Genomic DNA, 143,693 nt, shown 5'->3' with positions numbered 1-143,693 from the left:
AAAGATGCCGCGACGCCTTGGGAGGGGCCACTCTTCCTCAGCCTGTTGCTCATCCTGACCCCTGACTCCTATCTTCACACTCCAGCTCAGCCGCCGATTGGACAGCTGCTCAGCCTTTAGATGGAGTCCAGCGCAGCGTGAAAGCTGAGATGGGCTGCGGCACTCCATGGGTGACTTTGGAAATTACAACACACTTTCCCACTCGGCTGAAGTTAGCTCTAAGTTGATCTGACACCAGCAGGCAGGTAGGTATAGGGCGAAGAGGAGCCGCGTTAGTTCCATTTCAGTGTCCATAGAGCTGCAATTTGAGTTGGGGCTAAACAGGGCTTCGAGGTGTGACTGGTTGGAATAATGGATTTCTGGATTTCTATCGTACAGTGCACGAGCTGTGGCCAGAATTAATTTAGCAGGCATCAACTATATTTCTCATCAGTAATGGCAAAGTTTGCAGTCGACAAGAAAGAAACAGTTAATGCGGAGAAGGAATGGCTCTGAGCTGAACTGAGGCTTCACATGGTATGACTTTGACACTCTGGTACAATTGTAGTGATAGCTCACACTAGCACAGCAGGCATCAGCCTCCAACTGAAATGCAGTTGAAAAGATTCTATTGACATGAGATATAAAATAATTCTTTGAAAACAACATTGGAAGTTTGGTTTAAAGTCCCCATATTATGCATTGCTTTTAATACTTTGGCATTGGTAGTTCATGTTCTTCACCTCTCTATCTCTTTTTAATGTGTGTTCTTTAGGACAGGCATGTTTAAAATAATTACCTATTAGCAACATGACCCTAACAGAACAAATGGATTATCAATGGGATTCAGAGTGATGAACAATTAGCACAATTTTCATAGTAATTGACAATCTTTCGAAAGGTAAAACATACTAAAAAATTGCATCAGAAGCTGAAATCCATGAACATTGAAAACATGGTGGCAAAGCCTATTGCATGCTTAAAGGCCTATACAAGTGGATTTAGCATAATATGGGAGCTTTAACAATTAACTTACATAGCACCATTCATTATATATCTAACAAGTATGGCTAGGATTTCTTCTAAGTGTCAGTCTGTAAGTCACACATTTAATTACATGAGAATTTAAAGCTTTAAGGCTTGCCCAAAGGCACATTGACATCTTCACACTTGGGTCTCCTGGTCCCTAAATCGTCCCAGCTCCTCACCCTCTTCCTCCTCCTCCTCCAGCACTTCCTTCCTCTTCTTTCTCCTTCCACGACAGAAGCCATTGAGGCCACAGAAACAGGCACAGGTGAAGGGCATGGCTTATGGGAGATGGACCATCCAGCTGACCTGCAGGGACAGACAGAGGATTGCAGGAAAGGTGTTAGAGACATTAAACTATAAAATGTTTGCTATGGCTATTTATTGCAATCACAGATTAATAAAAGCATGTTAGCACTCCATAAGTATCAACATATTTGATAGAGAAATATTTTTTTCTGTGCCCTGCCAGCCCCACACTGCCAGCTCCTCGCTATCTTAGCCTACATCATCTGAGGTATAATACTCCCTACAACAGAAGTACAGCCAGACTGGAATGGACTATCACAATGCCTTGAGGGTTCATGTCTCTGGGTCTCTAGTTTTATGTTAAATAAACTTCTCCTGTGTTAGAAGTCCATGGCTCTTCTTCCAACACTCGGGCTACTTCAGTTTCTCCTACAAGAATACATTTGCACGACATTCATTTTGTTTTAATGTACACGTCTCACCCATTTTCCTAATTTGTTTTTAATGTGACAGGCTTTTAGTTTTTATCTATATGTCATTTATGTTTGTTGGTTCTCCCTTAAATTATCTTTCCTTTTTACTTAATTAAAAGAAATTGTTTTATTATGCACCCCCCACCTTTCTTCTAACAGCCCGGCCAATCAGACCTATTCACTTTGTTATAATGAGTCATCACACTAATGAACACGAAAAAACAAACACATTTTTCAATTTGAGCAAGCTAATGGTGTTACTTCTGAAACACATTTTGTGCCACATCCACGTTCCAAAATGCTATTAATACACAAGATTTGCTATTTCTATAAATAGATGAGAGACGTGGGCTTTTTCTTTGGTCAGCTCTCCACACCCACTCTGCAAGCTGCTGGTTAGTGAGCAACAGACTGAGATAATGGTTTACTTCAGATTAATTACATGTGTATGGAGAATGGGGCTGTAGGCTTTTAGTTGTTTTGTTAATTGGATGATGGATAGTTAACCAAACTTTTTATTGGTAGTATTTTATAAGACTTTTTTCATGCAGTGAGAAGAAAGCCTTGAGTGAGTTACCTGAACTTTTGTGAGTACCAGTTTAATCTGCCTTTTTATTTATGAAGATGCTGTTTCCCAATACTTCTCTGTACGCTTACATTTTTGTATTTTTATTTTTTTGCGAGAGAGCTGTAGCCAGTGCCATGCAACGGCCCCTTTTACTTGAATAATCAATAAACAAAGCATATCTTTAGTCAAACAAGTATTTCTTTAGTTGACTACAGCCCTTATAGAGAATGTCTGGGAACACATCCAGAAAGTAAGACTAATATTACTCTTGCCATCACTGTCAAGCTAGCCTGAAACACATTTTAAAGCTCGGAGCCAATTAACTTTAGATCTCAATGTGTCAGCTTTTGAGATGTCCAGTACAATATGTAGCAGGCAGATGTCGATATCCTCCTTGGGGCACTGTGTGTGTCTGTGTGAACCTGTCTGTCACGTTTGGCATTGCTGTGAGCAAAGAACTAAATGCAGAGAAACTTAGTGAGGTTCAGTCAATAGGTCAATCCATACACACACGTAAGATAGCTGCGGTAGGGACGTCCATCTATTGAGCGCTGTCACTCAACTGAGAAAACAAAGTGACAAGCTACTTTCACCCAGCATTAGCCACGTGTTTTTCTTTCCCAATATAGAGAAAACAAGTCAATAACTTCCCTACAGAATTTCAAGTCTAATCTCAGATTTGCGATATGCTAGTAAAACATATTCAGCACTACCCCCTAGAGTTCCAAAAATATGTCTTGCATATGCTAATGGTATTTAAGCTGTGGTTTGTCTCTAAAATGGGACATTTGGAACTCTGGGAACTCTGCAGACCAAACGAAATAGCACTAAGCATCAGTCATGAAGAAAAGGGGGACAGAAACGAGGACAAGTTTCATTCTCACTACAATGAACTAACAAGTAATTAATAGTTTGTTACGCTTAAAAGCAGTATTGCCCTCATCTGTGATTGTAGGAACTAGAAAAGAGACACTAGATGACTGCACTGTAGCCTGCTGCTCACATGCACATGATTAAAACAAGTCTGGAGGCTCCATAAACTCCACGCGTTAACACTTTTTGTTAGCGTGCTGGTACAGCCCATCGCCATGGCGCACTGAGATTAGGATCCGAGGTGAAAGTGAGAGCTTCATTAAATACCATTCTGAGTCAGCAGCCCCAGTGGCAGCAGCAGCAGAAGGCCTGGCTGGGGACTCCATGCAAATGTGTGTGCCAATGAGGAAGCCAGGGTATAAAACTGGTGACAACAACAGAGGGCCAACATTAAGTGTCGTGGGTACTGGTGCGTGGATGTGTGTTTGCCTACGCGTGGGTTTCTTTGGGATGGAGGCTGACTCATGTGGGGGCAATTAGCTGTGCTCCACACCAGCCTGCCTCCTGGCACAAGCCCACAGTGCCTCGGGGTATACGACAGGCTGTACTAGCTAGTGCGTGTGTGTACATATATGCTATTAAAACTCCCAGTGGTACGCTTTCATCCCTCGTCTGCATCCCTTATACTCATCTAATCCTGCAACAATTCTCGGCGTGCAGATCTCCCACTCCGTACCCAATGGCTTTAGACCCTATGTGACATGGCAGAGAAAATCACATAGGAATAGAAAGCCATAAAACACAGCAGCGAGCTAGTCACGCCAGCGGCAGAAGTCAACTTTTCTCCAAGAGGGTGATTGTCCTGCGTGTGCGTGTTTGTGTGTGTCTTCTTGCCGTTAACACCCTCAGCGTGTCTGACAGCTTACAAGGCCCTGCAGGATTTACAACAGTGGTTTGGACGGCTTTCTCCACTCTCTGTGCTATGTTCCTGTGTATCTCCCCAATCCGTCCATCTCTCTTCTCTCCTCGCTGTCCATACTGTTGGTGTGTCTTGTTTTGCTGGGGTGTAATTACAAGAACTTCCAATGCAGAGATGAGATGAAAATACTGCCTGCAGACCCTTTGAATTATTAACTGGCTTAAAATGGATGAGTCAACTTGAACGGAGGTAGATTGAGAGTCAATGAGGCGTCCCACGTGCATCGGCTGGTAATGCCAAACTAAGTCAGAGGCCTCCTACCCCACGGCATTCAACAAGATTTCACAACAATGAAGTCGATATGCTCAATGAGTTTATTAGAGATACTGGATTGGAAATTTGTTGAATCCATTATGGCTTAATTCTAAACACTCGGAGTCGCTGAACAATTAGTGGCATTTCTTAATTCACTCATCTGTCATACTAACTTAGCAACAGTGGCTCTGGGACAGGCCAATGAAAACACAGCTCCCATTCAGCACACTCATCCTCTAACCCATCAGAATTTTCATACAAACATATTGCATCAAGGTGAATGAAGTGTCTCGTCAAGGGCCCCAGCAGTAACATACACAGGGACAGAACATTACACTGTTTGGTATGTGTACAAACATCTCAAACAAAAAAGCCTTTGTCGGCAGTAGTACTTGATTTTAGACTAATACATTTTCTTCTTCCTCCTCTTATGTTTCGGGGATTCAAGTAACTTTGTGTTGTTTAGAAGAGATGTTCTGACCCCACAGTAAAGTGATGTTGTTCTCCAACAGTGATTCATGGAAATTTTAAGGACCCCTCTTCTAGTGCACCAGGGAAGACAGACATACATGCTCTTTTTCTTTTCAGTCTCATTAAATGAAAACTTGGAGACTCACTCCTCCATGTCAGATGTTAACTTTGTCCTGCACTTGTATGTCCTAAACTGCTGAACTTGAAAACTTCTACCTTCTACTTTCCTCGTCAATAAAGTGTTCTCACACTCTCCCTTGATGCTCCATAGCTATTTTAGAACCGTTCTAAAGTTGTTTTTCCCATTGACATTGCTTTGATTTTACACTTTTGACAAGTGCAGTGGGAAATGGCCTTGCCAGAAGCGAATATTACTCAAAATCTTAGAAGCAACATACAAGGTCACTTCTAACTGACGTCTGCTGTGAATATATTCAGCATCAGGGGAATCCCTCCTTTTCAAGCTGCTGCAAAAGCAACAAGCTTCTGAGCGAGGAAGTCAAAAGGCTGAGAACTCAAGAAACAAGTGAAAAATGAAAGTCAAGGAGAAAAGGACAGATTTAAGGCCTACTGGATTTATGTCAAAGTCATTCATCCATGTTTTAATCCCTCCATTTGATTCCATATGTTCATGTGTGCGCGTTTGCTCAGTTATATGTGTGTAAGCTGATTTGTGTCTTATCGAGAGCCCTGTGGAAACAGACAATGTGTTTTCTTTGTTATCTTCTTGTTTGGATGAGAAAGAGATAAGGTTCTCAATGTTTGTGTGTGCACAATATGCTGCGTACCCTCATGTACTGTAGACATGTGTATGGTCATGTGTTTGTGGGGGTGTGTGTGTGTTTGTGTGTGTGTGGGGGGGGGGGGGGGTGGGTGTGTGTGTGTGTGTGTGTGAGGTGATGAGCATAAGCTTTTGTTGGATGGACAGAATCCTAATGCTGATCCCAATGGTCAACACGGCCAAGACGCTCAACAGAATTCTTATTAGGCCTTTATCCATTATTTATAGAAAGTCAACATTTGAACAGCCACCGACTTACAGCACATACAAAGCTATTACTTATAGACTGAAGAAAGCCAGGGACAAACTCGCTGTCTTACCACATCAAATATTAGACATTTATAAACTAAAGCTGTTGAATGACCATGAATATAGGAGGAGACGGGAGTGGCTTTCGACTGGTAAGAGAATGCGCAACCATGTCTACTACTTAACAAGGGCATTACTATCATAATAAGATGTGCTTGTTATTTATTTCTACTACTGTTAAAACTTCAGCTGTGTCACTACATGCCATACTCTTAAAATATGTCTCACAGTTTACACAACTTTTGTAAACTGGGTATTTGCCACTTTATAATTGGTCTCAGCAGGATGGCGGGTATTTAACTAAATTGTGTATGCGCCAGACAACAAAGACATTTTGAAGAACCAGCAACAGACTAAATCCATATTTCACATCAATTCATCGCCACAGTTACATAAACAGTACATTCTGCAGACCTATGGAAGCTTTCTTAAAAAACGTTTGCAAATAATCGTACTTACATGACGCTTGACCAGTTCAAATACCAGATCATATAAGACCAGCTAGTCCTCTGTCCCACGGCCATTTGAGTCCATCCTGGCTGCATGCACTTGTTCCCCGGGAGCACAAAGCTTTCACCTGTATCTGTTGCATTCCTGTCCCCTCCCCTACATCGCCTCCTCTTTCTCTCCTCCATCTTGCCCTAGCTGTTCCCTTCTTCTCTTCTCGCAGACAAAATGCCCTCTGTGCGGCTCTCAGGTAATGCACCCCCACCCCACCCGTTTCACCTGAGATAAGGAGGAAAAAATTCAGTTGCAACACAAAGACACTGTCCATAATATGGGATAGACATTGATGGATTTAGAAGCATAGAAATGTTTTGGGGGGGTGGAATAGTTGTGTGTATGTGTGTATGGGGAGTGTTCAGGTGTACTGTGCTATCCCAGTGCGTCCTCATGGCTAACTGTCTCCCAGGCTGCATTAACAAAGAGGCCATTGACTTAGGAACACACAGGAGCTTTCTCTCCTCTCCACAGACGACTGCTTTGTCCTCACATATACACACTCCTTCAGTCACACAAATCTGCCCGAGCACACATACGCGCACTGGTCACTCCACCTGCACCTGGGTTGTACTGTCAAGTTATACTACGCAGCATTATAATTCTTACTTACGCCTGGATTAAAAGATGAACAAGTCACGCTATCTTATCTGTAGCTGAGATTTAGGCCTTGCACAGTTTGTAAACCAATCTACACTTACAGCTCTATGCGCATGAGCAAGTATTGCATTTACATTACTATGTTCGCAATATTTTTAGTAATATGCATCTTGTATTGAAGTTATTATTAAAGTGAAGACTTGGTAAAGTTACTGGAGGTGAAAATTATCCAGTGAACTGTTTGCAAAGCGACAGACTGATCACTATGTAATTAAAGCCGTTGGTTTCGGTATTTCCATATCACTGAATACGAGGTTAAAAGTCATTGTTTAGACAAAAACAAACTGAAAAAGTGAATTATTTAAAGAATTAATGTAACAGGTACTACTTTATAATAACTGCATTTTAATTAGTCATGAACAAAGATTTAATTGATAATAAATAAACTGTTAAAAATAAAAATAAAAAGATTCAGGCTTAGCAACTATATTAACTACTATATAATTAATACCGTAACCAAAACTCCTAAACCCTTAATTAAGTAGTACTAAGATTACTAAGACTATGCTTAAATTCTTGCTCATGCTTTATTAAGCCTTATTAAGATATAGTCATTATAAAGTGGTACCATATAAGGTATAGGTATAACTATTTTTTAGACTAATAAAGCCCTCTGTTGCAATAGTTACGGGCAAGTCCTAAAACTACAGCTGCTTCACTTGTATTCTCCTCATGCAGCTGAGAGAATTCTCAATGAGGAACCGGCATTAAAATGTTATAAATTCAACCTGTCTTTTGCCATCATTAGAGTCTTAATCAATCACCTGTCCAGCCAAATGCGCTCTCCCCCTCATTATCACGCCATTTCAGCTACATTACATCTACCGCTGCAGCAGAACAATCAACCACCTTAGATACTCACCGCCTCCTCTTCTTCACCACCATCACACCTCATTCATTGTGCATGCTTAAGCCTCTTCCATTTGAAATATATAATGTATGTATCTTAGTACTTACTTAGGGGACAATTAAATACCATTCTAATTAGCATTTCTCCTTGCCCTCTAGTGGTCACACGAGTCATCTGTTTTGAGAAAAATATGCTAATTCTAACCCGTGGTACTGTGGCAGGGAGCGCAGGGATTACAAGGTCTCAGTAGCACTGTCTGGCCAAGCGTATGAACGCACCAACATGAATATTAATGTGTAAGCCATTGGCAGAGGAGTCTTAAAAGAACCGCTAGCGTGTGTGCCTGACTGCTCTGTAATCCATGTACGGACACAAGTTACACTGCACAAAGCACACTGAGGACACCGCACTTGTTGGAACTATATAAAGGTGCTGGTAATGTGTGTGTCTGCATGTGTGTCTGATTCAGACACACATGCAGACACACACATTAGTCTGAATGTGTAGCAAGTCTATTCATATGTTTGATCAACTCCTCTGAAAGCAAATATCAAGAAAGGTGTAGAAAAAGGGTCACTGAATAATTTAAGAGATTATTGTGCTCATTTTTTGTCTCTGCGTACAAGCCATCCTTCAATGTCAGTATGTAAGGCATGTCAGGAGCAGTGGGCGACCCCAGTACAGCGCCCAGGAGCCCTTTGCACAGGTCATGATCTGCCCAGCTGGGGGATATGTCTATTGTGCATGTCTTAGGTTAATGGGGACATTTTAGTGCTAGTGCTATAACTTCTAGGCCTGCATGCAGAGGACTGAAAGAGGAACAGCTCTTAGGGTAAATGATTCACCCATGATAACTGTGAGTTTTAGAAACGTTCTAAGAATTTAAAATCCTCATGTAAAGCAATAAGAACTATGTGTTTAAATATTAGCTTCATTTCAGAGAACCAGTTTGTCTTTGCCTTAAAAAAAATCTATCCATTTTCCTTCACTTTATCCGTACCAGGTAGTAGAGACAGCAGTCCTAGCAGCGATGCCCAGACATCCCTTTCCACATACACTTCCTCTAGCTCCTTTGGGGGGGGATCACAAGGTGTTCCCAGACCTGCCGAGAGACATTCAGTCTCCCCTGAGTCCTCCCTGGAGAGCGGCTTTACTCCATGTTCCTCCTGTGTGACTGATCTCCTCACTTTGTCTCTAAGGAAAAGTTCAGCCACCCAGTGGAGGAAACTCATTCTGACCACTTGTGTCTACAATCTTGTGGTCATTACCCAAAGCCCACAGGTGAGAGTAGCTATGGTAAAAGTCAATCTGGAATAAGAGGCTGCTACATTTTTAAAGAGGAAATAGTATGCAGGACGTCAAGAGAACACTTCCCAGTTGTAGGGCCATGTGAATTGTGATCATGTAATTTTCATTAATCACTTTACGCTTGTCGATATCGGGGGGGGTGTGTGAATGAAAAGCACTACACTTTTACAATGTTCATGGCAAACTTGGTGGGTGCCAAAAGTATATCCCAACACTCAAACGCAGATTAATAAAACAAGAAAAGCTTGCTCAAATCAGAGATGTAACGCGAAGAGCAACAACAAAAATGAGGGGTGGAGAAGAGAGAATTGGAGAGGGGGCTGCAAACGAAAGCACCAATGCTGTAAGCTGCTCACAATGCAGACATGGCTATGGGCCGCGAGCCGAGATGAGCTCTGTGCCGAGATGGGCAGAGGAATAAAAAGGACTGAGGACAGAAAGTCAGGCCAGAGAAAGGATTAGTGATCAAAGAAAGCCAGCGGCCATTCTGAAAGCCCCAGCACATTTACACAGACTCACACACAACGGACTGGGGAGAATAGCAGAGAATCCAGTTTCTGCAGCAGGTTAATCATTTACCTGCCTCTTTCCCAGCACCGCCTTGGCTCAGAGATCGGGCCCTTTCTGCATAAATCCATTAGCAGAGGAACCAAAGTAAATGTTACCAGGGCAGACACACGTGAAATCTTCTGCATACACACATTGATGGATTATGCTACTGTACCAAGAATAAATGCCAGTCCAGTTCTTTTTAATTGGTTTCATAGCTGTTCACTGAAAAGAGCCTTCAGGAAAGTAACAAAGTAAAATAACTTCACATGACATATTTTCCTGCTGCAGTATTTCCCATTTGAAAGGAGACATGTAAAAAAGCTTTTAATTCCTCTTCGCCTCTGACTCTTCCTCTGACGAGCTGACGATGAAGACATAAACAACCGGCCGGAGATACCAATTAGAGCGTCAGACGCACACAGCAGTCTTCAGTACAACTGCACTCCCAGAGGAGGACTGCTGGAGAGGAGGAAGTGAAGGGGAGGCACGTGCGGCAGCAAGAGAAAACTACTACAACGTTCAATCAGGGAATCTCTATCTCCCACAGCCAGACCAACATACACACAAACACACACTTTATCTACACAAAGCTGTCAGCGGCTTGACCTCCACCAGCCCATCTACTCCTTCCTATTCCATCGCCCTCCCACCGGCTGACCTGATTGGCTAATGACGGCTCATTTATCTTGATGCAGCACCTGCAGTGTCTACAAGGTTTGTGTGTGTCTATGGGGTATCTGCGGACACACAAACAGTATATCGCATCAGAGCTACAGTGGCTCTATCAGAGATAGCGCTGCCCTTGCCAGCAACAGCTTGCACACATGGGTTCACCTCTGGGGAATGATGGAGAGTACAGCAGAAAGAGACGTGGGGGAAGGGGCATGAGGAATATGAGAAATAGATAGAAAATAGAAACAGTATAGAAGTCTGTGAGTGAAGCAAATGAGGAGAGGGAGAAAAAAGCTGGATACTGAAGATAAAACGAACAGAGAGGGAGCGGGGGAGGGGTTGTGTGGAGGGAAGAGGGATTGATACATGTTTTATTCACTTACTGCTAACACTTCTTTAATTAACAGCTGAAATCAGTGGCCAAGAGTGAGTTGTGCTAGTGGGTGTGTGTGTGTGTCATTAATTAAAAGTGGGTTACAGAAGACAGGAAACCAAAGGTGCAGCATGATCCGGGCTCCTCACACACCCACGTGTGACCACAGTGCACTGATCAGTCACTTCAGCGCATTAATGATTAAGTACAGGTCACTACCATTTTCTGCCACTAGGTGGATATGGAAGCCAACCGCAAAATGAATATGTTAAGGCGTTATGATTAAAAATGCATAACAAATATTAATAGCATGGTATGCTATAGATACAATAAAAAAAAAAAAAAACTAAATCCAAATGAAAAGTAATGATATTCTCAGACTGATATATGCAGACTGGTGGGAGAGCTAACAATGTGGATAGAGATATTAGTCAAATATTCATCGATATTGTCCACTGACTAATTGATATTACCATATGTATTTCTATTGTTTTCCCAATGTTCTGTTTCCTGTTATTTTTAGCTTTACTCATCCCTTTCTTGTTCCAATTTCCTCATCTGCTTCCTGATGCCCAGAGGAGGGCTTGCATGTATTAACTCTTCTTTTGTTCTTTGCTGTGTGCCTGTGGGGAGAGAGGTGGGCAGGTCATGACGTCTGCTCTTGCTTGAAGGTAGATACTGGAGGCTTCACCCCAGAATCTACCTTTACATCTCCAATCCTTATCTGTTATTTTCCCCTCTCCAGAGCCAGGTGCTGCTGCTTATCCCACTGCTCAGCCACCTTGCGTTTATCTGCCTGCCACAAACTCACACTTTGACATATGAACGCACACACATTTCCAGATTGGGGTTTTTCTCTTTCTCTTTGGAGGGGGGCTTGAGGCAGCTGGTGGCCCGTGACCTATCCCGTAGCTCCCAGACTTAGACGGACAGACAGACAGACAGGTAGGCTTGGAGACAGACAGCAAGAACCTCATCAAGTCAAGATCTGTATCTTAACTCCAGTCTTAGGGGCTTAATCCGGCTGCTTTCACCAGCGAAGCCAGCTACTGTAGCAACTAAGAGGCGGAACAGACAAATCCATGTGACTTAAACTCTCCCAAAGCTGACATAAAGGAGATGCAGACCTAATCACCTTATGGGTTTAATTTTATTATTTTTTCCTCAATGCAATCGCTCTAAAGTCTCCAAATCTCCCAAGCCTTTTGTCATGACGCCTCCCATGTCCAGCACCCACGGCGAAGTCTGTGTTTGCCTGATATTTCACACGATGGCATCATATTCAGTTCATATAATTGAAATTTTCTGTAAATCTTTTTAACTTTTTTGGGAAGTGGAAGTGATGCTGCTGGCAGTGGAGCGTAGAGGAAGAGAGTCTCAGCCTAGCTCTCCGTCCAGATTTAGAAAAAGATCTATTTCTGTTCGCCCTCCAACCCATCGGGAGATATTTAAATCTGTCTCACTATGGTGCATATAGGTGAAGAAATAGAGCAAGGGATGCGTTTGAAAACTTGCGACTATTTACCATGAATTTGGCTTCCACTGAACTTGGTAGAATCATATAGTGGGAGATGCAATACCAGGCATACAATGCAGTCTATTCTGGCACGGTGTGAACTGGCAGGGTGCAAGACTCCATCCACGGTCAGTCATTCACAAGCAGAGCACGTACAGAGAGAGGCAAACTCACCCTCTGGGCACACACACAATCACACACAGCAGCATGGACCAGGCTAAACCACAGTGTAGTAATTGCATCCTTAAATGTCCCAACTTTCACACAGACAAAATTATCCAGCATGCATTTAAAAGAATGATCCGACAAAAGATTGAAAGAAAGTTTAGCGCTTTAAGGACTTACCTCACTGTGGTCCCTCCTGGCTGGCTCTTCGATTTGTTGCGCTGGAGCAATGACCGACTTCACACCTCTCTTCCTCATGAACACACACACAAACTGCTAAGTCCCGCCTGCTTGCTTGCCTGCCCCGCTGCTGTAGTGTGTGGACAATGAGAGTGGATGGGATGGTGGGAGGGAGGAGGTAGAGGAGGAGGCGATGGCTGGGCGGGAAGGTGAGGAGAAGAGACGAAGGAGAAAAGAAAGTGAATAGTGTAAGAGGCAAACATGAATGAAATGTGTTCTCGCTCCACCAGAGTACCCCTCGGTTCAAGTGGCTGTCCTTTTGGCGCGCAGTCTTGGTTATCTCGTCTAAGTGCGGACATGTCGTGTAATAGCTACAGAGCATTACAACACTTATAATGTCTGAGGTGCTAAGAAGCTCCTCAACTCTTTTCCTCTTCATCCTCTGTCTCCGGGGAAATACCGCCGACACTAATCTCCTCAAAGGTCATTCGCACACTCTCCTGCTTTCTAAAGCCCTTTCCTTACTCCATTTGGTTCTAGGGATTCATATTTTTAAAGATGGGTGGTTGCCAAATGTTGAGGATTTAGAATTGAAAGAAAGTACATGCCAACATATACGTTTTTTTTGTAGTTAAATTGAAGATGCAAGGAGATGACCATTTCCATACACTAACTAGTCTTGAGTAAAGATGTCAACATGTAACATATCTACAAGTCCATCGCAAGATCCCCTTTCTGTTGTAAATGAACTGATCAGATATTGATTGTACCAATAACCAACAAATGCCTATGTCTGTCTTCAGTTTGAATCAACAACAGGACAAACTGCAAATCATATCATTGCTGTCTAAAAGTAGTCATGGATTTTGAATACGGCTGGGAACAAATCTACATGAGAATGGTTGCACGCATCACTGAGTTTTGTCATGTAGTTGGATTTGTACCAGTTGAAATGCAGACTCGCCGACACTATTCTGTGTAACGGACTTCATAAAGTGGATATTTTCCCTCCATGCGCGCTCTCCCTCAGCTCCAGGTGTGTATGTCCGCGCGCTGCCTTTGTGTGTTGGTTCCAGACTCAATCCTCCAGCTCAGCCACAGAAAAGCCAATCTCCACATCCAATTATTTGCTTCTCAAAGGCAGACAGATGGAGAGAGAGAGGGGGGAAACACAGAAGACGGCAGAGGCAGCGCGTCGAGAGAGAGGCTCTTTGAGGGTCCGCGCAGGGGGGAATTAATTAGAATGGAAACGAAATGGAGGGAATAGAAAGTCTCTACTCCGGCAGAGTCTGGAGAATAGTTTTACAATTAGTCAAAGTCCCCAACGCAGCCTGTGGACACGAGTGAAGTCGGTGCAATGCGAGTGGAGATCAAATGCATGGCCGAAAGCAACAGAGAGAGTGGAGTCGAAAATGAGCACATTTCGGGGTGTTTTTTAGTTCTTTTTGTGTTCATACCCTGGTGATGTGAGCGTTGGATGTCCCGTCTCTACTTCTTCAGTCTGTCTGGTCCGGCATAGTCCATCGGCTTGTAGATGGTTGTCTTTGCCCATAAAACGACTGCTCTATCTCGGACTCGTTTCTTTTCTGTGTTTTCTCCCGGCTCTTTTTACTTGCTGGAGCATTTTTCTTTCTTTTCTGAAGCGGTGACACAGAGCGTAGGGGGGTGGAGAGAGAGCACATGGCGAAGCAAACATAATGAGAACACACAAAAAATATGTTTTATGGAAGGAGTGCAAGAGAAAGTGTGGGTAGAATGGAGAAGTGATGGCAGAGTGACGAGAAGCAGAGGCAGGTGGAGAGGCTAGTGACACATCGTGGAGGTGTGTGCCTGCCTGCCTGCGTGGAGCGCTAGTGAGGGAGTGAGTAAGACGACACACCGCCAACCAGCAAGAGGTGGAGGAGGAGGAGGGAGAGATAGCAAGGTGGATGGAAGGATAGGGAGAGGAAGTGAATCAGCAAGCACGCGCACACACACAGTTCATTATCAGTCCCAGGATTTGGCCATGACACGCACGGATAACCTACTCACTGAGACAGAGCAATGGAATACTATGGAAGAGGTGGGTGAAGCAGGCAAGAATGTGTCCTCTTAGGCTATTGATTCCAGTTGAAGCGATATTAGTATGAAAGAGGTTGAAAATAATTTGGACAAAATGAAAGAAACTAATACTTATCAAAAGTTCACGTGTATATTCTTGTTTTCACCTGTTCTGGTGAGTTCAAAGATAGAGAGAATGGATTTATTGTACCTAGTTGCTGTGCCACATTCCCATAGAGAGCCCTGCAAACTTCTGATCATGAACAATGATCACGATCAACAGTCTCAGCAATTTATATGTGCCATTTTCACTTGCTACATTTACATGCAGAGGGAAATCCAAGTGCGCTAAACAACTGAATTCAAATCGTCTTTGCCCCAAAACCACTCTTGTCTACGTGCAAGTCAAAGAACCAAACAGGTGCAAACCAGGGGCTATGAGGTGGTGCTTGTATATATATATACATAAAATACATATAAAATATAGCCCCCCTTGGTAAACTTAACAACTGTCCCATATCTTAGATCAGGTTTGGCTGCCTTAAAAGCACTTTACAAACTACCCAAATGTTTTAAGAATTAATGTCGAAGTTACATATTTCTACTGTTACAATGCCAGCTCATAACTTGTTGACTTTTCCTCCAAAAATGACAAATCCAAGTGACATTTTGAAAATACTTACCCTTTCAGCGGTGCCACAGTTTTGCATATGGTAACAAAACTAGACATGGATGAGCAAAAAAGAAAAAAAAAGTTATTTTCACCACACTCAAGGTTTTTATAATGCATGCGTTCTGCACCATATCTCCGGTGTGACATTCAAAAAGGTCAGAATATGTCACGGTAAAAGTTTCACATTAGCAAGCTGTATAGTTTTCACAATGTACAAGTGTGCTTATCCAGGTTGTAGTGTTGGAGTAGGAGCTGACTGGCAACAGGCCACTCCCACAAGGCCTGTCTTCCTTACATCTATGCTTACCGGAGAATGGATGAGGTGAGTGAATAAATATGAGTTTGTGTGCCTAAAGAAGTCAGCATCAAACACATCTATGAAAGCACAGCTCTGTCCGGCAGTATACGTTTGAGAAGTGATCCCAGTGGAGGCCATTATTATTCTCCACCAGCACACCAGTCAAAGAAAACAGTCTCACCTCCAGTCTTTCATGTTGGGTTGTTTATTTCTGTGCCAAAAAAATAATCTGATCAAAGAAGGAAGTCAAGAAATGAAAGTGTTAATTTGAGTCAAGCAACTGCCCAACGACTGTATGTTTTTGGGGACATTTGGTTGTTTTTGCACAAAAAAACATGTGTCCTTATTCCGCAGTATGGAAATCTCACTGTCTCGATGGAGAATTTTCCAAAATATTTAACTTTCTATCTTCATGTAATCGTGCAGGTGTCATGCTACCTCCAGAAAGTTACAGTGTTGCTTTAACAAACAAATGCCAAACTATCTGCCTAAAAAAAATATTATGTCAAGGTTCATCTTGAAAACAAGATGAACCTTGCACCTACAAACCATCTGTTTTACTGAGTGAACATTTTTGGAGGTCGAAGTATTAGTACTAAAGAGTTACAACAAGACTTATGTTGTAATAGATGAAGGATTGATCATATTGTGCATGTTTTGTGTTGATGGGGAAACCCAGAGGCAACCCGCCCAGACAGGGACAGAAACATATAAACTCTGCACAGAAAATCCCATACTGCCCAGTAGTCAAATGCAGGACCATCTTGCCGTAAGGTGAGGGTGCTAGTTATTAGTACTTATTCACAGTTATTCAAGGTCATTGTCTTATGGGAAAAGCTGACTGGGTAATTTCATGTATACATTCAAAGAAACGTACAGACCAGAAAGAATTAATGATTGACTGAGGAGTTACAGTGGCATTGTGACAATTAAGACCTGGGGCTACTTCTACAATATTACAACCCAGGTGTGAGAAAAATATATTTTATTTATATAGCCTGGAGCATAACCTGAATATTTTCATTTTGTCATAAATATATAATGTGTGCTAGTAGTGGTTGGTTATTATTTCATATTTACATGACAGCTAAATCTGTACTAAACAATCTTGCCATATACACTTGACCAATAATTACTTTCACTTGTTAAATTTCATCATTACCCTTCTGTCTCATTACTTCTATACTCTTGCCTGATTCCTACTCCTGGTTTATGATTTTAGTGGGCGTTTTTCCGCGCATTTTCATAGCTTTAGGCCTGTGGGGTACCATTTTCATTTACCATTTCATCACGTGGGTGTTCAGATTCCCTAAAGATTAGAATAGTTAGTAAAAGCTGTATTCATTTAGTTAATTTGATGGAAATAACTTACGACTTCAAGCCTACAGCATCAATAAATGAAACAAGGCAAGTTTTTTAATTACTGATTTTCACTTGAGCAAGTTTGTGTTTTTCAATAACCAGTGTACTGTTCTCTAGAAATCTAGTGTGTTTTAACTTCCCTTGTTACAGTGCAGCGTAATTAGCTGATTTGCTGATATGCTAAAGTACTAATTATGTTTCACAGCTTGCTAATTGTTTTAGACTACAAAATACATTCAAACAGTACTTGATGTCTTTTTGTCCCTAAGGAAAAAAAAATATTATAGAAAATTCAACGCTGCTCTTGAGAAGTTTCATTTAAAAAGTTACATATTTTCATTCATTCGTGTCCCTTAATGGTAAGTTGAGATGTTTGTAGTCTCCTTAAGTATATTTATCTGCATTTGACACAACCATCTTGAGCCAGGATTAATTGCCAATGCTTTTTAGCTAGCAGGACAGTGCACTCAAATTCATAAAGTTGTATTTTATGATTTCAGAATAGAGTTTACAGTTGTCGTCTTGAGTGGGGTATATGAATCCTATTAAGATCAATGTCCTGCACAATGGACCACCAGAGAAGTTCTCACTATTACAGAGCTTTATAGCCCTTTAGTTTGACACGAGCAGACTGAATGGTTCACTTTCCTTTTTAAATGTGATGTAATAATGTCTACTATTCTCATTAAATCGAGAAAGGGATTTTTCTAATGCTGAATATTGTAGATGTGAAATGAACAACGAAACAATTTGAAGCCATTATTAGATGCCTATGTTCAAAACCATCCAGATGCGTATGGGCACATTCACAACTGAGGGCCATTTACCCAGCAGAAACAGAGGAATGGGAATAGGTGGGGGTGCTCTAATGGGTGACCTGCGATACCCTCTCCCCAGTGTTGATTTGTCTTGTTCTCCTCTATGGCTCCCTAAGGCCTCATTTAAGCCTCATCTCATCTGACCTAACCCAATCTGCAGTCCACTTGAGGAGCCAGGCAGCCAAGCACTGTAACCGTTGTCATCTTTCCTCATCGGCTGACACTATGGTGACACTTGGAGAGGCCACAACGTGCACCGCCTTCACCCACGTCTTCCTCTCAATCACACTTTGAATTGCAATACTCTAATTCTCGGCTGGGATGTCAGTCCACAGCAGGGATATGAGATTTGTCAAGTGCGAGACTGGGGAGAACCTGCCATGCACAATGCGTAGATGTGCTATTTCCTCAGTGGACGACAAGCAATTCATTTTATAAATGTCAGACGAAGCTCAGAAAGCCATCTAACCCCTCCACCCCCACCACAAGGCTTCCCAGCCCATAGCCTGATGGGTAATATTGTTATTGGAGATCATTTTGATTGGTTGCCTTTGCCCTTTTCATTGTGTGAGTGGCAGCAAGGAGAGCCATGACAAGGTATGAGGACGCACACACCCGGTGTATGTGTGCCTGATGGTTTATGTAAACAGAGATTAGAAATGCAATAAAACTGTCACATAGAGGAAGCAGCTGTCATGGCGTCAACCTGAGCACACTGACACTCTTATCTTTCTATTATAGACACTCACACAGGGCTATAAATGTGTGTGTGCACTCTGAATGCATATGCTGCCCGGTAAATAGGGAGAATTACTGAATGTGCTAGATTCTTTATAACACAGATGTGGTTATGGTGTTATTACTTCAAATCAATTAACAGAAAGTACAGCAGCACTGGCTTCATCAAAGAGTAGGACACATGGTAAAAAAAAGTTAGTTCCAATTTTACACTGAGTAGTAGTCATCAAAGAAAGAATTATATGAAAAGTTACGCTGGATATCTCTTCAAAAATGCCTTTAAAGTTGTTCTTTGGGGTAGTATGAGAATAGGAGCAGATTACAGCGGGTACAGAGTGGCCTAAGCTCCCCTGCCTCATGTCCTGGTGTGGACTGTGCACTGTGTGTGAGGGGCTATTGAACAGGAGTTGCTCCTCTATTTCTTGGTGCCACAGCTTATTTCACGGCCTTTCGTCTGCTGTTTGTATGTGGCTCTGTGGAGATGCCTCCCTCTAAGACTCATTTGCCATGCCTCCCAAACATGATAGTGTGTGTAAACCGGGCAAGCGTGTGCACATATGTGTCTGCAGTGCGGACAAGGCACTGATGGCTCCCTGGACACACAGGAGGAGTTAGCCTCTGCCCCGGTTTCCATGGCAGCTGCTGGCTTTATTAGACTCTCACTTTGGCCCCCCATCGCACACACACACTCATACTTGTACTCTGACAGGGCTACATTGCCACCCCGCCCTGAGGCATTCACATTTTGGAGCAGTTAAGAAACTTGTCAGGAATGAGAGATGGGCGATGTGTAGCTAAATGAAGCGCAATGGAGAAAGCGTCACACGATTTCACAGTTGAGTAGCCTCCGGCGCTCTGCTGCTGCCCCACACAAACACACCAGCAGGGTGAGATGAGCCTGAAATGAGGGCCATACAGAACATCAATACAGTCCTCCATATCTGTGCTCGCCAAGACCCATTCCAGATCAATATTCTCCAGACCAAACCAATGTCACATTGTGTATGCTACAAGGCAGACAGCATTCGAGTTGCTTGAGTTTGCATCAATCAGCCCGCAGTCAACCATCCACCATTACAGTGTGCTCATAACATGCTTCATAAAGGCTGTAACCATATCAACAGCCCAGTGTTCAGCACAGAGGCCAGCCTAAGCCGCATGGTTGGACTAATCGCCGCCTTTGATGTAGAGCATATTAGTATTCGGACACTTACTGACAGATTCAATCCATTTAAAACTAAAAGCTGTCCCCAACCAGAGCTTGCACAGCTTCCCCTGAAAGTTTATGTGCATCCATTATATGCCATATACATGACACTCTAATTGCCACAAAGATCATCTCTCTGTCAATGGCATGGGACTCATGGTGTTGACCTTTTGCTTTTTGTAACTAATGCTTGTTGCTGTTTGTGTCTTCATGACCTTTCCTCCTCTGCTCCTGCTCCAGTACTCACAAGAATATGACCACCCCTACGAATCTAGCTCTCATCACACATTTTACTTCAGCTGGGTCACTGATGGCATCTTGTTGGTCCATTTGAAATAATTTGTCATGTTTGAGTGTGTTTTTTTGTTTGTTTGTTTTTTAATTATTGATACATATGCAAATAATGTAGCCATTCAATGATGGAGAGTCATATTAACTGTGTTTTAAGATATTCTTTCGAAACCTGTAAAAACAGGAGGGAAAAATATGCAAGGTGACTTAGTAACACTTAAGATCATTTAAGCCATAGCAAAGAGGTTGTACTGTTGTCTCACACCAAATAGTTTTCTATGATTGCCAAGATACTCTTGACCAGGAAATTTGCAAGAATTCCCGGGCACTGCTCTGCGCACATGACAAACGTCTCTTAGGCACTCAATGAAGAATGGGTCAAATGCAGACAAATTCCCCTGTAAACAGTAAAAAACTTTACCCTAACCTCAACACTTTGCATATAGGCTAACAGCACTGGGAGCATTTGTAATGTTCACAGATACAGTGTGATGGTTCTGATTGGTCTATGTTTACCTTTGCTGAAATGTCAGCTGACACTACACATTAGCGTTACTCATTTCTGCTCAGCAAGAGGTGTAATTGCTAACATTTGGCAATAATACCATACAGACTCAACCCACAATATCAGTATTATTACAAAACATGTATCAATAAAACATATTTAAGTCATAAGTTGTACGTTTTGATTACAACACAATTCAACTTGATACATTTGATCTTGGAGAAATTCCTGTCTGTGTCAGTTTCATCATAAATGTACAATAGTGTGGAAAACTGAGCTGCTGTGAACATGTGTGTTAAAGGTGACATATATTGGGTCTAGTATGATGTTGTGCTGAAAGAGGCTGTATAAGTTTCTGAGGTAAGCCCACAAAAGTGAGATGTGACCAGAGCATTGATGAGGACCTCTTTAGACTGTGGAGAGATTTTGAAGATGGAAAGAAAAAGTAAGTGAAGCGTTGTTGATGTTGGGGATTTAGAGAGTGTAGTCCGAGTAAGTAAGTAATAAAAATGAGGGTGGTGAAAATGAGAGGACCTAGAACTGTGCCTTGTGGACCAATGTGACGAGGGGACAGCTTAATGATCTGCTGTTCCTTGAAATTATTGTGCATGGTCAGTGAGATATGTGTGGAAAAAGAGTGAAACTTCAAGTAATTCCAAAGACATTTTTCATTTGATGCTAAGGAATCAATATATAATTAATAATATTATTATATTAAAATCATAATTTTGATCTAAATCTTAAATAAGGGTATATAAGGGTATGGTACCTAGTTATGGCAGCAGTCAGGTGAACATCAAACGGTATCTGACAATGAAAATTAAACACCTAGAAGAAAAACAGGGATTATAATAGAATTAGTTTCATACATTTTTTTCACTTTTAATGTTTATTTGTTTTTTTAATTGTGTTACTGAGATACTTCCTCCTTGTTATGATAACTGGCATTAGGCATTAGGTTTAATGTATTAATATTAAGGTTGATGTTGGTAGATTGAAGCACATGTTTCAAGGTTCAGGTAGGGCAGTTAGGCATGTTCTTTTGGACACAGGTCATAAAAGAAATCTGACATGCACCTCCCTGCATTAGAGTGTATTTATTTGTGTAAAGTGCCCTGTGCCCTTCTCTGAGGACGTCACACATTCTGCTCCCACTATGACTTCAACACTTCACCATCTGGTGGGGACTCATTTGAGCTGCAGCAGACCCACAACTAAATCAGGTTTAGTTTGGAGTCAACAGCTGCTCACACTGCTCCAAGCTGCCATTGTCTCTGTGTTAGGATAACGATAATCGCTTGTGATCACCAACCACATATATGCTGTTTAATGTTACATGAAGCGAGGTGTTCAGGAGCAGGTGGCAGTGCTCTCTTGTTGTTCTGTGTCAGGTACTCTATTCTATAAGCAGCCACCATAGTACAGCCACTTTGGTTTACTTACCCAAGTCAGAAGTGGAAAGAGATACATTTGAGTCACATTGAAATAAGTCCTACTTCAAAGTACTATTGCAACTTTGACAAAATGCTTTTTTTAAATGGACATCTGGTTGGGGAAATTGTTCTACTGTACCAGGAACACCTGCAGCTCAGTCCTTGTTGCCATTTCTTTGTGGATAGCTCTGTCTTACATGCACATGGTAAATGAACTACTTCTTTAGACATCAAGAGTATCTTCCATCTAAGCACAACTCTAGGGCTTCTTGAATTATTTATTGACGCTGGTCACCCACCCACTTTCTCTACAGAATGGTATTTGTGTTGGTATGAGAGAAAAACCCTTGTGAGAAAGTTTCTTTATTGGCAATTTTATTGTCCCTGTAGGTAAATTAGACCTTTACAGTTTACCCACCGTTCAGTACCGCTTGGGCAACCTGTCAGAAACAGTGGGTAACCACAGTGCACTGCTGGATCCTTGTTAGTAATACACCACTAAGGGATTAGTCTGTTGTGCATGTTTAGGAAAACGGTTTAAATAAGACTACCCAGACAGAAGGAGAAAATGAAAACTCAGGGTCCAACACAGTCTAGGAATTAGTTATTTGCATGATTGTAACTCCTACAAGAGCAATATTTTTGATTTAACAGCACTTGCCTGATTTTAGGCTATGCTCAACCCACCTCTGGCTTTAATCATCGCTGCTCCAAGGTTGCATCACTCACGCTGTATAAACTTTATTCACCTGTCTCCTACCGCCCGTCTTTCTGCCATCAGCTGTTGGTATTCTCATCTGAGAGCAGACAGCACAGAGGGGGAGAATAAGCATAGGGATGCAAGGACACATAGTGCAGAGAATACTAAGCACTAGTGGCTGTTAAACACAAAGCCTGCAGCAGCACCACACAGCTTTACTGAGGGCCCATAACCATACACACACATTTATACAAGCGCTCACACAGCCGAGTATTAGCACAGCCCTCGGCACGGCTTCAATAGAACGTATTTGTACCTCGAGCTTAAACAGCGAGGATTACTGGGGATACGAGGGGAATGCTAACTTCACTAAGGAGGCCCACGACCTTGCTTTGGACTCAGGAAGAAGAGGGGAGGTAGAGGGGGGATGGAGGTTCTGGTGGTTGCTACTTGATTTTAAAGAATGCCAGCTTCAATGGTGCGCCTTTATGGGCCAATACGTTTTGAGGGAAGTGATCAGGATTTGGGGAGAAAACTCTTTCTCTATAAGTCTTTCACTGTAACATGTCTAAGTATTTGATTAGCATGCACTATGTTTACATGCACAGGTAACTATGCTCTTGATACAATTTTTATCTCGAGTCCTCTCCAGAGTCCCAATCAGGCTACTCTTGTCTCAGTCTACATGCTTATCAAAGAATCAAATATACCAGGGGCAAGAGACATTCAGGGTTGTCTAATAATTTAGCATTAATGATAAAACTTAGTAGCTATAATTACTAATAAAAATGGCTATCATACATATAACCACACTTTTGACAAACATAGAAAAACAACATTGGATTTATATTGCACATTTGATTTTCTAACATACTAGTAAACGTGTTGCCCACAGGTTATTTTCTCTTTGCAGCACAAATAAACACGGGAACTTTTTACTTTCACTTTAACACCAAAACAATGAAACAACACAAGTAAATCCGTGGTGGTTTAGTGTCATAGCTGCTGAAGAGTGAGCCAGTCCAAACATATGTTTTTCTCACCATTTGCAGTTGAATGCCTCTCCTACTTTATAGCTTGATTGGACCTCACTGTTTTATGCATCTGAATACACATAAAGTTCCCAGTTGTGCTAATGAATCTCTTTGAGAGTTGAGTCAATGTCTAGTTAAATGATTCCTGCTTTTTTAATGGAATTCTGTGTATTAAGGATATAGATAGGGCGATTCCTTTTTAGAACTTTCTTGGACTATTGTCTTGGACTATATTATATTTGATTGTTATGTTATTGCTATCTTAGTACATGTAAACTTTTCCCAAATTTACAATAAAATCTAATTTTAAAACCACTATGCAAATGATGAACCACAGATTTAGCATGAATAATACATGTAAGCCTTTGTATATCACGCTTCTGTCTATATTCATGTTCATACAAGAGGCTAGGTAGGGTCGCACATTTTTTCCCCATTTGGCACGTATTCCTCAGTGCCCAACTGTGTGGAAACAGGGGATGTATCATATACTTGTTACGAGTGGCAGGACAAAATGCATAATTCATTTTCATTTGGGCGGCTGTAATGGGGTTTATATGTGTGTCCGTGGAAGCGCCGCCGGGAACGTGCCTCTTCTCGCCCTGAATGTTTGCGTGAGCGAAGGGAGAGAAGTTGGCACATCTGTGTAATAACCTGGGATTGGATGTGTCAGGTCATTTCTACAAGTGTTAAAGAAAGCAGGCTGGAAAGAGACAGGCAATCTGATGAGTGGGGCCCAGGCTCATCAGCAAAGCGTGAGGGGCTGGTGGAGGGGGTACAATGGAGATATGGCCAAATGCAGAGATAGAAAAAGAATAACAATGTGATGCCTGAGGAGGTGAATATTTGGGTAACAAGGATAGGTTAGAAGGGAAGACAAATCAGCAATTAGGTCTTGTCAGATAGAGTATATAGGAGTATGCAGAGCGATTCATCTGAAGGAAGTGAACCAAAAGCACATAAATAATTGGCTTAGTGCTGAGCTAATGTACATGTCAGAGATGGTGATTAAAGATTTAAAAGAGTACTTTTAAAAACAAATCACTTTAAATTATATTGATTCTTTAAGCTAGGTGAGATTGATTTGGCAAAGATAATGTAAACCAGTGGTTCTCAAACTTTTCACGCCTAAGTTCCACCCAAGAAAATATTTTGCCTTTTAAGTACCTCCAATTCTAAAGTGGGTCTGATACATGGCTATTGCAGGTCTAAACTTGGACTAAACTAAGTTTAAACTAGGACATAAACAAGTCTGAAGTAGGATTAAGCCAAGTCTACACAATTGCTTGGTTCTAGACAAGAACTAACTCAAACAAGGACGCATATGTGTATTAAATTGTGTCCAAAGTCAGCAAATATTTGAACTGCAGTCAAATCCATGTATTAGAGCTTTCCTATACCACCAGTAGTAAATACCACTGAGAACCACTGATGTAAACCTTTGCTCATGTAAAATATAAAATTGCACTTGCGTGCATTGTTACATCCCCGGCTGAAAATTTATTCCCCGATGTACTTGAATGGTTCACTTATGTTGCCTTGTGCATGCTGGGCATTGCTGCCACAGTGTGTCTCCACATGTTTGTAAATGTCTGTTCATCTAACTGTCCATTACCAAGTGGTATACACAGCCTCTGGCCCACAGTTAATGGAGTCGATGCTCCAGCCACCTGCCACTTTAATGGAAATACGCAGATACAAATGAAAGAATGTTTGGTGGAGGATATATCACTCGCTTCTTTTCTCCGACAGTTTTTTTATTTGGCAATCAGTCAATCAAATTTATTTTTTTAAGAAATCATAATTGTATTTTTACATTTTGTTTTTGGTTTTGAGTATGTTAGGCTATAAAATCATGTGCATTTGTATCCACACAGTATCTCTGAGAATATCTGCCCCTTCCTCAAAATGCAAATGGTCTCAAGCTCACTCATGATCCAATTATTCAAGCCAGTATGCTCATTTTTATCATTTTAAAAGTTCCTTCATATAGCCATGCAGGTAATGAAAAAATAAATTAAAAAAACATTGAGGCAAGCATTATACTAAAATTTTGTGGAATTATTATTCAATTTACAAAATACTTGATAAAGGGTCTACCTGATAAAAAAGTATTTTGCAACTACTGTTATTACAAATATTAGGTTCAAAACTAATGCTTGAAAGAAAGAAATGTTGCTGTATCTGTAACTTTAAACTGTAGTGTTTAGAATTGAATTATCTCCTTCACTTTCCAGGAACCTACAAAAACATTTTGGTTGTAAAGTGGAATTTATTATGCAATAATTGAGCAGCCATTGTGCACAGGGGATGATATAGTGCCGCATACTGTGAAGTGTCTACTTAGGAGGACCCATTGTTTGAAGTTGAGGTGAGCTGACCAGTCACCGGAAACTCCTTCGTACCGCCCTCACTGCCGCCTGTTTAAGGTCACGTCATCCCCGTAGCAACATGAACGTCAGTGAGCACCCCGGCCCGCCACACGCCCCCACCCTCCACCAAACCCACGCACCACTCTGACCAAATGCCACCCTCTGCATGTGTATGTGTGTCTCCTGAACCTCCACAAATGCCACTGACCACTGACACCATCAAACCAAACAACAGGGTCCTGCTATCAGATCATGTTAGAGTGCTGACTTCAAAGAACTTGAGTTAGCCTTATAGATATAGTTTTAGACAGTTTGTATTATGGGGTTAGGGTGTGTGAATAGTCTTATCTTCTGAAAGTTTGACATGCTTCCAACAAATCCACTGTTCATATTTGTTTAAAACAGTATACTTTTTTAAAGGCTCTGTACTTGATTTTTTGGAGGGTCAAATTGTATGACAATCAGGAATTGTGTGTTAGCTTTACTGTGATAGCAAAACATTGCTCTGGACTCTTTAAGTTGTGAAAAGTTCTTATAAACTTATAGTGAATAATTAGGATGCTTAGGATGCTTGGAATGCTTAAGGTAAGTGAGGAATAACTTTGGACCACTGCAAACTGTTGAAAGTTAACATTTCACATTTTTAAGATAATAAAAATCAAGTACGCTTGTAACTTGATTTTTATTTTCTAATCTTATTGAGCTCATTTGACCTTAGGTGTTTTGAGGTTTGCATAAGATTATTATTTTCATCATCTGGTTATGTAAGGGAAAATGTAACCTGCCATGAAATCAGCAAATTCGTTAAAAAATATATATATAGATTGTGAAGTCCAAAACACCTGTGAGGAAAAGCAGACGTCTGAGATACATAATTATAAGGTAAATAAATCAAGGTTGGACATTTTCTGTCCTCGAGAAACTGCCAATGTTTTGGGGAGAAACAAGCCCAAAAGTCTCCTAGTGCAAAGAGTGGTGTTTTGGGATGGCCTTAATTGGAGTTCAGACCTGGCTCATATGCATGGAAATGTGTGCTTCTCTGTCTCGTCCATGCCCCTTCTCATTTGCCCGCCGTGACAGGCTCGCCGCTTCTCGCTAATGCTAACACGCCGCTGCTTAGCTTCTAATTAAGATGTATGAGTCAGTGTGTTGTGTGTGTTGCCATTATAGTCTGCCACACATGAATAGGCCTGTCTCTTTTTGGCAGGCCTGTGCGATTTAGCGTCCAGAAACAGTGTCTAATTTAAGATGTCACACATGCTCGGTTGGTTCTATACGCAAGCTTTACTCATGCATTTACAATGAGAATGTTAAAAATATATATTGTTTATCGAGGTACTGATACATTGGCTGTGTTATGATACTTTTGGATTCATTATGAGTATTTTAAAGTGACTACGTACAGTGATTAGGAATTGAGACCATTTTCTTCTTATTTGCTGAGTATATTGCTCATTACAGTTGAACAGTGCCGGGTTAACACAGTAAAAACTTCATTTATTCCTAATGATGTAGAAACTTGTTGGTTGGTTGAATGTCTTCCATTTCTTCCATGACATGCTGTGTTCAGAAGCAGATTATGTTGAGTGTGAAACCTCTGGAGAACAATAATCTTTGTCTTCTTTAACTCCAGAAAACTTTGTGATCCTTAGTCACACACATTTGTACCACAGAACACTTACTTTTTAAAAACAAGTAGTAAACTAGCGGGGTTTGATACATTTTAAACACTGTCACTGTCAATCGGTGGCACTAGAATACATACTATATAAGTCAGTTTTGCCTCCCTGACCTCCAGCACTTTAAGGGTGGCTTTTCCACACTGTTTCTACTGTTTTCCACCTTGCTGATGTCTATGTGCTGTGTCAGCTCCACTGTCAAATTACGTTGCTCGCTTTCAGTATCCTCAGATGAACGTATTAATGCAGAACCTTGTTTGTTGCCATGTGAATATGCACAACAGCGTACAGGTCTGATTTCATTCATTTCCATTGTTAGAAGTGTAATTTATGTTAATATTTTCAGGTAGTCAAATGGTGGGGAGTACTTGGATCATTTACTTTAGCCTGGAAAAGTAAAGACTGTGCCCTCTCCACTCGAAGGGTCATTGCAAGTCCTTCCCTGATGGACTGTATTGTTTAAGGCATTCTCCCACACAAACATGTTTTCATATCTTTCTACACTAAAGCCTACACTGCCTTAGTGATCCACCTCTTTCCCAAGCACTCCACACTTCGGTGGTTATTGTATGCTAATCTTTTTCAACTCTTTGCTCCATTGTTCTATATTACAGTGGTTAATCAAAGTCTCTGTTGCTCCTCAGTTGTTGACTAAAAACCTGCTGTAAACCAAAGTCAGTGAAGGAAGCGTCTGTCAGAGCATCTGTGTTTGTTAAAAGCTTTTATTCATAACTTTGTTCGAGCACTACGTTGTTGGCGTTGTTGGAAGGATTTGTACTGTTGTTTGGCCTTGATCTGTAAGCAATGTCCAAAACAAAGTATGCCAATTTTTTTTTTTCTTACAATTCTACCATCAATTACTAAAAGTATGTCAAAGTTACCAAACTATTTGCTCTAACAATCTCAATGTAAAGAAAACAGAAAAAACAACTAGAGTCTCACAAGTAACTGTGCCTGCTGTTCAAAGTTCAGACGTATTTTGTTTAATGCAAATATGGTTACTGAGGGGCTAGCTCTAATGCCTCATAGCAAGAAGGTTCCAAATGTGATTCCTGGGTTGCTTGGGTTGGGATTCCTGAGTTGCTTCCTGTGTGGAGTTTGTTTCTTCACATGTCTGGGTTGGTTTCCTTCAGGCACCCCAGTTTGCCTCATCAACCCAAATCATACATATAGGTAAAATAATACTCCAGCTAAGGTAATCCTGACCAAGCTTAGTGCAAGATCAGGGAGATGTATCCCCTGGCGTTATACTGCAGAATCCTCTGCTCCTGACAGGTTGCCTCAGTGGCATTTGGAGGACGGATCAAATGCAGAGAACAAATTTCCTTACGGGGGCAATGAAGTGTGCCTTGACCTTAAAACATCTCTACATTATGCTTTAGTATAGAGCCATGCTCCATACAGTCAGACACTGCAGTGCTTGAAGTGCTATGGATGTGTACCTGGTCAAAACTGTACTGCGCACCACAACTCTACGATTGGTTTCAAAAAAATTCTGGCTTGTGGGTTTTGTCACCTACAAAAGCAACAGAAGTGTAACTAATCAGTAGACACTAGTGATAAATGGAAAATATTCTTCCCTTTGTTTAGTTTGATACACTAAACAATCTATACATTAAATGACAGGATACTTTATACTATATCTCATTATGCTAAAGATATGCATGTATTCTACAATATGAATCATCCACAGTAAATGCAGTGAATGACGGTTGCCAGAGCTGTCATTGGTAAAAAACAGTCTCTTAAGGCCCACCTGCCAAGCTGTCAGTCAAACGTCTGTGCATCGACAAATCCTGCCAACCCATCAATGGTGTGTGCGCTATGAGTAATGTGTTATTGATGTGGCAAATGTCGTTAGAGTAGAGGCAGAAAGTGATGCAGAGGTTTGAGTGCTCAAGGTGTAGTGAGATAAACATGATCCTCCGCTCAAAGTCAGGACCTGTGAGACGTGCGCATGAAGACTTTGACAGAGCTGCAATTACCTCTGATTACTCTGCTAATCATAATCAAACAGACTCCATGTTGTCCGTGACGGGGTTGGGTGAAGACACTGTCCTCTCGGCTGTCTCGCCATGATTGCCGTTTTGTGCCTCAGGTGGAGAGGGATGTGTTTGTCAGAGGAGCTGATCACAAATCAAATTATCAACTTGTTTTCTCGTCTAAAATGATAAGGGTCCAAATGGCATCCATTTGTGGGAGTCACCCACAAGTTAATTGCCTCCAGATAGTCTCATACACATGTAAATGTGGTTTGGTGATTCGTTTACAATCATTTCCAACCATTTTGCTTTTGCCTAGCCACCCACCATAAGCAAATGTGTGCCCTTTATGTGAGCATTGTGTGTGATTGGCACACTACCATGATGAAGACCGGGAGCCAACTCATCAGCCCCTCCTTAACTCACTGTCAAATAATATGCCCCGCAAAATAATGGAAGCAGTTACATGTAATATGCACACAACAGTCGTGTGCTCAGTTTACATTCAGAGGTGCTTGTGGCACAAGATACATTACTTATGCAGTTAATGACAAGATTTGTTACATTATTAGATCTATTATTATTTGTCATTGCCCTTTTTGAGTGAACTGACATGTTTTAAAAATAAAATCAAATAAATAATTAATTGACCATTGTATGTCAAACAATCTAAAAAGGAATTAACTTATAACCATGACGACATGAAAAGATTCAGTCTGTCTTCATTTTTTACACTGTTAAGCACAGATTCTTCTCCCTTAAGGAAGTCCACGGGAAGTGACTGAAAAAAGTTAAGCAGTTATACAAACGCTATTTTCTAATCTATGTTATAATGTTTCCTCCTCAAAGACATACCTGGAGTTGTGTTTTGTTCTTTCAAACATGTTTAACACACAAACCCTGCATATTTAGGCTAAGTTGTTCTCTCAAACTGAAAATACTCTGTTCCACCTTGTGATGTCATGTGGTAATGCAGGACATGCTCCACTGTGTTTTTAAACTACATACACCTTCACTAGAATTATTTGGATAATTTTAGCCATGGAATTGCCCATTTCTCCTGAACTGAAGGTAAAATGAAGCTGTTAAGTTGAAAACTACGGCTCCATGATGTCATAAGGTTTTTCGAGACAGACTAATAATAAAGTGTTACTCAAACATGTGTGAATGAAAGACACAAAAACAGCTTTTTAAAGGAGGTAATTACATCATAACATGGCTCAAAGCTCACAAGAGTCAATTTTGTGTAATATAGAACTTTTATTAGTATGATGTGTTAAGCTGTCTAAAATACCAGCAGGCCAACATATGGGACCTTTGATGATACAGACCCTCATTTAAACATAAACATGAGACAGACTGTACCAAATCTACCATGTTACATTGTGAACAAAGAAATGAGGAGCATCCAAATAGACTTCAAATCCACTCACTTTGTGACTGGGGGCTATGAGTAAATCAGTGCTCCTCGCTCACAGAGACAGCAGGTGGTGGGAGCCAGAAAGCTGTCACTGCAGCTAAACAAAGCAGCGTGTTGTTGTTGGGAGCTGCTGATGGAATCTGACCATGCTCCCAAATTGACACAGTTCACTGTTATCTGGGTATAAAAGCTGAGGCTCGAGCATTCGTCATGAGGCACAGTTGGCAGCAGGGATAATGTAAGTGTGTTAGCAAGTTCTAGTGACACCAAATACACTCTCTGAATGGTTTGCTGGCTGTTATTTGCCCGAGAAATGTCTCAGGAAACACTTAACTGTGCACTTTGCATTCATTCACTAAACATTATACTCTACATTGTCAAACAAAATAGTTTAACAAAGTTTGTTAAGTCAGATTGTCTCAGCATTACTGTTCTAGTGTGAATGCAGCCGCCTCTGGACCATTGGCATGAAGTTTCAGAGCATGGCACTATGAGACTAGTACCTTTATATTCCAAAGAGACATTTGCCTCAGTTCTGATAACTGATCGTTAAGAGACGCTAACGATATGAGCTCAAGGTAATTCTTTCTCTTTCAATAATGACTCCCATTTCCTTTTGTACTTATCCAGTCTTTATTCACCAGTATCACATTTTATCATTTTTATATTTGCTGTTAATAAAAAAACAAAAAAACAAAAACAAGCCCATGTCAAATACATTGATATAGTTGGTATAGCTGGCCCATATGTACTTCTCCTACTACATGGTAGTTGCCATTTTTTGAAAAACGTTTCTCACCTTTTGTTAATGATTTACCATTAAGTAAGTTTGCGAGGATGGCTGTCTATGCGTTCATTCACTAAAACAGCTTTTGTTAATCTTATACCTCAAACTAATACAAAGAGCATAATGAAAATGGTTTGACTTAAAGTCAAAGTTTTCAGGGCACTCTTTCCTTGTGCTGTAATTGTGACCTCCTGATGATATGGTAATGGCATATTTGTGTGTGAAACTTGCTTAAATTCAGTGTGTGCACAATTGGCAATAAATGATAATGATCTTAACCAGGCTTAATCATAATGCTGTAGTTTTTCTAAGTGCTGAAGATGAAATTATATTCCTTGGGCATTGCATGGTAGTGTTAGTATATTTGGCCATTTGAAATCAATAATAGCATAATGGTTGAAGGAGTTGGGTGCTTATTAAGGAGAAAAGAAACAGTTTTTGGAAATATGTTTGAGGGGGAGAATAAAGTGCAACTCTGTGGAATAGCCGACATTATGTGGTGGACTGCTGCTTTGCCAATTACAAGGGAACTGATACACTCTAATAGAATAGTGTGCTACTGTGCTGTCTTTACTGTAATCTCTTTTTGTCAAAACAACATTGACAAACATATTTCTGGAGGACATTGAAAGACAGATTTCAGTCTTTGAGCTCACCAGGTTGGCCTGTATTCACCATTGCCAATAGTCTGCTTAAAAGGAGCCCAAATGCCACCAGAGGTAATAAAACTATGGTGGAGACTTCAGGCTAGTAGCACCATCTGTCTGTCTCTCACTCATGAACACACAGACATATAGCTGTTCCAACATCGGTAACAACTCTGTGTATTTCAGCTAATGTCCAGAGGGATAGCTAAAGGACTTAGTAGAACATCCACGTCTCATGCCAGTAGGCCTAATAGGCACGATGGCTGAGCAGTTAGTACTCATGCAAGAACGTTCCAGGTTAGCATGTTCTCCCCATGTCTTGGTGGGTTTCCTCCAGGCACTCTCATCCCCCCAGAACTCGAGAATCTGGTAGTTCTGATCAAGCCTAGCAACAAGATCACGAAAATGGGTCACCAGGCTCGACACTGCAGCGGCCACTGGTCCTGATGAGGTGCCCCAGTGGCATTGAAGGATGGGTCAAATGCAGCGGACACATTTCTTTATGGGAACAATAATGTGTATCTTAAAGTGCACCTTAGAAGCACTAAGCACTTTGATTTAGTTGAAAATTACAATTTAATTTTAAAAGGGTAACTCAAGTAAATGTAGCCTACTAGAGTAACTCAGTACTCTCCACCTCTGACAAAAAAAATTAAGTAGAAGTAAATGTGCATATTAATTCACAGGCCATTCAGTTGTCCAGCAAATGTGACAGTGGTTTATCAGCATTACTAATGTGATAACTGAGCAGCCTGCGGTCGGTAGTCTAAATATTCACAGAACCTTCACTGATGGCTGATTGGGAAAGATAAACCCAACAATCAAAAGCAGGCAATTTAATAATCTGACTCACCATGCTGTGTTCTTGTCACTCAGATATATCTCCTTTATGTATAAACATCCCACTTCACTGTTTTATCTTGGCATGTGATGTCCATTAGATTAATAACTAAGTAATAGGCTATTTCAAGTCATTTCATCGTCTTTCCCAACTCAGTGATCTTGTTTTCTTGAATAATTGCCCAAGAACTTAAATAAACTTAAGCTCACTAACTTTCAGTGTAAAGTGTAAAACATTCAAATGTACCTCATCTGCCTCAGCGCACCTTGGGGGCAGGGGTCCTTGCACTGGTGTAAACACATAGCTGCCCTCACCTATGCCCAGCTCAAAAACAAATGTAGACAGCAGCAGATATATTGCTACTACAGATTTTTTTTTTTTTTTAAGTAATCATTTGAGAGAGATATTTAGGCTGTTGTAAACACACAAGCCCTGTTTCCAATAAAACTTTACATATTATATTATTTTCAATATAAATGTATGGGCTCTTGGGGGCCCTCTGGTACCTTCAGGCCCTACTCTGCTTATAGGCTAGACCAGACCACTTTGACTCCTATCCCTGATGGTAATGGCAGTCAGTGCAACTACACCTATTGCTGTAATAGATTTAAGCATCCTCACACTGGAAAAGAAATACCCATCAGAGGATAAAAATCTGTCATTTATGTGCCCCTGCGGTAAAGCCTATGTGGTTAAAAAAGCAGGGCTTTAAAACATGTATTGCAGAGCATAGGAGATCTAAAAACATGAATCACCCGGTGGTAACTCATTTTGTAGAGTTTAACTATCTTATCTCTTCTTTAAAATATACTGACAATGAACAAGTAAAACTGTCCCCTAGAGGTGGGAATCTGGAAATACTCCTGCCAAAAAGAGAGCACTTCACCAACCGAAGACTCTTTCTCCTCACAGACTTAAGGCTGACTTTGTCCTAAGATGTTTTTTGTAAAATGGTCGAATAATGTATATAGTGATTTTTTTTTTTTTTTTTCTTTTTTTTTTCTTGTTGTATAGCGGGCTGACCTCACTGGGTTACCTCACATTGGGACCTTCCCTTCATCGGAGGGGGATATGAGCACCTGGGCTGGAAACCATTTTGTGTACTATGGTCCAAAACAAGGAAAAGAAATGATCTGATGAAGGCTTTTTGCCAAAACATTATCTGAAAATAATATGTTTTGGACATCGGCCATCTGTGTCTGCTATGCATTTTTTTCACTTTAAAGTTGTTGCTCCTCCTCTATAAGAACATTGGTTTGACAAAAACAATGTATAGACGTTTTTATTACGTGGTTGATAGCATAGCATACTTTTTTTCTCCAATAGCTGCATCAAAAAATGCTTCTACACATGTGGTTTGTGGTTCATTTCCGACTCAGACCTGTGCATACTGCCATCCTTGACATTTATATTATTTAAAAAAAAAATAAAAATAGTTACTTTTCCTGAGTTACTTTTTTCACAATGTTGTGCAATTACTTTTTTGAAGGAACTTGGCCAGTACTGATCACATGGGAGCCCCACGAGGATCATAAATGGGTGTATATAAATGGGGTTTATACAATCATCTTTACCAGAGTGATTTAAATTTCTTGGAGCAATCATCTCAAGGACTGCAAAAGTACAGTCCACAGACATGTCACTTCAGGGTCATCTGGGAAGGCACAACAATCACACTGAGTGAGACTGCATTGAATCATAACAAACACCTGACAGAGAAACAACCACGATGGGCTTTTTCTGTTCAAAGGAAACCAGACAATTGCCATTATTTTGCGACAAGAGAACGCTTCAGCAAATTTGCAGCACTACTCACTGTACCGGGAACCCCCCTCCATTTCCCCTTTAAAATATTCATAGTTATAAATGTATTGGCAAACATAAGCAGCTGACGCCTGTATTTGCTGGAGGATATTGAGGTGGAGAAGGAGCAGCATCTCGGCCTAGCGAGAGGGGAATTCAGCTGAAGGATTAGGAGTCAATCCTGGAGGTGAGCTGTGTCGGCTCCAGCTGCAAATACACAGTCCCCTGTCCACACTCTGAGCTCTGGGGGGCGGGCAATTCAATCAAAGTTTTCTTTCCTAAGCTAAAGGTACAAAAAATTGCACTGAGAAAAGCCAGAGGTTTATTGGGAGAAAACACAATGCATAAAGTTTCTGAATGCATTTGTTGGCAATATTTGCTTTCATGTTTGCTGTATATTTGATTTACAAAGTTGCAACTCTCTGAAAGAGGAACACTTCCTGGGATATTTTAATTTGTTTTTTATGAATTCAAGCCATCTGGAGATATTGTCTGGCTTTCATTGTAACATCAATAAGAAATTACAGTATAAAGTTATATAATCATGTAAATTGTGCTCATTCTATATGATTTCTCTCATCAATGTTCTGCCACTTCCAGACAGTCTGAAATTGTCTGTAGGTAATTAATAATTTCACTATAAATTTGAAAAAGCACATTTTAGACAATCAAGCTCATCAACATCAGTCAAGTTCATTTGTTCTGTGTTCACTGTAAAACTTGTACTTGATCATTTTAAGATTTGTATGGACTTGTATGGATTTGTAGGGACATTTTATTGTTACTATTAATGTTAATGATGATGTCCCTTGATGATTGTCATAGGTATTTTTAATTTGTGTCCACCTGCCCAGGGACTGCAGATGGAAAGTAGAAGTAGCTAAATCTGGTACAGTTCATCTTCTCTTTTGTAAGATTAATGATGTTGTACATGGTCCCTGACAAATAAAGAATATACTAAGTAAACTAACAAAAAACATGATTTTACTTTGAACTAAAGAGCCCATAAAGGAAAACATTATAAAAATTTTGATACAGTACTAACACTTGTAGAGTCTTTGAATATGTCTGTATACTTCAGGTGTGCTTGCAACAGGTGGGTCATTTCACAGCTCTTCTCCAGTGCATTGGTTACATCCTTTCTAGCAACACATATACTTTGCTAGAGGATAAAATGTATTCTCTTCAATAATTCATGTTGCCACTATACTTCACATGATGGATAAATGAATGTGAAACTGTTCCGCTCCATAAAGTCACTTACGTATATACATAACTTACTTACATAAAAATTAAACCAGAAATATAATATTAAACAAACAATAACATTTGAGGTAGGTTGCTTTGGCACACAGCCAACTGAAACTCACCCTTCATCTGTCCAGTCAACACTGTGGGCAACAGGACCAAAGCGTGTGCACTGATGAAATGAACAATCCCCAGTGGAGTGGGAGGAATCCAGAGCTGTAAAAAAGCGCCTGCCTGGGGTACAAGCAGCACAGTGGCAGCATACTGAGGAGGCTCTGTCAGAGGCTGCACAAATGTACACCAGCAGTGTTCAGAATCACAGGCTGTGACAAAAGTTTACACTTCAGCAAGACAGCCACGAGAAGCACACAGCAGCAGAGGAGGGCTCAGGGAGATGTGTGAGCCAGCAGAGCCACCGGAGGCTGCTGCTCCACCTGGAGGATCAGTACAGGGAATGTATGGGGCTCTGGCTTAGAGTGTGTATTATTCATTAACTGACATGTTGGCACGCAGGCCTCCATCTCAAGAACATTTTTATAGCCCAAAAAAGTGGTTTCCACAATACCCACACAGCAGGATAGTGTCTGCGTCTGCACTAGTGGCACTGAGGATGGATCAGATCCAGAGGACAGATTTATACTTGCTCAGTGAGGTAGGTTTGATAACAACAGCATGTGTAAAACTGCTGTGCATAGTTAGGCAACACAGATTATCTAGAAGTTTCCGTCGTGTCTTTGTCTTAACTATAATTTAAAAAAAAAAAGAAAAGAAAAGAAAAAAAAAACATGGCCCTCTCTAGTACTGCAGCATGAGTAGCTTGTGTTCAGACTGCCCCCTAGAGGAAGCACAATGACATCACGTACAGCACCATGTCACCGTCTTCTTATGAGATATTTACATAGAGTGTGATCATGAATAAACTACTAACCATGGCAGCAGTGTGCTTTATCAAATGAGCTGCTAATAGACTGTGACCTCCATCACACACGGCCTGACAGTCTCTACTGACCTGCTCCACTGATAAACACAACTGTTCCATTAGCAGACCCCTGTGGCACATGCAGACTGTTATGGGCTGGGCTCACGGTGAGATTTTCTATTTGAGCGAGCGCATTCACTAAAGGGCAGCATGAAGTGACTGGGACTAAACAGGACATTTAAATGTATCTTTGAAAACGTTAGTTCTGAATTGCTTGTGTGTACCCTTCAATACAGCACAGCAATTTATATGGAAACTAAAAGGACTTTAGTGTTTAGTATTTGTTTTCTGTTTGTCTATTTTGTTTTGCTTTTTGTTGTGTTTTTTTCTGAACAAACAGGTTATTTATCTTGTCAACCTTTTAAAACAGTATGATGGAACTCATAATTGTCTTAAAAATGCCATCCAATATTTTGACTGAGCTTTTTAACTTTATGCAGTTTTTGTGGCTTTGTCACATTTGTTTAGTGCCAAAGGGTGAGGCAAAAGCATGTCCATAAAACTTCCCTATTGTGCTCATCAGGCACAGGTACATTTGTCCTGAGGCTGGCCTGTGAAGCTCTCTAAAGCCAGTGTGAAGCCTCTCTGCTGTGCGCATTAGCACTCGTATTATCCCAATATTAATGCATAATATATCTCATGATAGCAGCAGCTATGAATAGCAAAACGAATCAAGCAATTCCACAGTAATGCCAGTGCAATTTCAATAAGTTATAGCCCTCCGTAGATATTAGTGCTGCCTTTTGCAGATTGCACTTGTGTGTATTGTGCATTGTGAGTGTCCACTCACTGCATTTAAATGACCTCCATTTATTATAGGGCTGACATTAAAAAGTCAACTCAATTACCCACAACCAACTGGGCTGCACACATTGATTGCTTGTGTTTAAGGTTTGTTGTTGTGAATGGATAATTATATCTAGATAAATATTTAAGGGGAATAAAGCACGGATGCTCTCCAGCTTAAGCTTTATATAAAGTATGAAAGCTGCAGTGGGTTAGTTTTACTTTTGTGGGCTTTTAACTGTGACAAATGTCAGTCAAATGCAGTATAATGGATGTGATCTCATGCATTTGGTTTCCTTGTGTTACTCATGTGCTGTAAAGCCTCTATAACACGTGACAGTTTACAGCTATAACACCAAATCTACAGCAGCTGAAACAATGTGGAAGATTAAAAGCTGATAAAATACTTAGACACAAGCTCAGACCTCGGGCAAATGTGATCTGTTTAAGAAGCAGCTATTGTTGTGTAAACACTGCCATCTGGTGGACAATAAAAGCACTCATTCAACAAGATAGTAAAAGAAAAAATATATATTCTAATAAGTTAGATGCAACGAAACAGAAGTATAAATGTTGTTCATGTTGTACTACACTCCTGATTTTTATGCTTCCATTGTTTCATGCTGAAAATCACTTAGATTAATGTATGTAAATTACTTAAAGCAATGCACATCCAAGTTGGGGAGCTCAAAGAACAGAATGGTTAAAGGGACAGTATGTAGTATGTGTTTTTATTGTACCACTTACTTCAGTCACAATAGAACCTGAGTTGCCAGTGACTTAACCTGCCTATGGAGACACATTTTCTATATTCTCAGTATATGGACAGGCCATGACTCAGGTGAAAGCTCAGAACCTTTAACTCACAGAGCTGCAAAGGCTGCACTTTCAGTGATTAATGATTAGCTGTAGGTGCTGTGGTTTAGGTGGTGATGATTTAGAGCTAAGACAGTCCATTTAGGCACATAAGGCAAGTTTATTTGTATAACACAATTCGTACACAAAGTGCTTTACAGAATAAGACATTAAAATCACAATGCAACAAATCAAAACATAAACCATCACAAATAATCATCATAAAATTTGCGTTACAGGAGAAAAGTACAGAATAAAAACCTTTATAAAAGCCTTTCAGTCATATGCACAGCTAAACTGTTTTGAGCCTGGATTCAAACATTGTCAAAATAGAGGCCTGTCTCACATCTTCAGGAAGAGCTTAGAGTTGCAGTTTCCACTGGATTTCAGCTTTGAAAACTGTAAACCCAAATAATTAAATCATTTTGAGAACCAAAACACCAAATTATAATGTTGAGAATTAGAGTATAATGTCCAGTGTTTTTGTAATTAAGAATAAATCAACATTATAGTTGTTATTAGTAAAAGCTATTTGTTTAGAAAATGTCTGTGTCATATTTGGGGATACAGTTGGGTCATATTTATGAAATTTTAAATCTAGATCTTACATATTTTATATTAAAATCTTAAAAAGGTCCCACTTCATTGTATGAGGCCAGTCACTGTACTGTGGGTGCCCTCAGTCAGCTTTCACCAGTAAAGAAAAAAGAAAATCAAATATTTAGGGTTTTTTAGCAAAAAGATTCAAGGATCCTGAGCTTGAGCCTCTGACGTTGTCCCCCATCACTGCACCTATAGTGGAGCATATGACAGAATGTGTTGCACAGATGAACAAAGAACAGTACAATAGTCACAGAAGTAGTGTCCTGCTGGGTAAAAGCATGACGTGTGTGAGAGGAACATAACCTGGGTGGAGCTATTCAGACCATAATAAGACAAGACTCACCAAGAAGCTCTGGTTTCCCTACAGTGTGTCATGGGCTCATCTCAGATAACCACAGCAAGCACACGTGAGGTAGTAAAGTTATATTTAAAATGCATTTGAACAGTTCTGAAGAATCCAAAGCCTCTTGTGTGTTGTGTTGTGTTGTGTTGTGTTGTGTTGTGTTGTGTTGTGTTGTGTTGTGTGTGTATGCTGCCTGCCTCTTGTGTTTCTGTAACTGGCACTGAAAAAAGAAATTCCACCAACTTGTTGTGTGGTCATTAATACATGATTTTGATTCTTATTCTGAAGATTAAAACATATAAGCCAAATAAATTCTCTCCATACAAAGGTTTTCTTACCCAATACTTACTCCAATACTAAAAGTTATCTATAACATCAAAATATCTTACACAGTTTCAGTTGCATTCTTCTTGTGTAGAAACATACATGTTTTTCACCGTATTTGTTTGTTTTTCCGGCCTCATTTCTGTTTTGGTTGACGGTCTCCAAGTACTCCTGGAAGAATTCCCAGTATTTGGTTGCTGTTTTGTTGTCAACACATCACAAACTTCTATAAAGAGTAATGGCCCTTGTCTTGCCATGATATACCTGCACTGACAGACTGCATTGTGTTTCTTTTTACACTTCTAAACAGACCTCATGTGTCGTGACCCCTCAGCACTGCTTGCGGCTCCCTTCCCTCACTGCAGCACAAACAGGCACCTGCACGGTTCTAAAAGCTGAGGTCCACAGCTCCACTCTCCGCTCTCCTGACAGGGGGATACTGCTAATTAGTGTCAGCAAGTCTAATTAATGTCAAACCTGCTGGAGCCCACAGGAAACCACAGTCTGTTAGCGCGCCACACTGGATAAACAAAGCAGAATGGACTCAAAGATAGCTAATTATTGTGGGAAGCTCAACTTTACTTCAGAGAACAGAATGCATCATGACATGAGGGGAGCTTGTATTTGTCTATTTGTATTGAGTTTGTTCACTAAAATATAATCTCAAGTGACAAAGGTAGTCTGAAGCAGAGTTTTGGAGGCTTTTTCTAGTAACATTCTTTGGTTTACCATTATGTGGACGATAAAAAAGAAAAAAAAAAATCAAAAGATAGATTTACAACAGTATTTTTTATCTTTGTCTCATATTTGGAAGCACCAACTTGTTATCTTTTGACTTTATTACAACATAAATCTCCTCACTGAAATAATCTGAGTACGTGTTTCTGTTTTTCAGAGTTTATTTGAGGTTAGATAATACTAAGTTGAGTCTAGAGATATGCAGATCAAGCCAACTTTCCAGTACACTGTGAATGATGATGTTAGGAGCAGCAGATGCTATCACACTTGTGCACCGATGTGTAAACTCAGAATCTGCAGTAATTACTCACGTTTATGTAATTAATAGATTTGCCTTATTAGATCCAACTATATATTCTGAATTATAAGTCTCTCTAGTGCCATATCTGACACACCATCACAGCTGTGGCTTGCAGTTTTAAATGTTTTTGTTGTCTTGTTTGAGTTTGAACCCTTAGACCTCAGTTAGGACATCACATGTGCCGCTCAAAGTTGCTAAAACACGTTTCATATATTATTTATCGCTTCTTACACAGCCTCCATACAGTACAGCTGAAATAGATGTCCACACTTGCATTTACAGTGTATAAAACATTCATAAGATGCTTTTTTGGTGCTGGAGGTGCAAGTTATGTCATGCACATTGCTGGACTGAAAATAAAACTACCCATGACTATAGTTTCGCAATCTCTATACATGATTCGCAGAAATAAAATGTATTTATTATCCACTAGGACGTTGTAATGCACATTTCAGTTCCATGCCACGTCTAATAGGATGTTTCAAAGCGTGTGGCCCTTCAACAATAAGCATCTGCTGTGTATTCAACTGCGCAGTTTGGATCATAAAGACTGTTTTGGTCAGCTGCAGGGAGCGCTACGGGGAGAAGGGTGGCAGCCACGGTAGTTTTCCAAAGAGGATTAATAAGCACCTCAATATTCACTGACTCATAAAGATGCTTTAAAGCCTGGAAATGTGTGAAGTTGTTTGCTATTTAAGGCTGTTTCATCAATATTGAACACATCGGCTGCAGAAGTTTAGTGACAGCCCTTTACCTACGTCTCTCCTTGCTCTCACCTCTGACGTCTGCATACACAGAAGGAGAACATTGTATTGGGGTTAGTTTTGTATTTGCACTCAGTCTGGGGTAATACATTAAGAACAGACAATTTTGGAACATTTTAAGTTTGTCTACATACAAACTCAAACACAAAGTGGATTGATTTATTGTGAGTTTGTTGCCTGGGAGTCAAACTGGTTCTCTGTATAAACTGAAGATCTATCAGTCTGGTCACCACCTCCTCCTTTGTGTCTCAAACTCAGACACAGCTCAGTGGTCATTTATCATTTACGACAACTTCACCTCAGATCGCTCAGTGATTCTCTGTTTTTGTTGAGGATTTATATGTATGTATGTATGTATGTATGTATGTATGCATGTATGTATGTATGTATGTATGTATGTATGTATGTATGTATGTATGCATGTATGTATGTATGTATGTATGTATGTATGTATGTATGTATGTATGTATGTATGTATGTATGTATGTATGTATGTATGTATGTATGTATGTATGCATGCATGCATGTATGTATGTATGTATGTATGTATGTATGTATGTATGTATGTATGTATGTATGTATGTATGTATGTATGTATGTATGTATGTATGTATGTATGTATGCATGCATGTATGCATGTATGTATGCATGTATGTATGTATGTATGTATGTATGTATGTATGTATGTATGTATGTATGTATGTATGTATGCATGCATGTATGTATGTATGTATGTATGTATGTATGTATGTATGCATGTATGTATGTATGTATGTATGTATGTATGTATGTATGTATGTATGTATGTATGTATGTATGTATGTATGTATGTATGTATGTATGTATGTATGTATGTATGTATGTATGTATGTATGTATGCATGCATGCATGTATGTATGTATGTATGTATGTATGTATGTATGTATGTATGTATGTATGTATGTATGTATGTATGTATGTATGCATGCATGTATGTATGTATGTATGTATGTATGTATGTATGCATGCATGCATGTATGTATGTATGTATGTATGTATGTATGCATGCATGTATGTATGTATGTATGTATGTATGTATGTATGTATGTATGTATGTATGTATGTATGCATGCATGCATGTATGTATGTATGTATGTGTGTATATATATATATATATATATATATATATATATATATATGTATATATATATATATGTATATGTATATGTATATATATATATATATATATATATATATGTGTGTGTATATATATATATGTGTGTGTGTGTGTATATATATATATATACACACACACACACACACACATATATATATATATATATATATATATATATATATATATATATATATATATATATATATATATATATATATATATATATATATATATATATATATATATATATATATATATATATATATATATATATATATATATATATATATATATATATATTGTGTTCGCTGTGGCATTGTTACGATTTTGCTTCTGCAATGTCACAATATTTATTTCCATCCAGTGTTGCATTAATTTTTCACTAAGTTCTTGCATTGATGATGGTCAAGTCTGACCACTGCACAAAGCCTTTTCCAGCACATCCCAAAGATTCTCAATGGGGTTAAGGTCTGGACTCTGTGGTGGTCAGTCCCTGTGTGAAAATGACGTCTCATGCTCCTGAACCACTCTGTCACAATTTGAGCCCTATGAATCCTGGCATTGTCATCTTGGAATATGCCCGAAAAAAATCCATTGATGGAATAACCTGGTCATTCAGTATATTCAGGTGTCAGCTGACCTCATTCTTTGAGCACAGACTGTTGCTGAACATAGACCTGACCAACTGCAGCAACCCTGTACCTTTTTGCTTAGTTAAATCCAGGTGACTTTTTTTTTTTTTTTTTTTGGCCAGGCAGTGTATATGACTTATTCAAACAATTACCCACTTTGGATCTATGCTTTATTTTGACAAGATGCATGCAAGGCTACTCTAACAAAGTCATAACTTTAAATTATTTTTTTGTTTAAAGGAACACAATGTGTAACATTTCTGGTGGCGGTGCTTTTCTCCATGGACATGTTATTGCTTTTGCTTGGAATGTTCCACATTATGGTATTAAATGTGTAATTGCATTTAGTTACAGTTTGTATTGCCCTGAAATAACTTGAAAACATCCATTCTTATATAAGTGGGGTGTCCTCTCCACAGATATGACCTGTAGCTTGGCCTAGAGCCCTCGCCTGCTTCCATGGAAATGCATATGTTAAATGCCATTCAGTGGAACATTCCAAACAAAATGAAAGCATTCCCATGGGGACAAACAGATGGAAGACCCTCAACAGAAAAGTGACTTAGTTTACCGTTAAAATCATTTACATGGACTATTTGTTTTGAAGGTAAACCCTGAAAAATAAAACCATTATTATCCCAGAGTGTAATGACAGTGCCTAATCGATTCTGTCATGTTATTTCTTATCTTCCATCTCTCTGACGCTTCTGTCGCATCTCTGTTTATTTGTTTGTTTGTTTGTTTTTGTTTTTTGTTTCTTTCCAAAGACTAACGCATGCAAAATGTCCTGCAGATTTTGTAATGTGACGCATCCTCAGCCATGTGCGTTCTACTGCAAGATCAAGGTTTTGTGATAAAAATCTAAACTCCTCTGAGAACACGTGTTACGTTCAGTGAAAGAAACAACACACCAGAGTACACATGCAACAGGGGCCGTGCGCGCCGCTGTCAACACCGCAAACCAGCTGACCGAGGAGGATGAGCAGGAGGAGGCGGGCGCATGGGGAAAGGAGGAGCCCCTATTGGCCGTTCCCATGGCTACGGGGGCGGGACAAGGCCAGGGATTGGTGGAGGAGGAGTTTGTTTGGTTATAAAGTAATGGTCTGTGGCTGTCTCCTCTGCTGGCTTGCTTGCTTGCATGGCTATATAGCAATCAGACGGACGGTATAGAACACGTCGGTGCGTGCGTGACTCTGCGTGCGTGACTCCTTGCGTGTTTTCCTTGTGCATTCGCGCTCATCTCCTCCGCTGCATCTTGTGGACTTATCTGATGTGAGAGGGGGAAGCCTGCAGCCAGTGAAACCTGCTCCACTGTGGATGACTGAAGCTCATCTGTAAGTTATTTCTCCTTTCTCATTATAAGGCTTTTGTGGATACCTCACTGGAGGGAGTTAGGAGGTCAGTCAGGTAATGGCTCATTAGGACTGAATGTGCCAGGCTATTTGAGTTACCCTAATAACAAATCTATCTACAGTTGAGCAGTTAAAGAGAATGGCATAGCTTGGATGAATGGATAATTTTGCATCAAACTGAATTAACTGATATGCAAATGTAGCAAGCTAAGAAACAGCTGATTTTCAATTCAAAGCCTGAGATACATCATACTTATTAAAGCATGTGATTGTTTTAGTAGAAATGCACAGTTTTGCCTGTTTGTTCCTCAGATAATGTCCATTAGTAACTTCTTTTATGCCTTTACTTCTTCATTATCATCATCATCATCTGCAATAACTGTCACTGCCTCAGTCCTCACATGTGCGCTGACACAGGGGTAGTAGTTTGATAGTTATGTCACAACTGCACACAAGTCTAACTGCAGCCACTGTACACAGGGCTGTGTACACAGAGCTGCAGCGGGTGGCAAAACAGGTTCCCTTTTCCATTTGAAGTCATGCATCGTGGATCACACAGTTCAAAGTTCAAAGTCACTAAAAAGTTGTGTTGCATCATTGATGGACTTAGCAAGTGTAAAGGTATACAAAAAGGACAAAAGCCAAAGATGTGTTGTATTGTAAAGCGCATATAGTCAGATCTGAGTCACCATTTTGTTTTGTGTTTAATTTTCTTATGTTGACAAGACAGGGAACAGGTGATTGGAAGTTGCCTGTGCTTTATTATTGTATTATTTTAAATGTCTTCTTGGTAATTACTCCAATGTAAATCTATTGTATATGGCTAGGCTACCTAATTATAATGCATCTATAGCCAGTTTGACAGACAGGGTGAGTCTCCAAGGAGCATGCAATGAAGTGTGAACTTCAGTGTGAACTGAACCAATAACCTTTGTGTTAGCATGACAATAGTATGTTCAACCAGGTGTTTTAAAAGTACTGTTTAATACTGTCACAAAAATAACTTGGTATGGCCATTGAATATTTATGCACCAACACAATCCCTTTTCATGTGCTAATCATTCAAACCCAATGAATAAACTGAATTTCAAACAGCTCCAGACTAAAATAGTTGGTATTATTGGACTCAAGTACCTCTCACAGACTGTGTCATTTAGCTTCTCTTTTTCCACAGACGGCCTGTCTCACTCTGTAGCAGTCTGGTTGCACAAACAAACCTGTTACCCATAATTCAGCCACACAAGGTCAAGAGTAAACACAGCAGCAAATGTAATCTTTTAAGGCTCCAGCGTCTCTCTCAACTGGGACAAGTGGATCTATGTCTGTATATAACGTTTCACTGTGGCAGCCAACACAAGCAAGATAGGGTTACTTTAGTAAACATCACAAGAACGCTTTGGAAAGAAATGCAATCTGCAGTAAAAGTCTGAAGAGATATTGGCATGGAACAGATTGGCTATGGATTGTCAGTCGTAAATCAATTAGATAATCCCACCATTGACTGTTTCCTTATTTTTGTAGTCATAAAGTTATACCCAATGTCAATTCACAGGCAGAGATGGAAAGTAGTCAAAGTAGCCAATTCCTAGGAGTAGATGATGTATTGTCCTCATAAGGAAATTGGTGCGCAGTGAGTAAATACACTTATTGCATATTATTAACAATATCAGACATTAAAACCACAGAATGTAAGCCAAAAAAAATGTATCCCACTGAAAAGCATGAATCCTTACACCGTATCCTCAGCAGGCTTGCATTTCCACAAACCTTATGTGGTCTAGCGAAAGGCCTCCTGCTAGTTTCTATAGAAATGTTGTTGTTTTTTCTATGCTCTTCCATCGCGTGGCATAAAACGTATCTATTTCAATTGAGATTGTTCTGAAATATGGTTTTAAATTGTATTTCCATGGAATCAAGCAGGTTTGAGAATGTTACATACTGTACCTTTAACATCATTGGTTTCTCTATGACACTAATAATGCTGTAGAATGTTTTTGAACTATGACAGGAAGTTGGAGTGCCTAAAGAGAAGCACGTGCATGTCAACTGTTGGGAGCAGCAGCAGTAGTTGTAGAAGTACCAAGTAGATGTATTGGTTCACTGCTATTGTATTTACTTTTGTTGAACCCAAAATCTCAACTGCTGTTGCCCCTCAGGACCTAACAAAATTATTGAGTTAACCAACAGAATGTTAGAAAATCAAACAAAGGAACAGTAGATATTATTCCTTATAGTGCTGGTGTAAACATACATTTTTGCTTATTGCTTTGTCGTCAATAAAAATGTTACCAAAAGTTACCAATACCAAAAGTACTTTTCTTTTGTTCAAATATACGACATGGTTGCATGTCTGCTTGCATCAACCCATAATGCCTCTTTCACATAGTACCGTACAATTAGGTTTTTCAACGGTTAGCACTTATAGCCTGTGAGAATAGTTATTACGCTAATTTAGTGTCCATGGTAGCTCTCTATTGCATAAGCACATAGCAGTTGAGGCACAAAAGTAGTATTTACAAAAGTGGCTTATTATTTGGCCCTGTTGCATCACAATACCCAAGGCACAATCCACAATGATAATGTAGAGATTGGTCCAAATATAATAGCAGCACTGGCACCAGCTCTGACCTCAGCAAACACATGCAAACGTAAAAGACGTATCGTACTGCAGCTTTCAATGATGCAGTAAGAACAGGTCACGACCCAAGAATGATTTATCCAGCTTTCCAGTGGATGCAGCTGACATTGCTATTATCCTCCTTTATTACTATCTTTGAGTGTTTATTGAGTATTGAAGAAATCTTACTTTGTCTTTAGGTAATGTTTTTGTTGATCAGTATTATGATTTTACACTGAAATGAGGTGAGGGCAGAAAAGATGGCCGTGGTAGTATAAATAGTCAGAGCTGCATATGAAAATATTTATTTAATCTAGTTTTTGTTAAATATATTGTGAAGTTTGTTTTGACACTAGCAAAATATGAATCTTTTTTAACCATGTGTCTCTGGAGTGGTTTCATTCGTCCTTGTTTCTATGTCGGCTTCTTGTGTATACTCAAACTGCCTCCTGGGTCAAGTTTGTTTAGTTTTTACCTTTTTAGACTTTTTAAGGTTTGTATGTTTGACACTTATTACTTTTTTGAATTATGATTCTGCTTGACTTATCAGTTAACTCCAAATGGATATCTTGTTGATGGAAGGAGTGACAATGTGTGTTATGGCTGCAGCTGACTTGGGCTGAAGTACTTTATTTGCTACTTGGTTCCATTCTAGTGCATGGGGAAAATGTGTTTATATGCAATACTACAGAAAATGTCCAGGCTAAGTTATCCACATTTAAAAAAAAAACAAAAAACTGAACAATTCGTAATATATTTATAAGACCATTAATGGTTCATTGATAAGCCCAAAGTCAATCACTAATAATTGTGCATAATCCAGTCATATTTCAGTCCCTTTGCCATGACATCACCAGAAAAGCTCATCCTTGTCCTATGAACAATACCGCATATTGCCTTATGAATAGCGGGTGAGCCAATGACAGAGACCGGCATTATAGTCACCTGAAAGGTCAACTTACTTATAGCATAAAAATATTCAACTCTACAGACAGCTATATATCTGTTCGGCAATGTCAATATCAAAAGGCGAAGACAGCTTTTTTCCACAGATGACGGGGCCTTATTTCTATATATAAACATATGAGCAAACGGCCACCTCCGCCATACCGCACATCTCTTGCAGGCACTCAGAAATTCTAAAAAAAGAACTCAAATGCGGTAAAGTGTCTCAGCACATGCCTGCCTCCTTCACACCCGGTACGCATCGCAGACCCTTCACAGGTGGGTGGTTGGGTAGTACAGCTTCAGATGGCTCAATTTCTGTTGCAGTGTAATGTGTTGTTTTGGGGACTAAAAGTTGATGGTCTGGTCTGCCCAAGCTGACCTTCATGATGTTATTCAACCTTTTTCTTGCAGCTCTAGGGACTTATTGAGGTTGACTATTTTACTGGCAAATGTACTGTATAGACAGACTTATTATAAGGGGTACGAAGCGTGAGCCCAAAATTCCATCCTTTATCCAACTAGTATATGTCATTGTTGTTTTCTTGGGCAAAACACTGCACCTGGATTGTATGATATGGTGTGTGAGTGACTGATTGCTTGGCAGAGATCGGCAACCATGTTTACATCAGTGAGCCTCAATGTAGCTTGACACCACCAAGTGCAGAGTGAATTACCCGTGCACTGCAAGATGGATTGTCATGAAAAAACTTTGAGTTTTCAAACTCACTGTAATCCAACTTTTGGTGTGGATTTCATTAATAACTGCCAACAAGGTATAAAGGGTAAAGTATGATGATCCACAATTATTAATAAAAAAAATATATATATAATCATCTTCATACTGTAGCATTTTGTTGTTCAGAGAATTTCCTCTTCCTGAACAATTTCAACAGGTGCTGTTCCAAATCGATAGTACAGAGCTAATCTTATTAGTGATCAGTCAGGCCTTACCAGGTTAGGAGTTAATATATAGATTACATTGTATATTCACAGCTTGGACAATACTCAAAAGCTCTTTAAAAATACAAGGGCTTCACAGTGGTTAGCACTCATGCCTCACAGCAACAGGTTTGCATGTTTCTCCCTGTGTTTAGGTGGTTTTCTCCATCAATCCAAAACATGCACTCTAGGTAAAATCCTCCAGTTAAGGTAGTCCCGACCAGGCCTAGCTCAAAATCTGGAGATGGGTCACCAGGAACAGCACTGCAGTGCCTGACACGTTCCTCCACAGGCAATAAAGGATGGGTCAAATGCAGAGGACACACTTTCCTACAGGGACCCTAAAGTGTGCTTTAACCTTACTCATATAAAATGCTGAGAGGTAAACTGTGTGAATCACCAAGGCTGTCACAACAAAAAGACCATCAAATGTAAGGTGACAGGCATTGACACAGTTATGTAATTCCTGACATTTAAATAACGGTTGTTCAACTGTAAAGTCAACATGGTAACTATAAGAAATTAGTAATTCTGCTTTCTCCTCACTAAGATTTGAAACCTGTTGCCTTCTGTCTAAGAATAGCCCTGAGTGCCAATTAGCAGCACATGATTTAACCATCTCTGACCTTTGATAAGCTAGGGTTAGTTATGCTTTCTTTGAACTGCTAATTAAGATTTTAGAGGTTGCAAAACATTTCTCAGGGGGCTACAAGAACAAATGATGTTCATACAGAAGCAGGTGTTTTTTAATGGCTAAAAAGGCGGAAGCAATGTTGAAAGTAAAAATTTTCCCTTTAGTAATACAACAAATGATTTTCATTTACACTGATCAAGTATTTGTTAGTGATTAAAATAGGAGGTATTATACTTCTGTGATGTATATATTATTAACACATGTTTAGGTCATCATGTTAATGAAATGTAAGAACCTTGTGTTGTTTTGAAAATGCTGTATTCACCCAAAAAAAAATTATATTCAATTGTGGAATTAGTTTCACTTTCATATTTGATGCCCCTTACTCTCCCCACCCTCCCTTCAGAGCACCATCACAACACACTCAGCATACGTCACGCTATTGAAACTACTGCACATTGCATCGGGTTTGTGAAGTTGTAGTGTATTGTTTTGTATCCTGCTTTTGTAAATTTATGAAAAATGGCCTGGCACAAAAGAATAGAAAGGTTTGTCTAGTGCCCGGGAGAGATCGCAAAATTACTCAAATATAGAAAGCTCCAGAAAATAGATTGCATAATACCTCCTCTTTAGAAAATGTGAGACTAGTGAGTTAATCTTACCTTTGATCTTCTAATGCAACTTTATATTTATAGATTATAGTGGGACCACACCCAACCGGAACCAACCCTGTGCAAGATTTGGACTAAACCAGAACTAAACCAGGATGAAACTTGAAAATGTGGGGTTAAACACTATATAAACTGCATTTTATATGGTAACTGAGAAAGATTTGACCTAAAAGTTAAGAAAACAAAAATGAAGACTACAGTGGTTCTAGCACATGGTTTGGCTCAAATTAGGCCATCTCCAGACACAAGCATTACAGTGTAACTTTGTGAGCTAAGAGAAAGGTTTCCATTCAGAGCAGTGCTATGATTTTATTTTAACTGACAAGACAGTCTAAAATCTGATTCCCCTAATGTGTCCCCTAACAGCCCGGAGCTTTTCACTCAGGCAGTAAAATCTTTTTATTGCACTGTTAAGTCATTCTTGTGTTGGTGCTGTCCATATCACCCCATCCTATTAATTGAAACCTCATGCCTTCTGTCTATTTACAGACTACAATGAGCTGTTTAATAATGTCTTAATGAGCGGCCATTACATGTTGTTATATAATGAACATCCTCTAATAGGCTTTTTATGGTCCCTTTATTACACATCAAATTAATTTGATGCATGACCAGCCAAAAGTACACACAAAGTCAGCAAATTTTTGAAGGCAAAATCAGATAATCATGGTGAGTCTGGAAGGGTATCCGACCTAAAATTACAGACAAGAACAAAGAACACATGGGCTTTTCCATAGTTTTTTTAAATGTACTTTTTTTACTTAATCTTTTTTATTTCATTTGTGTGATAAATGATAAAGAGCTCTTCTGTATCTAAGTCCTGATGTGTTAATAGTATGTAGTGGGTGGAGGGCTAGTTTGAGTATTAAGTACTATTTTTGCCTCTTTAAATGATCACAAACTGGATGGTGTTAGTAGCTGAAGTAGGGATATTAGTGACATTAGCTTAGCAAGATTTCTGCTCTAAGCACATATTTTACCTACTACACTGTACTAAGAACATAAAGGTGCACTGTGTGATTTGTCTGAAAGAGGATTATTTGTCTTATCTCCATGAAAATGTTGTTTTTGCATGAAATGTTCCTCAGCAGGACATTACATCTCCCCTGCATTTATTCAATAACTGGTGTTACTATTACTGAAGAAATTAAATGCCAGAGATAAGCATGTGGTAGGCCCTTCACCAGAAAAGTAACCTTGTTCACCTTTAACAACAGCATTCTGTTGTTAAAGGTGTTGGAGGCAAGTTTGTTTGACTCAGGAGCTCTTCAAGAAGGTAACTGTAACAACATACTTAAGGTCAGTGCTGGAATACGGGATTCCAGCAGAGTTTTGACCCATGAACTTTGTGTGTTGTTCTTTTATAAGGCATTTGTATGGTACTAACAAGAGTAAGGATTTTATATCCAGTTCTTACAAAGTAAAGAGCATCAGCCAGGCCAGGAAATGACTTAAGTGCTACATCCAAGTACAGCCTTCTTGTATGGCCGCCTGAAGAACGTTGTTGAAAATGAGCATACATTGTTAGACTATTTATTACAGGCTGTCTAAAACAAATGAAAAAAGGGAAATGTTCCTTCATGTTTTAAAAGTCCATACACTGACTTGTTTGGATAATTTCTAAAGCAAGAATAAAGCATAAGCCTCCTGTGACTGGCAGAAATAGCAGGGTTTGTAGGGTTTTACTGTTAAGTGTGTGATGCAATGTTATGTTAACAATTAAAGGACAATCAAGTATGTGTAGTGCATACCCTTTAAAAGTGTTATTCAGAGCAAAAATTTTAACTAATTTTACTTAATATTTACAGAGTTTCGTGCTTCGCCCATTGATTTGGCAGAAGGTTTCTGTTTTCCAGTCAGTCAATAGTCATCCAATAGAACTTACGGAGAAAGGACCCAGTTCCAGACTTTGTAAAGTGAAGTGTAGGAAAAGCATGTAGTCTGGTCCAGCAATAAAAGCACCAGGGGCTGTGGGATTCTTAGCTGGTAAATTGGGGACTGGAGATGGACAAGAGTCAGCCATGGCTGAGGTTAGTCTGACATATGAATTTGATGAAAGAAAGGGCATAGGTCTATCCCCCCAGTGCAATGTCAGTGTCTGATATGGAGTGGAGAGGAACAAGACAAATCAATGTGTGAAAATCAAATGTCTGCCAAGTCCAGCACCCCTCCTACTGAGAGGATCAACTTCAATATAGACTGTTCTGACTAAGTGAGGATCATCCCCAAACACAAACCGACCTCAAGTGACTGAAATAGGCAGAATATTTGATTGGCCATTTTTCTGCAATCACTGAAGTTGGAAACAAGAACAAAAAAATAATCCCTTTTCATTGCAAATTATGGTGTTGTCTGCTTTGGAAAGACACCCTCTTTCATATATGTATAGATGTGTTAGGTATCTCCAAAACCATGAGACAGAGTAATTGGTGTGACAGTGGAGTCAGTCCTAGGCCTGTCATGACAAATTACAAATTTTTAAGTACGAGATGAGGATTCTACATATATATATATGTATATATATGTATGTCTGGACTGAGATGTCTGATGTTTTTCGTGGGATCTCCTGTAGTCACTCCTTCAGTTTGGCGGTCACTCCCCGACTGCTCCGATGACCACGGGCACCACTGATACCTTCACCTTCCAGGCCTTCTGCAGCTCTTCTTTGAGCCCCTGGTATTTCTCTAGTTTCTCATGTTCCTTTTCCCTGATGTTCCCATCACTTGGCACTGTAATGTCCTCCACATTCCTTTGCTCTGTTGTTTATCCACCACCACACATATACACTCACCTAAAGGATTATTAGGAACACCTGTTCAATTTCTCCTTAATGCAATTATCTAATCAACCAATCACATGGCAGTTGCTTCAATGCATTTAGGGGTGTGGTCCTGGTCAAGACAATCTCCTGAACTCCAAACTGAATGTCAGAATGGGAAAGAAAGGTGATTTAAGCAATTTTGAGCGTGGCATGCTTGTTGGTGCTAGACGGGTCGGTCTGAGTATTTCACAATCTGCTCAGTTACTGGGATTTTCACGCACAACCATTTCTAGGGTTTACAAAGAATGGTGTGAAAAGGGAAAAACATCCAGTATGCGGCAGTCCTGTGGACGAAAATGCCTTGTTGATGCTAGAGGTCAGAGGAGAATGGGCCGAGTTCAAGCTGATAGAGGAGCAACATTGACTGAAATAACCACTCGTTACAACCGAGGAATGCAGCAAAGCATTTGTGAAGCAACAACACGCACAACCTTGAGGCAGATGGGCTACAACAGCAGAAGACCCCACCGGGTACCACTCATCTCCACTACAAATAGGAAAAATTCCTATTTTACTTATTTAAAATTCCTATTTTATGTTGCCTGGTCTGATGAGTCTCGATTTCTGTTGAGACATTCAAATGGTAGAGTCAGAATTTGGCGTAAACAGAATGAGAACATGGATCCATCATGCCTTGTTACCACTGTGCAAGCTGGTGGTGGTAGTGTAATGGTGTGGGGGATGTTTTCTTGGCACACTTTAGGTCCCTTAGTGCCAATTGGGCATCGTTTAAATGCCACAGGCTACCTGAACATTGTTTCTGACCATGTCCATCCCTTCATGACCACCATGTACCCATCCTCTGATGGCTACTTCCAGCAGGATAATGCACCACGCCATGAAGCTCGAATCATTTCAAATTGGTTTCTTGAACATGACAGTGAGTTCACTGTACTACAATGGCCCCCACAGTCACCAGATCTCAACCCCATAGAGCATCTTTGGGATGTGGTGGAACGGGAGCTTCGTGCCCTGGATGTGCATCCCACAAATCTCCATCAACTACAAGATGCTCCTATCAATATGGGCCAACATTTCTAAAGAATGTTTTCAGCACTTTGTTGAATCAATGCCACGTAGTATTAAGGCAGTTCTGAAGGCGAAAGGGGGTCAAACACCGTATTAGTATGGTGTTCCTAATAAACATTCAGTTGAGTGTATATAATGTATTGCATTGTTAATGAACTCTTAATGAGTCATAGAAGTTATTTATTCAACCCGCTACAGCTCCCATCTTATTGTAGTACAGAAAAATAACAAGAAGGTCCCCACTATTACAGAGAAAAGTACCCGCGATAAATATTGACCCCCAAAAAATATGCTCCATCTGTCATGGCTGAAGGATAAGTCGATATAGTAATTATCGTAACAGGCCTAATTAATTAAAGCAGCACAGCTTTTTAGCATTTGAAATGCTGTGTTACTTTTTTTTAAGAATAATACTCTACCAAGAACACAAAACACAATGGATAAAATAATACATAATACATAAATATGTGATGACTGAGCTACCCCTGTAGTGGCGGCATGGTTTAACCTCCATGTCTGGTTATGTAACACAGTGCAGAGAGAAGCTGCGCACATAGAGTGGTAAACACATGCCCAGTAGTTGAGCCATACACAGAGGAGATAAGGCACTAATTGTTTTGAGTGTGGCCACAGAACAAAAGGCTTTGTCTTTATCATGACCCCTGCCCCGACTGCACTGGACACAAGCAGAATGAGACATGCTTGTTTCCCCCATGTCCTGTGATAAGACAGAGCAGACAGTAACTGGCTTAGAGCTCACGTGCCCTCAAGTAAAATAGTTATTAGTCTTCTTAATATACTTCTAATATGATTTTTGTACTTTGAGTTTGTACAACACTCCAAGGAGATCATTTTAATCACACAACAAGAATCAGTAGTTTAAATATTAATGTGTTTTGGGTTTTTTTTGTTTGTTTTTTGTAGATGGGTGGGGGTGTAACAATATACATAGCACTAGTAGCAGCGAGAGTAAATCTATAGACGTTACAGACTATTTAATAATAATACATTTTAACATTCAATTCATAAATGCAACAACAGATAAAAGGCATACAGGTAGTCTGAGGTTTATTATTACATTTTGTTGAAACAGACCCACTCTGAAAAATGATAATTGTGCATTATTTTATTTATAGCCCATACAGAAAAATGTATGACTACAGCAGCTATAGAGTAAAGTATATTTAACAGTTACTGCGTCAGACACTGTGAGTAATCTTGGATCCATTGTCCTCCTGTAGGGAAAGTGAGTAGTGTTCTTCACAGCAGCCACTGGAGCAGGCTGTAATATCACCCTGGGCCTGAGGTCAGCTCTGCAGCATATGACCCACTTCACACATGCACGCTCACAGACACACGTGCATGTGCACTGTCTCTAACACTAAGTAGCATTCGCACAGACTGGTTTCTGACTCTTTTGTACTTAATAATTTATTACCTTTTTGAGTAGTGGCACACTTTTTTGGTTGAAATGATTTCTTCCACATGACCTACTAAATTACTGAGGCAGATCTGGTATGTCATGTGGTGACAATGTTCATGTCAGTGTTGTGTTCTTCAAATTTGGCAACAGTGATTGTTTTGCTTTCTTTTTAGGTACAGAGATTTGCTCAGGGCTGGGGTTGTCAAATGTATTGAAACCCAGATACTAAGTGATACTAAAACTACTACAGGAATTAGACACCCATTTGTATAAGTACAAAATCAGATAAACAGGACAAAATATGACCTTCCCTTAATAGTTTTTGAATGGTCTTGAAACGTGGGTATTACTTGTTTTGTGGTATTATTATTAGTGTTATTATTATTGTGGTGTCAAGCGTCTGTAGTGAGTACTGATGCTTTTCCTTAGTATTAAAATCAAGTTTTAAATTTTAGTATGTAACGCCACTGCAAAATGGTGAATTATTAAATTAAAGATGTGAATCTGTTAACAAATTGGACATTTTTTTCAAGGCACATCTGGCATGACCTCAAGTCACACTAGAGCACTGTAAATCACACAATGTAATCAACGAAACCAATTAAACTATAATTGTTTTACTGCTTTAATGTTATATAATCCCTATGGAAACTAGTATAAATATTAACAAACATATCAGGGGAAATAAAGCAATCAAACTTCAGTTGATTAGATATTAGCCGGCATTGCATCAGTTGTTAGGGTAGTTTGTTTTAGGCATCCATCCTCAGGCAGCTCTCTCCCATTCTCCTGGTTTATAACTGATATCTCCATTTTCCTTCGTTTTTGGCTTACGGCACAGAAAAGACTTGCGGTTAGACAGACATGCACCATTGTAATGTGTTCCTCCAGTGAGAGCTCGTGCCCTCCACAGACTGTCTCCGTGCTCTTGAGCCCCACACACAGCTTGGGTTGGCAGCCTGTCAGGAGCAGTGACATGCCGGGTTCCATATACGACAAACGCACAAATCGTGGTTTCATTCAGTGCATCCGGTGGTCAGCCTGCCTGTCGCTGTGCTCAACAATTACTTGAACTGATTACGAAAAATCTACTATACATTTGGTTTGATTGAGGAGTGTGCTCTGTTTGAAGTCTGCTTTGTAGCACATTGCCATATATGTGCCCACTGACCTGTATCAAAATGCACAGCACATTCCCATCAATGGCCCCATTCTGAATGAGTACACACAGGGACAGCAGCATTTATTCATTTATCTATAGTGGGAAACAATGGCTATGGCTATACCCATTCATGCTAGTAAGAAACGAATTTCAAGTCCACCAGTATTCATGTTAATTGTTTTTTTGTTGTTTTTTGTTTGTTTTTTTGTCATATGATTTACATACAAATTTTAACAGCATTGCAAGTAGGTGTTCTCTGAGAACTTTTTTAACTTTCCAAAAATGTTTCCAAATGCTAATGGTGACTAAGATTTGTTTAAATAAGATACTATTAAATAAGTGTTTTTCTTGCATTATAAAAGATATTCCAGTGCCATATGCTGACCTCGTTCATTTCTCTTGCCATGTGGACATGTACACACAGCTGTCTCACCAGAGTCTGGTAAACAGATACTACCTCCATTGTCTTCTTCCTGTTATAGATCTCAACTTTAATGTTCCAAGGACACAGTCTGAAGTGGCATTTTCTGTTTGTGAACCACATAAAAGACAAAATAGTGCTCGTAAGACGTTACTGTGCAAATTTAGAGTAAGTTTTCTGGTTCACCTTGTTGAGATCTTGGCATAAATAAGGAAATAATGAGAATTATAGGTCAACTGCAAGCTAATTTATCTTGAAGTATACATTACTGTCATTACAGACCAAAATATCCACCAGAGAGTATAAGTCTCACAAGAACCATCTTTTGATTTGCCAAATCCTACAACTACAAGCAGTTAAAATGAGACCTCAAGGGCTTCTCTCTTAATACTCACTAAACCTCAACACCTACAGCCAATCATCCATCAGTGCTGGTGCAGGCTCTGCAGCTCAGTCAGTGAAGTGCTGTTCTAAGCTTCCAGATGAGACACGGCCTGTCTCAACCAATCAATCTTATAACTCTATTTATCCCTGCAGGGTAATGTAATATATACTGAGAATAAAGCAGCTTGTGTGTGCTCAATATGCTGGTTAAAGAAGATGTACTGTGCTTTTGTCTGCTATATTGCCTAGTTATAATCTATGACACCCATGGATCAGTATTTTGTACGTTTTAAATGATCGGGGAAATATTGTTTTGGGTGCGGGAGAATGATAATTACTCAAACTGGCACAGCTAAGCCTAAATGAGAAGGGAAAACAATTATAATATGGTGAAAAGCTCTGAAAAGTGCACACCTTTAAGACACTGACCAACCAGCTTCAGATGTGATTGAAACCATTAAGAGTGCAGGCTATATCTACCTTACCTAAGTACTTCACAAAATGAGAAAGCTCAATGTCAACATGATGTCTGGATTGATATCATATCTACTGGTAGCACAAAGGAGATCCCTCTAATATTAATGAACTATGAATGACACTATTATTGCCAGAAAAGTGCAGAGCCAGCGGTCATTTCAAGAAGAGGACTTTGCATAACCATCACCGCCACAGCCCTAATCACAAACAAGTGATGAGGCCTCTCCTTGACAACCCACACAATTATATTGTTCAACAGCCAAATGAGGAACAGAGAGAAGAAAAGACAGGCTCCTAATCAAATGCCATCTTTCCTATGTTTTCAAAGGCCACAGTGACACGTGGTGGTTGCTACACTCCCAGGTTGTATTGTTTAGCCTAATATAAAGTAGGACTGAAGCATTTGGGGAAAAATATCTAATTGCATTTTTTTCTGATAAGTATTGGAAATGCGATTAGATTTGTGAGTTTTGTTTAATAAAAAGATTCTGTTCAACGTTCACATGTTGAACTCAGAGGAATTAGCAAAAAGACTGAAATATGAAGTGACAAATCAATACAACAACATGTTCGTACAGTTCTAAACTACAGGGTGAGCGTTTTTTTTATGTAGAATAATACAAAATAGTTACTTATGTGCTGGAAATGTTATTGGTTTTGTATTTTTTTAAGCTCCAGAACCCCAGTAACTCGCCTTCATCTTGTAAGTGGTGTATAAGCTGTGGATCATTGAACAACAACCCATTTGAAGAATTGGCATTGCTCACACTTCATTATCCCCTGGCAGCAGATGTCAATAGCGTCCCTCTTGGGGTAAACAACAATAGACACCGAGCTATTTGAAGAATATTGGATAGGAAACTTGATTGACAGCTGTGTAGTGCATGTGTGGTATGATTAAAATACATACAAAAATTATGTTGTGGTGTGATTTCTATACATGATGGAAACGGGTCAGAATTTATGGAGTTTGCCTGGTGTAATTGCATAAATAGTGGCCTTATAACATCCCATGTTCACAATCTGTCATGTGAATGTGATGACATTACTCCTTAAGCTAATTAAGATGGCAAATTAATGAACACAATGTCTAGCAAAACGGATAAAGTCAGATCGGTTATTTTATTTCAATAATGGCATTAAATTGTCATGAACACATCCTATTCATGGGTTTCCTGTTATATGCAACATTGGAATGACTTTTTCCCATCCAGAAGATATAGTAATTTGTTTTAAATTGTTAATCGCTATGGCAATGGTCCTAATTTCTTATCATTCTGAAATACATGACATTAAAGCATAGGTGACATTGTGTTTTGTTACATTGTAATTCTCATTTAAACATCTGTATGTATTTATTAAGCATTTAGGTCACTACTTAACACCACAGTCAATTATGGTATAAGTACAGTATAAGTACTAAGTACAGCCATATATGAGTTGATCTTTTAGACACCTTCCATTCATCTGCCTCCACATCCATTTCCCTGTATGTATTTTTATATAATGGGGTTGTTTTAGTCTTGTTCTTTACACCACGGGTAGAATCTCACACACTAAAATAGCCTGATCCTTCTCAGTGTGAGAAATCCCCCTTTTCTCTCTCTGCTCTGTGGATTATTGCCTCCATCTCTGCCTTTTGTGCTGCGATATCTGTTCGATTTATGGCTGCCACCCACATCTTCTTCATCTTTTTTCATCGTTTCCCTCAAACATGAAAGTCAATTCGGGTTTCTTTTTTTTTTTTTTTTGTAAAAGACATTAAATAAATGCTCCTATGTTGTTTGAGTAGTGGTCTTGTCAAGCGCTGATAAAATTTCTGTCGATACTCACGTGTTTGATTGATCTGTGACAACGGGAAAGGATATTAGTGTGTATTTGGAAGTAGGTGAAAAGAAAAGAACTGCGTGAACTATCAGAGTACTTTTAGGTTTTAACTAACTGGATTTCAGCTTTTTGTAATTAAGGATAAATCAACATTACAATTGACTCCAGTAAGTGCTATGTTTAATTTGAACATGTCTACTTCATATGGGGACACACCTGGTGCTATTTCCTTGTGTAGAATGACCCTCAGTATGACATTAAACTCATCTATCTCCAAATGTGTGAATGGGAGTGCTTACAAGAGGATCCATGGATCTTTATTAATGCTGTACGTTTCCAAGTAAATAAAAAAAAGTCATTTTGCTCACCCACTTTATTTCATCCCTTACCGAACTTAATTTTCAAACTTTGCCTCATTAATTTCCCATCGAGTCGTTTGTGGTCACTGCACCCGTTCTCCCCGTTGTCGTGCAGCGTGGCGCCCCCAGTCTCAATTTGCAGGTGCTGCTTTGAGCCTGTCATATCACGACGCTCCATTGAGCTCTAAAAATAAACTCAGGAATGTGAAGTCCGGCTTATAATGACCACACAACTGTCTCGTCTTTGGCCGTAACGAGCAGAAATACTCGCTCTTTTAGATCTCTGACAATAAAGCAGTCACGAAGACCCCCTAACATGGGACTGGGCGGACAAACGCGACAATGACAAACTAGTAGGGCTGCCGGGGTTATGTAAGCGGCTGGGAGTGGATTGATCAGCTGCCTACCCGCTGTTCTGTGCCTCATTATCAGATGACAGGCATCTTTGGAGCAATGGGAGAGACCGAGTCTGCGCTCCTGTCATGTGACCCGTGTGTACCAGCGTGTACTCGCACTTGTGGCTGCTTTGATGTGTTCTGTAACGGAGTGGAAGCAGAAACACATGCTCATGTTCTGTGTGGAGAGGTTGACCAATGCATTATCTGTGCAGAAACTCATGTGTCTTCCTTCTGCAGACTGAGGACTCGGCAACCATGAACAAGGTGAAAAACTTCAAGAGGCGTTTCTCCCTGTCTGTCCCTCGCACTGAGACCATAGAGGAGAACGAGTTCACGGAGCAGATCAACCAGCTGAACATGAGACACACTCAAGGTAAGGGTTCTCAAACTTTGGGGTTTTGGGTTTAGTCTTTTATGCAGGGTCCTTAGCAGTTGTTGTTTGTTTTTTTTGTCAATTTTGTTACATATTTTGTCCATCTACTCAAGTTACGTTGTAGTAGTTATATTGAACTGGTTTGGTTTAGTTTAGACCAGTTTAGACCATTCTGTTTTCTCTCTGGTTTAGATCTGGTGGTACTCAGAGACAGGCCTGTTACAATAAACCTATCGACTGATCGTTCAGTAATGAAAAATGGAACATCTTTTGTGGGTCGGTATTTATTGTTGGTATTTTTTCTTTGTACCAGTGGAACGTTTTTGATGATTATTTCTATAATATTTGAGCTGTAGAAGGTTGAATTATGAACTAAAATTACAAACTAATTGCTTGAGTGTTGCTTTGTGCTATTTATTTATTGCAGCTTGTGTTTTTGAACAGTATTGTAGAATTGTAGCCTACTCTTTTGGGCATAATTCTGCTTTATAGTTTGGTTACAGTATTATTGTTTATCATCTATATTTACTTAAGCAGTATATCACACTTCAAAATATGTTCTCGTGACAGGCCTATTCAGAGAGATAAGTATTTCCGCAAATGGTACTTGGTGTGAAAAGTTTGAAAATGCAGTAAAAGAAAGCTGTCTTCTTATTTTGAGCTTCGTGGGGACATTTGACAGAGTATGGTAACTCTGGATCAGGTGATCTTGCACTTGCAGAGGTTGTTAAATCCCTTGTTTTTACTCTGCCTGAGTTGCATGAATGGTGCTGTGCTTTTTACTGTGAAGTGTGAAAAGCAGAACTAGTTTAATTTAAACAGTTTGCAGTGGTTGAAAGTTAGTTCTCACATTCCCACCGTATATATCTAGGATTTTAAGTATTCAACACAAGGAATTTGTAGGAGTTTTTTTTACAACTTAAAGAGGTCAGAGCAGAGGTTTTTTTACAACTTACAGAGGTCAGAGCAGAGTTTTCCCATCACGGTAATGCTAACATCCCACTTCCTGGTTCTTGGATAATAAAAAGCTTTATAATTAGATGCAGACAACACATATCTGTCTCATTTTGACCCTAAGAGCTGCTTCTACAATATCAGTATTGTGGTAAAACTAAATTTGGTCAACTACATGGAAAAAATCTGGTACAGACATTTTAAAAGTTCCTGGAACAATATATTTATGAATATTTAAGGAAGTGGTTTATCCATGAAATAAAATTGCTCTTCCTGCTTTGTTGGTAATAGTGATCATAGAGTTTTTCTCACTACAGCTGTGATCAGACTTCAAAGAGATGCAGGTCGCAGGGATGAGAAGAATACACAGCGTTCAGTCTTTGAGTGGATCTGCTTTATTATGTAGAATTTGACCATGGCCATGAACAACAGTCATACAGTGCAGTTTATGTATGCTGCATTATACAGGAAATCAATAGTAAATCATGGTGTGTGTGACCAGTTTGTTTGAGTAACTTTTACATACTAAAATGAAGAACTTGATGATACTCCTGTCTATTTTGGTGGTTTTCTAATTCTGTAGAATGTGATGATTTTCCTTATTCATCACATTGTATTTTTGTATAAAATATTCTAAATTATATTATATTAGTGACTAGACCCAAGAACAAACTGTACTGCAACAAAAATCTTGTTTGTCTGTAGAATATTGTGATGTCATCTGAAACCCATCAATAGTCTCTGTGTGAAATCTCCTTGACTGGCACTTCATAATAGTTTGTATAATGTGAAAAGTACTTCATGTGAATCTGACAATTAAGGGAAATCTTTCAGAGCAGCTGCTGAACTTTTATGCATGTTTGTAATACGCATAATTATTGAATGCCTCATTTATCTTTTCGACTGTTATCAGCAACACTAACTTGTAAAGCCAGTAATGGTGGTGACACCATGAAAACAAATCGGATACTTTTGTTTGTTCCCCAATCTGGTAAAAAAAAAAGACTTATTTGTGAGAGAATGACTCACGGTAAGCTGAGACAGTTTCCTTGAATAGATGTGAAGTGATAACAGATGCAGACTGAACACGCCAAGGAAACACCAACTCCGACTGCATAAATATGAGTTTTGAGAGCCCTGTAATCAAGTGTCTTCATCAGATGTGCTTGTACTGCTTCTCCAGACCCACCACCATTTAAATGTGCATGTTAGTATATTTTCAGGTCAAGAAATATGTTATGAGCAATTCATTTTATACTGAAGATTGCATAGTTTAATAGGACAATTTAGTAGAAACTATGCTAAGGTGTCTTTTTTAGTGTTGTGAAGGTGTGTTTTGTTTTATTCAGGCTCTTTTGGGTAATCGTGCATGTGTTGTCCATCTCGCCCGAGTCAGCAACCCTCAAAATATTTCCATCTCACTGCTTACATCTAATACTCTTAGAATTATCGGGTTCAATCTATGCTATCTGGGAATGAGAAATGGGTTTTTGCTCATACAAACCTATATTAAAATGACCAAATCCTACAAAATCTTGACACAGATTTACAGAAGACATTCAGAAACAAGAATATATTAATAACTTGACAATTTCTACAAAAATATTAGATTCCATTTGTAATTCTAAGGGGACAATTTGCATGTTGAAATCTATGAAGCAAAGCCAGCTGTGTGTACACATCAATCAGATTTGTGCTGATCATTTCACTGCTCAAATTGCCACTTCAACACAATTCAGCTTTCAAGACAGATGCAGTTTCCCGTGAAAGCCTGCCAGTGTTTTAAGTCAATAAATTTCATGCCATCTTAGATTTTGACGTCGTAGCTGTTGTTCAATGCTCCACATACATAATTGGAGAACTCCCTAACATCGGCACAGTACATGGCACAGTTTGGGACGGAGTACAGCACGGAGAGAGCATGTGGAGAACCATATTGGATTGTCCTTTTGCAAACAAGTTGTCCAGCAGGAGTCCTTCCAATATCTCACAGCTATCGGGATCAGTGTGTGCTTGTGTGCGCATATTACCCTGACCTTCATTAGAATTGAGGGATCAAAGGAGCACTAGCTGTGAAATTCAAATGAACACAAACAGGTTGGCAGTTCACGCACAACACACACATCTTTCATATCCCTCATTTCAAGTCTCTTTATGCAGACTTTATTTATATGCCACGGATTTGTCTTTTAAAAGGTGTAAAAAGCCGCAACGGGTTTTGAGACCTTTATAATATAGACACAGCGAGTATGACATTTGCGTAAATCAGAATCTTTTATCTGCATTAGCTGTTTATAGCATGTCGGTGTGGCTTTTAATAATTTGTGCTTTGCTATGATCTGTGGTTTGGCTGTCTATATCAAAATTAACCTTTACGCACAAACATTTACGTGGGCTCATGTTAATTATGCACTAAATTAATAACCACTCCCCACTGTAAACAAGTAATCTGATAAATATTAAGGAATTGACTGACTGATCTAAAGGTTGGATGTTATATCCCAGTTCCTATCCGTTGTTGTGCCCATGGGGAAGATACTCAAGCGTATCTTGCATCTATATAACTGTAGCCTAGCTTTTCTGTATGGTTGAGTGCCCAGTTATGTTACAAAAGTGCTATTTCAATGTCACCATATACAGAAGTGTGATTTATTTAAGTTCTTTTATATAAATTGGTTGCATCTGCACAGGTTTATTTCATCCATACAGTGCAGATAACATCCACGCACCAGGTCAGGGGTCATTATTAATCATGAAGTATTATATTAAGGTTTGTTAAGTGGGAGAACTACATGAGCTATTCAATATAAGTCCTCGAAAATCAGAACCTCCAGCGTCTTTAACCGTTGTCTTGTCCCCATGGAAACCGGGATTTAAAGCACCTCTCCCTATGAGAAAACAGCTGCTACACACACATACACATGCACACATACGCCTACACACACGCCATCATTCACGATCAAACTCGTCTGAAAGCATAAAGCAAAGCACGTTCACAACACACCAGGGCATCAAACACGCAACCCTCCACTGCGAGCGAACGGGGATCAAAGTGGACGGCAGTGGCAGCTTTTTAATTGTCCGACATATTCAGCGAAACTACATGTACAGGTCCTGTCCACCGCACCTCACTTTGAACAGACGGCTTTGTACTCAAACAAAAGAACCGCTTTGTAAAGGATTCGATATTCATTTATTTTGGTGAAAGAAAGCAGCTTATAAAAGAGGAATTGTTGTTTTTGTTCCAAATAGTGTGTGTCCAGAGTAGAATAATATGCGACAGACTTGCGCCAATGTATTTTACGGTTTTTATTATTTGATTTTTACCATTTACTTAAGGAAGACTGAATTAATTAGCTAATTGCAACCTTTCCTTAATGCATTGTTTATTAATGAAAGGTTGAAATTTCAGTGAGGCCATTCAAATAAAGATGTTGAATGAACTAAGAGTGAACTAAGATTGATTCAGGGAGTAAAATGCTTTATAATTTGATGCAGGCAGTACACAGTGGTCTTATTTTAACCACAAGAGCTACTTATACAGTATATATCTACTAGGGAAAGATCAGGTACATGACCTTTAATAAAGAATGAACGAAGATATCATATTGAGTAAATAGCTTAAGTATGAGTCAGACTTATAACTACTAACACGTAACATAACCCTTTAATTTTGTACTTAATTAAAATTCTGACCCCCAATCCCCCTCAATAATTCTTAATAATCTATTCATATATTGCTAATTAAGTTTTCAGTTAATTCTCTTTTTCATTTTGCTTGTTCCTTTTCTACCACACAATGTCCAAATGATTTTTCACCAGTGCTTTGTCAGTCATTTCAATATGTTTTTCTGATTGTCCAGACCTGACACCAGAGCGGTTGAGTTCAGCTTCATACGATGCCAGTCCTGTGAGTCCTGAGCCTACCACGCCCAGTGCCCACTCCCCCTCCCATCTGCACTACCACAGCAAGGCCCAGCACAGACGCTTCTCTATGGAGGTAAGGCCACGTAGACTTGGTGCACTGTCCTAGAACACTCAGTAATAAGGTTTATTTAAAAAGGCTTCTATAACTTCAATAAGCCACAGCTACACCAAGGCATAATAGGACTTGTAACTGGGTCAACAGGAGAAAACTGGCCATTCAGCACATTATAAAAACAACTATTTCTACCACTGTTATGTCATAAGAAATGTTTTATTGTTATTACATATATTTAATCATGCATGTTTTATGATCCACAGCTGAGAGCACACGCAAAGTGGTTGTTATGTCTTCTGCTAAGCTGTGCTCCAACTTACTTGTTGAATCTGCGGCATCACAATAAGATATATGTTTCTCAGACTTTTTACACCAAGCACCACCTTTGATATAATTAGATCTAATTCCAGACTTTATCAGGCCTATGTTAGGGCTAATTGGTCTAAAATGAGACTAAATCAGGTTGATGATAAAACATATGAATGAGTTGCTTCTTAATAATAATTAAGCCAAAGGAGGATAATGGTAAGGGTGCACTTTATTGTCCTTCAATACCACTGGGCCAACCTATCAGGAACAGTGTGTTCCCGAGACATACGACGGATCTCGAGCTAGACTTGGTCAGGACTAGCTGCTTTGGGTGGATGGAGGAACTGCCCAGAGGAAACCCACCCAGACACAGGGAGAAACATGCATCCTGTGGACAGAAAGCCCTGGACAGCTCGGAAGTCAAACCCAGAACCTTATTGCTGTGAGATGAGAGTGCTAGCCACTCAGCCCCTGTGCTAGACAAACAACATGTCTGGGTGTTGTGTCCCCATAAACAAAGCCAGATTAACCAAGAAAAGACAATCCGTTCTCAACTTTCATCACGGTTCTTGGTGTTATTTTCCTTTTCCACCTTTGGCAGCTCAATGGGATGAGTCACCTTGAAGCCACATGCACCCGCACACACAAGTACACACATACACACTTCTATCGGGGATGTAAGAGTGATCACAGTGCCACAGATCCCAGTGGAGCTGTATGATTCACTGCCCGTCTCACACCACGCAGCTAAAGAGGGTTTAGGCATGTGATGGGGAAGTCAGCGCTCTGGAATGACACAATGAACTTGAAGGAAACATATTCATGCAAAATTGAGATTTTAGAACATTTAATCTTATTTTTCCCTTCCCATTTACCTACTCAAAGTAGTTTTCAGAGTGATTCATACATGTTTGAGTAATCTTCAATTCAATTCATCATTCAAGACATCATTGCTATGAAAATTCCTCTTTCCCCCTACCCCCATACACAACCGCTGCTCTTGACTGACTTAGTTCTTTACAGTTTTCAGCTGGACATCAACAGTCTCAAATATGCACTTGGACAGAACAGAAGTATAAAACCAGAATTAAAGGGGAAATGATTATGCAAGACTTGATTTTATAACAAACTTGAAACACCATTCTTTTTACTGTGTGATCTGTTATTACCTTTCTTCTGTCATTCATCTGTGATCCTAGGACATCGTAGGACAGTGGTAGTCCTACACATGGCACTGTCATGCATCCATAGTGACACTGTGTATGTGTTTCCAGGATGTCAGTAAGCGCATGTCTCTGCCCATGGACATCCGTCTGCCCCCAGAGTTCCTCAAAAAGTTGCAAATGGAGAGTGAAAACTCGCCCCTCTCCAAACCGCTCAGTCGAATGTCCCGGCGGGCTTCACTGGTCAGTGTCACTTATCCACTTCAGTTTGGCTCTAGTCCTGTTTTCAGTCCTGTTTAAAAGTCAGCTACAAAGTTTGTTTCGCTCGAGAGTATGTACTTATCCTTCAAGAGCGATATTAAGTATTAAGTTCAGTTCAAAAACTTTAATATTCTTATTCTGTCACTGTTGACATTATACACTTTTTTATATCTTTATAATCCTGCTAGAATAACTGCCAAATGGCGCGTGCTCTTTCTTCCAGAATTGAGTAACCAGTAAATATGGCTAAATTAGACATTTTAGAGATACTTACTGTACTGCTCTGTGCAAATAATAAAAAAATACTTTAATCCTCCATTCTGTTCTCATCAGTCTGACATCGGCTTTGGGAAACAGGAGACGTATGTGAAGCTAGGGAAACTCGGTGAGGTAAGTATGTGAATAACCTGGTTAATGAAAGCATCTCATTCTACAGAGACTAGCCAGGTTTGAATGACATTAGAGTTGGATTTAATTTAACCTAATAGATGTCTGCTGTGGGTTTTCTTTGCCAAAACGTCCACTTAATCCTAAATCATGTGCTTTGTGCCAGAGTCTGAGTCAGTGTAAAACCTTCAGACACATGTGCCATTGATTTAATGAGAAACTAGAGTGACTCATCTGTTTGGGCTCTCAGCTCTTACAATATGAAATCAAAGGATATTTGTAAGCTTATAGACAAGAGGATTCATCACAGTACGTGTAAATCCAGCACCTTTCATTTGGATTAGATGGTCCCTTTTGTCACAGTAGTGAAAATGTAGCGGTTCAAATGTTAAACGGACCTATTAACACAAACCTATCTAACACTCACTGGTAAATATGTCAGTTTAATATAAATTGAAGAAATTCATAATAAAATGCATTGATTTGTACTTGGGACAGTCACAAGTAAAGCACCGTTACCCAATTAATAAGGTGTTTTGCAAAGGCTTCCTCTGAAGTTTTAACATACAAAAACAAATTATTTTATGAATTTCAAATTTGGTACATTTTAATTTGATTCTACATACACATTTTCCATGTTGAATAGCCCTTCTGATCAAAAGAAAAGGATGCTGTTTTATTGACTCTATCATACAGTCGTTATTATGCTCATAATTAGAAATGTTTACAATGTTTATTCATGGTTAATCAAACATGTTATTATAATGTTCTGTTTTTCATAATGAACTATTGTACAACAGGAGGAAACCTATAATATTTTTGACTATGAGATGTGAGAGCACCTGCTCAGAGCCATGTTTCAGAAGTACTGCTGTCAAAGTGTCACCTACACTTGTGTCTGACAGTGTTTGTGCTTCCAGGGCACGTACGCCACTGTGTTCAAAGGCCGCAGTAAACTGACCGAGAACGTGGTGGCTCTGAAGGAGATCCGCCTGGAGCACGAGGAGGGAGCGCCCTGCACCGCCATCAGAGAAGGTACTCACCACCACCACAGGGGCAGCTGCCCTGCATCTCAATGAAACTGCTTTATTATGACAAACAAAAACTGACTACATATCGCTGGGTCTCAAATTGTTAAACGTACAGTAAGATGAGCTCCTATATAAAAGGGTAAAGAGATTGTTTCTTTTTATTCTGAATCCCCGCACTTGTGTTGGCAACAGGGTAGTCTACCTAGCCCCACACTGCAACTAAAAAGGAACTGGTGTATTTTTTGGCACTAATGTCCATTCTCCAAACATGCTGTGTGGAGTTTTTACTTTGCCCACTTGCCCCCACTGGCTGTCTTGCCCCCATGTTGGGAAATAATAAGATTTAAAAAAAAACTCAGATAAGTATTCTAAGTCATTTGAGAGACTTCTGATATGATTTAATACAAATACCCTTTTTTGTAACTTCACTTCAGTTGAGAATGTCTAAAAATCAATCTCTTGTATACACAGTGTCCCTGCTGAAAAACCTGAAGCATGCGAACATTGTTACATTACATGACATCATCCACACGGACCGCTGCCTCACACTGGTGTTTGAGTATCTGGTCAGTAGTTTTACATACAAACTGCACATTTAGAGCCACTGTGAGGCCTGTAGTTTACTGTATGTGCTGTTATGCGTTGCAGGACAGTGATCTGAAACAGTATCTGGATAACTGTGGGAACCTAATGAGCATGCACAATGTGAAGGTGAGCCGCACGGGAGGAAATGACTCACCCACTTTAATGTGTTTAAATGTCAGAGAAGTGTACACTGTGGCCTCAAGTCCCCTCTGCAATTCTTTTGTTTTATTCATGTGTGTTGGGTTTACAGGCCCCAACACGGATTTTCAGAGCTTTAAAGTATAAGCTAGTGTAATGTTGCTCATGTTTTGTTTCATTCACACATATTTGAGCTATCTTGCTGCTTATCAGCTCTGTCCTCTGACTCTAGCGTGTGACGCCATCAGGTGGTCATACAGAAAGTCATTCATATTTTTTTTTCACTATGCTGATAACTTTAATGCCACTAGTTATTGTTTTTTGTGTCATTTAAACTGCATTTAGTTCATATTAATATAGACTGTTTAATAGCTATTCATTTTAGGTCATACTGCAAAAAAGATTCAGAGTTAAGGTGTGGAAAATAATGTTTTTAATTGGTTTGGTAATAAATATGTGGATCTTCATCTGTGGAGATCTGGAGGTGGTTTCCCGGGTGCAGCACTGCGGGGCCCATTGCTCTTGTCAGGTTGCAGCGTTAAAGGATGGGTCAAATGCACCTTCACTTTATCCAAATTGCTTAAAATTGTCCTCTTCTCTTTGAAAAGGTTGGCTGTAAAAATGCACAATTTCAGATAAAAGGAAAAGCGTTAAAACAGAGCTTGACTTTACGACAATAAAATCGCTTAAAATATTCACCACTGATAACTTTCTTCTGCTGCAGATTTTTATGTTCCAGCTCCTCCGCGGTCTGTCCTATTGTCATCAAAGGAAAATCCTGCACAGAGACCTAAAACCTCAGAACCTGCTCATTAATGACAAGGGGGAGCTCAAACTTGCAGATTTCGGTAAGAACGACCCATAATAGAGCGTACACATCCACACGTCCACGCATATACTCCGGGGGGGATAGTGGTGAGATTGTAGCCAAAATTGCCTTCCAATTATATTTTACTGCAACACTGAGATCTCTTGTCCTGATGACTTTAGCACCCGTACTCTCTGTATCCTAGCAACTGTGGCCCTTTCTCTGGCTGTTCTGCAATATTTTACTGTGTAGATAAAGCCAAATAATATTTCCCAGCTGACATCACCATTACAGCACACAGATGAGAACAATATGGTGTGATGGGAAGACAACTCTATGCTTAATACAGTGTATTTTCTTAATCTAGGTCTGGCCAGGGCAAAGTCTGTCCCCACTAAGACATATTCTAATGAAGTGGTGACTTTGTGGTATCGACCTCCAGATGTTCTACTAGGCTCCACGGAGTACTCCACGCCAATCGACATGTGGTGAGTAACTTGGCTTGTACAGAAAGAATAAGGTGATATTATGATTACTACTGCGAAGGGCAAATGGGTGTTACTCAGAGCTACAAGGTGGATTTGTTCGAACACTAGTCATTTTTCAGGTAATTTGTCCCATTTAAAGTAAAGATGTGCTCTATGTTTGTGCTGAGTTCAGTGCTTCATTCATTAATTCTACAAAAATCTGCAATGTTTTTGTATTTGTTTTCGCCATAAACAGCCATATTTGTTTGGATAGGGATTTACCATTCATCTCCCTGATTAGCTCCATCTGCCAATCCATCTGAATTCAGGGAAACCAGTGACCAAACTCACATCTTCGCAGTATTGGAGTGTGTATTCTGGATCCCAGTAAACTTCTATACCATGTACGATCAATGTAACTTAACAGAAAATGCACAAGTTCTGTATCAATAATATAATCAATCTATAATAACAGAAATGTCTGGACAGTTGTTTTTTGCTGACAAGATGCAAAAATGTATACAAATATTTTGTTTCAGTAGTGGCAAAATACTGTGACGATCGATACTGTTATTTCTACACATTTATACTCCAAAAAACTGCACTGCTTTTTGCACTCGACTCCAGCCTTCACAGTGCTACATTCATGTGAGCACTTACAGGTGCAGTGAAGACATGCTGTCCTTTTGTCCGCTCCTTTCCACTAGGTTTGTTCTGCTCCACTCAGACTATAGTGAGAACAATAGAGCAGTCAGAGGCAGGCTGCTCATGCTGCTCATGCTGACAGTCCCGGGTTCAGCTCTGGCTTTTGGGAAATCTTATTGTATTTGCACTAGGCTTGAGACTACCTCTTGTATAACTTTTAGGTATAACTTGATATGAACACCCTCATATTAGGATCATAATTATCATTTCCTAAGAAAGAAAATTTGAAAATGAAGTCACTATACATATTTTCTATTTAAAATATGCACTTAAATTTCTTTTTTTTTTATCTATATATGTAATAGATTATCTCAGAGGTGTACTATGTAACTTTTCTGGCGGATGATTGGTTGCTATTTGGAGTTTGACAAGTAATCTTCCACATTATGCCACTAAACAAACTTCATGGGGACGAGCACAAGACCAAGTTACTGGTCATATACTGTATGTGGAAAGGCAACCCTGCTGTCACTAAGAATGCATGTTTTTCGATGTATTTTGAACAATAAAAGCAGCTGAAAAGTTACATAGTGCATCTTATAATGATTTGTATAATGATTTGCTTTGGACAAACATCAAATAATTAAATGGAAAAGTCTGACATTTATTTACCGTACATCACATACTGTTTATTTAGAGTCAGCATTTTATCTTTTGTCACTTCATGTCCAAACCCATTCTTCTTCCCTGTTATGTGATATATTAGCAGTTTTCATGGTGCTCTGAGCTCAGCTGTGTCTCCCACAACATGGCAGTGCTGAGTATGTTCTCCACATGGGGCCTCTTCATACAGCGCAGAACAAAGACTGCCCACACGCACTATGTTTGCTCTTTATGCCTAAAGTGTACTATTGTTTCATCTAAAAGATTTCGAATGTGGACTGACTGTCTCTTTATCACCTCTCTCATGCCTCCCTCGTCACTGCTCAGGGGCGTGGGATGTATCCTGTATGAGATGGCCACGGGTCGACCCATGTTTCCTGGGGCAACAGTGAAGGAGGAGCTGCACTTGATATTTAGACTAATGGGTACATTTGCACATTATTACCGGTACTTCATTTCATTTTAGATGTTTTGATTGCACTGAAAAACATAGAAAAACAAGTGTCCTACTGTGAGCGGGCTTGCATCTCCATAAACAAGTCCCACTGTTTTTAGTGAAATTTGAACAGTTTTACAGGCCCTTCTGGGGACTGGTGTTACAAATTAGTCTAGGCTATAAACACTGGGATACCTGCATCGGATTGCTGAATATTTAATATATGTTTGTTCTGTCTATCCTCATTAAAAAAGACTCTTCCTTGGCCTGGAGAAGGGCCTACAGCTGCTTGTCTGGATAGAAATGTGGTTACTTTGGCTATATTATTCCACATATGGTATAAAATGAATCAATCTGTAGAGAATGTTCCAAAGTATGGTTTTCATTTTCTATTTCTATTTAAGTTACAACATGTTACGTTAATATTGTTTTATACATTCCCATTTCAGTATTTGAAGATATACATTTTAAGTGGATTTTATAAATGACATAGATTGGATTATGCCCCCTGCCTTCCATATCCTTGACCCTGGTGTGAATAGATGGTGTAAAACAGTTCATGCACTAGAAAGGAAGAAAATTACGTTTTAGCCTATCACAGTCTCATCTGTAGTGTCTTATACTTTATAAAGACTGCAGCCTCAGCACATAAAGACTTGAAATGTAACAGAGCTAACCACCCAATGGACAGACAATTACTCTTCAATTATGAGCACTTTTATTCTGGGCACTGTAAACTGAAATGTTTCAAAAAGCAATCATAGTTTAAGGCAAGGCAAGTTTAGTTTAACCTACTTTAACATACTTTAACATAGCAGTTGAGTGGTATGTCTGTTATTTCACAGGGACACCCACAGAGGAGACCTGGCCTGGGATCAGCAGTAACGAAGACTTCAGATCGTACCTCTTTCCTCAATACAGACCTCAAGCTCTCATCAACCACGTACCCAGGTAAGTCTGATTCCTGGCAACAATTTAAATACTTTATGTTCTTCTTTATGAACTTGAATTTGATCCCTAAAGGCTAGATACTGAGGGGATCGACCTGCTATCTGCCCTGCTCCTGGTAGGACATGCAGGATTGACAGTTTTAGAGCTTACGCGTAGACGATTGTAATCACCAGCGTTTGTTGTGTAATTGCAGTATGACACGAGGAACAGGATATCGTCAGAGGCTGCACTTCGACACCAGTACTTCCAGAGTTTGGAGGAGAACATTCACAACCTGCCAAACAGTAAGAGTGATAGAGTATTTATTGCATATGTAGTGTATAGGAGTTTATCACAACATTGAGTATAGTTTAAAAGTACATTGATGGACAGGTCAGAATTCTTTGATAGAATTTGTTGTTTTATAGTGAATATTATTGAGATCCTGGGCCTGTCCACATGAAACAAAAACTGGCATAAAGTTGTATGTCAGAATAATTAAACAAAAGTTAAATTACTTTCTCATAATAGCTTCAGAATATGGTGCTATTATTCAAAAACATGTGTGATAAATGTCAGCTGAAAGGATTTAAAGCCATGCGAAAATGATAGCAACTTTGTGGAGTTGAAGACATTAATGATGCGTTTCAACATTCATGGATCATTAGTTTGGATATTTCTTTCAAAAACAGTAAACCACCCATAGAGTTTTATATGCCTCTGCCCTCCATCTGAATTTATTGCATCAAATTCAAGAATACAGTCTATACTTCTACTCGCTTCTACTGGGTTATTGTTCATTTTGAAACAACACCACGACTACTACTCCCCCACCTCTGTTTAAACTTGTTTTTTCTTGCGTGTTCCAGCCGCCTCTGTGTTTTCCCTCAGAGAGATCCAGCTGCAGAAAGACCCAGGACATCGCACTTCTGTGTTCCAGCCTTTAGGTGGCGTACCATCCACACTACTTCTATATATTGAAGTCCTCATTTATAATCTTATCTAATGGCTGTAATTCTGTATTCTTTCCAAAGACTTTTCAAGATAAATAGCTTTTTTTTTTACTTGACCAATTAGCCATGCTTAAGCTGACAGCATGTCTCGTTTAAAGAACCATAACAGTTCAGTTTCGTGGGAATTTAAATGACAATAAACTGTCAGCTGCCTAATTAAGGAGTCTAGCGGTAATTACCTCCTCTGTATGCAACAAACAGAGCAAATGCTTTTACCTGTCATGATTTTGCAGTAATTAGTTCCTGATGCGGTGTCTCTGCAAACACTGTTACTTTATGACACATAACCAAGCCTCACGATGTGTACGGCCTGCGTTTGGATACCGCTGTTAATCCCAGTGTATTTCCCTTCAGCCCGTGGAAAAAACAGAAGACAGAGCATCTTCTAGAAGTCAAAGGTCACCGAAGAGAGACTCACAGCACAGAAACCAACGCAGACGCACAAACTCACAAGCGTGTTCCATTTGGAGATACCCTGCATGGACCTAACAGAGCACCGCTATCACTACATGGATGAACGTGATGAGTGAAACGGATGCACTTTGAATGCCTGTCTTCATACAAACACAAAAACAAACACAAAAAATAACAACATCTTTGCTCTCACTACTACTAAAGCAAATCACTGTTACAACTAAGCATAAAGTTACATTATAGTAGTATTAGTAATCATAAACTTCTTGTAGACAGAAGAGTGCTTTGGTCATTCAAGAAAGCAAGAAAGGCAAACAAGTACACTGTATCCCCATAATATTCACCTTAATAGGAGATCTGGTACTGTTTGACAAGGGCATACATTGCTAAAGCGTTAATTACTTGCTGGTACATGTCAAAATATCAGAATAACAAAGGTCTGGTTAAAGGAATATTTTATCAACGACATTAATTTCATTTGACACTAAGCAAAGTATGTGGAATTATACAGTACAAGAACACTAATGTACAGCTTCAACGAAATGTGGTCTTATGTTGAGAAATGTTTCAACATACCCAACACATGTAATTATATATATGTGTGTACAAATGTGAAGCTTGGTATGAAAGTCACAGATGAATTTAAATGGTGTGACAGCTGTGATTGGATCGCTGCTTGTGATCAACCTCAACAGTAGCATTAGCGGATAAATATAACAGCACAAATACACAAATACACTCTTGTCTAAAGGTACAGTATCATAGGTACTGGACGTGTTGCCTTGCTCCACGTGCCCGATGTCCCTGGGTGGGTGTTTCCATGACAGTGTTACATACATTCCAGTTATTGAAGTTGCCTTAGTAAAACTGTGCATGATGTTCTGGCTTGTGGAGGTAGTTAATCTAGTGAAGCCATTGTTTTTGAGGCATTTGCTTTGTGTCTGTAAATAGTCTGTTTGAGTGTGTGGTGTGTCTCCTCTTTGCACAAACCAGAAGTGTCCTATCAGGCTTGCTCCCTTCCCATCTTTTTTTTTTATCCTGTCTTTTACACAACCAAACCTCCCTTCAAAATGATGGAATTTTATGTCCTAAATTTTGAGTAGCAGTTTTTACCAATACCCTAGTGGACTTGGCTTTTACTTCATTTGGACTACAATTTGATTCAGCTTGACTGGACTATGAATATTTAAAAATGTACTGACTTATGGACCTAATGACCCTTGACTTAATACTAAAAGTGCAATACAAATTACTTGGCCCTCACTGTCCAATTACAAGATACAACCATCAGTATGAAAATATAAATTCTATGTAGAAACGTGTCTTGCTTGTGTAGATACAGCAGTGGTTAATGAAATGGCTCAGTATGAGGTGACTTCATGTGGAAGACGTTGCACTTGTCCTCTATATGTCTTCCGCATCTCTGCCAGTAGAAAAGTCAATAAATTGAAAACAAAATTAGTGAACTTGCAATAACTTGACTAACTTGTAATTTGACACGGTCTAAAAAAATCAATTAAATGCAATAGTGCTCCCTAGTGGACAGAAGTCTCCATACAATGTAGCTGTGCTGCAAAGTACAGTGTGGCTGGAGGGCTCCTGTGCACAACTGACATCCAACACATGTAACAATAGTACTGTTAGCCTTTAGCCTGGCTGCATTAGGCCTTAGGTTTAAAATTACCAGTAAAATAAAACCATATCTTGACTAGAAGAAATTGCAACTGTTCAAGTGCCCTTAGAATATAGACGCTTGCATGCTCAAAAATGCCACTACAGGTTTCTACCTCTTAAAGTATTCTATAGCCTGGGCCTGCACAGTTCAGCATAGATGAGAATAGATGAGAGAGATCTTTTAACAGAGTCTTGAGGTCGTCATTGCTTTTGCGTAAGGCACCCCACTCCCAAATCTGTGGTACAAGTATTACTTCATGTTTAATAATATTAAGATATTTTCTGCAATGAAAAAAGATTATATATAGGTTTATGTTCCCATATTTCTCAGTGACATGTCTGCTGAAATAGAGAATTGTATTTAAAATATTTAAAATGTCTAAATGTTTTATAAAAGATGTTTAGATTTTGTATGATATAAGATGTGATATTTTGTGTGATTTATTGTCTACACTGCTATGAGAAAATGAATGTATTGTTATTGCCAAGAGGTTTAAAAGTGAATAACTGACTGATTTATGAATAAACACTGAAAACTAAAACACTATGGCTTTTACAGATATTTTTTATATTTTTATTTATTATTTATTTATGTTTGTTTTTTCAAGATTGCAAAACATAGATCTGAAAACACATGTCAACACAGACCGTCCATCTCCACTGAATTATTGAGTCAGTTTCATTCTTGAGTATGCTTATGTTAAGGTTTCATTGAGGGAGGTTGCTATCTAAAAACGTATTTGGGCTTTTGATCGAAATATATATAATTTAAGTTTATGTTACACGTTTAAGATTATATTTCGAGTTTCAAATGCTCCAGTTATTGTGTCCAAAATGTTCTGATCATCACTGCCGAAACCCGGGATCGAACCAGGGACCTTTAGATCTTCAGTCTAACGCTCTCCCAACTGAGCTATTTCGGCTCTACATTGGCACGCGCTGTTGCAGTGTGAGATTATGACCAGAAGGGGGCAGTCATGTTCTGTGTATTTGAATTATATCTCGCAGTTTCTTTTATTTTAGAATATTTCAACGAATAGACCTAGCCTGTACTAATTCCCCATCTTTAGTATGATAGGGTAGGCCTATTGCTTATTAGACAACTCTGTGGACAGATGTGAGTAGGCCTGTAGCCCAGGTTTGAGTGCTGCTGAACGACTTTGCCCTGCAGGCCTCATCCCACATAGATGACCTTCTTCTTAGTTCTGTATAGGTCTGAGTTACCTCCATCCCACACAAAAACCCACGCCTCAAAGCAGCACCAGCATGTTAGGTGTGCACATTTAGAACGAGTTTGCCCCGGACAGAGGAACGTGGCATGACCACCTGCAGCCCCAGGTGATTGCGCTGAGCAGGTGTAGGTTTGTTGCACCCAAGTCCTGCAGCAGCGAACTGTGGCACCCAACAACATTAGTGTGCAACTCGGATGTGTGGAGTTTACAGTGTATCATGTCAGCAGTGAGAACGCCACAAATAGCACCTCCTACTCACTGTATTATTGGCTGTTTTAATTGCCGTAGTACAAAGCTGCATTATAAATCAAGTGAATGTAACCATACAAATATGAAACTAATGAATGCATAATGCTTATTCCAGTAGACACGATGTCCTTTAGTTAAGTACACATTCTGTGTCGTGGCGTACCATGGGGTAGTAGATCATCTGAGTTATGTGCACAGTATGCCGCTTGTCTGCATGCTGTTTCCCCCCAGCAGATCTCCTCTAAACTGAAGTTCTTTATGGAAAAATGCAACTACACAATATGTACTGATCAGTGGGACACAAGATCTTACACTGTAACACCTTTAGTGTTAACCATCCAAAGCTTTGTAATTTAGATAAAATATGTCTGTTTATTTATGATTTTATTTGTGCGCACTTTAAACACACCCTTGTGATTTCATAAACATTTAGTCAGACACTTAGGCTAAAAGCATTTTGTGCAGGATTGTATAGGCTATAGCCTACAAAGTACAGATCTATGTATGTCTACTTTAAAGAAACAAGCAAATGTGTGAATAGTGCTGGACACAGAGGCGAAGCACACCCCTGAGTGAATGCCTCAAATGTGCTGCTGCTACTACATGTAAAGCATGTCAAAATACCAAGCCACAGAATTGACAAAATATTTAGCTAATTTTATGGTACATTTTATCTGTGAAAAGGTTCTGTCAAAATGTGTTTGTTGGGCACTGACATATTACAGCGAGGAAAATATTTACATTTTTAACAATAGTTAAAACTTGGTGAGTGTGTTCACTGACAGAAGCTGAGTGAAATTATACCAAACACTTTACAAATCATTACAATGTGTTCACAAAGGGCTTCACAAAAGTGAGCTCATAAAGAGTGTAACGTTACATAAGGAGTGTCTCCACAGAGCCAAATATTCAGTTTTTCTGTACACACTGTACCACTTACAACATAGTTTAAAATAAATGTCTATTAACATATGAGAATGTTCTGAAGCTGCCTTGGTGAATCAGTAGGTGCAAACACGATCTTTGGGGCCATTATGTAAGCACCACCAGGAGAACTCTTCTTCATATGTCTTTATGTGTAAACACAACTCAACAGTATGATTAGTCTCCGTTGGACAGTGCTGTTGAGAGTGAGGCCTGCATCCTGCTTCCTCTGCCTTCGTGACAGTGTAAAACATCCAGTGAGCATGTTACAGGAGCACAACTGTAACTGCATGTTGTACTGACTACACATGCTTTCTCACAGTGCTTCTGCTAAACAGCGGTCTGTACCTTCACTCGCCTCCAGACGCACCTGCCGGCTGGTTTTCCTGTTCTCCACCCAGGAGTTGTGTATGACAGTGCCCCCTGGTGAGGGATCCACTTGGAGCAATGATACTACCCTCTTCTTTACCTTTGACCTAAGCGCTCGCCGCAGTTTCTGGCGGGTAAAAGCATAGAGTAAAGGATGTGACACTGTAGTGCCATAGGCCAGGGCTAGGAACCACAGACGGAGGTTGACCAGGGCCTGGCTGGGGCCCATGCTGAGGATCAGTAGGTTGTTCACAGACAGCGGTGCCCAGCAGCCCAGGAAGGTCGTGATGATGATGAGGGACATTTTGAACACACGTCTCTGACGCTCTCGGCGGTCTCGGTGACGCCTCACTGCCCGCCGCAGGGCGATGATGGCTGATACTGAGGCTTGGACTCCCATCGTGGGTGCCACAGGGGTAGCTGCAGCTTTAGCTGAGGCGACCAGGGGGGGGGTGGAGGACACCCCTGGAGGAGATGTAGCTGTGGGTGTGGGCAATGGAGAAGCGATGAGTGGAGGGTGGCTTTTCTGTTTAGTCCCATCGGTGGTACAGTGCTCTTCCCCCAACTCTTCACTGTCCACCTTTTTCAGTCCCACCTTTCTTTTACTCTGTTCGCTTTTTGGCCATATGGGACGGCCCCTGCTGTGGGAGCTCCTGAAACGCTGGTTCTTCATGTGAGAGCCAATGCGTATGTTCAAAGCTCTCAGTATTCGAGAGTAAGTAAAAAGCATGACTGCCACTGTGGTGAAGAAAATGGGCACTTGTAGGACAAGGTGGTACATAGCAAGGCCTGTGTGATAGTCTTGCCCGCCACCACACAAGGAAGTTCTGTTTTGCCAAGCAGGTACGTCCATGTTGGATGTGTCAGGATAAGATAATGACAAGACTAGGTCCTTGTCCTCTTCAATCATCCACTGCATTTCAAAAAAAGGGATAAAAAACACAGCCACAGAGATAACCCAAACTGCAGCCAGCAGGAGTGCAGCTCGTCGGGTGGTGAGAAGCCTGTTGGCTGGTCGGACAGAGATATCATACCGGTCCAGGCTGATGACCAGGATATTTATCGCTGTAGCGATGCTGGTGAATGTGACACAGGCCTCATGGAAACAGCACAGAGTGGCCAGGTTGGTTCCTTGTGGCAGCAGAACAATCATGAGTGTGAGAGGCAAGCATAGCACACACACAGCCACGTCCAGCACATGCAGACTGACGGTCACCATGTTGCTCACAGAGTCCACCAGGTTGGACTGGGAGCAGTAGAGCACCAACACTGTCAGGTTACTGCTGAAGCCTAGGACCAGCTCCACCATGAGGAAGGCAGTAAGGGAAACCTGAAAGCCCAGCGAGTATGGCTCAGACCAGGAAGGAGGCCTCCCAGTGGAGCTCTCCTCCTGCTGCTGGAGGACCTCCACTGTCCCCACCCAGTCTGTGGTGGACAGATTGGACATGTAGCTATCAGTCTCCATGAACAGCTCAGAGCTCATCCACTGCACCTGTCACTCTGGTGATGTGATACTGTGATGCACCAGGGCAAGTCTCCATGATGCAAGGATGAGTAAGAGCTTGGACACCATGCTGTGGAAACAAGAAAACAGATAGATCAGAAATAGAGATCTGAAGTTCTCAAAAGTTTAGGGGTGGATTATTATTTTTCAATGTTTAAACAGTTGTAATACTATTTATGTCAAACAAGTATCTCCAGGTTGTTTGTTTGTACTAATCACATGGCCACAATTATAAAATAATAAAATAAGGATTACAAACAAATAAGACTTGTGGCGATGCTGCAGTTCCACTGTCATGTCCGCAGTCGTAAGGTCTGCTATAGTTATAGTGCATGCAACATTATACATACATCAGAGCAGCCCTGCTCCGTTTATTATTAGAGTGTGTGGTCACCACTTTACATGTCTGTAACCCTGTGCAGTGTTCAAGCTGTCAGAAGAGCACTAGCCCATTACTAAGATCTCCCAAAGTTCACTGAGGGCAATAACCAAACTCAGTGGGGCTATCAGCACTACAGGCCCCTGAGTGAATCAGTAAAACACATTCAGCACAAATTGGTTATGATCTCTGCCTATGGAAGCTCATCAACTCATAATTTATTCAACACGTTTCACTGACAAGGCATCAGATTTCAACAGTGAAGGTTTCGAGCCAGTGATGACTACATGAATTCTTTGAACTCGTGAACACACAATAAATTTTAAGAAAAAATATCTCCATATTGTACATTTTGTTGTTGGTATTTGATCATGTATTATTTATATTTTCCCAAATTACCAAAGTGCATTCATATTCTGTGAATTTTCATGGCTTTTCTGATTCTGACCAAGAACCATAAACCATGTGTTTGTGTTTATAAAACAATATACAATATTTATAGGATTCAGGAGTATAAAAATACTAGGGATTACTCAAACATTCATGAATCACTCTAAATACAACTTCAAGTGAGTAAATGAGAAAAACAATTATAACATGGTTATAAGCTTAAAAAAATAGATTTTGCATGATAGGTCTTTAAAGCTCCCATGTGTAATGAGTTTGTCCGGCACAGCGCTGTTGTATTCTCAGATAACACCACCAGATGCCATCTACTTTATTGCTATCTAATGCACTATAGCAAAGTCAAGTGAAATACAATTCATTACAGCATGCTCAGAACTCAGTTTCAGGGGGTCGTGTTCACATGCAGAGTCTATGGGGGACGCATGCTTAGGCTAGTCCAACGCAGCGCAGTTCAAGCATTTGTTGCTGCTTGTATTAAGCATTAACATGGCGTGTTTGAGTTTTCACACCCTACTCACTGAAAAATCAGAATTTTGCCAAAATTGGCCATGTATCACTCTGTTTCAAGCATCTGCCCTCAACTAACAGTCTAGAACCATTTGATGTGACTTTAATGCTGCGATGTGAGCAAAGCTGTAGACTGACAGGATAAATATATAAATATAGTTGTGTATTTTTTAGTTTTCAGATCTTAACAGTTCATGAAAAGTCACCAGTTGGGGTTCAAAATGCTGCTGATTGGTCTGTCTGGTTTAAGCTGGCATTAACTGATATGTCAATCTACAGTATCTGAACTTTAAGCTCCTTTGTAAGTATGGTATGGTGCGAAAGCACTGTCACCCTCTGTGGTAATTATGGACACCAGATTAAAAGCAGTGAATGGGCCTAAAGCACTACTGTTGTTCATTGATTAGAAGGTGTCCACTGATTGCACTTGCACACAATCAATTGAACAACAATCATGCTTAATTTTGTCTAAATTTCTCAATAACCACCCGATACATCAGCAGTAAGTTCACAGCTCATCAACACAACTTGACTTTTCACCAAACTTTGTATGGGAGGGGGCTTGTTTGGCGCCTTGTTTCTGTGTCCATGGCAACAACAGCGGAAGGGTATAGAGATTAATGAGTCTAGAGGTGATGTGCTGTGTACAGGCTTCTTGGGTGACAGCGGTAACACCCCGTTGAGTGTAAATCAGTGGAGTTAATAGACAGAACAAAAACATACATTTAGTTGTAAAGTTGTAAATCACACACATCGTCTTTTAGACTCTGTTGAGAGTGTTACAACTCAGACTGATGCAGTACATGTAGTGCTGAGAACAACAACTGCTTGTCTGGTGACTTTCATGTGTTCCTGTTCTCTCTGGGCATTGTAAACAAAGGAAGTATGGACAGAAATGGAAAGACTACTTTGTGAAAAATGAGCATTTGTGGACAGGAAAAGATGTATGTTCTTTTCCCTCAACTGGATGTAACAAAAGTTTGATATTTCAGCTTGTTTCACTGTTAAGATCAATCAAATTCCAATATTTGTCATGATGTTCTGCATTTTCCTGGTTGCTTTCAGCGAGAGCTGTTCCAGATTGATAAATGTGTACAACTTAATTCAAAGTGTTACACATATCAGTCTAGTGTGAGCCAGGTTAAGCAAAATAAAGAATAATTTTGAGCCATTGCAAACCGTTTAAAATGAACTAGTTCTGTTTTTCACTTTTTTAAGCCTACAAAAATCAGACGCAGTGCCTTTAGGTTTACAATGAGGCTTGATCACAGCAAAGTTCAGGCAATGTATATAGTGTCCAGGTTGTGGCATTGTCTTCATAAAGAACTAGAGCAGAGATGTGATATGCATCACTGGTAAACAAGTTGTCCCTAGAGAGAAAGCTTTTCCACTCCCGCGTCTCAGATGGCTTTATGGCCACTGGTTTCCTGGTTCTTTTGCCCCCAGTAGACTGCCGTGGTCCCAGCTGATCACATTCAGATTGTTTAAGTGAGAAGACGCACAATGATTGCATTGTTTGTAGCTAGGCTAAAAAATGCTGAAGATATAAGCCTATCAAATGCCTTTGCTGTGAATAACCATAAGTTAATCAAATCGGGGGCAACATCTTAGCTGTACTGTAAAAAAAAGAAAGAAAAATCTTCTACTTTAGACTATATTATTAGAATGTTTCAATCTCATTTAGCACACTTTGGTTGGATGAGGTTATTTTCATTGTCCAAAAATTAGGTGATTTATGTCTTGTGGTTATTATTGAATCAAAAACTGCTGCTAATATTTCATTGAACAACATGTGATGTACAAGGTTTTGTATGAACGTATGATAATGATCAGAGCGCGGGATTTGTGTCGTCACACAAATCATCATACTGTTCCAGCTTATTGTTAAACTAATGGAGATTTTGAAATGCTAAATACTAAATTTAAAAATATTGTGACACTTTATGGCACTTTATGTACCAGCAGTGAACCAGCACCTTAGAGAATTTTTCCACAGATCTTTTTACATTGTTTTTGCTAATTATCTCTATGGGTGTTTTGCATGCTTTCTTCAAAAATGATGGATTTCCATGGTAACGGTTGTTTTTTTGTTTTTTTTCTGTCGTTTCATCACAAGCTCTATATGAACCTGCTTTGACCCCAGCTTGACTCTGGATAATAATGTTTTTCTCAACCCACTGCATCACACTCACTTCACCTCTTGTCAGAAAGACATGGCTCTGAATGATCACTGATTTTGTGATAAGAAATGTGACGCAAATATTATTTTTTTAAATGGAGCCACGATATTATCTCTGATGAAGTACATGGGAAAGGATGTCACAGGGACTGCAAAGGTGACCTTTGGCAGCCAATTTGTAGAATTGCAAAGGCAACAGTAAATTGAACCAAACTAAACTGAGACAAACGTAAGAAGAGAGATATGTTTAATTAGTGTTAGCACCACTGTAATACACTCCATTTGACAATGTGTTAGAAAGTGGCCTCACTAATGAGAAAAACACAGTAGCATATCATTTCAGAAAGACACGTGAATAGTGGAAGATGGTAGAGTTGTAAGCATAAGGAATTCTTCAAGGAGAAAGATTCAAAGATTCAGATTCAGTGGTCTGATGCTCTGATGAGAGAATAAAGTTATTTTATGCAATATATGTATCCATCTCTTCAAACAGCACCACCAGGTCAACTTATAGGTCAGATCTGTGGAGAGGTGACCAACTTCACAGTAAGAATGCATGTTTTCCAAGGCATTTTTGATTGTTAAAAAGACCGGTACAGTAATCGAATACATGCCAGATAGATCTACTCATTTTGATTGCCATATTATGGAACATTTTGTGCAAAGCCGTAACATCTCCATGGAGACAAGAAGGCGCATGGCAGACCCTCAGTCATAAAAGTTGTATGGGGCAGCTTTAAGAAATAAACATGACTGACAATGAAACTATTCCACATTGTTTGAAGAAATTAAAGCTTTCACCCTGTTTTGGCATCATGGTGTGGGTTTGGAATGGTAATAAACTGTAACGAATCATAAAAAAGCTGTTGTAGCCTTCATTGTGTAATTGTGAATTCCGTCAGAAATTACTGTCATAAATGTACCTCTATAACATTATGTCATTTCATTGCTTCAAAGCGTTTTCCCTCCGATTGGAAAGTCAGAAGAGTGTGACAAGAGACTGGTGGCATTCATAATTGAACAGCTACACTTCCACACCAGTGTTCACCACGTAGCACCAGCCCCGAGATGAGAAAAGATGAATGGCAGAACACTGAACCTGCAGCTCCTCGGAGACTGGCTGATTTAACAGGCTGTCAAAATGATACAATGTGAGAAACCAGTATAGAGCTAAAGAAAAGATATTTAAATGTAAGGCTTTAGGAGGTTGAGAATGATGATCTCAATACGTCTCAGTGTATTAAACTATGACTATACGTAGCTGTGGAAATATGTGAAAAGGTTTGGTGTCTTCTTCTGCTTCCGATCAAAGTCACAACAGAGGCCAGAGCGGAGCTTTGTCGTCACGGTAATACTCATAACAACTATCATGCTACCAGTACACTTCCTGAATATCGAACAATAAAACCCATTATAATTAATTTCAAACAGTATACAGGTCTTATTTTAATCTCAAGAGCTGCTTATCCAATATATCTGTACTAGGACAAGACACAGTTTGCTCAAATAAATGGGTAAAAATCAGGTACAGGCTCTTTAAAAATCAAAGAAAGAAAAATGTGCTCCAAAGATTCAAAAAAGCACTTTGCAGGGTATTAGTGTTCATTTTACACTTGCAATTTTTGCCAGGTGCCAGGTGTCCAATCAGAATGCATCATATAAATCTGTTCAAATATACAACAGGAAAGAATGAGTCAGAAAAAGGAAGCTCACCTCAAACAGTGATTAAATTGCCTGTACACTAATACATTTAAGTCTTAACGTAATCTTAAACATCCTTGTGATCCTGCACTCGGATTCTACAAGGCTTTACAAAAGTACTTAGATTCATTTGATGCAAAGTATTAGTATTAGTAAACTATAGTGTTTTGAGTTCCTATGGCATTTGTAATGTAAAGAATTGGCAACAACTGGCTTCAGGTACTAAAAATATGTACTGAAACCAATTGAATTTGAAGTGGCCCTCACCTAGAGTCCATTTAAAGTGCCATGCTGTGTGGAACCACTGATAATGGAGCTCAACAGTGACCGCCCATCCTGCGGTCCCACAACTAAATTTCCCCTTCATTTTTCTCAAGGACATTCCAAAAAAAAAAATCCTATTGAAAGTCTGAAAGCTTGCTCAAAATAATCAGCTACGTGGTAACTTATGACCTATAATTTTATTTAAAATCTGTTTCTGAAACTCTATAAAATGTGAAGTCATTAAAACATTTCACAAAATCTTGCATTTTAAATGGCCCTTTTGGACTTAAAACAATCATGTTATGGATATTACTTTGCACATAGCTGGTTAGCCTCCAATGCCTTTGAACTCTTCATATCTGAGTTTTTGTAAAAGTCTATGTGAAAAATTAATGGAAAATTGACTTCTGGAACCTGAGCAGGCTCTGACTGTTGTGCTCCATAGGCACGTGGTGATCATAATAATAATCATAATAGCAAAAAAGAAAGTGTCCCAGTCAAGTTTTATTAATGAGTATCAATCCTTTGTGTTTCTCAGCCCAATAAGGACCAAATGCAGTATTTGTAAAGGGATTAAGTTATCACCCATTTGGAGGTCAGTACACAAGGATACTGTGCACAGCTGTTGTTGTTGTTGTAGTTGTTGTGCCCCAAGTCAATACACTCCTGCCTTATTACACAAAATAATCTTCAGATAGCTTCCTCAAATTGACCTCATATCCTTAATCAGCATCAAAATTACTTTTATAAATCCCTAAGGGAATATTTTTATGCAGAGTACATTTTCATGTGTGCCTTTTTTTTTTTTTTTTTTTTGCTTCATGTTTCCTGTAAAAAGAAGCTTCAGAGTCTTGACAGCAGTGCCAAAAAGAACAGCTCTGAATGATGTGGGAAGCACGCCTCAGCAGAACAGAATTTACAGTGATTGTCATGAGCATGAGGAGTAAATACGCTGCAAGGGCCTACAGTAAACCTGAGCTTCATCACAGCACACTAATTACACTCTCTTTTGAGGCATTCAGCTGTCATCTGCACCTATTCCCTCGGTCCCCAAAAAGCAGACACAACGGGTCAGCTTACACCTGCAAAAAGGTCCCCCTGAGATCAGTAGTAAAACAAAACCAAGTCCATGAATTTGCATATTCTGATGTGTTTGCCAAACAGTAAATTCTTCCAAAGTTTTGTATATAGACACAAAGAACTGGTCAATAGTACAGTATAAGGAATGCACGTTATTAGTGGCATATCAAAAACATTTTGTTTTCTATTTTGTCTTGGAGTGTCAGCCCTCACATTTAGGGGTCACTGGTCTATAACACTTGCAGTGACTTGATACATTTTAGCTACCTGCAAAGGGGATGGAGGGAAGTGTTTGCCTTTAAATCAAACCTCAGACCACGTATACCCTGAATTGATGGTTCTGCCTGATTACAATGTTTTCACAACTCAACATCTCATTGACATATACCAACCAACTGTGTAACTGAGTGTTGCATGTGTGATTCATTTTAAGTTTTTTTATTATTATTATTTTAACTATACTTGTAAAACACTCGGGGGTCCTGTAAGACTCTGTCTCGCTGCAGGGTGTCCACAAAAGAATTTAACCAGATGTCTTTAGTAAATATTTTGATATTTATAGAATGTTTGTATATGTGTATATGTGTGTGGTTGTTATAAAGGAGTCCAGAACAGGCTCTAACTAAACACATGGGCAACTTAATGCACCCTCTCTACTCAGAGTCCATCTTCTCTTTGCTCCCTGTAACCTGTCCACAACCCTGTAAGACGGGGTCGCATGGGTAGAGACAGAGTTCTGATTTTATATCAGAGGAAAGTGTCCATCTCTGGGCAGAATAATCTGAGGATATTGTGGGCCTTTTCAATAGCTGCCTCCAAATTTCCTGTGGAAATCTGAACAACAGAAAATTCATCTCCAGTCTAACCTCCACTGTCCTGGCACAATAGTCCTGCGACCATCCAGTGACCCTTAGGAATGTGTGTGGTGACACAGTCACTCCTCAACTCGGATCACACTGGAGCCGTTGTAAGTAGACAATTGCCGATAGGTGTGTATGGGCCTTGAGTGGTGCAGTGATGCGGAGCCACTAACTCAGCACTGCCAAGGTGAGCTGCAAGTGGGACTCTACCTGTGCAGAGTTGGTCAGTGAGTAGTCTTCAGTGGCTGGGCAGCAAGAGACAGCATGAAGGACACTGCCACCCCATGAAGCAACCGAAAAACCTGGCCTCACAGTCCTCACAGGCAGGTTCTCTGCCACTCAGTCAAGGCTGAGCTGTTGGGCTGCTGGGTTCTGTCCAGAGCCCAGGAAAAATGTCTATAATATTCAAACATTTATGGGAAGTTCCTCTCCTACCCCTGGTTGATAATCAAAAAAGTATTATTGCCTATTTGTTGTGGCTATTGGTGTTCTCAGCCCCTATACATACCTTTGTGGTTCACTGTCTGATGTGGGTATTACAGATACATTTAGTACAGATGATGACAGTTGTGTGCATCATGTGGAATGTGGATAATCAATAGTTTAACCCGAGTGTCACTGAAGTGGGAAGATTAGATCCAGCTCTGGTTCATTCTCTGTTTGAAACAGAATGATGGTTGGTCTGGCTGCAGGCTTGGAGGGCTTGCTTGGAGGGCAGTGTCTTTGCGGGAGCTGACTCTGGCTGTGTCCACCTGCATCTGCATCTCAAACTCCAGTCTGACAGTCGTGCAGTGTGGGAATGGGTGTACAAAGCAGCTTCTGCAGGAGTAGAGAGATGTGGGAGCCACTCTCAAGTTCCACTCTACCTTTCCATCACAGCTGCTGCAGCATGCTGACCAGGGAGCACACTTTGAGGGCAAAGGTGCAGAAAGCTTTTATGTCTCCTGATACAATGAAGGGTCCCTCATCAGTTCAGCAATGCGTTAGAGTGCAAACTGGTGAGGCTGTCCAAACTGTTGGCTGAGAGTATCCATTGTGTCTGAGTATGGGTAGCATGAGTTTACAGGTATAGGTAGGGTGAGTTCACATAGCAGTCTGACACCAACAGAGCCTCTTCCAGTCAAGGTGGTTACAGAGGACGAATATTTGAATTTTTCTCTGTCCCTGGGGAGAAGGTTATCTAGCGTGATCCTCAGCTGTTTATAAAGCTGGAGAGGGCCTTCTCCACTAGTCCTCACTAAGAAAAAGTCATGTCGAGGACTGGGGAAAGAGCTTGTGCCTCTTACCTGCGAGAGCTGGATGTACTGGGCTTCCTTCTCCTGCTGGACTGTCTGGGAGGATGACATTGTAGCCGCTTCACCAGGTTGTGCAAGTGTCTAACCTCTGCTCTCAACTCCTCACTCTGGGATGTGGTCTGGTGTCTAAACTGCTCCAGTATCGGTTTGTTCTGCTGGCTTTGAGTTCAAGATCCCTGTTTTGCAGTGTCAGATGCTGCAGAGCTATGAGGAGTGGAAAATCTTCCTGAGTCTCCTCCTGGTCTGGCTGGAGAATGTCCTCAATCTCCAAACTCAATGAGGAGCCTTTCTGGTTCATCCTGTGGCTGTGATATAGCTAACGAGGCAGCAGTCTGAGGGCTGGCCCCAGATAGATTATTGACGTCTTGAGCTGCAGTACGCCAAACATCCAGCTTGAAGGACCATATAAAACACTAGGGGGCACTGTAAGACTCTGACCCACTGCAGGGTGTACACACAAGAACTTAAGCAGATGTCTTTGGTATGGAAATTTATTGAAGTATTGAGGTTTTGTATGTGGGTGAGTGTGTGGTTGTTATATTGTCATGTACACAACAGGAAAACAAACAAAAGAAGTCCAGAACAAGCTTTAAATAACCCCATAATGCCAGTGAGCCTTTTCAACAATACTTTTGTTGAGCAAAGGGTGAGTTAGTGTAGTCTTTCTGTCCTCAAACAGTGGTTACTTTTATGAAATGTTAGCAGGTGTGGAAATGAAGTCTAAATCTGGACCAACAGGGGAGGACAACTTCGCCATATGGATCTATGCTGCACACGGAGGAAGATGAACAAAGGTGACAATTGCAGACAAATACTTGATTTGGTTATGTTGGCAACGTACACACAATGTGAAACATACGGGTTGGGATTCTGTTTCTTTCATGTTCTCAACGCGGGAGCGCACACCACGCGCGCACCAGAGGTGGAACGAAGATGAGCGCTACTGGGCAATTAAAGATAAATAAATACACCAAAAGAGTCATGAATACACTTTTGACGAAATGCTTGCCCTGAAGCAGTTATTAGCGAACGACAGCGCCATGTCAGAAAGCCTCGCATCACGAAAGCTCACTTTGATGTACGGACCACATCGAGAACTCACGGAGGAGCGTGGGAGACGCACAAGCTCCGAGCTCGCATCTGTGTCAAGCTCCAACTCCCACATAAAGCCCGGGGTCGCCAATAAAACAACTGAGTCCATTTTATATGTTTATGATGGTTCAGAAAAAAATATACGCGGATTTAAAAGTAGGATAATACGTAGGAGAACCGCTGTGCAAAGAACGCGTACGCTACAACAGAACACTCCACAGAGCAACAAGTAGGTATTTTAATATTTTGCTTTTACTTACGCGTAAAAAGTAAATTGTTCAAAACAGATTGCACGTTTTGAAATACTTTTCTGCAACAAAATGTTATAAAGGGCACTCAAAACGCCTTTTTCCCAAATGAAAACAGCGTTCATAATACAAAATAACGCTTACCTTTAACGTGGGGCGTAGAAACCCATTTCGGCAGCGTGCGCTTGTGGTAACCTGATGATCAGAGTGCGCAAGAACCGAACACATGCTGATCAGTGGCTCCTCAATCGAAGCGCAACTGCAGCTGCGCTCGGTGGGACGGGCTGACTCCACATTAGAGCGCACCTCCACGCACTGAGGAGAGAGCACACATCACAGACTAATCAAAGCCTAAAAAACACACCATGTAACCTGTCCTGGATTCATACATTTGACATCCTTCATAGCCTTACTTTTAGGGAATCCAGACATTATTTTTTTCTAAAAGAGGCACGTAACTTACAGTTGAAACCAGAAGTTTACATACACTATATAAAAAGACACATTCACTTTTTTCTCACTGTCTGACATGAAATCAGATTAACATTTCTTGCTTTTGATCAATTAGAATTACCAAAATTATTTCTATTTGCTAAATGCCAGAATAATGAGAAGAAAAAAAAAACATTTTTTAGACCAATTTTCATTGCTTTCTTCAAAGTCAGAAGTTTACATACATTTCTTTAGTATTTGGTACCACTGCCTTTAAACTGTATGACTTGGGTCAAACATTTGGGATAGCCTTCCTCAAGCTTTTCACAATAGTTGGCAAGAATTTTGGCCCATTCCTCCTGACAGAACTGGTGTAACTGAGCCAAGTTTGTAAGCCACCTTACTCGTACCTGCCTTTTCTGCCCATACATGTTTAATAGTATTGAGATCGGTGCTTTGTGATGTCCACTCCAAAACATTGACTTTGTTATCCTTAATCCACTTTGTCACCAGTTTGACAATATGCTTCAGGTCATTGTCCATTTGGAGGACCTATTTGTGCCAAAACTTTAACTTGACTGATGTCTTGAGATGTTGCTTCAGTATTTCCACATAATGTTCTTTCTATTTTGTGAAGTGCACCAGTTCTTCCTGCAGCAAAACAACCCCACAACATGATGCTGCCACCCCGTATTTCACAGTTGGGGTGGCGTTCTCAGGTTTGGACGTTTGCCCCTTTTTCCTCCAAACATAATGATGCTCATTATGGTCAGACAGTTCAATTTTAGTCTCATCAGACCACAGAACATGTCTCCAAAATTAAGGTCTTTGTCCCTGTTTGCAAACTATAATCTGGCCGTTTTATGTTTCTTTTGGAGTAATGGCTTCTTCCTGCAGAGTGGCCTTTCAGCCCCCGTCAATCCATTATTTGTTTCACTGTGGATAATGACACACTCTTCACAGGATCTTTTGCTTTTGTTCTTGAGTTGATATGCACATTTCGGGCCAAAACACATTCATCTCTGGGACACAGAACCCATCTCCTTCCTGAGGAGTGTGATGGCTGGACACTCACATGGTCTTTATACTTGTGTATAATTGTTTAAACAGATGAACGTGGCACCTTCAGGCATTTGGAAATTACACCTAAGAATATCCAGACTTGTGCAAGTCCACTATTCTCTTCCTAATATCTTGGCTGATTTCTTTTGACTTCCCCATGATGTTACACAAAGACACAGTGAGTTTCAGGTGTGCCTTCAAATACATCCACAGTGTGTCTCTAATTAACTTAAATTCAATTCATGTCAATAAACCAAACAAAAGTTTCCAAAGACATGACATCATCATCTGTTTTTTTCCCAGATTGTTTAAATGCTAAGTAGCTGTACTGTATGTAAAGTGAACGTAAAACGAAAAAATGTCTTTAAAAAATCCTTCTCTCATTATTCTGGCATTTAGCAAATAGAATTTTTTTTTTGGCCATCCTAATTAACCTAAAACAGTAAAAGTTTAGTCTGATTTCATGTCAGACAGTGAAAATACAAACAAACAAACCAAAAAATGTGTTTGTTTTTTTTACATAGTGTATGTAAACCTCTGGTTTCAGCTGTATCTGGTGGGGTTCTCCTCATACTCTATGAGGCATTTTATTCCTAAAACAAAGGTTGTTTAGAGCAGCTTGTGCACATGCAAATATAAACTCAGTTATGACTTCCATATGCAGCTGCAGGTCAGTACAAGGGGCAAAGCAGTCAAATCAGTTAATAATAGATTTCCTTAAAAGCAAGGCAACTTTATTTGTATAGCACAATTATTCTGTAAAGCATTCAAAGTGCTTTACAGAAAGAGATTAAAATCACACAAATCAAAACATAAATAATCAGAAATAATAATCATAAAATTAATATTAAAACAGAAGAGTGCAGAATAAAAACCTTTCAGTCATATACACAGCTGAACAGAACTGTTTTGAACCTGGATTTAAACATTGTCAAAGTAGAGGCCTGTCTCACATCTTCAGGAATATCGTTCCAGGTTTTAGTTGCATAAAACTGAAACACTGATTCTCTATGTTTAGTCCTGACTCTGGGCACCAGCAGGAGGCTGGTCCCTGAAGTCCTCAGAGTGTGAGATGGTTCATATGGCACTAACATGTCGGCGATGTACTTTGGTGCTAGGCCATGGAGAGACCTGTTCACAAGCAGAGCTCTATTCTCTGAGCCATAGGAGCCAGTGCAGAGACCTGAGCACAGGACTTATGTGCTCGTACTTCCTGGTTCTGGCCAGGACCCGGGCAGCAGTGTTCTGGATGTACTGCAGCTGTCTTAAGGCTCATTTGTAGAAGTTGGTGAGCTGGACGTTACCTACTAACCTACTGGAGACAAATGCATGGACAAGTCTCTACAAGTCTGGCTTTGACAATATACCTTTGATTTCTGCAATGTTTTAGATGGTAAAACGCTGCAGATGTTGCTGATGATGTGGTCGTTAAAGTTTCAAGTCTGAGTCCATTATTACCCCTAGATTTCTAGCCTGATTTGAAGGTTTTAGAGACAGACACTGGAGGTGACTGCAGAAACTTTCTCCATGTTTCTGTGGGCCAAAGACTTTGACTTCAGTCTTGTCTGAGTTTAGCTGGAGAAAGTTGTTTTGCATCCACACACTGATCTGTTGGATGCAGTGGCAGAGTGAATCCACTGGTCCATACTCACCTGCTGCAGTGAGACATACATCTGAGTGTCATCTGCATAATTGTGGTAGGACTCATTATTGCTGCATTTTAACTTGCCTAACAGCAGCATATAGAGATTGAACAACAGGGTCCCTGGAGTACCCCACAGGTCCGGGACATTTTGAGAAACATTTTCCAATTTCAACAAAGTATTCCTTATTTTCTAGATAGGACTTGAACCAGTTTAGTGCCGTACTACAGATGCCCATCCAGTCCTCTAGTCTCTGTAAGAGGATCCCATGATCGACAGTGTCAAAGGCAGCACTCAGATCTAACATGATCAAGACTGAGACTTTGCCTGCATCAGTGTTCAGGTCGATGTCATTTGTCACCTTGATAAGAGCAGTGTCAAACCTGACTGGAAAACATCAAAGGAGTTGTTCATTTAGAGAAAGTTAATAAGCTGTTTGGTAAACAACTTTGTTGAGGACTTTGCCTAAAAATGGCAGATTTGAGATTGGTTGGTAACTGTTCAATATTGTGGCATCAAGACTGCTCTTTAGGAGAGGCTTGATAACTGCAGTTTTCAAAGCACAAAAGGCTCAAAGCACAAATTTAAAGTCTTTTAGCTTCCACCTCTTGCAAAAGTCATACTTGCCCAGTCAGATGAAGTCATCTCTCTCATGATGATCTGCTCTCTCTCCTGCACCCCAGTGCAGCTGCCTCTTGGTCTCTGGTTTTGTAAAGCAAAGGCAGTCTGCAGCTGACAGATCAGTGCAGACCAGGGGACAATTAGGACGCGTGGGAGAGACAGCTGGACCTGTTGCCAATTATTCTATGGCCAAGCAGGCACCACATACACTAACAGGAACAAAACGTACATCCAATATACTGCTCTCATACTTGACTTATAAAAACATTTTTATTGTAGCAACTGAAAATAATATATGTTTATCATTTATTCATTCATTCATGTAAAAGAAAAGTGTCCTTGTAAGAGCAGGTTGTGTGAGCGCATGTATCTTTTAGAGTCCATTAAAGTACAGTCTGTAGTCAGTAGAAAGACCGCCTCAGCAGCATGCCCTGTAAGTGTTTGACCATGTTATCTGAGGGCAGCATCAGGCTCATCTTCCCCTCGTCCTCTGCCTCCAGTAGTTGCTCGATGTAGCAGGACGAGCCCAGCAGGAGGTGCCCCGTGGCTTGCATGGAGAAGACAGTCCAACGCAACGCCTCCCTGAAACACAAGGAGGCAACAATAATGAACACAAACATTATCATTATATGGTTTGCATGGGCCAAAACAACTGCCAAAACAGTTTTATTTTAGTGGATTCTGGCCATAGAGAGTCAAATATGAAAAATGTACCAGGCATTTAATCCTGAATGATCACAAGACTTAAAACAGCAGTGATTCTACATAACTTGCCAAATTTAATCCCACTAAAATCAACCTTTGTTGTCATCTCTGAACTGGCCATTTCAGTTCTAACCAGCAGTTTGGTGCACAAATGTATTAAATCTGAGGAAGAAAGAGGTAAATGCGGGACAGATGATATACAAAAGACAGTCCACTCACTTTAACAGTTTTTTAGCAGCATAGCAGCGCAGATCATAGGAAATAGAATAGGCCCCATACAAAGTGGCTTTCACATTTAGACACCCAATGAAATCTTTGGGGTTGTTCTTGTAGAGGTCTAATGTGAGCTTGGCCACATCTGTCCGTTCCTGCTCACACTTTCTGAGCTGATCCCGGGAGCTGCTCTGCAGAGACAAGGGGACAAGGTGGAAATCTTTAATAGAAGAAATAGAACTGCCAAGACTAGACTGACTACTACTATTGTCTAGGTTGACCATTTGTGCCACTAATTATGAGAAACCATAAACAAAGGATTTCTGTATCATCATTTCAAGTATTATTTTATATGGATAAGATCAGTGTTTAAATGCACATGAGAAAATGCCAGTCAATCTGCCAAAAAAGCTTCGGCATAAACATTTCTCTGAAATCATAAACGCAACGTAAGTATTTTCTGTAGCACTCACTATGTCAGTAAGTGACCACACAAAGCAAGCTCCTGCATACCGACAATGAAATACAAGTTACTGACCTACGCACTGACTCCACCTGGTGGCAAGAAGTTGAAAACACACTCACCAAACATGGGCTCCACTTTTGTCCTTTGTCTAAAACCATGAGAACAGAGTTAACAGGCAACGTCTGAAAAAAATCTTCTGTGTCGATTTCTGTCCCATCTTCATCCAGGACCAGCGTACTCTCATATGACACAGTGAGTGACTCTCTGACCTGCACAGAGCACATTGACCCTGTGGTCATCAGGGGAACAAAACAAGAGCCTGAAAAGAGTTTGTTCTCGCTTTCTCTGTGTCACCTTATGAAGCAGGTCCTCCAGCCCATGAGCAGTGAGACCCTTCTTCAGGCTGCGGTCTGCGTTGCTCACCCTAAATGGTTTGGGCTGTGTGGCCATCAAATTTCTGGTGACAAAAAAAAGTGTTTAGTTCTAACAGTATCTGACCATCAGGTTGTATAAATAAAAGCTTCTTACTTGGAAAGGGATGAAGGCGCAAGAAGGCTGATGCATTTTGACGCGTAATCCATTGTTCAGATGTCTACAATAAACAAACAGAAGAAATTAACTCACTACGATCAACAAGTAGGTAATACAATAAATATCCTTAATACAGAAAGTCCTAGTTGGTCATTTTGTGAGTCTGTGCAATCTGCTCTGAGTGCTGAATCTGTGTGAGCATGCACTGTGATCTTGTGGACACATCTTGCGCCACAGAGCAGGTGAACTTTGCGCTCTTGACTGTTGAGCTGCATGTCATCTTTTATTGAGAGCTTCCATATCACCTCATTCACTGACTGGTCAATGACAGCTGGACATAACAGCTGATCAGATAAAGGAATACTGCATTTGAGATAGGTATGGCCAAGAACGAAGAAAGTGTAAATAGGCCTGTTAAGATAATTAGCCTAATATACTGACGCATCATCGCTCAATAAATGAGGGTGGGTAGTGTTTGTTTACCAGGGGGCAGTGCTCTGTTATTTTTCTGTACTAAGATAAGATTTGAGCTGTAGAAGTTGGAATAAATAACTTGAGTTACAAATCACTAAAATTATTATTACTTTATTAATTTATTTTATCGTATGTGTACGTGTGTGTATGTGTACGTGCGTTGTTATTGGAATAAATAAGTTACAATCTTACGCTTCATAGTGCATATTTTCTTCTGCATTATGCTGTACTTCAAAATGTGACAAAAGTCCTAGGAGCAATATCACTACATTACACTACATCAAAACCATCCACTATATAGGATTTAAACACAAGCTTATTTTAAGTCATACCAGGTTGTATCCATTTTGTGACACATTTTTATTCAGCTATTTAAGAAAAGCACTTTGTTTACCGAGTTGCCAGCATTTAAATTCAGATTTGGTGGGATAGCTCAGGTATCTAATATATATATATATATATATATATATATATATATATATATATATATATATATATATATATATATATATATATATATATATATATATATATATATATATATATATATATATATATATATATATATATATATATATTCATTGCTCATTTCACCATAAACAGCTTTAAATCCCTGCATGTTTTTTTATGTTTTTTGTTTTTTTTTTATACCCTCAAAAAAAGAAAAGGTTAGATTTTTAGGTCCGTTTACTTCACGAAAAAAAAAATAATAATAATAAAAAAAGGCAAACATGTAAAATAACTCTCATATTTAAGTGCAGTTAATCTTACCTGTCCAAAGTGTCCCACGCACTGAGCCTCGCGACGAGACAATCACCAACACCTGTGTCCAGAGGAGAGGGTGCGCCCCCAAACACTGAGCTGCTTTAAGGTCTAAGCTCAGGAAACACAAGATGATTCATTTCCCACGAGGAAACTTGACTTTTCACACAGTTTACACATGTACAGTGACAGATTGAGTCATATTTACGAACAGGACTATTTCAACATAGCATGTAGTTCGTGAAGGCGGGTGAAGGCAGCCTTGATCTCGCGATATTACCGGTGTCCGCGTGAGGTCGTCCGCGTGCAGCAGCCTTTACTCGTCTTAAAACACACTTATTCTTTCAGGCACTATCCACTTTTTATCTCACACTTTGAACACACAAATCTTTGACTAAACTTACAGAATATTGAAAGGACTGGCTGGTCAGGCAAGCAAAAATCTGATTACTATAGTGGACTGTCAGGGCCTGCTCGAGCTTTCAGGGGGCCCTAAGCTGAGTTTGTCTCTGGGGCCCCCCGGCAGCGGATGTATCTTGGCTCAGCTATTGGTAATTCACATTTGACAACATTATGACTCTGCTCTCATCACCTTGACTAATTGTATTTGTATTTATATGACCAACATTAGACTGAAAACATCCAGAATGTCACAACTACCATAGCCACAAAAACAGTACACAAACATATAAGGGAATCAAAAATTCTACACATGTTTCTGGTGGATTTTAATGTGTTCCAGTTGGCGACAGTGGGCTTACATTTACATTATAAAGGCTCCTTGCACCGGGGTAAATGCATAGCTGCCCTCACCTCTGCCCGGCTCAAAAACAAATGCACACAACAGTAGATATTTTGCTACTATAGATATAAAACAAATGTAAATATTTAGGCTCCTGTAAACACACAAGCCCTGTTTCCAATAAAAGTTGATGTATTATTTTCAATATAAATGTATGGGCTCTTGGGGGCCCCCTGCTGGCCTTGGGGCCCTAAGCAGCTGCTTAGTCTGCTGGACAGGCCCTGTGGATTGTCAAAACTAATATATTTTCTTGTTTACATTACACTGTCACCCAAAATCAATCAAAATATTTTATGGGTGTCAAATTTACCATAAAGTTAATTTTTTTTTTCTTTTTTTTTTCCAAACATTGACAATTAGATTTCACCATCTTTTCACATCTGAAGCCTATTAATATTTCCATGAGCACCAACTTTTTATTTTAACCTTTAATAATAATAATAATAATAATGATAACCAGGTAACATTTAAGAACTACTCTCCTTCAAAACAGATAGCAAATCAAAGATAAAAATAAATGATAAGTGAATGCAAATCAGATTTTTATTTCACTCATGTTGCTTACATTGTGTGACCGTTGCAGCATCACAGATGAACCACACCAGTGATATCAGCATCCATCTTAAAATAGCTGCAACTTGTCAAATGGATCAAGTACCACAGAACAAAGGTCTATAGAAAGGGTCTGTTGAATTCTCAGAGGTCAATATCCTGCTTGTGTCTTTGTCATGTTATCAGCCATCAAGTCCCAGTGTGGTGACGCACGCTCATTTTGCCAAGACCCATTCATTTGCACCTTCATACATGGTACAGAATAATGTGTGACAGTTATCAGTGCCAATAAATTAGGCTTGTGAAGGAGAAAAAGAAATCAAGTAAGATCAGAGTAGAACCAGCTATCAGAAGTGGCTGTTACACCTTTGTCACAGTTTTGGGTTAACAGGTGCATCCCAGTGAACAGGAACAGGCACAAAAAGTTATAAAAAGAAAGCTGTATAAAGAATATAAACGTAACAAATCACACATTAAAAATACAGCCTAAATATTGTAACTTTGGCTGTAATGACTATCTTGTTTATGTTTGGCATGGAAACATTGAAACAGGATGTCAAAATCATACAGGGTTTGTTAACCTCAGATTAGAAATATTTCAATTTATCAGTTGGATAAATAAAAATTTTATGTCAAAGAATAACAGTGATGAACGAATGCAATTTTATAACCTTTGTAACAGTTAGATGACCTCTACGGGCCAAACCAGCAATGTGAGTAGTGTTTTGCCTTTGGACACAACAGTATTGGTTGGTTCAAATATTCACATATTTTTTCAAAACGTATTGGAATGCTACTAAAATGTGACTGAATACAAAAAACAAACAAACTAAGTAACAAAAAACAACAATGTATTTTTAATTTAACCCAAAACATTTCACCTCCTTCTCCCTATCCGAGCCATGAGCTGAGCGTTGGCTGCTGCCTTGGTTCTCATGTCCTGGTTCTTGGCCAAGTCTATGAGCACGCTCAGGATGCTGGTGGGCACATCTAGGGACAGGGCGAAACGGGATCCTTGCTGAGCTCGCTTGGGGGGTATCTGGAGAGGGAGGCGGGGGGCTCGGGGTTCCCGCAACCCGCTCCTTTGCTCTGCCTGAAGCAAAGAGTTGAGTGCACCGCTGAGGGTGAGGACATTGACTGCCATTAGGTCTCCCTGTGCAGCCTGGTCCGCACCCCTCTGGCTCTGCACCCGTCCGGACAGCAGCAGTACAAAGCAGAAACACACCGCCACACTGCTCATGGTGGAATCTGGAGAACTACTGGCACATAAGCAAAAGCATTTCCATTTACATACATTTGACTAAAACACAAAATCTAGTTACACATTAACTTAATATTTCGCATTAATATTCCACATTTTCAATACAGGACATGCCCCCCTGATTTCCCCTAAAATGCATACCTAAAATGACCCCCAGTCAAAAGTTAAGCAGTTTCTGAACCCTTAAGAGCACAAACAAGAGAATGGGGTTTTTATAAAGATGCTCAGTAGTGCTGTCCTCTGCAGTCAGTTAAATTAGTGATAACAAGCTATGCATAGAAGAACATCATATTTCAAATCCCACCTAGATTTAGTAGTAGCTGCTGGTGAGAGATACGTACTGGCAGACAATTCCCATTTCAATGTTGAGGCCAGTAAAAAAAAAGTTAGATTTCTAGTGCTGTAAATAAGTAATGATTAAGAGTATAATAATGATACTCACTGTAGGTGCAGGTCTGTGTTGTGTCAAAGCAGGACTCTAATCGAGGGTGGCTCTCTCCTTATCTTGCAGACTTGTGTGGTGTTTTCAGTGGAGAAGTGACTTGGGTCTCCTTCAGATGTTCAGCTGGACTTCAGGTCCACGAGTGTTTTCTTGTGCTCTGTGCTGACGAAGACACTACGGTTTATCTTTACATCTTTGGTCCCTCCTCTTGCTTCCTCAGTTCCTCCCTACTCTTTGGCCCCTGTCGTCTTTTCTAAAAATAACATGATGATGTTCACAATTGGGTTTTTTTCTGTAATGAATTGTAGTTTCTTGTCTGTGTTTGCAACAACATTGCGTCAATGCTCATAAGTTCAGTGATAAGTAATAAGCTGGACAGACTGTTAACCTCAGTGTGATGTGGGAATAACAGTAAAGAATGATTTTATATATATGGCTCTAAAAATAATAGTTGTCTCCAGTCCAATTTACCACAGCAGTCTTTTCATTAAATACATTATATAGCATGTTAGCTGAGTAACATTCTATTTTGGGGTGGACATTACTATTAGTACACTCAGTGTTCTAAATCTGTGCGCAGGATACTGAACCAAATCAACCAATACAATGTAAAACAGTGCTTTATATGGCACGTCTTACTCAACAAAGAAGCATGAATGTCATGAGAGGATGAGGGCCAAGCATTAAAAAAGCGGCATCCAGGAGTGACATCAGGTCCAAGGAAAACAAAACAAAGGTACAAAGCTACCCCTCATTTCCTGACCTCCAGGCAGCCCATCAAGATATTAAACTCATCCAACTAATGATTGGACGATACAAACCGCTCCACTACAACAGCTTAGGGCCCTAAGGCCAATGAACCATCCCAGTTTCCCACAGATGTACAAACAGGCCATCCAGATGTCAGCAACGTACTCATATATGCATATACCTGCAGTTTGCATGCTGCAACAGGACGCTTACAATCCGAGATGTCATGAGACCCAAAATATACCCAAATACCCAAAACATGTACTCAGTTACAGGAATTTGAGTATTTCTAATCGTTACTTTATATCAGCTCAGACAGAACAGATCTCAGAAGCCAATTAGATGTGTCAAACAACAGGAATTTACCAGTGCACATAATCCAACTTTTCAAAAAGATTGAAAATCCACAAGTAAATGTCAGGATATTTTTATTTTTGTCTGATTGCTTCTGTATGTACAATAGTGGACAAACAACATTACAGTCATAAATAAACTGTTCCTCCTTTGATAAATGGATAGGTGTACTGTGACATTTCATAGATGCCTCTTCATTGTGGACATCTGAAACACTGCCCTGCCTTACATTTGACTAAAGGCATACATGGATTTTAACTTTTGAAGATGGATTAGTGGCTGTAGATAAAGTTATGATAATTTACCAATGTTTCCAATATAATTTTTGGACTAGAGGAGGAGAATAACAGAGGGAGCAAAACAATAAAACCTCTTAAAACCTAAGCCAGTACATAGCACTGCGAATTCTGTTGTAGTCTGGAAGCTGTTCAACAGGACCTACAGAAGATAACAAAACATGTAAAAAATCACATGTCATGGCACCTTGGCATATTTGGAATAACTAAAAATAACTCACCAACAGCTGCAACAGCTGGACACTTGTCATAGATATATTTGGTGCAGACATCACGTACCATCTTGGGGGTCACAGCCTTAAAAATAACGATTGAGGTTAATCTCTCATTAGATTTTTTTTTTTTTTTTTGCTTCAAAAGACTTTAAGAAGTTTGAATCTTGTTCCTCTCGACAGGTCCAGAGTCAGAGGAGAGGGCACTGACAGAGGTCTTCTGAGAGTTTTTATTTACCCCTTCATAATGGCCACTAAAGGCATCAACAACCTCTAGTGGGCAAAGCTTAAGGGGATTCAATGTCTGTAAAAATCAGCTGACAAATTGTTGGTTAAATGGGCAACAGTAAATATCGTCGTCGATAGAGCGCGGTTCCGGACTTTCCACTATCATAACTCTGCAACCAATTGTGCTCTCATCTAAATTCAAACGGCATCTCAAAGCAGAGGCATAGGGCTCTTTAAATATTTGGCTATTATTATGGTAATCTGCCTCCGTTGTCCCTCGAAGGTGACGAATGAGAGCGCAGGTGCTGTGGAGATTTTCTTAGTTACTTATTCAATGCGTCAAAGAAAAAATATGGATGGATATGTAAAATAGAGGTAGTTGTGTGAAAAAATGCACTATATTCTGATACTTCCTTTCATTCTTTTTTCAGCCATACAAATCATGTTAAAGTCTAGGCGAGCTATACTGGTCTATAGTGTGCTCAGTCCTTAAAAGGGTTAAAATAATGAGAGAACAACTTACATCAATTCGAGCATCCCACTCAGCCAGAGGAATACGACGGCCATAGTTAAGAATGTGTCTGCCTATGTCATCACAAATTGGCGTTGTTCCTACAAATATGAAATTGAGCCATTGAGTATCACTTAATGATTCTTTCTTTTGATTCATCAGAATGCAAATGACAAACCATTTAGTTGTCCAACCAGACTGGCCTTGAGAGCAATCTTCCCCCTGGCTACATCACTCTCTGTCACTGTGGTGCACAAGTTCATCCTGTAAAAAAAAAAAAATATATTGTTAGCAATATCTATAAAAATTATACTTTTCCCTGCGCCACGTACACACTCACCAGGCATTCTGAGACCAGTGCATCATGTCTTCAATGCAGTGCTTATCCGTCACAAAGTAAATACCCAGCAGGCCGGTGTCACTGTAGGAAGAGTGGAAGGCCTGGAAACTGTGACACAATTTCTCCTCCACCGATAGTCGAGCAAGACGGCTGCTCAGATTCTGAACAAGACAAAAGGTTATTAACTATAAATAAAGGGAGGCACATTGAGATACTGCAGTGTGTATGGAAAAATGCTTGAGAGTGTCATCTGTGCATTTTGGTATAAAGTCTTTTTAGTAAGTAAGTAAGCAATCTTGTTCCTCCCGACAGGTCCAGAGTGAGTGGTGAGACCACTGACCCAGTGGTCCTTTAAGAGAGGACCATGATTTACCCCTCAATAATGGCCACTAAAGGCATCAAGAGCCTCAAGAGGGCAAAGCTTAAAGGGGATGATATGGTGAAAAACTAAAACAATAATAATGCATAATAGCCACCTTGCCACCCCCATAGGTGAGGTCATAGCTGCCGATGATTGAATTAGCCACCATCAGAGGTACTATGTCTGGACTGGTAGCACTGGCACCTTCCACTGCAATTGCAACGTGAGCCAGAGGAAGAGCATCATCACGCATACAAATCTACAAGAGAAGGAGACCAACGCAAAAAATGTTAATCGTGTTTTCTAGACCATTTACTTGTATCACTTCTGCCATGTACTAAATTGTTAGAAAATAATCATATAGATTTAAATACCAAGAAACTATCTGAAACAAAGCATCTTACCTCACTTCCAGTGAATCTGCAAGGCGAAAGAACTGGAGCAGCATCACCTTCATATTCGAATGACACTCCACTTAAATGAGAATTTGCCAATCCAACAAGCTCCTCGTGGCTTACTCCTGTATATTAAAATAATAATGAAATGTCTGGACAATCTGAAATTTAATTAAGGATCAAGTGAACTCACCTCCAGCAGCAGCCAACACCATACGTGGAGCTTTGTAATGGCTGTTAATGTAATCCACAAGGTCCTGACGAGTCAGACTCCTAGGAAAATTCAAGCATTATTCATAAGGATGGAGAGTAAAAAAGGAAATGTCATTTGAGAAAGTGTTCAGATTTAAGTGCAAGCCCACATACCTGGCATTGCCTGAAGGCCCTAGTACACTGTGTCCCAACGGAGTGCCCTGGAAGGCTGTAGCATGGAGTAAGTCCAAGCACACCTCTTGTAAGTTTCCTTCAACCTCCTCCAGCTCACGAAGCACTGTGGTCCTCTGCTGTTCGATATCAGCCTCATTAAGTGAGCAGCTCTGCACAACATCAGCCAGCAATTCCACCGCTATGGGGTGCAAAATGTTTTATTTATAGCCTATTGACATGATTGGTCTTTTTTGTCATATAAATATTAAAACAACCTTACCAATGGGCAAGTCTTTGGACAGTGTTTTCATGTAGTATGCAGTGTGCTCTCTGGAAGTATATGCACTCAGATGGGCTCCCATGGACTCAACCTTCTGCTCCAGTGCAGACTGAGAGTGTTTCTTGGTTCCCTATGACAACATATATGTAGAAAGTAGATTTAGATTTGGATAAAGTTTAAGTAATCCAGTTGTAGCACTTACCTTGAAAGCCATGTGCTCCAGGAAAAATCCAGCTCCATTGTTTTTTTCACTTTCATAGCGACTGCCAGCACTAATCCAGAGCCCCACCTGTCACAGAAACAAGTTACTGTGATGGATTTCATGATTCTAGTTCCTTGAGCTTCTGTAGTTCTTACAGTGCAGGTGGCATGCCCTGTGTCCTCTGATGCAATCCTTAGGCCATTGTCCAGTGCCGTCAGTCTGGTTTCAGGAGCACCGACCAAACTTTGGGCATAACTGACAGATGCCTGTCCACGCCTCAAAGACAATAGGATCGGCTACAAAAACAAGCATGTATTAATCATAAAATACATTACATGTAATAGTAGTCTTTCTGAATAGAAATATTACAAGGATCATAATATAGCATGTTAAGCAAGAGCAAAAAGGTCACGATGGGATGGAAGAACAGTGAATTAAAATAGATTGTGGTTTTCATCTTAACCACTACAATGTTTTGTTCTTGCATTCAATTAATTATTATTATTATTATTTTTTTTTTTAAAACAAAGTCAACATCGCTGTTACTAAACATGACTTATAGGAGCTAACGCTCATAGCGTGTCACATGAGGGCAAACGAGGACATGTATCAAATATAACGGCTGCTGACCTTGTGAACAATAAAACACAAACCCAACAGTGAGTATGTCACTTTAATAAACAATAACTAAACAAGACACGATACAAAAAATCTCTACAATCTGATATTATAGTTGACCTTGTGTTCGAGGGAGGCTAGCTCAACCCGGCTGACTCTCGGCTCATGTTGCGATGTTTACATCGTAACCAGCGATCTAAACAACAGCTTCCACAAATAGAGTACTCTCAAAGTTACCGAGAATATGGAAAAGTAGAAGCAACGCTTACACTGCGTGTTTTTGCGAGGACTCGACCCACAGTGCTCCCGACTCGGCAAACGGACGCCGCCATTTCTGCTGCAGATCTGCTGCGCGCGCTGTTTCCGGTGTGGCCTTCCTCTGTGCACGTTCACCACAGACTGAGGAATATCTCCCTCTAGAGGAGGTCAGGTGTTATTGTCGAGTGAAGTTTCTCTCCATGAGCAATAGCATAATACATCCACTGGGTAATTGTGTCGATACTAAATGCTCAATAATGTTGTTATATGGGTAATACAATGTTGGGATTGAAAACCTTCCCCCACAATAAATGATTGATAGGCTATAGGCTTATTAGGACACTTTTGATTAAAATCCAGGGGTGGCAAGTAAGTTGAAGTAACTAATCACAAATACTCACGTTAGTGTGGATAGATCTTAAATTATGTCGTAAAGTAACTAGTGAGTAGTACTTTCAGTAGTATTTTTCATAAATAAATTTGACAAATTTGGCAGTGGCCCCTCGATTTATAATTGAGTACCACTGCTAAAACTGCTGAAAGACATATTGTGGTATCATGCATCACAAAGCAAAGTTATTTTTACTACCAGAAAACAATAAAGAGTAAAAAGAAACGTAAGCTGCATGCAGATTTATTTTTCCACTTTATCTGTAGCACTAAGTTCTTTGTCTTTTCTGGTGAAATAAGGCGGAAGAAGGCATGGACCTTTGATCTTGGTACCCTCTACAAGTAGGTTGACTCCCAGATATTAAGGAATTTTTATAGCTGCCTAAACACAAAATATAACGTTTAACTTTAAGGGGTTTAGACCTCCTTACACTTATCAGGTCAAAAGAAAAATTAGAAAATTCCATGACCTGGCAGTAAATCATCTCAAAGTCTCCTGTATCTGCAGTGGGATCTGCTCTTTGGTCCAACACTACCCGTATTGTGTCTTCCTGCACTGCCCTACAAAGATGAGCAGTAACTGGAGTGGATGATGCCATGGAGGGACTGGTGTTGATTTCTATTAACCATGGATGCAGATCATGATCTAAAAAAAAGTAAGAGTAAATGTTTCAATTAGAAGCAGTATAGAATTTAAATTAAACTTCCTACCAAGAATAAAGTCAGCCCCATAAAGCTCAAATGTGTTTTTGCATGGCTCCATGTCATCCTGTGCTGTCAGTAATGCATAAATAACAGCATTCTTCATCTCTGGAACTACCACAGTTTCCCACTGGTATTCTCTGTCCTGGCACATGAGGAAGGCCCTGAACTCATCATCAAACCACATGTTGTGTTTGGGGATATCTGGATGACGATGCTCAGAGGGTTTAAAATGTCTCTGGATAGAGTTATTGCAGAGGTGGATTGAGCTGTAAAAAGATTTTTTTATTTAGACGTAATGGTGTACAATGCTTTCACCTTGCCGTTTGCTCTCCCACAAATCCTTTCATCTCACCTGTCCATTGAATGAAGCGAAAAAGGCTGTGTGGAAAACCGCAAGTAGCATCTTGTGTAGAACCACACAGTGAGAGGGTTCCAGTCTGTGACCAAGAACCACTGTCGCACATCAAATTTAGTTCCAAGCCCCAAAAAGGGCTTCTCGATATATTTCTGTGCTACCCACTTGTTGTCCCTGATGATTGTTGGGTCACAGTGGACTACCCTAAGGATATGTTCCAAACGTTTGGCACATAAAATACCTAAAGGCAGAAGGAAGAAAACTGAAGAACACTAAAAAAAAAACGCTCTAAGCAACAAATTTGTAAGTGCAGTGTTCATGGTAATAAAAATAAGTGATGGTTTTCAGACGCACAAATGCTGAACCTGCTCATTTCTATAAGTGACTATATGATTTTGACCATATTAATTTTATTTGCCCTCTGTCTGTCTGTATTAAATAATATTGGTCCATAGAATGTTGTGGTGTGATCTGGAACCATCAATATGTTATTCAAAATGACAACATACAAAACTAGACCTTAAAAACCCCATACTATCTTACCTCTACCTCTGGACATGGCCCCAGGTTTGATAATCCACATATTTTCTGTGCCATCGATGTCTATCTGTGGACAAGCAGCTCTGAGCTTCTGCAGCATACTTGAACAGCTATTCATATCCAGATCATAGGTCCTGATCTCTAGTCCATTACTGAATCAAACCGCAGTGGTAAAAACAGTAAGACACAAATCAAGATAAGACCTTTCTACAAAAAAAACAGTACACCATTTTAAAATCCCACACACAAACCAATGTACTTACTGAACAATAAGATAATAATTCTGAAGGAACTCTGTCCATTGCTCATTAGTAGGCTTCAATGTTGTCTCCCAACCGTCTATATCACTGTGTTCCAGGCTGCTCAGAAAGTCTTCGCATACTTTCAGGGCAAAGTCAATCATCTCAGGAAGCAACTGAGTTTGCGATTGTTTAGATTGTTTTCTGTTGTCTGTAAAGATTTTTTTTTTACTTCTCTCAAATTCAATTCATGTTCTGCATGCACAGTTGACCATTTACCTTGCAATGTTTGGTCATTGTGATTGGCTTCCTCTTTCTGCAAAATGTACATCAAAAGATTGAAGCAGGCGGTTCGTCTGCCCTCTGCACAAGCACACAATCAGGATTAAGATCATTTACATACAGACACTAGGACAAAGGTTCCCAACCCTTTTTTCTCAAGTAGCTAACTTCAGTACTGATTCTTTAAAACAAAGGCAATTAAATTCACTATGCTGGTATTTATTACTGTTATATTTTGTATATGTTAAATGATATTGATGTCCAAAATCAGCCTATAAAACATTCAAAATGTTATACTCAAATATTACATAATTTAATCTTTTGTTAAATCTGAACTCTTCCAAGTATGCCCTGGTAAATGAGCTGTCATGCGAAACACTGCACTATAAAGTCAATTTTACCAATGAAAGCGTGCTTCTCATCCTCTACTCCTAGTCTGTAACAGCGAGGGAAGAAAGTGTCGGGGTTTGCTGAGACAAACCAAGGCAAGTTCCTCAAGTTCATGCACAAGCCCACCTGAACAAACACCACCAAATAAGTCCCACAGGTTTCACATGGAATATAAAGTGAATGGCAGTAGAAATAATATATTTTTAGTATATAATTGTTTTAGAATTATAGAACAACACAACAATGACCTGAAGGCTGTTAAGAAAACTTTGAGGGGAGCAAAATATACCTTTGTTGTGAAATACCATGTGTTCTTGAAATGATTGGTAATTTGATCTTTCAGCAAGTCTTTAGGGTCAGTGGCTTTTTTTCGATTTGTCCAATAAAAATAAATAATTTCATTTCGCAGCATACGAGACTGGAAGAAGAAAAGAAAAGCGAAATTTCCAAATCAAAGTTATTTCTTTGGTATGCCTTTATGTACTTTTTGTTTACTCACCATAAGACTGCAGAGTGAGTCCTGTTCTCTTTCATACTCAACACTATCTGACAATAGAAGTCATATGTTTGAATTTCTCATGAAACAGTTATATCTGAAACCTTTTCTGTGCTAACCATCACTATCACTATCGTCAACATTGGTGGGGGCTGTTGTAGTTTCTCGCTTGTGTCTATGGACTTTGGGTCCAGGCATGTACCGCTCAACCCATCCTCTGGCCTTCAGTTCTTTTCTGATGATGGGATAGGAGCCCTGGACTGAGAAAACCTTGTGCGCCTGAAAAACAGATATAGATCAACCATTGTCTGGTTTCCATTGTATTTATGTAATTTATTCTACCTTAACAGCACGATCCACTATTATTTTGGCTAGTCTCAGTCTTGTTGGATCAATATAAGGCAGCACAGATCTACGGGAGATCTTTATTCTTGAAGTTTGACCTAAAACATGAGAAATGCAAAACGTTCAAATCACATAGACTGAACATAAGTAAGAAAGAGTCGTCTTACTTTGCTTTTTATCTTCAGGACTTGATTGGTTCATGACTATGACTGATGGGTCACTGCACAAGAGACCATTTTAGTAGGGTACTGAAATTTCACTTGAATGTCACCTTGTTCATTGGCCAGTAAACATATCAAAATGCATCAGTCCATCAAAAAAAAAAATTTATATATATATATATATATATATATATATATATATATATATATATATATATATATATATATATATATATATATATATATATGTGTGTGTGTGTGTGTGTGTGTGTGTGTGTGTGTGTGTGTGTGTGTGTGTGTGTGTGTGTGTGTGTGTTAACTGTTAAGTGATTAAAAATTAATGTAGCTAGTCTAAAGAACGTCAGCAAATGTGACTTTATGATCAATGCAGCACAAAGAGGCCTAAAGTAAAAACTGTTAGATATCAGAAGAGTAATAAAATAATGTGCTTAAACAAACAGCATGACCTTTACTGTAGTAACTGTTGATCAGGCTTTGAACACAATCGAATCATTCCCAATTCCTCATTTTTGAAAAAGAGCAACTGTTATTCCTAGTAGTTCTCAAATGACTTAAAAATGTCAGATGTAGCTTACCACATGTTCCCCTCTGGTTTCAGCTCTACTTTTAGACTTGTAAACTTGTCCTTTTGTGTCTCCCGCTCCTAAAAACAGGTGGATCAGCTCAGACTCAGATACAAGCGCGTTTAGTGGTTACTATGGTAACTACGTGAGTTTGATCGGAGGATGAATATTTATATATAAAGTACACTTTATGGTTATATCATGTAAAGATCCAACTGCCAAAACTTAAAAATGCATTCCAATGTATGTTTTAAATTCCTAAATGTTTTAATATCGAAATGCAAGTGATATTTTAATTAAAATGACTCGAAAACAGCAGATTTTGTCGTGTTTTACTTTGTAGTTTTTTTTGTTTTTGTTTTTTTAAAATTATTATTTAATCTCTAAATAGGTTTCTTCAAAAAAAGCATCTGACCAGTCAGGACTTTTGAGAAGCTCTTTTATTCACATTATCCAGTGAAAGTGTGTAGAAGGGCACATTTAAACAGGTCATTTTCTGGTATAACATCGTTACCGTCGTACTCAGGACAACAGAGCAAGTCACAAATCTAACGGTGCAGCACGTTCAAGACGCTGCACGACACCGATTTGCGGAGTTGGAGCTCATTTCAAACAAACCCGGGACAATAACCGTTTTTTACATTTTGCCTTGAACAAGACAGACGTCGTTGACGCCGCCGTACGTCACATGGTCACGTGATCCCTCGCGCTCTGTCTGGGCAAATCTCTATTCGCAGAAGCTCTGGGAGCGCTTTGATTCCGGTTAAATACTAAAACTCTTTACATAAATACCGGATACATCTGTATGACGTTTAGCTGCTGTTCAAACGGTAAGAAATGACAACTAACAAGACTTACGTAAAGTCAAAACGACCCTGTTGTTTTAAACCTCTTTAGCATGTGCTAATGTTGACGTGATGGTTTACGTTATGTATTGATAGGTAACTACAGCTCTGAGTGAAACATGTGCGGAAGAACTGCCTGTACACTGGCCCCTGATGAGGTAAGCCGAGCCTGCACGTACAGGAACAGAGGAGGACAGAGGAGGCAGCCTCGCTGGAAGGATGGAGATGCTGACAAATACCGGCCGTCCTACAACAAGAGTCCCCAGTCCAACAGTCCTGTGCTCCTGTCCCAAAGGCATTTCGATCAGGTATACAAGGAATTACTAACAAAAACATGTCTCACTCGAGAACTACTCATGTGTGCAAGACACTTCACCAACATTGCCCACTTTAGTAACACATAATTATATGACCAGTTTCTGCATGAACTGAATGTGGTGTCATATCTGCTAGATCACATTGTGAATAGTTTTCTGAATGAAGCCAATATGAAAAAAGTTGTTGTGTTTCCCAAGCTGTTTATCAGTATTTAAGAATTACATTTGTTGTGATTATTTTTGTAATTTCTCATATTACCTAACCAAACTTAAATATTAAACAACAATGTATAGTAATCTGTTATTAATGTCCACATTATTTGCTTTCAGAGTGCTCCAGTAGACGAGTGCGTGTTGGCCTCAATGCAATGGGGCCTCGTACCAAATTGGTTCAAAGAAAATGACCCAAAGAAAATGCAGTACAGCACCAACAACTGCCGCAGTGAAACTATATTAGAGAAAAAAACATATAAGGTGATTGTATTTGTTAATGTTATAATTGTAAGCACACAAACTCTGAATGTTTTGTTGTCTTCCCAAAGGATCCTCTGTTAAAGGGACAGCGCTGTGTTATACTTGCTGACGGATTTTATGAGTGGAGGCGACAAGGAAAAGACAAGCAGCCTTTTTTCATCTACTTCCCTCAGAGTACAGGGGTTGGAGCAAAGCAAGAAACTGAGGATGAAAGTCAGTCTTCAGCCTCAAATGACCAGGAAAGGTCAAAGGAGACAATGTCAAATAAATTTAAGGTTTGTATTTTATTTTATTTTGTCTACATTTACGTACCAAAAGTAATATCTTCTTAGACAGAAAGGTACAGTTCAACCATGTTAATTTTATTATATGTTCTGATTTGGCTGTGGTTTTAACTCTCTGGTGGACTTGGTTTAGTCCTGTGCTAGTAGTAGTAGATGGCGCAGATTGGCAGCCTCGCTTCCGTGAGTCTGCCCCAGGGCAGCTGTGGCTACAATAGTAGCTTACCATCACCAAGTGTGGAAATGAATGAATAATGACTATAGTGTAGCGCTTTGAGAGGCTTTTACAAGCCTGTAAAGTGCATTACAAGTGTAAGCCATTATTATTATTATTAGTTCAGGTTTAAGTAGTTAGGAACACACCCTCAATGTAGCGCTATCTGCATGCTCATTTGTGTCCCCTTTCTTTTTTATGCAGGACACTGAAACAGAAGCTGAGTGGACAGGCTGGCGGTTATTGACTATGGCTGGTCTTTTTGACTGCTGGACATCCCCAGGAGGTGGTGAACGTCTTTACACTTACACTGTGATCACAGTGAATGCTTCATCCAATCTAGAAGGCATTCATGACAGGTTTGTATTGACATTGTAACCACCTTTATTTCTTTTAACAGCTGATTTGTGTGACATCTGTTTACAGAATGCCAGCTATCCTTGATGGAGAGGAAGAAGTGAGAAAATGGCTTGATTTTGGAGAGATAAAATCCTTGGATGCACTTAAACTGCTACAATCTAAAAATATTTTGACTTATCACCCTGTGTCCTCACTAGTCAATAACTCTCGCAATAACACAGCAGAGTGCCTTCAGCCCGTGTGTCTTGACAGGAAAAAGGTAAAAAAAATAGTCATGTTACTCAAGTTACTTTCTTTAACTGCTGCTAAACATTAGTTATTGTTTGAGGCCTTTACAATTTTCTCATTGATCTGTAGGAGCCTGTGCCGACAGCCAGCAGCAAGATGATGATGAGTTGGCTGAAGGGTGGATCTCCACAAAAAAGAAAAGACATAGTTGAAACTGGAAAGGAACAAATCAAAGACAAATCAGAGACAGAGGCCAAGAGAGCAGGACTAATTGATCAATGGCTTCATGGGACAAGCAAGAAACCAAAAGTACAGTAAAATGCAGTTGAAGTTCAGTTTCGTACATTTTTTATTTTTATTTCTTAATAAATAAGAACAAAAAACCCATCCTTTTTAAAGACTTTTATTACCCTCGTCACTTGAAACGCAGACATTTCATACAAGTAGATGCTATGCATTTATCATATTAATAGTATAATGATCAATGCCAGTACTTTCCCCCATTTTTTTTATTTTACAGTATGGTATCTATAATGAATTTTCAACATAATACAAACATACAGTGAAAGAAAAGTCAAGCACTTACATTGCCAACACAAGCATATGGCAGAGACAGATATGGAGACATTGTTTGCTTCTCTAAAAATGATTGAGCGGTCTCCAAAGAGTTTCAGAGTAAAGTAACTACTAGTTAAAATAGTGCTAACTTCATTTTCTTCTCCCAAGATAAGTAGAACGACATGCTCTTTTGGATTTGAATGATGTACGAACACTTTTTCTGGGAGATGTTGGAGTCACACAAAACACTCAACCTGAGCTACATGTTTTGTGACTTAAGATGCCCGAACATTTCTTTTACTATTGTAGTTGAGCACCAAGTGCAAAAAAGTGACTGTGAGATTTAAATGGCAAATCTGATCTACAAATGTATTAGTTAGCAGGTGGCAGATAAATGCACCTTCAGCCCAAATCTGTAGTTTCCCTGTATCTTAAGTATTGGTTTATTTAAAAAGGAGGTGAGGTATGGTAACAAGTGTACATAGTGAAACAAGTTTAAGCCACAACACAAATGAGTATAATGAGGGCTGCAGTGTTTCCTCCATTCATCCAGCAGTGATGGGCTTGAGGCCATGAACTCAACCACCACTACAAAAGAAATATTTTTTTTAAAATGACTCTAGTAGTATAACTTGACTTATAAGCACATGTAAAGAGACGATGTTTAGATTATGCTTAGATTTACCACAACAAAGCATCAAAATAAAAGCGGTTAGAACCCAAGGTATGCACATACATGAAACTGAGATTAGCCCAAACCACCACTGCTTTGAACGTGAAACACTGGAAAGTCAAAAGCATCGTACAAGCAAATGCCATCATGTCTCCTCCAGGTGTCTTTGGGCTAAGGGACTTTTTTTTTTCCTAGAAAATTACTTTTGTGTAAGTGGGTGCAGCATGTATTTGAGTTTAGAGTAATATTCTCTATGACTGAGATGCTGCTTGTACGGTTGAGCATTAGGGGTTAACACAGTGGGCCATGGGAAAGGTAATATAGACAAGGCAAGACAGGGTTGTCAGGGCTGTGCCCAAAAGGATCTTCTAAGTCCTCAGCAGCTGCATGATTCTGACGAAGGCTTTGCACGATCGTTTCTGTCCAGTTTAATCGGCTCTGGGAAATCAGGGTTGTACAGCTCCACTTCAGTCTCCTGCAACAGTCATTAGGCAGGAAATATTAATGAATTACGGATGAATACATGATAAAACCTAATCAATGTGATGTTACAGTCTTACTTGTTTAAGAGCATTACGTGCAATTGTCTGAAAGGCCTGTTCCACATTGATTGCTTCTTTAGCACTGGTTTCAAAATAAGGGATGTTGTTCTTGCTTTGACACCATGCCTGTGCTCTTTTAGTCGTTACCTAAAACCAATAACAATAACAGCTTACATTTCTACGAGGTCTAATGTTTTTGTTTAAATAATTGAGATATATTTATTTACACACCTGTCTGTTCTCCAAATCAATCTTGTTGCCCAGCACCACAAAAGGAAAGTTTTCAGGGTCTCGCGGGCTGGCCTGGATCAAGAACTCATCACGCCAGGAGTCCAGAGTCTTGAAGGTATTGGGTGCAGTCACATCAAACACCAGGACACAGCAGTCTGCTCCTCGGTAGAATGCTACACCGAGGGACTGAAATCTCTCCTGACCAGCTGTGTCCCAAATCTAGCACAGACAGGAGAAAGGCAATAAGTAAGAAAAAAAAAAAATGCCAGAGGTGTAGGTTAAAAAGAAAAACAAATGTGAGCAAGGCAACTTAATAATAAAACTAATAAAGCATTTGGCTAAATTATCATAAAAATGTACCAGATTTTACACCAATAACAATTTAACTTATACATTTTTAGGGGTGTAAAAAAATGTGTGTACCTGCATTGTGACAAGTCTATCATCCACCATAACTTCTTTTGTCAAGAAATCAGCACCTATTGTGGCTTTGTACTGGTTGCTGAACTTCTTATTCACATACTGGTTCATCAAAGAGGTCTTCCCAACCCTTGGAATCACAAAACACAGTAAACTTTCACAGCCCAGAGCTTGTGCCACACCACATGATCTCCTTTCACTCACCCAGAATCTCCAAGAATAATGACTTTGAGTAGTACTTTCTTCCGTGATGTCATTGTGTTTGAGCTGCAAAGAGAAAATGTACTACTTCAATTTAACCTTGCATGTAAACCACAGATTAAGTAGCAAGATCGTCAACTGATATAAGTGCGAAGTCCAAAAGTAACCATCTACAAAGAGGACGTATTATGACCATGACAGTATACTGCATGACTAGGGAATAAAACTCGGCTGATTCTTTTACTTACATTTTGTAAACAGCTGAGAGAGCATTGTAATAATAAACCACCTTCCTTTGCTCTAACGATCAAAGTCCAAACACGAAACTTTAAATCACATTTCTACTTAATAGAAAGCGCTGTAACACTAGACTGATCGAGGACGTTCGTTATTTTGGATACTACATAATAATAAACTGTTCCCAATGACATCTGGCCAAGATAATATTAAAGCTGTAAAATCTGCATAAGGCTGGGAGGGCAGCTCATAATCTGCGCCCCATGACACTGTGTCAGGGACTGGTCACATGGTTTCAACACAGGACTAACGGGACAATGACTTGGCAGCATGATTAGCCCAGTGATATTCCTCATGTGTGATTAATATTTACGCTTCTTTATCATACAATACGACGTCCTCCCATAGCAACAATTTTTCTTAATAAACGGCAGCAATGTAATATTTGTATGCATCGTAAACAAATTGAGGCTGGAATAAAACAGGGTAAAAGCTCGACAGAGCAAAGTTTGCACTAAGATCTTAAGATGTCAGGCTTCAAGACATTACTGTATAGTACGCCTAAAATGGGGTTTTGTTACTTTGACGATAACAAACATTGTGTACCAAAAAGTGACACAAGTGTTTTAAGCTAACATTTTCTGTGGCTAAGAACCGATTGATGAAAATATTATATTATACTTACAATTAGACTCAATTCATGACTATCATAAAAACAAACGAAACATAAAATGAATTGACACAAACCTGGGTGACAATCTTGAGGTAAAAACGTTAAATTTGGGCTTTTCTTGTGCTTCTGTTGAAAGCTTTAGCTAACCGCAGGCTAGCCAACCAGCTAAATGCAACGGGAAACGTATCCCGTAAAAAAAACAACACGTTTTATAGTCCAATCCAAACTAAATCTAAAAAGCTAATCGCGGAACTAACGGTAGTGGTCAATGCTAACACTGCCACACCCAGAATATTTCCCACTTTGGCAAACAAATGAGATACGTGCTCTTCTTCGCCCCGTCTCGGTTGACGCTGGCTTTTTCTCTGGAGCTAATGTGCTACGAGCTAAAGCTTCACTTCCTCCAAAACAAGCTCCGTCAGGCCCTATGACGTCACGCTCTGGCCACGCCCGCTGGCTGTGAACTCCTGTTTATACTTCTAGACACTGTAAAGATACTGTTGTTTACACAGCTTTTATACAGACAGTTATCATGGGAAATAAAGGCTTTGTCTGTTCAAAAAACATTTAAAAAACTGGTTCATAACACATCAAACATGTCTGCATTAACAATACTAATGACCCCCCCTGACTAACTAGATGAGCATTTGTGTTTTCTCCTGAATTGGATGTTGTGGAGTAGCTGTTGACTGTCTTGTATGATGCCTGTGTTTTGTTTGTCTTTTCTGAACACTTTTGTTGACAGTGTTTGTTATATCTGTTTTTAATGTTTTTTCTATAGTATATTGTAATTTTTGCTGTATAATATTTTTACTCTGGTTTTTAGGGAGACAGGTCTGCCATCTGTCCAGGGACAACAGATGAAAAATAGCCTTTTGGCTAATTCTGGTGCATTTGCAGCAATGCTATTAATGTACACTGTCCCTGTCAAATAAACCAATAAATAAATAAATTGTCAGATAAGGTCAGAGAACCTTTATTTGTCCCAAAATAGTGAAGTTCCAGTGTTGCAACACAGCAGGAGAATAGAAACCTGAAATAAAAAATACAAGGTTCAGTACAAGTACAGTTTGTTGTTCAGATAAACAAAGGTTGGTAGGCCACTTATATTCATTCTCTCAATGTCCCTTTTCTGGATTTTCACTGGTGAGGGGGCAATAGAGTGGCATCTGCATCCAAAACCATCTCCTTGGCCTTCCCCGTGTTGATGAGGAGGTGGTTCTGCTGACACCAGTCCACAAAACCTTGCGTTTGTCCTCTCTACTCTGTGAGGTCGATGACGGCAGAGTTGTCAGAGAACTTCTGGACACAACTGTCTTTGTTGTGCCTGAAGTCTACAGTGTATAGGCTGAAAAGGATGGGCACAAGGATTGTCCTCTCAGGAGCCCCCACACTGCAGGTTAGGAAATCAGGCAGCTATCCTGAGCTCTCACAAACTTGAGCCGGTTTATGAGGTAGTCCATGATCCATTCTGCCAGGTCAAAGTCCACACCAGCCTTCTCCAGCTTGTCCCTCAGGAGCAGCGGTTGTATGGTGCTGAAAGAGCTGCCGGGCTTTTCCAGTTGAGACAGGCCGCAGTACAGTAGGGAGATGACGGCATCCTCCACTCTGTACCAGTGATTATTTGGGAACCTAAACATATCATTTAGGTTGCCCACGCCGTCTTTCCTATAATGATTCAATAAATGCCTTACTCTCTTTGTTCTGAAACATTTGAAACCAATAGATCCAATCCAAATGAATTATCACAACCACAATGAAGATGGCACTTGCTTCTCATTGCAATAGGCCACTGTCAGTCTACAGTAACCAATAATACGAAGGCCTTGTAACACACTCCTATAAACTTCATAATGCCTTTTGAAGTAGGTCCATTTACAGTTTTAAAAAAGGTAAAAAAAAATAACAAAACATTTTGCCCATAAAAGGACAATAAAACAATTCCATAAGCTTGAATTTACAGACAAAAACATTTTCATTGCACAATCTGAATGCGTTCAGGATCTTATTATTGATTTGTTATTTAGGCTATTTCTTTAGGTTTATTATGTCATTTAACCATGCTTTTTCATCTCTAATAGCCAACCCTCTTTTATGGATTCCCTTTTTATCGCATTTTATTTTACTATTTTAGCTACTATTTTTCTTTATTTTATCGCCAAATGACATTATTCATTTGTGACGTTTTGTTCTGATGATTGTTTGTTTAACAAACTATTAAACAACGCTGGACAAAAGATTATGTCGCACTGCCGAAACCCGGGATCGAACCAGGGACCTTTAGATCTTCAGTCTAACGCTCTCCCAACTGAGCTATTTCGGCTCGAACAGCATAAAATTTCATCATATTTCAAAATTATTTTTTAAAACGAATGTATATGAAATAAGCCAGCATTTATAGGCATTTTGCATACCTTAGCTTAATTCCTATTATGACCTAATATTCAATGTTCATCATTTCTACATTTCTTTCCTTTTTTTTTTTTTTTTTTAAACAGGGCGCACGTTGACGTCATCACGTTGTGTTCGAATGAAGCGTCATCTTTCCGCTGTAGAGCGGTGCGGCGGCCTTTTACTGCTGCAGCTCTGCAAACTCACAGCTTTTATTTCAGTCCCTCTTTCTATTTCTTGATTTACATACCAACAATGAGTCTACTTATTTTGTGTACATGCCTTTTGGTTGGACTGAGTGGAGTCTCAGCGGGTGGATTGGTGAATGAGGAGGTGAAGAGGACAGTGGACTTGAGCACTCATTTGGCTAAGATCACTACGGAGATCGTGCTGTCCAACCAGGGACACTCTGCAGTTCAGAGCTTCATTCTGTCAGTGGAACCCGACTTGGCACCACATCTCGCATACATAGGAGCTTCGGTAAATTTGTAATTTTAAAAACATCTGTGCGTAATGATGATACCGGCTTGTTAGCGTTAGCATGTTAGCTACCTCATTGATTGTGCTTAACACCCCGTGCACAGCACTTGAAGCACTACTATGCTCAAAAAATTTCATGCTTTACATGTAGTAGCGGTGTGCAGGCTGAAACAATCTTCACAAACTACCGTAAAATGTGTATTTCCTGTCCAAGTCCCGATGTGGCGGACACTGGGTTGCTAGTGGTATCACGTTGGAAGGGTGCGCGTGCAAATCTTGTTAATTGTTTACATTAGCAAATAGAAAAGGAACAAGACTCGTTTATAACAAGATGCTAATTGTATGAATCGCACTAAAACATCATCTAAGCTAATCCGTTTTTGTTTTTTTTATTCAAACATCAGTTTCCGCAGCTCTGCACGCTCTGTCAGTGGCTGAATGACACGTATGCGCTGGGCAGTTCACTACTTCCGCATGTGACTGCCTTGCCCTTAAACAGAATGAATGAATTCCTTAATCTTAACACACTGCTCATTAATACAGTTGCGCATACATGTGTGGCTATACGTTGCGGCTTTTTAACCATCTTATTGTGTTTTGAAACACTAAGTTTAAGTTCTCTTATTTATTTATTTTTGTAGGTAAAGGGAGATGAGGAGGATGATGGCTTACTGGAAATTCAGCAAAGTGATATGCATGGCCACAGGTCGGTGCAACGTGAAACTAATTTTGGAAAAAAATAAATAAAATTAATGACTTTAAATGCTTGTGACAGTGGGGATTTCTACAAGGTGCACCTCTCATCCAGCCTGGCACCTGGATCTCAGCTGAAAGTAAAGGTGGAAATGACCTTCAGCCATGTTCTGAAGCCTTTTCCCACACACATCACACAGGCTGAAAGGCAGCTGGTGGTTTTCCAGGGAAACCATTACTTGTATTCTCCATATGTCACTCGCTCCCAGACTACTCGTGTCCGTCTAGCCTCCAAGAATGTGGAGAGTTACACCAAATTGGGAAATCCCAACAAAAATGATGAGATAATTGAATATGGACCTTTCCGAGATGTTCCTCCATATAGTGAGGTATTTTAAATTTCCATTCATATTATTTGTAATTAAATGATGCAGTGTCTGATATTTTGGCTTCCTGATTTGTAGGACACAATGAAGATCCATTATGAAAACAACACACCTTTCCTCACTATCAGTAGTCTGACTCGCACCATTGAAGTATCTCACTGGGGGAATATTGCTGTGGAGGAGACTATTGACCTGAGACACACTGGTGCTGTTCTCAAAGGGGCGTTTTCTCGTTATGATTACCAGCGTCAGTCAGACAGTGGAATTTCCTCTGTTAAATCCTTCAAGGTGCTATAAATACACATATTATACACATATATGTATGTGTATGGTATATGTATTGTACTTTGATTCTCAAACCCCCTTTCTGCAATAGACCATCCTTCCAGCTTCAGCCCAAGATGTGTACTACAGAGATGAGATCGGAAACATCTCCACCTCCCATCTGCAGGTGTTGGATGATTCTGTTGAAGTGGAGGTTAGGCCCCGCTTTCCTCTCTTTGGAGGATGGAAAACCCACTATGTCATCGGTTACAATCTTCCAAGTTATGAATACCTCTACACTCTTGGTGAGTCTTGTGAATGGTTAAATAATTATTTAATTGGGAACAGTAAAATGTTAAACACATTAAGTTGTTAACGTGTGACATGTTTGTATTTTAGGTGATCAGTATGCCCTGAAGATGAGATTGGTTGACCATGTATATGATGATCAGGTTATTGATTCACTCACAGTAAAAATTATTTTGCCAGAGGGTGCCAGGTTGGTGTTCACGACAAATCACAATTTTGGTGACCTTTTTATTTTAATTAACAACTTCTTTCTAAACAGAAACATACACATGGATACACCTTACAAAATTGATCGTCTGCCAAATCAGCTCCACTACACTTACTTGGACACGTTTGGACGCCCAGTTTTGGTAGCTACTAAGGATAACCTGGTGGAACATCACATTCAGGATGTTGTGGTAAGAAGATAATCAAATGACTGGTCTCATAGCATCAGTATTTGAACTATAAATAAAACTACCTTAGGGGAATATTTCACATAGTTTTCTTAGTGCTGTAAATGTCTAGGTTAACTGGGTGAGGAAGGTCTATTCTAACATAAGATAAGTCTAAAGAAGTGTTAATTTAGCCTGTACTTAGTAGAGAGTGAAGGAAACATTATAGTTTGTTTTGTTTTTCTCCCCAGATTCATTACAATTTCAATAAGATCCTGATGCTACAAGAACCACTGCTTGTAGTTGGGGCCTTCTACATCCTTTTCTTTACAGTCATCATTTATGTACGCCTTGACTTTGCCATCACTAAGGTAACAAAACGTTTACCCATTTGTGTTGTTCAGGTCATGTAAAATTACAATAATGTATGTTTGTTTTTTTATTTACTACAAATGTACTTCAACCAGGATCCTGCTGCAGAGGTGCGCATGAAGGTAGCATCAATCACTGAACAGGTGCTGACCCTGGTCAACAAGCGTCTTGGCCTGTATCGGCACATGGATGAGGTGGTGAACCGCTACAAGCAGTCACGAGACACTGGAGCGCTCAACAGTGGACGGAAAACTCTAGAAGCCGACCACCGCACCCTAACCAATGATATCAGCTCTCTGCAGGCTCGGCTCAAAGCTGAGGGCTCAGACTTGGCTGAGAAGGTATTTTTGAAACGCAAAATTTGACCAAAATTATTCACTTACATTATATGCATGGCAAATGTTATTTTGCTGAAATATCATGTTAATATAGTAGTGATTTTGATGAAAGGTTCATGGCAAGAGGGACTCATTTCAGTAAAAAATGATCAAGAATTATTTTATTGGCGTCATCACAATTCTTGATTTTTCATCCTGTACCCCGTAGTCTGGATTATTGCACAAAGCCAGTCAGAGTATAACACTGAGTGTAAACTAAATGCAAGGTGCGTCCGGTACATACTTTGAGCGCGTTACTTGCAGATTTCCTGCTACACCAACTACAACAACTGAGGTGAGTATTTGCCCAAAGCCTGAAAACAGCACCAGACTGCTGCAGTGTCTGGGGAAGAATAGACTTCTTGCGGATTCTTTCCGTGACCCCCGTGTGACCCAGACCCACCCTCGCATTTGGCTGAGGTCAGTGTGGCAGGGCGCATTGATTTTAGTGACTTTCTTAGTCTTGCGTGACCTGAGGGAGTCCCGAATCACATTGTACTTGCAGTCAGTGTGCACCTGGTGTTGGGGATGGGACAAGATGGAAAAACTATATTCATGATGTTTTGTTTTTTTGTCCTCATGTAGCACTGCTTTATTTAAATATTGTCTTCTAAAAATATAACTCCCCAGTACTTTAACCTTTTTTTGTTTTTTTGTCCAAGTAAAATGCACGTATGAACAAAGTTTTGTAATATGTTATGTTTTTTTTCTTCAGGTTGGAGAGGTGCAGAAATTGGATGGCCAGGTGAAGGAGCTGGTATGCCGCTCGTGCCAGGAGGCTGAGAGGCTGGTTGCCGGTAAAGTGAAGAAGGAAGCCTACATTGAGAGTGAAAAGAACCTGAGCAGTAAGAGGCAGGAGCTTGTGGGGCGTATTGACAGTCTGCTGGATGCACTTTAAAGTGCTCTACTATCATATGGCATTCATTTACCTGAATAATAAGAAAAATGTGTCAAGTACATTTGAAATAAGGACATTTCCATTCAATTCTGGGGGTTTCCAACAGGTTTTGTGCCTAGAGAGAAACTTCACTGTGTTTGCTTTCTTATAGCAGCTATAAAAATATTCTGGCTACATGTCTGTCCTTGCATTAGTACCAGTCACGGTTATTTTCATCTTGATATGTGAACAATTTTTTTCACTTGGGGGTTGGGGGAGCGGGGTTGATTGTAATTACTGAAGGTTCAACATGTGAAGCCCTATGTCTTTTCTCACATCACCTATGGTCTATAACCATGTCAGTATAATAAATGAATGATTTACTTGGCACTAACTGTTCTTCTATGCATCCGACGTATACATGTTCAAGATTTTGATGCCCCAGGTCTATTATGTTTTCTGTTTCTGTGTTTTCTATTTTTATATCATTTACTTGTTTTGTACCTCTTATGACAATGAGATTAGTAGACTGAGATTGATGTCAAATTTAAAATGGGTTGTTTGTGAGAAAATACATGGGCCAATATTGCAGTCTTGTTTTTGGCATGGGGATTTTGAAATAAACTTTTTGAAGGAATTACCTTGTTATACATAATTTATTCTTACAAATGTATATTCAGTGCATTAAGTAGGGAAAGAACAGTTATTTTTTTTCGTGAGTTATTTGTATTTCTAATTTTATAGATGGATACACATTACAGAGAAAAGATATCGTACAAACTGGTGCAGGAGACTTATCCTTTAAATCACAAGGATAAGTTCAATCCAAAAACAAAGTGACATTTTTTTTGGTGTCTAAAAAAACTGAAAATCCACTCTTCTTCTGCAAAGGGACTTTCCAGTACATTGTTGCATAGCTCTGCTGAAACACTCCACCTATTGACTTTACCCACAGTCAACCTGCCACTCCTGGCCTCTCAGGGGTCATGTTGAGGTCAGGCCTTTCCCTATGAAGTCACCAGGGGTCTTGGCAGGTCATTTCCTGTCCTGTAAAACCAGGCCCATTCCGCTCACAATGATCAAGTTAACACTGTTGTATGTGCTATACAATATTCATTCTGAAAATACAGAACAGGGGAAAAGCTAAGACAATGTCTGTTAGTGCTGATGGTCTCTGTGCTCTGAGTCTACACAATGGCATTTATCTTTGGGCAAACTACAGGCTACTTCAGAGACAAAAATCTACATGGGGCCTGTGATCCTTTGCATTCAAACGTTGTATGCAAATGCTGAAATACTATCCACATATGTACTTTATATGTGATGGCAGTCCAGTAAGAACGCTGTGCTGAACTACAGGACCCGTAAGTATGAGTATGTAAGAATAAAATGATCCTGAATCTGGTTCTTTTTAAATAATACACTATGTTACATCTGGCGGAGGATCTGTAACCTGCCTTGTCTCCATGGAGATGCTTTGTGTGGAGTGTTCTACAATATAGCATTAAACGTATCTGTCTCCATGGAGACATACAGCAAATAGATGATGTCTCCAGGTCAAGTTAGAGGTCAGTCCTATGTAAGAATGCATGTTTTTCGAGGTCTGTTTAAAGATATAAAACACCTGTACATGAATAAATGTAAGATAGATGTATTTAATGTTATACTGTGGAACATTCCAGGCAAAAGTAATAACATCTACACAGAGACAAGCGGGTGTCGCTCCCTTCAACAGAGAAGTGATAAACTGCCTTGTTTACCAATGAGAATGTACATTTTGTGGTATTTTCATGTGCAAAGGCTTTAGTTTTTCACTTCTAGGCTTGATCCAGGATGTGATTACCCGTCAAAGAAGGATTGCGGTTTATCTGTTGGCTGAATACTGTTTAAACCGGAATTCATGTGCAGCCCTGTATCCTGATGTGGCTAACTGTGTGTCAGAGGAGGATGAGAGGCTAGTACAGGCTACTTGGAATGGCTGGGCCATGTGGTTGAGCTGTCATGGGACTCCTCCTCCTCTCACTTGATTATTATCTCCCTCAGCTGAAGTATATAGTAATAATGCAGAGAGTGTTTCTTCTTTATCTGCCAGAAATAATGAATATGCAGAAAGTGTGGAGTCAAACTAGGTATGAACTGAAGGGGTAATCCAGCAGTCCCGTGTCGCGTGACATGGTGGTGATTGATTACATTGAGGGCTCACCTGCGCCGCACTGCCTCTTAATCTCCCTGGCTCTAAAACACACCAAGGGAGAGGCACAAGTCACTAGTCGGAGGACAATATCCTGCTCAGAAGACCCCTCCTGGCACCGGCTCATAAATCACCCCGACAGCCACCACCCTCACTGTCACTGCGTTCTTATTATGCACCAAAACTCACAACGCCACACTCACTCATTGAGTTCAGTCAAAAAGGATGCCATTGAAAAAGGAAAAATATGTCTAAAGTTGCAGTCGGACACACCTCTGATGCATGACTTCCTTTGGCTTTGCTTAAAAAGACCACCTTTCACAAGAGTGGCTCTGTATCCTCACCATTCCTCACTGACAGGCAGGCAATGGCATGAGGGGAGGAGAAGTTGAGTGAGAGGCAGAGGTGAGGGATGAGGGTTCAAATCCCAAGTGGTGTTTGGTGCAGGTGGCAGGTGCAATGGGACAGGCAGTAGAAGTGTGAGGGCGGCGGAGGTAGGACAAAGCAATGACTGTGGACCCCTTCACAGCTGCAGGGGGTGGGGCAGGTCCTGGCTGCAGGATAAGGTGGTCAGGCGGATGGGGAAGGACAACATGGCGAGAGCTGAGGTGAAGAGAGGACTTCAAACAGAGGAGAAAGGCTCTGGGTGCTGCGTGTGGACAGATGCATTTTTGAGTGAGAGGCTGGGGACAGGTGGGATGTGTGGCCTGCGAAATGCAACTATAGTTTAGTTATGCTTCATACCAGTGATTCTTAAAGTTTCAAAAAAAAAAAAAAAACAACCTTTCAAGCTTTCAAAGTACCACTAGGATTAAAACACAAAATTAGACTAAAACTGCGTAACACCTACCATCAGAGAAAGCTAATTACATGCCATAGTTTGTGATTGAGAAGCACAACAAACTAGAAATGATGAGAGATGAGGTCTGAGTAAGCTTTTAGAGAAGCTTACATAGTCTACATAAAGTTGGAGCTATACACCCAGTTCTTTAGTATCTAAGCTCTCTGAATCCAATATTCCAAAAAATATAAATTATATTGTGGAGTCAACTCAATATTTAGACTCATAAAACTGTACATTTGGTGATCATTGCTAACCAGTTTAGAACCAGTAATGCACATTCAAGGCTGTACAATACTTATAATAGTTTGAATGTTATCTTTTATTTTGATTTTACAGTAGACCTACAGATGCTCCTGTGTAAACCATGAGAAATTGTCAGCGTATAAATAATTACTCTCTTCAGCAGTACTACCCCTGTTAACCATGGTATTCAATGTGTGTTTAGTTTCAAATCTGGATTTGTATCACTATTTGTTTTTTCTTAAAACATTATATAGGAGGCTTGCATTCACATGAACGCAGAACCATACATTTGCCACCTCTGCACACCGCTGTCAGCCAGCATCTCTGCATGGATTTGTATCAGCAGGACAGTAATCCCTTCCTCTGCCGCTGCTGTTCAACTGTCCACAGCTCCCACTAAGACCCTCTCCTCTGCCACATGGCGCCCCTTCAAAGCACTGATGGTCATGCCTCTGGGGGGAGGTTCTGCCAAAAAATGTGCCCGCGTGGTTCTTCCCTGTCCCTCAGCACACAGGATCTGCAGCAGCACATCAAAGTGGCGAGCTACTTCAGACTATCATTTTGGATAACATGAAGGAAAGTGACACAAGGCTGCTCTTTCTGCACACAGAGAACACACATTTCCTACTTTCTCTATTGGAGTTGGTTAGAGTGACAGGGGCACTTCCCATTGGCTGTGAGAGTGGCCCTCTCCTTCCCAGGGCAGCCAATTTCCCCTACTCCAGAGCTGATAGGAAACCTTGATTGTCCACTGAGCTCCAAGAGACAAAGAGATTTTTCCTCTTGCAGTCCACATATCAATCCATCACATTTCTACCTACAATCTCTACTTCCTTCATCTGCAAACTGCCAAAATATCCCTAATTCCGCTATGGGCTACTGATGTCAGTCCATTAAACTGGCATAGCCTTCTTTGATGGGCAGGAAGTTTCACTCCTGTGGTGACATCTGCATCCTGCAAGTTAAAGTAAGCCTATGTAGTCTACATGAGCTACAATCAACATCACTTTTATGATTATCTAAATTTGATGTAGTGCACTCAGGGGAATATTTTACACCCTTAGATTAGGACAACTGGGGAGGAAAGGACACTACATATATAACAACACATAAACACATACATAGAGCCTAAAAACCTACAGGAAACAGCTTTCTGGCTGGCTGCATGTGCCAAAGGCTGACCCTCCCTAAGCGCGCTTCCTGTCAGAGCTTCACTAAATTTCTGTATAACCACCGTGAATCCCAACTGGAGCACTCAGCTGTGCGGCGTGCTCTCTCTCTCTTTGGACTTATAGCGTGGACTTTGATATCCAGGCCTTCTTACAGCGATGAGCCTATGGAGCGCACGAGAGCCACCTGCTATTTCTCAATGCGGTCGCCAGAGGTCGCTACATATCAGTAAAAGACAAGTGGAACGGTCTGGTCCTTGCAGAGAGATGATCAGTCCCCTCCGATGGCCCTCATTTGAATGACTAGCTATGAACACACAAAATGCACAGTTGTTAGCTTAATGATAACCTACTGAATAAAATGGCATGCGTGTTTATGAATGTGCACTCGTTGCACATTTAGGGGCGCGTGTTTGGTGACTTTGTGCATGACCTTTTCGGAAAAAGAGCTAATCCGAGCTATAATAGACTCCGGGCCCGATATGGAAAACTGCTGCTGCGTTATCTTGGTCGTCTAGGAGACCATCAGAGCACCGGCCCGGTGGAGATGCCGCGCGGTATTAAAAGGGGAGCGCGTGTAGGCGTCTGTGTGGAGGCAGTGTGGAGCCTATTGGCAATATTTTTCTATTTAAATAAAGCCACTCAAAATACTGCATTATGGCCCATAGTCGGTTATAAACTTTTAGGCTCATCTGACGAGCATTGCTTTGGTAAACTACATGAAAGAACATTATGACAGGTTTGGTCTAGGAGAAGGGCACTCAGGAGGGACAAACAGGCAAATGAAATGAATGTGCGCAAGGCTGCTGTGTGGAAAGTTTGCGACTGAAGTCAGTTTGCCTTCACCTTATACTAACGGCAGGCCATGTTTTATTCTACTGTAACCTAAAGGAAACCATATAACCTATAGGCTTTGTTTTTGCGAATAAAAAAAACAAAACAAAACAAAACAAAAAACATTTGTGAATTGACCTTTGTGAATAAATCAATAGGGAAAACTGGATTTTGTCTCCATCTGAGAGTCGCCCATGACATCATAACATTTTAGGATCTCAACAGCACTTATATCTGATGACACTGTATTCATTGTATTAAGTTCTATCTTAATGATGTTTGACTGTATAATGCAGCACATGTATGTTCACAGAAGGTACAGTGAAAAATGAAGCCAATCTGAGGCAAGAGCAGTAGTGGGACTAATCATCCCGATAAGAATCGTATCCTGGTGATGTATGTTTAATATAGCTTGTATTGATATGTAAAGTGTGCGTGTCCATGTGGGCCAATAACCTGCCTCTAACGCCACACGGCGCTTGGCTGTCCTGGTGCAGCATAAAGCGTGTAAATATTTCTCATTCCCTGCGCCTATCTGTCTCTATCAACCTGCGGGATCTCCCCCCACAAATGATGCATTAGATGCATTGAATGTATTTGTTGTGCAAGTTTGAAAAGGCGGTGATAATCTGGGAGAGAGAGATAAGGAACACCAATTTATTCAGCAGCACTTTGGAGCCCGCTCGCAGCCTCGGTCGCTGCTGACACCCCCAGCAGTTTGCTGATAACGATTAGGCCATTTATTATCTTCACACACAACAAAGATTGCGTGAAGCCGATGAAATATTACCCCTGGTAATAATCACAAGAGAAGGGCCATCTAATGCAGTGTGCATATTATAGAGAATGTCCTGCGAGAAAACAACTGGACTACACACTGTCCCGAGTGGAGCATGGCAATAATAATAATAATAATAATAATAATAATAATAATAATAATAATAATAATAATAATAATAATAATAATAATAATAATAATAATAATAATAAGCATTTGCTTCTATTGATTTACTGATTAGGCTAAATAAATTACCACGTCTGTAATATTTCAATTGAATTTACAATCACCTTTGTCTAAAATAGTGGCCTACATAATTTAAGCCTTGCAATCATTTAACGTCTGACTGCATAGTCATTTATTCACATATACAACCCAACAGAAAAATAAAACTACTTTTTGAAAGGCATATTTAAATGTGTTGACTGATCTCAGGCTACAAAGGCCTAACACTATACAACTATTTTAGTGTAGCCTACTTAAGTGCAGTTAACAGATTAAAGATTCCCAAATAAGATTTATTTAAGAAAATGCCAAGCCTATAGGCCTATAGATTCAGTCAAAACACGCACAGAATGAATTTATGTTTAAGATGTTTTTACCAGGCCTGTGTGTATCCAGCTAATGCGTTAGTCACATATATTTAAATTATACACGTTCAGTTCTTCACATTCACGCAGACGTTCTTAATGCAGCCTCAGTGGACGACCTTTTCTCTTTTCTTGTGTATTGTTGATGTGCGCGTGTGCACTCTAGGGAACACAAACCTCGAGCTGCAGAGGTCCTCGCGCTCTTGCACCTGCTTATGGAGCAGCGCACGAGGACGGGTCGCGTGCAGAAGATTTAGAGGCTTTGCATGTTTTACAAAGTTGTTGTTGGTGTGTGGACACAAAGCACAGAACGCATCTAAAAGAGATGTTTTCTGCTGGGGTCTTTATCACGTTTAATGCGGAGGTAGGGGATTTCTAACACAAACCAACATCTCATTAAGTCTTTTGGGGCTTACTGTGCAGCATAGATGCACGCAAAACTCTGCACACTTTTTATAGATACATATAAGAAGAAGTTCTTTTTTAAACGGCAGCTAAAACTGTATCGTTTTACGCATTGTTTACGCACAGCCCTTGTGCCCTTTGGGAAACTCTGTTGTAGCAAAATTCGTAAACTTGATCCAAGGCACTTATAGCATAAGTCACATGAAAATAACATGTATATATTTATACTGTAAATCAGACATTAAAGACAAATGGCAAAGGTGTAATTGAGATGCGCAGGATAAACGGGGTAGCCTGTGGTGCACGTATACTATACTGAACTGAATAATAAAAGTGGTGATGTGTGTGTGTGTGTGTGTGAAAGTGTCACTCAGTTTAAGTTGTGTTATTAAGATGACTGCTCATTTTTGGAACCGCAGACTTGGGCCATATTACAACTAGGACCCAGGAGCGAGGGTGTGGGCTGACGTGCTATTACGTATAACTGTCCTTCAGCCCTGCTCCTGGAGCCGCACAAGTTTGTGCACATATCCACAGTACTACAGTGAGGGGAGGCGCAAATACTGCACAGAGTGAGACAGTAAGAGAAGGACGCACCGCAAGTGCTGTCCCCGTGCATGTGTGCGCTTTGACTCTGGTGTCTCGGTCGACTCCTTTAGTCTTTTACAGGACATCGTCGCGGTTGTAGTGTCTTTTTACTATTTAAGGACTCAGCCGGGATAATAGATGAGTGCATCGACTGGACCAAATGGTCACTGGTTTGAAAGCTAACGCATCAAACCGGCTGACAGACAGAGGTAAGTCATTAATATTAAAATAAATAATGTGACTTGGCTTTTCCACGGTTCATTGTCTGAATAACGTTTGTAATTGCAATAAGAATATTTCTTGGGTTGAGTACCTGCTTCCACGAGAAAGCTGAACCTTCTTTGGCTTGGTTACTGTAAGCCGCGTGGAACAACATTTAAACGATGCTGTGAATTATAAATGGTGCGTAAACATAGGCTTCAATTTTTGATGCGCTGCTTAATACTGTACGCATTAGCCTACTGTCACTGATTCATGAGACATGTTTATTTAGTTGAGAATACACAGCAGTTGCAGGCTTTTATCCGTTTATGTCTTTGTATTCAGGATTAGGTTATATTATACAAATGTATAATCCCAGAGCTACACAAAAACAGCCCCTGCACAGCAGCTGTTTAAGGTCGCCGTGGGCAAGGTGCTCTATTCCTGAAAAAGGGTCGATCGCAAAATGGATTAGTGTATCATCAGCGTGATATTAGTGAGAACAAAGTATTCAATTGACACGCTTTAAAATGCATAATGACTTTGAGCAGACCTCTTTCATCAGCAGAAAGAGCAATCACGCCAGTACAAAAGAGAAGCTGAGACAGGGGCGACCGAAGGTCTACGAGCACGTACTGTATAGACTGTACCTGTAGCCTATGAGATTATATTCTATTATAGTGTAATAATGGCCCTTAAGTGTTACATTGGCCATGCATTTTTAGCGTTACCTTTTTGGCAACATTTTTTCAATACCTATTTAAAGTTTATGGACAATATAGCAGTGCCCCCGGATCTCACATTATTAATGTTGTAATACATTTTAACAAGGAATGGGTGGTGTTGTCGTAGGACATCCAGACCCTTGTGTGTCTGAGGATATGTGTGCATAAAGCTCCCATTGCCTCTACTCAATCTAATTAGCCGTTAGTAAAAGGGGCAATAATGCTTGAACTGGTTTGTGTCATCCTTTGGCTGATCGTCCCAATGCCCCACTACTCTCTTATTCACTCTCTCTAGTCACACACCTCCACTCCGGATAGTGATGGATGGCCATGCCCAATGGGAACAAACAGGTAGATAAAGCCGATCCCATTTAATAACAGCATAGATCGGATTGATAATCTTGTTGTTCATTAGCTCCTGTGGCTACAAACCGTTCTACCTGAAGCCTCCCCATCTTTAGTATGGCATCGTTGTTGTGTGAAACAATACTGTGCCCTTGAAAAAAAACACTATCTCTCTCCCCACCCAATCACTACCACACTACTATCTTTTGTTCTAGCACAGATACAAATGGGATTAATGAAGGTATGAATTACACACAGCTAAATCCTGCTAAGTAATCCATCTGGCAAACAGACAGCCAGCAATGATCATCAGCAGCACTCAGACTGATTTGTCCCAAACTTTGAAATCTGCTGCTGCTGCTTGCACCTTTACATGTGTATGATTTGTATGCTTTTTAATGCAGAAAGTAAAACATCAACCTGTGTGCACAGCAATTGGGTAAAATGTGTAAAATCTGACAGTATTGCAAATATTAAATACAAATATTGATTGTCAAATGTGACGATAAATGTAAGTAATTAGTATTAGCAATCTATTACATAGGTGTAATGGCTTTATAAATCTCTTGCTGAGTATGCGAGTTGAATGTTGTTCAGGTGCCACCCCTCCTCTGCCTCATATGCACTAATTTGTTGATTTTAGCTCATCAGCTCAGTGCTTCTTGTGCCCCTTTGACAATAAGCCGGTGATTTAAGAACTGGCGAATGGCGTACGGTTGCACCGCGCTTATATGCCATCAGGTCACAGACCCAGAGTGTTTAATGTGGGTTTTTACTTCTCTATAAGTTTACAGAGGTAATATCTGACGTCTACCCCAAATATCAACCCCCACGTGACGCAGGTGATGTCAGGCCCCGGCGTCACCCTGTCGGAGAGTCCAGTCTCTGACCCACCTCCAATTATTCTCTGAGCCACACACAAATAGTCAAGCGCCAACTCTGCGTGGCATCTTTACGCACGCATTTAAGCGCAAACTTTTACGCATTAGGAGTGACCATGAATAAAAAAAAAATATATCCTACTATTTCATGTTATAAATCTATATATTGGTGTCCTACTTATAAAGAGGCTGATATGTCAAGCTAAAATAAAATAAATGCATGTTGTACCTTTTGCATTATTAAGTTATTATTATTCACTTTTAACTCGGTTGTAGGCGACAGTTACAGAGAGCAAGACTGTCACTAAATGGAAGGCACGGGCCTCGCAGTGGCCCATCCCGGTGCCATCAGGTAAGAAAGAGGCGCCATTAGTATGCGAACTGTTTGATTGGGTTGTCCCCGAGACAAAGCCACTGTTTTCACAAGAAGAATGTCTTGCTACTAATTAAAGACAATTAGGCGCAGTCAACAATGGGCTCAATTTGGAGGTCATAAATTGACTCCTCCTCTGTTGGTTTTAGAAGTGTTGAAGACGCTGTTTATTTACATAACAGCAGTGAGCCAAAACCAACACTTACAATCATTAGAATTGTTATAATCAACAAATAACGTTGCCAAGGCCGTCACATTACAAATATGGATCAATATGAAGTACCCTATAAAAATATCTGGCAATCTGAAATATAAATATTTCTATCGTTATTTCTGGCATTTAAGTAGGCCTACTATACTTAAGGAGTGCACGGTATTTTTCACTCCGTCAAGTCGCCTACTGCCCGCTGTCAGGACACCTCTATGCTTCATTTAAAAAGCCGATTATCTGTTACTCATGCCCATTCAGTGTGAGCTGGGTGGAGAAAGACCCGAAGAAATTATGTCGATGATTGATAAGTCTTTTAGCTTTTACGATGTAGAAAAATGGAAATTGGAAGAAGTTGAGTGGGGATGCAGTGAGCCAATAGCGACAGCGTTGACCTGATTGGCTCAGACTGAGGTCCCGCCCCCAGCGGCTTGATATGGGAATTTACTGGCGCCAGCCGCATCAGTCTGCGCCACATCTCATTAATGAACGCACGGATGAGGAGTTACATATCATAGCCAACGTTTGTCCTCAGCTGATGAACACGGCAACAGGTAGGCACTGAGACACAAGTGTTTGCACTCATACGGGACACACTTACGTCCCAGGCGTCGAGATGGACTTTTACGCATGAAGTCTAGTACAATTAATGGGCGGATTTTATGCGTCAGTCCTGTGTAAAATATGTGTTTTTAAGCAGAGACAGTATTGCGATTTGTTTAAGTATTGTTTGTATTTTTTGCAGGTCTAAAAAGAAAGAGAGGAACGACCGGCTAAAGGATTGTATGTCATAATTTGTACATCTCCGGCGCAGGACGTTTACGTTTCTATATAGCATATAAGGACTGTCTAACTTCCATTTGGAGATAAAGGAATTTGAAGACGTACTGAGGGAAAGGACTGAGACATGGAGGTCGCAGCGGCGGATCAGTCTCGGTGGATGGCGCACCACCACGCCGTGCTGAACGGCCAGCACCCCGACTCTCACCACCACGGTCTGGGCCATAACTACATGGAGCCCATGACGCCACTACTACCCCAGGACGAAGTGGACATGTTCCTCAACCACTTGGACTCTCCAGGGAATCCTTACTATTCCAACTCCAGAGCCCGAGCCTACAGCCAAGCGCACGGTAAGACAGGCTATGTTTAATGACCAGAAGAAAGGAATTAGATTAAGACCTAATTTATTCATTTAAAGAAGCTACTTTTGCCTTCAGTGTTTATCAATGTTAATAAGTGTGTGATAATAAATAGGTCTAGTAGAAATTATTGCATCATTGTTAATATTTGTATAAGTGTTGTACAGTCAGGAAAAATAAGCCAGGAAAAAATATTCACTAACGGAGTTAGTGCACAATTTTTCAGTGAGTATCGAACAACTCCTGTCATTCTACGCCACCACAAACACAGTCTAAAAGGAATTTCTAACAAATGACAGCGAGAGGAAAAGGAAGTCATGTAACCCCTCTCTGTTAGGGGCAGGAGTTTCTGGAGAGAGAGAAAGAGAGAGAGAGAGTTACTTCCCGGATATAAAACAAAACCCGCAAAATTACTAATAACCATCTTTAGAGCGGGAGCTGCTTCGGCCCGAAGAGATCATTTTTACTGAGGCCATACAGCAAAAAGCGCGTGAGGGTGACGTAGCAGATCGAAACAGTTATTAACAAGTTATTTTGAAACTCCAAAACCTTTGAAACTAAATGTCCGACATTCCTAACTCATATCAGATCAAAGGTAAGAGTTGGCGCTTCTGTGTGTGTTCAAAGAGTTAGAATAATATTTGTATTTTATTTTATTTTATTTGTTTTTATTTTTTAGCACGGCTCACTGGTAACCAGGTCTGCCGGCCGCACCTCATCCACAGCCCCGGACTTCCCTGGCTGGATCCAGGGAAAGCAGCTCTGTCTGCGGCGCACCACCATAACGCATGGGCGGTCAGTCACTTCAGCAAATCTGGCCTGCACCCTACCAGCTCGGCCTATTCGTGCAGCAGCAGTGCTGGTACAGCACCAGTTTCGTCTCTTACGCCCGCATCCCACTCTAGTCCGCACCTATACAGCTTTCCTCCAACTCCACCAAAGGACGTGTCCCCGGACCCTGGGCCGACGTCCCCCACCTCTACGCGTATGGATGAGAAGGACTCAATCAAATACCAAGTGCCACTTGGTGATGGAATGAAGATGGAGAGCTGTAGCCCGCTGCGGAGCGGCCTAGCACCCATGAACAGCCAAACTCCAGCCACTCACCACCCCATCCCCACGTATCCTGCGTACCCCCTGCCCACACCCCACGAATATAGCGGCAGCCTGTTCCACCACGGCGGCCTGCTCGGCGCGTCCTCCTCCAGCTTCACGCCGAAATGCAAAAGCAAAGCTCGGTCAAGCTCAGGTGAGTCTCACGTGTGTTTGCCTTTCCCTCAGCCCCTCATCCCTATAGCTTAGTAAAGTATCGTCTTATTCAAATCATCTTTGCCCATAGCAATTATCTGTTTTAGCCATTACTTAGCCTACAGGCCTATTATTTATTTCGTTTGACTTGTGGCTGAACATATTGTGCACATTAAAAAAAACAAGAATTATACTAAAAGCTGAATCAGAAAAAAGTAAATTGCTGATAGACCTATATTACTTTGATTCAGGTAGCCTGTAAGACAAAAATGGTTCTGATAGTTAAAATTGAATTTGAATCATTTTTAGTTTGTGACGCATATAATTCAGTTCGTGCTGCTGTGTAAAGAGTGCATGCGTGCTCCCTGCTCGTGTTGTTAAATATGGCCTCCTTTAGTGATCCTAAACGCGATGGAGTCACGACGACCTGGCTTCTGCCACATCCTGTATACCTCTGAAGCGAACAAATCACGACACGCACCCGCCCACCACGATCCAGGCGCTAACAAAGCAGGAGTCCTGCTGTTTTAAAGCATGCCCTTGGCCCAATGCAGTCGCATCATGTGAACTCCCCACTTTTCTCTTTGGGAATTTCAGAAAGACCCATTACTGTTTTTCTTTAGAAGCAGGGCCACAGTTGAGTAGGTTGTGAATGTCTAAACGGGTTCAATGGCGTGTTGGAGAATGCTTAGGTGATGGAGTATTTTTGAGTACAATTTGTAAAGGCTTTGTAATTTCCTTACATTGTTCCCACTGAATTAATGCACAAGAAAAAACAGACCAGCAGAACACCCTGTTAACTAGCCACAGTGTGTGTTCTTGTAATTATGAAAATGGTGGCCCATTGTAAGAGTGTGTTTTATTACACCAGGTGAATGCTCAGGCCTGATAGTGTGACTGAAGGCAGAGAAATGCTACACTGTGACATTTAAAAGAAGCTGGCTGAGCTGTGGCCGAGTCACTAACACAAACATATCAGCTCGGCCATTAAAACGCCTCTTATCTATCAAAGGCCAGTGTCCAGAGCCAGTAATAGTGATTGATTGTTGGACAAAATGCCACAATGACATTTCAGTTGTCAGTACAGATACCTTACAGTAGTGTGGCTTCCTCTTAGGCACCTTTCTCCACCACATCAACCTTTTACCTTCCCATTTTATCTTAGAATTGCAACAGCTCTTTTGTTGTTAATGATGCAGCATTTAAAACATAATGTGTTATTTCAACAGTGGTTTCTACATGATGCCTAAGAAATAATGTGGAGAGAGTGAGACAGAGAGACAGAGAAATGCATTTAAAAGGTGCTGGGGTTTTGCTCAGGTCAAATTCCTTTATGGTGAGAGGGTGGGACTTAGGGTGTTGCTCGCTTTTTAACAGGTAGAATGAGAGGATGCTCTAGGGAGAGACAGATACTTGAATTAATTGAAGCAGTTTGTTTGGCAACAGGCTGTTTGAAGTCAGGTCTTGCGTGTATGGGACAGAAACTACAAAAGCAGGTTGTGTCGGTCGAGTTTTTCTTAATGGATTTTCAATATCATCATTAATAATTACAGTTTATGTGCTGTACAAAATATAGCCACATCATAACCATGTGATAACAAATCTTTATACCACATGAAGCTGCTCACGCCTATGGTAATATTAATTTTTACCTACCGCGTCTTACATGAGGCACTAGTTTTCTCTGTAGTTTCTTAAGTTTCATCTCAAGTAAGTCAATAAATAATGTAGTTCTCATTTGGTGGTGTGTCTTTTTGTACCTATCGGACACCTTTGCATGTTCTGGCTGTGTTCTCATCCCTGCTCATTTTACATGGAGGTGTCTGTAATATATCCTTGGATCAACCTGCACTTGTCATGTGTCTACTGTATTCAAACTTTTCTATCAGGTTGCTCATGATCTGATCTTGTATATCAGAGTGAACTTTTTAATTATATAAATTTTCCTCTTGTCTCCCTCTTCTGAATTCTACACAGAGGGCCGTGAGTGTGTGAACTGTGGCGCCACCTCGACTCCCCTGTGGCGGCGGGACGGTACCGGCCACTACCTGTGCAACGCCTGTGGGTTGTACCACAAGATGAATGGCCAAAACAGACCTCTCATAAAGCCCAAACGCAGACTGGTAAGTCCATATATAAAACGAACACTTGAACCCCCCTGTGAAGGCTCCAACATATGAGCACAAAGCAGATGCCGGCAGCACAATTCCAGGAAAGTTATATTTTCCCTATGATCTTCCTGGAATTGTTTGTCCCTCTCACCCCCAATGATCCGCCTTCACGGTCTGTTACAATACTGCTACTATTGCCATTGTTACTGCTATCATTATTGGTGGTACTTCTGATACTGTTACTGATACCAATGCCCATGCTGCTTTAGTTAACACCACGGCTGAATAAAGTGAAGTAACGGGGAGATGTAGTGATCCTGTCCATATGGAAAACTCTGAACCTGACAGCTCATTTCAGTATTGGTGCAATAGCAGAAAGAGTTAAAACAAACACAAGAATTTCATGACAGCATTTAAAAACAACTGCACTAATCATTCAGCTCAACATTTTCCATACAAGCACACGCCTTCTACTTTGATTTTATCTTTGTTTAAAATTACTTTCCACAATTTTACTCCACATATTCAATATACTTTTATGTATTTTTTCATTATCAAACGTCCATGACTACTGAAGTGCGAATTATCCTCGCCCTTGCCTGACCTGTATTACCCAGATATTAGCGCTGATATGAAACTTTGTGCTCGCCTCCCGGACCTCACCATCCCTCCTCCGTAACGCTACATTTTTCCAGCGGCTCGGCCCGTGTGCCTTTGCATTTTCAGCTCAAGTGTTTTTCAGACTATAGTGTTCAAAGGGGCATCCAGTTGTTTCCTATCCGGATATCTGTCCGCCCCAGATAAGGAAGTCAGACTCCCGGCTGTTTCCGCCTTCCACCACCGCGCTGCATTTCTCTGGCCACACTGACATATAACTCTGTAGAGCGACCACCACAACAGTGACTGGAGCCGCAGTGAAGGCACGAGGCGCACAGGGCGTTCATTGGAAAATAACATGGATTTATGAGTTACCGTATCCGTACAGCGCGCAAAGACGCACAGCTCTGGGTTTATGCATTGGTCAATCACATCTGAAAATACAGTTGATTAAGAAGCAACAACGATGTTTAGCCGTGGGGTCGTTGCCTGTAAAGCCAATGTTTCTTATTATGTGTGAATAATTGATCCCAAATGGATGCACGTGGGGCGCGTTACCAGGCACAACACAGTTTTTTACGCAACTTATAAGTAAGACATTTACGCAGAGTCTCTTTGTGTATTTATAATCGCAGGTTATTCAATCATATGGTTTAAATATGACATGATATAAACGTTAGTGAAATTAAGTCCACTGCGACAAATAGTGTCGTTTTAAACTGAGCACATGAGAAAATGTGAGCACAGCGATGCACACAGTTTGAATAATAAAGTTAGATAAATTAATGTGACACTGCTTTTGTAGGGTTTTTGCACGTGTTAACAACAGTCTACAGATTTCTATTTACGATATGATTTCTGGGCCATACACATGTGATCTATTATACGTTAATACAGGCGTGACATTTCTGGGGTTTTTTTTGTTTTTTTTCAGGGGTCCAGTATGACCTCTCCATAGACTTCCAATGGGCCATTATTTAACACGCACTTCTCTGTTCTCTTGCAGTCCGCCGCAAGACGTGCAGGCACCTGCTGCGCGAACTGCCAAACCACCACCACCACGCTCTGGAGGCGCAACGGCAACGGGGACCCGGTGTGCAACGCCTGCGGTCTTTACTACAAGCTGCACAATGTAAGTCCAGTAGAGTTTGGCACGGAGAGGAAAGGCGACTGGTCGTTAGCTGGTCAAGTGGGCGGACAGCTCCCATCGATTTAGGAGCATAAGAAGTGCGAAGGTCCTGTGAGGCAGAACCCAGTGTTTTTATAAGTGCATGGTGGTTTGAATGGGGGCGGTACTCTCTGGAGAGGCAGCGGGTGGGACGGTCTGTCAGTGTAACGGCGTCGGTTACACTGATGAGGATTTGTCTGAACAGGTCATTCAGCGCCAGCCAGACCCTCATCCTCATGTATTCATAATGTCCCCTCAGTTGGGTTTGAATATGGACAAAAGCAAAAACACACCCCTGCCTCAAAACATAATGAAGATTATAAATGCAAAACTGCTGCTTAATATTTATAGCATTAATTGACCAACATTATAATTTCTGATTACCATAAACATATCCAAGTGTAAGTCTATGCTGTAATGGCCCATGCCTTTCAGTAAAACTACTACTAACTAAAATACTTTCAATGTTTTAGTTAGTAGTTAAAAGATATAACATGGAATTTATGATTTAATTATTTTCCAATTCTGTTCTAAATCACATCAATGTACATGACACTGTTACTTACATTACTGATGAGTTCAGTAGTCGGGAATGTTGTTGTTGTTCAACCAAATGTTTACACAAATATCTGTATTTTTGCTTTATTACTTTTAACCATACTGTCTGACATCGCTCAGCCACAGATAACATTCTAAATAACAGTTTCTTGATACACAGAGGATTTATGCATCCCTTGTTATGCGCAGTCTGTGTGACTTTATTGAGTGCTTCGCCTTAAGCTAATGTTCTGTTCTCCACAGGTCAACAGGCCCCTGACCATGAAGAAGGAAGGCATCCAGACACGCAACCGAAAGATGTCCAGCAAGTCCAAGAGAAACAAACGAGCGGGGGATAGCTTCGATGAGCTGTCCAAGTGCATGCAGGACAAAGCGTCTCCCTTTGGAGCTGCTCCCGGCCTCACCAGCCACATGACCCACATGGGGCACCTGCCCCCCTTCAGCCACTCCGGACACATGCTGCCCACACCCACGCCCATTCACCCTTCATTCGGTCACCCCCACCACTCTAATCGCTCGCCGGTCTGGGCTGAGCCACACTGAGAGCCTTCACATCTGCATGGTCATTCACACGCCATGGGCTCTCTGTGAGAGCTCCAGTGGACTGGTGTCATGTACAGTGGTCGGACTAAGGTCATGTCTGGACATTATGGACTCTATGAAGAGCTAACGGGACAGAGGAGAGTAAATCCCCTTGCAGCGACCAGACCACAGAAGTGTGTGAATGAAGACACTTTTAACAGTTGTGCTTATTTTACTAAGTCACTTTGGTACTGCCTCTCCTTGACCCTGTAACAGGAGACTGACGAGAGGTCCACCTCACCACCTGAGGTCCTGAGGTCCACCTCACCACCGTCTCATTAGGAGTGAGATACATAGGTCCTGCACTGGCTCCTCAAAGCTCAGTTTGAAACATTCAAACCAAGGCTACATTACCCATAACCCAGTGCTTCTTTCACATGCTGGATTGTACACGCCACAAGGCTCACAGTTTTTAATACAAACAATTATAAAAACTGAAAAAAAAAGTAAATAAAGTGTTTATAAATACTTAATTGCTTTATTATTGTTGTAATATTGGATGTTGTAATTATTGCTATGATAATTTATTTTCACTCTAAGCTTTTGTCAAAGACACATAGAAACTGTCATAATTTTATTTTCATGGTAATTATGTAAAGAAAACACTGACCTATCTTAGATGAAAAGTCCCTAAGCTGTAAGTTTTTATCATTTTTCCATCTCACAAAAGCAAAGGAAAAAATAAAGTTTAATACTGAAAGAACCACATCACTGCGTCGTGTGTGTGCCCCGTGAAGCCGCTGGAACGTCCCTGCATTGAGTAGTATCCGTCCAAACTCTCTCAAAGTCAAAAGTACTTGTGGTAAATATTTATCACAGTTTTATATCAGTTAAGTTTGTGTAAAAAAAGTTCAGAAGAAATACAAAAATATAGGAAGTAGTGCCGAGTTCACAGGATACCTCTACTTATGTTATCAACACGATAATTCCACCCAAAATGTGCAGACTGTTTAAACCATTCATTTAACAAAATAAAAGTGTTGTAATTTATTTTTATTAGTCTAATCATAACCATTGTGTAAATTAGTCAGTTTTTTAGCCCCTGTTAACATTATGGAATTACATTTACATTTGCTGTCCATGTCCAACCAGAAAGTAAAATTATAAACTCCACATAAATTAAAAAAATTAAATATCATTATTATGTTTTAATGAAATGAACAGTCTAACGTGTCGTAGGCACATTAATGACGGTTTCATTGTCAAAATGATGTGATATCAGACGGATGGAGGACGCTCTGTGATGGTTTAAGCGTGATAATGCTTTGGTCAGACTCCTCCTCTATCTGTGATGCTGCAGTCCTCAGAGAAGGCCTCTTTGTGGAGTCGAGGCCTGGGGCTGGACGATTGTGCCCAGACAGCAGACTCCAGCTCAGGGCTTCTACACAGTCAAACATATGCACATACCCACGTGCTCCGCGCTCAAGAACAAACCATCATTCTCAACACTATTTATTATTAAACGCACCACATTTACAATAGTATA

General features: G+C 40.1%; 9 protein-coding genes and 2 non-coding genes across 12 annotated transcripts; 4 read left to right on the top strand and 7 right to left on the bottom strand.

The window, feature by feature from the left end:
• Positions 1-45,157: 45,157 nt before the first annotated feature.
• cdk18 (cyclin dependent kinase 18) lies at positions 45,158-78,266 on the top strand. Its single transcript, XM_033966926.2, has 16 exons — positions 45,158-45,373; positions 61,739-61,874; positions 66,692-66,828; positions 68,394-68,525; positions 68,877-68,933; positions 69,851-69,965; positions 70,433-70,527; positions 70,610-70,672; positions 71,409-71,532; positions 71,860-71,980; positions 73,595-73,692; positions 74,549-74,654; positions 74,727-74,769; positions 74,848-74,938; positions 75,503-75,580; positions 76,001-78,266. The coding sequence occupies exons 2-16, from the start codon at positions 61,757-61,759 to the stop codon at positions 76,033-76,035; spliced, it is 1,413 nt and encodes a 470-aa protein (XP_033822817.1). The 5' UTR covers positions 45,158-45,373; positions 61,739-61,756; the 3' UTR covers positions 76,036-78,266.
• A 318-nt stretch (positions 78,267-78,584) lies between these two features.
• trnaf-gaa (transfer RNA phenylalanine (anticodon GAA)) lies at positions 78,585-78,657 on the bottom strand. Its single transcript has one exon. It is a non-coding gene; the product is annotated as a tRNA-Phe (tRNA).
• Positions 78,658-79,570: 913 nt separating this feature from the next.
• Positions 79,571-92,282, bottom strand: LOC117371188 (G-protein coupled receptor 22-like). Its single transcript, XM_033966812.2, has 2 exons — positions 92,170-92,282; positions 79,571-82,082 (listed from the first exon to the last, which is right to left on the bottom strand). Exon 2 carries the CDS (start codon positions 81,989-81,991, stop codon positions 80,456-80,458), a length of 1,536 nt encoding a protein of 511 aa, XP_033822703.1. The 5' UTR covers positions 81,992-82,082; positions 92,170-92,282; the 3' UTR covers positions 79,571-80,455.
• Positions 92,283-94,222: 1,940 nt separating this feature from the next.
• LOC117370823 (cell death activator CIDE-3-like) lies at positions 94,223-99,182 on the bottom strand. Its single transcript, XM_033966362.2, has 6 exons — positions 98,944-99,182; positions 97,696-97,759; positions 97,522-97,624; positions 97,287-97,436; positions 96,708-96,892; positions 94,223-96,365 (listed from the first exon to the last, which is right to left on the bottom strand). The coding sequence occupies exons 2-6, from the start codon at positions 97,746-97,748 to the stop codon at positions 96,185-96,187; spliced, it is 672 nt and encodes a 223-aa protein (XP_033822253.1). The 5' UTR covers positions 97,749-97,759; positions 98,944-99,182; the 3' UTR covers positions 94,223-96,184.
• Positions 99,183-103,153: 3,971 nt separating this feature from the next.
• On the bottom strand, positions 103,154-107,284 carry LOC117371496 (cytochrome b-c1 complex subunit 1, mitochondrial). The gene is made up of 13 exons (XM_033967195.2): positions 107,174-107,284; positions 106,442-106,582; positions 106,287-106,373; positions 106,085-106,214; positions 105,805-106,003; positions 105,632-105,711; positions 105,448-105,563; positions 105,159-105,302; positions 104,683-104,843; positions 104,521-104,606; positions 104,355-104,443; positions 103,613-103,688; positions 103,154-103,533 (listed from the first exon to the last, which is right to left on the bottom strand). Exons 1-13 carry the CDS (start codon positions 107,234-107,236, stop codon positions 103,469-103,471), a joined length of 1,437 nt encoding a protein of 478 aa, XP_033823086.1. The 5' UTR covers positions 107,237-107,284; the 3' UTR covers positions 103,154-103,468.
• A 512-nt stretch (positions 107,285-107,796) lies between these two features.
• LOC117370812 (tubulin monoglycylase TTLL3-like) lies at positions 107,797-111,666 on the bottom strand. Its single transcript, XM_033966350.2, is given in 14 exon segments — positions 107,797-107,934; positions 108,023-108,198; positions 108,264-108,523; positions 108,610-108,853; positions 109,156-109,304; positions 109,416-109,602; positions 109,671-109,754; positions 110,075-110,189; positions 110,353-110,481; positions 110,563-110,609; positions 110,679-110,838; positions 110,902-111,002; positions 111,072-111,124; positions 111,662-111,666. Coding segments are annotated over 14 exon segments (1,848 nt in total).
• A 702-nt stretch (positions 111,667-112,368) lies between these two features.
• Positions 112,369-115,533, top strand: hmces (5-hydroxymethylcytosine binding, ES cell specific). The gene is made up of 7 exons (XM_033967196.2): positions 112,369-112,479; positions 112,591-112,802; positions 113,142-113,285; positions 113,354-113,560; positions 113,985-114,139; positions 114,207-114,399; positions 114,498-115,533. Exons 2-7 carry the CDS (start codon positions 112,614-112,616, stop codon positions 114,684-114,686), a joined length of 1,077 nt encoding a protein of 358 aa, XP_033823087.1. The 5' UTR covers positions 112,369-112,479; positions 112,591-112,613; the 3' UTR covers positions 114,687-115,533.
• rab7a (RAB7a, member RAS oncogene family) lies at positions 114,758-118,349 on the bottom strand. Its single transcript, XM_033967197.2, has 6 exons — positions 117,978-118,349; positions 116,997-117,059; positions 116,796-116,922; positions 116,373-116,591; positions 116,160-116,288; positions 114,758-116,074 (listed from the first exon to the last, which is right to left on the bottom strand). Exons 2-6 carry the CDS (start codon positions 117,047-117,049, stop codon positions 115,976-115,978), a joined length of 627 nt encoding a protein of 208 aa, XP_033823088.1. The 5' UTR covers positions 117,050-117,059; positions 117,978-118,349; the 3' UTR covers positions 114,758-115,975.
• A 1,310-nt stretch (positions 118,350-119,659) lies between these two features.
• On the top strand, positions 119,660-125,059 carry rpn1 (ribophorin I). Its single transcript, XM_033966349.2, has 11 exons — positions 119,660-119,697; positions 120,402-120,774; positions 121,416-121,480; positions 121,550-121,856; positions 121,932-122,141; positions 122,230-122,422; positions 122,517-122,616; positions 122,686-122,824; positions 123,052-123,171; positions 123,268-123,513; positions 124,265-125,059. The coding sequence occupies exons 1-11, from the start codon at positions 119,660-119,662 to the stop codon at positions 124,445-124,447; spliced, it is 1,974 nt and encodes a 657-aa protein (XP_033822240.2). The 3' UTR covers positions 124,448-125,059.
• On the bottom strand, positions 120,154-120,226 carry trnaf-gaa (transfer RNA phenylalanine (anticodon GAA)). Its single transcript has one exon. It is a non-coding gene; the product is annotated as a tRNA-Phe (tRNA).
• A 6,929-nt stretch (positions 125,060-131,988) lies between the features above and the next one.
• gata2a (GATA binding protein 2a) lies at positions 131,989-142,446 on the top strand. 2 transcript variants are annotated; one of them, XM_055221887.1, is made up of 6 exons: positions 131,989-132,277; positions 135,547-135,934; positions 136,623-137,192; positions 139,169-139,314; positions 140,906-141,031; positions 141,869-142,446. In XM_055221887.1, the coding sequence occupies exons 2-6, from the start codon at positions 135,709-135,711 to the stop codon at positions 142,166-142,168; spliced, it is 1,368 nt and encodes a 455-aa protein (XP_055077862.1). In that variant the 5' UTR covers positions 131,989-132,277; positions 135,547-135,708; the 3' UTR covers positions 142,169-142,446. The 2 variants fall into 2 exon arrangements, with proteins under 2 accessions (XP_055077862.1, XP_033822574.1); XM_033966683.2 differs by lacking the exon at positions 131,989-132,277 and adding an exon at positions 135,273-135,355.
• The last annotated feature ends 1,247 nt before the right edge of the window (positions 142,447-143,693 follow it).

This window comes from Periophthalmus magnuspinnatus, chromosome 5, assembly GCF_009829125.3.
Source record: "Periophthalmus magnuspinnatus isolate fPerMag1 chromosome 5, fPerMag1.2.pri, whole genome shotgun sequence".
Taxonomy (NCBI): Eukaryota; Metazoa; Chordata; class Actinopteri; order Gobiiformes; family Gobiidae; genus Periophthalmus; species Periophthalmus magnuspinnatus.
The sequence above is the reverse complement of the archived record's forward strand: the minus strand, read 5'-3'. Positions and strand labels throughout refer to the sequence as shown.

What these genes read in the sequence shown, in the direction of transcription:
- cdk18 (XM_033966926.2), top strand. Translation starts at nt 61,757, where the DNA reads ATGAACAAGGTGAAAAACTTCAAGAGGCGTTTCTCCCTGTCTGTCCCT. An exon ending in CACTGGTGTTTGAGTATCTG is followed by an intron (nt 70,528 to 70,609) that starts GTCAGTAGTTTT and finishes TATGCGTTGCAG; the next exon opens with GACAGTGATCTGAAACAGTA. An exon ending in CTTGATATTTAGACTAATGG is followed by an intron (nt 73,693 to 74,548) that starts GTACATTTGCAC and finishes GTTATTTCACAG; the next exon opens with GGACACCCACAGAGGAGACC.
- LOC117371188 (XM_033966812.2), bottom strand. Translation starts at nt 81,991, where the DNA reads ATGAGCTCTGAGCTGTTCATGGAGACTGATAGCTACATGTCCAATCTG.
- LOC117370823 (XM_033966362.2), bottom strand. Translation starts at nt 97,748, where the DNA reads ATGGATTACGCGTCAAAATGCATCAGCCTTCTTGCGCCTTCATCCCTT. An exon ending in TGGAGGACCTGCTTCATAAG is followed by an intron (nt 97,437 to 97,521) that starts GTGACACAGAGA and finishes TGCTCTGTGCAG; the next exon opens with GTCAGAGAGTCACTCACTGT. An exon ending in AAAAGTGGAGCCCATGTTTG is followed by an intron (nt 96,893 to 97,286) that starts GTGAGTGTGTTT and finishes TTGTCTCTGCAG; the next exon opens with AGCAGCTCCCGGGATCAGCT.
- LOC117371496 (XM_033967195.2), bottom strand. Translation starts at nt 107,236, where the DNA reads ATGGCGGCGTCCGTTTGCCGAGTCGGGAGCACTGTGGGTCGAGTCCTC. An exon ending in CAGGGCATGCCACCTGCACT is followed by an intron (nt 106,374 to 106,441) that starts GTAAGAACTACA and finishes TTTCTGTGACAG; the next exon opens with GTGGGGCTCTGGATTAGTGC. An exon ending in AGTGGGATGCTCGAATTGAT is followed by an intron (nt 103,689 to 104,354) that starts GTAAGTTGTTCT and finishes GTTATTTTTAAG; the next exon opens with GCTGTGACCCCCAAGATGGT.
- hmces (XM_033967196.2), top strand. Translation starts at nt 112,614, where the DNA reads ATGTGCGGAAGAACTGCCTGTACACTGGCCCCTGATGAGGTAAGCCGA. An exon ending in TAGAGAAAAAAACATATAAG is followed by an intron (nt 113,286 to 113,353) that starts GTGATTGTATTT and finishes GTCTTCCCAAAG; the next exon opens with GATCCTCTGTTAAAGGGACA. An exon ending in TGTGTCTTGACAGGAAAAAG is followed by an intron (nt 114,400 to 114,497) that starts GTAAAAAAAATA and finishes ATTGATCTGTAG; the next exon opens with GAGCCTGTGCCGACAGCCAG.
- rab7a (XM_033967197.2), bottom strand. Translation starts at nt 117,049, where the DNA reads ATGACATCACGGAAGAAAGTACTACTCAAAGTCATTATTCTTGGAGAT. An exon ending in TTGATTTGGAGAACAGACAG is followed by an intron (nt 116,289 to 116,372) that starts GTGTGTAAATAA and finishes TATTGGTTTTAG; the next exon opens with GTAACGACTAAAAGAGCACA. An exon ending in CACGTAATGCTCTTAAACAA is followed by an intron (nt 116,075 to 116,159) that starts GTAAGACTGTAA and finishes TGACTGTTGCAG; the next exon opens with GAGACTGAAGTGGAGCTGTA.
- rpn1 (XM_033966349.2), top strand. Translation starts at nt 119,660, where the DNA reads ATGAAGATGGCACTTGCTTCTCATTGCAATAGGCCACT. An exon ending in AGTGATATGCATGGCCACAG is followed by an intron (nt 121,481 to 121,549) that starts GTCGGTGCAACG and finishes TGCTTGTGACAG; the next exon opens with TGGGGATTTCTACAAGGTGC. An exon ending in ATTTTGCCAGAGGGTGCCAG is followed by an intron (nt 122,617 to 122,685) that starts GTTGGTGTTCAC and finishes CTTTCTAAACAG; the next exon opens with AAACATACACATGGATACAC.
- gata2a (XM_055221887.1), top strand. Translation starts at nt 135,709, where the DNA reads ATGGAGGTCGCAGCGGCGGATCAGTCTCGGTGGATGGCGCACCACCAC. An exon ending in CAAAGCTCGGTCAAGCTCAG is followed by an intron (nt 137,193 to 139,168) that starts GTGAGTCTCACG and finishes AATTCTACACAG; the next exon opens with AGGGCCGTGAGTGTGTGAAC. An exon ending in TAAAGCCCAAACGCAGACTG is followed by an intron (nt 139,315 to 140,905) that starts GTAAGTCCATAT and finishes GTTCTCTTGCAG; the next exon opens with TCCGCCGCAAGACGTGCAGG.